General features: G+C 39.0%; 11 protein-coding genes across 19 annotated transcripts in view; 3 read left to right on the top strand and 8 right to left on the bottom strand.

The window, feature by feature from the left end:
* The window catches only part of sh3gl3a (SH3-domain GRB2-like 3a), a 35697-nt gene extending 9703 nt beyond the window's left edge, over window positions 1–25994 (bottom strand). Inside the window, exons 1-7 of one of the 2 annotated variants that reach the window (XM_017478622.3) lie at window positions 25639–25994; window positions 8036–8104; window positions 7333–7405; window positions 6061–6204; window positions 2213–2346; window positions 1821–1979; window positions 1160–1263 (exon numbers count right to left, since the gene is read on the bottom strand). In XM_017478622.3, the coding sequence (XP_017334111.1) occupies window positions 1160–1263; window positions 1821–1979; window positions 2213–2346; window positions 6061–6204; window positions 7333–7405; window positions 8036–8104; window positions 25639–25683 (728 nt within the window). In that variant the 5' untranslated portion in view covers window positions 25684–25994. The remainder of the gene's footprint in view (window positions 1–1159; window positions 1264–1820; window positions 1980–2212; window positions 2347–6060; window positions 6205–7332; window positions 7406–8035; window positions 8105–25638) is intronic. The other variant, XM_017478620.3, reaches the window with a different exon arrangement.
* A 5609-nt stretch (window positions 25995–31603) lies between these two features.
* Window positions 31604–34985, bottom strand: LOC108270585 (protein bunched, class 1/class 3/D/E isoforms). The gene is made up of 3 exons (XM_017477416.3): window positions 34856–34985; window positions 34146–34188; window positions 31604–32605 (listed from the first exon to the last, which is right to left on the bottom strand). Exons 1-3 carry the CDS (start codon window positions 34930–34932, stop codon window positions 31976–31978), a joined length of 750 nt encoding a protein of 249 aa, XP_017332905.2. The 5' UTR covers window positions 34933–34985; the 3' UTR covers window positions 31604–31975.
* A 5949-nt stretch (window positions 34986–40934) lies between these two features.
* Window positions 40935–52470, bottom strand: rnf13 (ring finger protein 13). 4 transcript variants are annotated; one of them, XM_047158014.2, is made up of 10 exons: window positions 52288–52470; window positions 49616–49743; window positions 47654–47734; window positions 47432–47563; window positions 45322–45409; window positions 45054–45144; window positions 44706–44811; window positions 43392–43485; window positions 43218–43298; window positions 40935–42310 (listed from the first exon to the last, which is right to left on the bottom strand). In XM_047158014.2, the coding sequence occupies exons 2-10, from the start codon at window positions 49709–49711 to the stop codon at window positions 41961–41963; spliced, it is 1119 nt and encodes a 372-aa protein (XP_047013970.1). In that variant the 5' UTR covers window positions 49712–49743; window positions 52288–52470; the 3' UTR covers window positions 40935–41960. The 4 variants fall into 4 exon arrangements, with proteins under 4 accessions (XP_047013970.1, XP_017333425.1, XP_017333427.1 ...); XM_017477936.2 differs by lacking the exon at window positions 52288–52470 and adding an exon at window positions 50488–50680; XM_017477938.2 differs by lacking the exon at window positions 52288–52470 and adding an exon at window positions 50488–50680 and having other exon boundaries at window positions 49616–49739.
* LOC108270922 (serum response factor) lies at window positions 50945–57469 on the top strand. Of its 2 annotated transcripts, XM_017477941.2 has the most exons (7): window positions 50947–51887; window positions 52502–52765; window positions 54327–54525; window positions 54805–54873; window positions 55075–55191; window positions 55285–55355; window positions 55684–57469. In XM_017477941.2, exons 1-7 carry the CDS (start codon window positions 51591–51593, stop codon window positions 55768–55770), a joined length of 1104 nt encoding a protein of 367 aa, XP_017333430.1. In that variant the 5' UTR covers window positions 50947–51590; the 3' UTR covers window positions 55771–57469. The 2 variants fall into 2 exon arrangements, with proteins under 2 accessions (XP_017333431.1, XP_017333430.1); XM_017477942.3 differs by lacking the exon at window positions 54805–54873 and having other exon boundaries at window positions 50945–51887.
* A 4033-nt stretch (window positions 57470–61502) lies between these two features.
* Window positions 61503–72339, top strand: rubcn (rubicon autophagy regulator). Of its 3 annotated transcripts, none has more exons than XM_017477944.3 (20): window positions 61503–61688; window positions 62596–62749; window positions 62979–63062; window positions 63182–63335; window positions 63775–63881; window positions 64397–64538; window positions 64740–65126; window positions 66392–66484; window positions 66717–66832; window positions 67114–67306; window positions 67482–67580; window positions 67999–68059; window positions 68838–68970; window positions 69135–69280; window positions 69477–69541; window positions 69630–69868; window positions 70033–70094; window positions 70331–70484; window positions 71109–71202; window positions 71307–72339. In XM_017477944.3, the coding sequence occupies exons 1-20, from the start codon at window positions 61651–61653 to the stop codon at window positions 71429–71431; spliced, it is 2646 nt and encodes an 881-aa protein (XP_017333433.1). In that variant the 5' UTR covers window positions 61503–61650; the 3' UTR covers window positions 71432–72339. The 3 variants fall into 3 exon arrangements, with proteins under 3 accessions (XP_017333433.1, XP_017333432.1, XP_053539024.1); XM_017477943.3 differs by having other exon boundaries at window positions 67482–67592; XM_053683049.1 differs by lacking the exon at window positions 61503–61688 and having other exon boundaries at window positions 62734–62848; window positions 67482–67592.
* Window positions 72340–73867: 1528 nt separating this feature from the next.
* Window positions 73868–80730, bottom strand: LOC108270621 (5-hydroxytryptamine receptor 3A). The gene is made up of 8 exons (XM_017477448.3): window positions 80582–80730; window positions 80376–80420; window positions 79632–79741; window positions 79127–79296; window positions 77730–77890; window positions 76670–76880; window positions 75121–75384; window positions 73868–74837 (listed from the first exon to the last, which is right to left on the bottom strand). Exons 1-8 carry the CDS (start codon window positions 80720–80722, stop codon window positions 74614–74616), a joined length of 1326 nt encoding a protein of 441 aa, XP_017332937.2. The 5' UTR covers window positions 80723–80730; the 3' UTR covers window positions 73868–74613.
* Window positions 80731–82771: 2041 nt separating this feature from the next.
* On the bottom strand, window positions 82772–84567 carry LOC108270925 (receptor-transporting protein 3). 2 transcript variants are annotated; one of them, XM_017477946.3, is made up of 2 exons: window positions 84352–84567; window positions 82772–83510 (listed from the first exon to the last, which is right to left on the bottom strand). In XM_017477946.3, exons 1-2 carry the CDS (start codon window positions 84470–84472, stop codon window positions 83050–83052), a joined length of 582 nt encoding a protein of 193 aa, XP_017333435.2. In that variant the 5' UTR covers window positions 84473–84567; the 3' UTR covers window positions 82772–83049. The 2 variants fall into 2 exon arrangements, with proteins under 2 accessions (XP_017333435.2, XP_017333436.1); XM_017477947.3 differs by having other exon boundaries at window positions 82860–83392; window positions 84352–84564.
* A 10097-nt stretch (window positions 84568–94664) lies between these two features.
* LOC108270544 (uncharacterized) lies at window positions 94665–104504 on the bottom strand. The gene is made up of 5 exons (XM_017477354.3): window positions 104412–104504; window positions 102396–102746; window positions 99907–100053; window positions 97262–97299; window positions 94665–97118 (listed from the first exon to the last, which is right to left on the bottom strand). Exons 1-5 carry the CDS (start codon window positions 104470–104472, stop codon window positions 96804–96806), a joined length of 912 nt encoding a protein of 303 aa, XP_017332843.1. The 5' UTR covers window positions 104473–104504; the 3' UTR covers window positions 94665–96803.
* A 2341-nt stretch (window positions 104505–106845) lies between these two features.
* dynlt2b (dynein light chain Tctex-type 2B) lies at window positions 106846–112767 on the top strand. Its single transcript, XM_017477355.3, has 5 exons — window positions 106846–106962; window positions 108114–108247; window positions 108554–108623; window positions 111291–111354; window positions 111439–112767. The coding sequence occupies exons 1-5, from the start codon at window positions 106904–106906 to the stop codon at window positions 111484–111486; spliced, it is 375 nt and encodes a 124-aa protein (XP_017332844.1). The 5' UTR covers window positions 106846–106903; the 3' UTR covers window positions 111487–112767.
* A 1928-nt stretch (window positions 112768–114695) lies between these two features.
* Window positions 114696–117888, bottom strand: nmur1a (neuromedin U receptor 1a). Its single transcript, XM_017477482.3, has 2 exons — window positions 116952–117888; window positions 114696–115478 (listed from the first exon to the last, which is right to left on the bottom strand). Exons 1-2 carry the CDS (start codon window positions 117832–117834, stop codon window positions 115102–115104), a joined length of 1260 nt encoding a protein of 419 aa, XP_017332971.1. The 5' UTR covers window positions 117835–117888; the 3' UTR covers window positions 114696–115101.
* Window positions 117889–132664: 14776 nt separating this feature from the next.
* On the bottom strand, window positions 132665–143727 carry hykk.2 (hydroxylysine kinase, tandem duplicate 2). The gene is made up of 5 exons (XM_017477317.3): window positions 143595–143727; window positions 136379–136687; window positions 135219–135361; window positions 133994–134174; window positions 132665–133736 (listed from the first exon to the last, which is right to left on the bottom strand). Exons 2-5 carry the CDS (start codon window positions 136683–136685, stop codon window positions 133279–133281), a joined length of 1089 nt encoding a protein of 362 aa, XP_017332806.1. The 5' UTR covers window positions 136686–136687; window positions 143595–143727; the 3' UTR covers window positions 132665–133278.
* Between the last annotated feature and the right edge of the window lie 452 nt (window positions 143728–144179).

Genomic DNA, 144179 nt, shown 5'->3' with positions numbered 1-144179 from the left:
TCTGGAATGGAAGTATTTGTGTAGTCACCAAAACAAGATTAATTGATTACTCATTATTTATAATAACCCTTTCCAACACAGTGAGGCCAAATCTCAAATGACCAGATGATATGTAGAACCTATTTAGTGCACAAGATTCCCAATAGATGGTAGACTGCGTCCATTTTAATGACATGCTGGGGTATGCGAAGAAAAGAATTTCACTGTGTTGTAATGTATATGTGATTAATAAATGACTCATTATCATTAAAGTACTAGATCAAATACAACACCCAGAAAACACAAACCTTGTATGACGCATCACTTTTGTGAAGGCATCTTGACTTCATTGACACTTCATTGCACATACAACAAATACATGCTACAAACCAACTAACCATCACTAAACTCTGAAATTCCTCCAACGACCTCCTCTAGGATTATTTTACAGAGTTCTCTACAGAGTTCTCCAATGTGTAGGCCCAGAAAAACATCCATCTGCCCATTTTCCATACTGCTTATCCTACACAGGGTCACGGAGAAACCTGGAGCCTATCCCAGGGAACTCAGGGACACCTGGTGCCTACCCATCGCAGGGCACATTTACACACATTCACACAGCCATCCACACACTACAGACAATTTGGAAATGCCAATCAGCTTCCAACACATGTCTGGACCGGGGGAGGAAACCGGAGTACTTGGAGGAAACCCCCGAAGCGCAGGGAGAACATGCAAGCTCCCAAACACAGGGTGGAGGTGGGATTTGAATCCCAAACCCCGGAGGCGCGAGGCAAACATGCCTAGTCTTATCTCATCATTAACTTTTATGTGTTCGACTCAATTTAAACAAGAAAATATTTTTTCAAATTATATCACATGATTTGAAATGTCAGTTTTAAAAAGTCTGGAAAACAGAATGTGAAAGTTTGTGTGTTTTCCTCAGCTACCATCTCTCTGAATATTCTGAAGAGGAGGGATACGACAACGCCATCAAAACAATACACTCAGTCATGGAGACACTGGAACACATGTCTATCTGTTCATTTAATGAACAATAAATAAAAGCATGCTCCCGAGTGTGTTCAGCTGATTCACAATTCACACAGAACTTCCGTGTACATATGAGCTGTGTATGTGTGTATGGCATGAATGCTTAGAAACAGCCTAGCTGATATACCTGCTCTGTAATTTGCCACTGAGCTCCTCCAGGATGTCGGAGGATTGACGATGATACTCCAGCGCTGCCTCGATCAGTGCTGCTAGCTGACTCACCTGCTCCACCTACAGGCAGGGGCAAAAACAGCACGTTCACAAATACTGAGGAATGCCCCCTAAGTGCGGTGAGGTGTGTGAGCAATTGAATGTTAGAACGCCAAAAACTGTGGGTTTTTTTTTTTTTGCTGGTGTGCTTTCCTCAATTCTTATCATTGTTATAAACAGAACAGACTAACATACTGTAGAAAAAGCTACAGTGCTACCAAAGCACTGTCGAATTCCTGAATCTGATTGGTCTGAAGGTGTAAATAGCTTTATATTTCTATTATAGAAAATGAATCAATAGCAAAATTAAGCTATAAGTGTTTAAAAAGCATGACGTGTCTTTTTTCGAACTTTGGGGCGCGCTTTTATCGGAAAAATAGCCTCATGCTCACGCACCACCGTCACACGCATCACTAATATATAGTACATTTAAACATCTTCGTTGTACATTACTGACAAAACAAAGGCTTTCAGAAGTGCATTTATAAACCCACTAATGTTCACTCATAGAATACAACCTCAGCAGGAAAAACCTCCTGTCATTTTGCAAATCTACTGCAATGTTCTGGAGAACTCACGTCATTTTCTAAGAAGTTGAACATGCTCCTCTCTGCAAGTTCCTTGGACTCCTCAAACTTCTCCACGGCCTGCTTGATTTCATCATCGGGAATCTTCCCCTGCCGCTTCTTCTTATAGTCGAAATCTAACCGCCGTCCCTCCAGCTTCTTTAGATGATGCTAATAAAAGAAGAGGAACTATATTTAGTGACTGCTTTCAGTGATCATGTCAGTAACGCTGCAGTGTTCGATATCTGAAGGACACCTCGACGCTCTAGTAAACCAATATAATAAACTATAGAACATTTGGTAGTGTACTACATCTCACTATAAAATGACTTCAGTAAGCATCCAATACAGAAAAGTATGTTTATTGTATGCCTATTGTATTGTTTGGAGTCTTGACCTCTTACCCCAATCTCCTTCAGGTCCTTGTCCTGCAGCGTCTGCAGCGGATCGATGAAGTTCTGCTTCACGTTGATATCGAGTGAGTCTTTAACATCGCCCATTTGTTTCAGAGCCTCGCCCACATCCAACAGAGCACCACCTGCATGACACATGCACTCTCCTTAGCAACTGCAGAGATGTCAATAAAGAGGTTCAATCAACATGCTGCGTGACCTCTCTTTTTTAAAACAGCGTATACTCTTAATAGATTCTTCCATCAGCTTGTAGAGCGAATATTACTTAACATACAGAGCCATTTCTTTCACAAATTCTGTGTCGCAAACAAAAGCAGCTTGTCTCCTCTAATCCTAAGTCCTCTAAGCACTTTATGAGGTACCTGCCCGATTCATTCAAAGCACATTTGGTGCAAATTCCTCACCTTGTTCAATTAATTATTGTTATCAATATGGATATGTTTTCCTAATTCGCTGCTGTTTCCTGCCTTCTGTTGAGAGTGAGTATTTAAAAATAGAAGACTATCAATAAATGCTTCGGTACATACATACGTATGACATGTGTGTATATTTGGTTATATCCTTATATTTGTAATTATATTTGGTTATTTGTAAAATCTGCATATAATAACATATAACAATTATTTATATTTACAGTGGATTGGTCTTTCAAACAGTCCAGGATTTTGTGATTTTGTGACCTCAAAAACGAACGCAAAATCAAGAAAACTCTGGAATATTCAGAGGAGCTTGTAGTTTTTCAGAAAGCAGATTTGGACCAAGACGTATCATGTGACGTCTTTGCAACACACATTCAGTCAAAGCCCTCTTCGATTCACGTGCTGTCATGTCACAGCAAATCATTGACTACCTTTCCCATCCTGCACTGTGGCCTACAAATATGGCCGCCATGGACTGCAATTCCCAGAACACTCATTCATTCTAATCTGTCACGTATTCCACGTAATAGAGGTTAGGATGGATGCAAGTACAGATAAGCGCTTTTAATAAAGAGAGACAGGTAGACAAATCCAAATCATAAGACAATAGCATTGTCAAAAACAGGCAGTGGGTCAGGCGACTGGCAAACTGGCATAAACTGGGCAAGGCAAGAATCGAGAACGAGAGACCAGAAACAAGATCAAAGAATTTGAATCAAAATGAGGAACAGGCTACAAATGCTTGGTATGGTGATATCGCTCAATACTTCGTTAAGTCATTGTGTTCAAACAGTCTCTTTATACTGTGGTTGTGAGTGCTGTGAATTTGATGCAAGTGTGCGTGATTAGAATGAATGTGTTCTGGGAATTGCAGTCCATGGCAGCCATGTTTGTAGGCCGCAGTACAGGAAGGGAAATGTAGTCACTGGTCTGCTGTTAAATGACACGTGCGTTGAACATGAGTACAGCTAAAAGGTCGCATTTACCAACAAACATCACTGTGAAAGACCGCGTAAAACGATTTTATGCACTTGAAATTCTGCGAATTCAAGTAGTTTTCCCTAAAAAAACACCAAAAAATTCCGCAAATTGCATCTCGCATTTTGAAAAAAGCTGCGGCAAAATCAAGCTTTTTTGACCGCAACAATCACACACACGGAAATCTACTGAATCCTGTACGGACTGTTCAACTGCAATACCGTGCATTACCAAACAGAATTCATAACTTATACAACTGATGAAATTTCACTGGAAACCTCGTGTACCATGCTGAACTTTTACCATTTCACCCACACATATAGTCAGGTTTAAAAAAAAGTTATTTTAGCTGTCTACCACAGTATATTTTAGTTGAAATTAAATAAGCCATATTTATATTTGGTCCTACCCTTTTAAAGGGTCCAAAAGTAATTAGCGAAATTGGCTGCTCAGCTGATACGTGGCCAGGTGTGTATTATTTCCTCATTATTTCAATTACAAGTAAGCAGATAAAAGATCAAGAGCTGATTTTAACTGTGCCATTATTATTTTTTGGAATCTGTTGCCGTTAACTCTGGATATGAAGTCCAAAGAGCGCTCACTGCCACTAAAGCAGAGCATCATTAGGCTGAAAAATTAAAACACACCCCATCAGAGAGATAGCAAAAAGATCAGATGTGCCCAACTCAACTATCTGGTACATTTGTAAAAAGAAAGCACACACACTGGTGAGCTCAGGAACACCAAAAGGCCTGGAAGACCACAGAAAACAACTGTGGTAGATGACAGAAAAACATGTGGTTAAACAATGAACACCAGAACTCCAGGAAGCAGTCGTATCTGTGTCAGTCAACAATCAAGAGAAGATTTTCACCGGAGTAAATACAGAGGGTTTACTACAAGATGTAAACCATTAGTAAGCCTTCAAAACAGGAAGACCAGATTAAAGTCTGCCAAAAACAACTAAAAAAACAAACAAAAAAAGCCTGTACAAGTCCTGAAACAAAATCCTACGAATAGATGAGACAAATGTCAACATGTACCAGAATGATGGGAAGAGAAGAGTATGGACAATTGAAGGAACTGCTCATGATCCAAAACATACCACCTCATCTTACGGTGTGTGCATCTATGACTGAACTGGTTCCCTTGTGTTTACTGATGAAGTGACTGAATGCAGCAGGATGAATTTGCGAGCGTACAAAGCGATATTATCTGCTCAGATTCACCCAAAGGCTTCAAAACTAATTGGATAATGCTTTCCATGCAGGTGGTCAATGACCTGAGGCATACTTCAAAAGTAACCCAAGACTTTTTTAAGGGAAAGATGTGTAATGTTCTGCAATGGCCAAGACAATCACCTGATCTGAATCTGACTGAGCATGTATTTCACTTCCTGAAAGGCAAAATGCCCCAAATACAAGCAGGAACTGAACACAGCTGCAGGAAAGGCTTGAAAGAGCATCACCAGGGAAGTGGTGATGGTGATGTCTCCAATGTTGTTCATTTACTGTCTCCTTATGTACGTCCGTTAAAAGGTTTATTAAATCTTTTGGCTAAATGAGCTATGTGTTGAAGATGTCTTAAATGACACTTCATTTTCACTCACTTTTATGCATCACTTTACATCAATTTCGTATCAGTTTACTAATAAGTATTAAGTATATCATATACATACTAGTGATATTATAATATTATTAATACATTCCCAATGGACATTATCTGACATAAGCAGAAATGTAATGATACACGTTTATTACATTACATTACATTTATTTAAAATATTAAATAAAAAAATAAAAACACACGCCAGTGTAGAACTTATTTTATTGTGGCAAAATTGTGGTCTTTTCAGTAGCTAGCTTATAACCTGCTAGCTAAGACATTAATTAGCGGTTATTCCGAAAATGCTTTAAATAAATCCACACAATATGCTAACATCTGGCAGAAGACCCACAGAGACATGGCCTCTAACTATAAGTGACCTAACATTAGTTGTACTTTATTTTTCAGAATTGTTTGAACGATGCATTTGTAAGGGAAATGTTCACAGACATTCAATCACGTCTAAAGCTCTAAGGCCATAACTAAGAATTGCAAGATATGCTCACTTGTGAATTCAGACTTTTGGGCCCAGCTATAGCATTGGTGTACAAGTTAATGCTGGTGTGTGAGCAGTCCATTTGTGTGTGTGTGTGTGTGTGTGTGTGTGTGTGTGTGTGTGTGTGTGTGTGTGTGTGTGTGAGAGAGAGAAACAGTGAAAGAAAAAAAGGAGAGAGAATGTAAGTGAGAGTGTGAGACAGAGTGTGTATGTGTAAGAGTGATTTCAACATCAACACAAAGCAGGATATCCGTTGCTGTTGGTCTGCAGTTACAGTTTGCTGTAAAATGTATGTGTGCACATGAGTGTGAGTGTGTGTGTGTGTGTGTGTGTGTGTGTACCGAACGTAGAGTCCTCTCCAAGTTCACGGCCATAACGGAGCATGCAATCTCCCAGAAGCCCCTCTGTCTGTGGGTAACCGGTGGTTTTTACCTGTCCTCTGATCTTTGACATGGTGTTCAGCATCCCCAGTTTGGCTCGCGATGCTAAAAAACATCCAAACACACACTCATGAGCCACAAAGACACTGAGTAACACAACACAAAAAACAGATTGCAGAAGCAGCTGCATTAAAGTTCCTGTGGCTCAAACTTTTTATTCGTTTGGTACATTTGTACTTTTCTCTGCAGGAATTTCTACGACCCAGTGCACCACATACATTCACACTCGGTTTACTCAATTTACTATCCAATTCACCTACTGCACAGTGCTACCTGAAAATTTGTAAACCCTTTAGAATTTTCTATATTTCTGCATAAATATGATCTAAAACATCATCAGATTTGCACACAAGTCCTAAAAGTAGATAAAGAGATACCAATTAAACAAATGAGACAAAAATATTATACTTGGTCACTTATTTATTAAGGAAAATGATCCAGTATTACATATCTGTGAGTAAACCTTTTCCAGCCTGATGAGCATCAACAACTCTTTTTTCTGATGTCCTCAGAAATCTCCTTTGTTCATGTGCTGTGAAGATCAGACTTTGATAGATTCCTGTTCCTGAAATAAAACACGATGCTCCCTGACACCTGATTGTCATCCCATTGACTGAAAACACCTGACACTAATTTCACCTTCAAATTAACTGCTAATCCTAGAGGTTCACATACTTTTGCAACTCACAGATATGAATCAAATTGGATCATTTTCAACAATAAATAAATGACCAAGTGTAATATTTTTGTCTCATTTGTTTAATTGGGATCTCTTTGTCTACTTTTGGGACTGCTGAGGATGTTTTAGGTCATATCTTTGCAGAAATATAGAAAATTCTAAAAGATTCACAAACTTTAAAACACCACTGTGTTAGCATGTTTTGGGGAGATGGGAGGAAACTGGAAAACCCAGAAAAGGAAAATCTCATCACTGCCACGTCACTTCAGAGTCACGGATTTACTGCAGTTCAGATCCGTGAACAATTGAGATTATCACTGTTATATGTTAAATGTGTGAAATATAAACTGTAACAACTACAACAATCTATTTTAGTAGTTGATTTTTACTACTAATTCTTCTACTAATAATATGAATAATTACTCCCATGGTTCTCAAACACCTGGTTTGTAGCAAAGTTAAGTGGTTATGCTGCACATCCTGTGTTCTCTTACCTGGGTTTGGCTGGAGGTATTCTGTGGTTTTGGTTAGGAGCTCAAACACAGACTTGTTGGTGATATCAATTTTCTGCAAGAGAAAGTCATAGCAAAGGAAGAAATAAAGAACAAATGATGTAAGAATGCTGTCTAGTCAGGAGGACACTCCTACAGTCTATAAGCAGTGTGCTTCCATTCTCCAGTGAGTTTTCTTTAAACGGTCTACTATTGAGAAGACAGAGAATGCATTCTGTGGCTGTGTAATTTAGGATTATATTGTCATTACATTGTGGCACTTTTCAGATTAAAACTTCATGATGAATATGTAGGACATGCACAGACAGAAAGGAGTGAAAGTCTCCAGAAGAACTGTTGCAAGCGCTCCAAAAATGCATGTAACAAGCTACCAGCAGGTCTCCTTAATAAAATACACAACAGTGTATACCAGACTTTCTCTTACAACGGACTAGACAGTCTTGACAATGATTTTTTAGAGAAGTGCTCTGATTTATAGGGGGGCCAAGACTTGTACAGTAGGTCATATAGGTTTTAGTCACAAGATGACAAAAATGTAGCAAGAACTTTCCAGTAAAACAGAGATGAAGAAATTCATCTATGAGCTGATTCACTTGTGTACTCATTTCAGCAGGAAACTGGTTAAAGTAGGGGATAAACATAACAGGAGAAGTGAACTTAGCAAAGACCAAGAAGAAGTCCTTACCCTCTCCATCTCCATGAAATCCTCATCAAGCTTTGTCCCTTCAGCACCGCTTATCTTCTCACTCAGTAACTGAGTACGAGAGAGACAGAGACAGAGATAAATACAAAATATCTTCAGTACTGCTATTTATTTTAGTATAAATAAAGTAAGGAATTAAATTAACATGAGCCATGAGCATAGCTGGTGAGCACTGGGTCAGCGTATCCTTCAAACCATGTGCTAGAATTCTTTACAAGACAACGCATCACATCACATTTTATTCATTCAACCACTCGAAATTGACAACTAATATAATGATCAAATATGGTATAATTTGTCAGATGGCTCAGAGGTCTATTTAAGTACACTTTGGTGATATCACAGTGTCACTTTATTTTCTGAAAGTTTTCACTGACATGCATTTATCCTTATACACAAAACAGACCAGCCAATAGTCATAAACTGACAAACATACTATATATTAGATATCTAGATAGAGCAGGGGTGTCCAATCTTATTCTGAAGATAAGTGCAGGTTTGTGGGTGCAGGTTTTCATTCCAATCATGCAGGATTCCAACTGTTTAATCAGATTCCACCTGATTTCACCTATTTAATCAGCTGAGCTTGGCTTTTCAGTACACTCAGATGTGGGTTGTGGTTGGCTGGAATGAAAACCTGCACCCACACCAGCCCTTTCTGGATAAGACTGGACATCCCTGAGACAGAGGATGTGTTCTGGTGTCTGGAACAGGTCATGTAATAAACACAGTAATAAAAACAAGTGTACTGTCTCAGGTTTTAGAGCAACCAATCACACAGTACATAGAGCAACTTGTGTAATATCGAATCTCAACACACTTATAAAGTGGAAAGGGGAAACTGAATTGTGCAGGGTACAATTCCTGAATATGGAACCGGAAAGCATTTGACAGGGTCAACAGGAAGAGGAAGAGGAGGAACAGGGAGAGCAGGAATTAAGAAAAAGAGAGACAGACAGGCAAAGCGCAAAATTATTGGATTACCATGTGATAAACCTCCGCTTTATTTATTTATTTGTTTGTTTGTTTGGATGTTTGTTTTCAGCCAAAGTATCGTTCTGGTATCGAGAATCGCTACACTACACAAACGTTCGCATTGCGACAACCCTGAAAGAAACGGAGCAATAAAGTTAATCTCTTAACATAACTCTATTGCTAGCACAACACACAGTCACCTCACATTTAAACACATATCAGATAAAAATGAATACTTTAGCCAGACTTAAATAATGTCTTTTTACGTGAAATACAAAGAGACAGCACCCCAGCTCATAGACGTTAGCCAATGACAGCCAAAAACATTTTGTTTTCTTTTTTTATTGAGGGAGCAAACATGATATTTCATGTCAGAGACGTGTAAATCACCGAAATATAACACTCTCACGCTGGAACAGACTGGCATGTGGGGGGAAAAAGTCATAAAGTCACAACACAACACTCATCTCATCTCATAGATAAACATGCTAGCCAGGCTTGAATGGTATCTTTTACACTGGATGTAAAGAAACCACAATTTCCAGACAAAACTTTGGCCAATGACATTTCCCCTAGTCCACGTTAATGCACTTGACTAGCTAATGAGCTCACTGTTAGTTATTACATTATGGTTAGCCACCGTTTTTTTTTTCAGCTTTGTCAATTATGTTTCTGGGCAACACTCTAATTTAATCTAATATAAAGATAATAATTAAATTAATCAATGATCTCTCTATACTTTGTTCTCCTGCCTGCCTACTCTCTCTCTCACTCTCTCTATATTTCTATGTTCCATAACAGCTGCATCCTGAGGTCGACCAAACACTCACGCACGGCCCCGTTAAACACCCACACACGGCCCCGTTAAACACCCACGGCTTGTAAAGCAAGTGAACAGTGAAGCGGTTTGAAACAAAAAAAATGTACTATGAAAAGAAAAAAAATACTACAACTACTGCACTCTGCAATGAGAATTCCCCTTTAACCCAGAGCATGTAGATCAAACTGATGCTCCCACTCTTACTGATGCTGAATAAGACTTGTGTCATGTGTCATCGGTGGGACTGAAGCAAGTTTAACAGAGAAAACAAGCAGCAGCATTCGACACTTACCCAGGAAAGAAAGGTGAGGAAAATACAAAAATCCAGGCCTTTCAGCAGCAGTGTAATTACACCTTAGATATAACTGTATTATAATATTAACATATAATTAAATATACGTCTCAATCAATGACCATAAAAAGAAACAATTTTCTACACGGCTTTAAAAGGTGACAAAAGAATTTGAATGTGAATTTTGTGTATTTGAATTATATACACTTCACATTAAATAAAACTCTTTTTTTTTTTTGGGGGGGGGGGGGGGTGTTGTGCTTTTATTTAATATGTTTACTGTGGTAAATATATGTGGTTTATTTCATACGTTTACATTCTTAATCGTTGTTTTTTCCCCATTTTTAAAAAAATAAATAGGTGTTAAAATTTCAGATTTTAAAAATTCTGAGCCTGAAATACAAAGGGCACAGGGCGGGGGACGCCCTGGACAGAGGGGCAGCCCATCGCCAGTGCACAATCGCACATTCACACGTTACGGACAAGTTCGAGATGCCAATCGGCCTACAACGCATGTATTTGGACTGGGGTAGGAAACCCAAGTACCTGGAGGAAACCCCAGAAGCACGGGGAGAACATGCAAACTCCACGCACACAGGGTGGAGGTGGAATTTGGACCCCCAACCCTGAAGGTGCGAGGGAAATGTGCTAACCACTTAACCCCCCCACCTTGTGAAAGCAAAACAATAAAGGCCTGTATTTGTGTGGGATGATGCCAACTACTTCCATGCTGATGAGGCATGACCCATCAGTGTTGTGCTGCTGGGATCTGATCAGTACGATTCAACTGGGATTTGCCAGAGGCGGTGTGAGTAGAGACAGTCCACTGGTTAAAATCTGAACGGGACAGAGTGTAATGCTCAACATGGTGATGTATTATGTAGGTCCATTCGTCTTGTTGGTAAAGATGTTAGTAGGAAACGCCTGGCCTGAATCTGATTCTTACACTCATGCATGTACAGATATAGGGCACTTTACTCTTTTAATTTTGGAGAAACACGCTTGCACAGTAGCCAGGACAACCTGAAAAAAAAAAAATAGTAAAGTAAGCGTAGGTTTTACTGGAGCGAATCCAGGAATCATTGTCAGAGGTTAGAACACAGGCAGACAAAGTAATCACAAGCATATCCAAAACGTAAGTCAAACAACCGAGCAAAGAGGAACTAGAACAGGGAAGCACAGGGCTAAGAAACACACAATAACAATATACAAGACTTCTTGCAGGAACACAGTCACAACAGGGTACAAACAAAATAAATATGGGCTGACATAATACATTGGGTAACAGACCAATGACATGACAAAATAAACAAAAGCACATGGCGATTGTTAGGAACCGCAATGTGAAGGAGGAAGCCATGACAGGTCATCATGTAAATCCATTTCTAGTATATGTGTCTCTATCCATTCAAGTAGATAGGGGCCTGGGCTTGTATGACTGAAACTAACTCCTCAGGAGCGTTGTAAGATGGCTGCCAAGTGGACAAACTTTACTAGGAGGAATTTAGCACTGTCTAATTAAACCCGAGCTTGGGTTACTCCACTCTAATGACTTTTTCTGATAACGCAGTAATACAATGCATTACATTTTAAATATATATAATCTGATTACAGATACTGATGTCAATAAAATCGTTACTTGCATTACACATTCATTGTTAAGAAAACAATATTAACTAAAATGCATTTTTAAAATAAATCACGCTGCCAGGGGTGTAACCTGGCCTGGGCATTCGGTGCTGTAAACACGAAGATTTATTTCTTTAGCCCCGAATAATTCTCCGCTTGTAGCGGTTTGTCACTACGTAACTGAATGTCAGTAAAAGAACACAGTAGTGTTGTAATTTTATATCTTCAGTGCACGGAGGCGAGACCAATCAGACAGGGTTTACAGGAAAATATGTGGAAATACTCATTTCTTATTGGCTGACAGTCAGTGTAAGGAAAAATGGATACACGCTGATTTTTTTTTTAAATCGGTAAATGGGATGAAACTGAAGCAGTAACATCCTCTGATGCTGAGCAGAAAAACCAAGGTGTGTAAATGTCTATATGAGTTCCAGTTTACATGAACATGATATGAGCAGAGCCGACAAAACATTACTATATTTTACACATATTTAAATAATGTTCATAAAATAAATCCCTACTGATGTGGGGTGTGGAGTTTATGTTACAGTTAAAGATTCCCAAAATACAAAAAGTTTGAGAACCCCTGTCCTAAACCAACATAAAACCCAGCTGAGATGAATTCCTGAGCTCTACGTAGACCTACCATATGACTTTATGATTAGATTTCAGTGAACTGAGTGTGCTTGTGTGCTTGCGTGGACATGAGTAAAAGGTGCAGCTATAATGCAGTGCAGTTCTGGAAGCCTGACCAGTCTGTCCTTTGTGTGCGGAAATGAAAACACAGCTTCCAAGCTTCAAAGTGAAAACAGCGGGAACCTGCAGGCAAAAAAAAAAAACATCAAATGCCGAGCCCAGGATGTGAAAACTCTGCTCTGGTGAGGGGTTCCTGATGGAAAAGATGAGCCTTCTTTATTAACTATTACTGTATTTGCCAGTACTTTTCTTTCACTGTTCAAAAACTAACCCATGTTTCATTAGATTGATGTACAGAGCTGCTTTATTCAAGCAGCTGATGTGAAAGTAATAACCATTTAAAAACCATTTCAGAATATAATTCCCTTCTGTTTTTGTTTATCGATTGTTTTTTTGAGTTCTATCACAAACGGTTAAATATACAGTATGGAAGAGTCCATATAAAATTTAATCTACTGAGTCTTCTTATTGTTTTGTGATCCTGGAGACTCAGTATATCATCGAATGGAGAGGGGATGAAACTGAATGCAGAATTTCATACGTTATTCGGATTTGCTGTTTACGGAGTCGTATAATTCGCATTTGGCTGAGACTAGAGATGTGCATCGAGACCAATCAAGGGACTAGGATGCAAGGAAAAAGTCACATGAGCAAGAAGATTTGTAAAGGTCAGATTTGAAGCTCACATGACAACGACTACGTTCATTAACATGAATGTCCTTAATGTCTGGTCAGGGTCACAGTGGGTAAAATTAGGCTACTGGTTTGTTTATATTTCTGGAAATAGAAATTGCCAGAACAGTCGTGAAGTAGAGTGATGTAGCCAAGGACAGTGCTGGCATTTCTTCCAGTGTATTCCTTTTATTCCAGTGTTTCCTAGGATGTAGGGATGTATATGGTTCACACACACACACACACACACGCACACACGTGTGTGTGTGTGTGTGTGTGTGTGTGTGTGTGTGTGTGTGTTTGTGTGTGTGTGTGTGTGTATATATATATATATATATATATATATATATATATATATAATCTTCTGGTTTAGGCCCCACACACTTTAAACAAATAACACAACAAATATACAGGTGTAATTCAGGTAGACATGACAGATGGAAGAAATCCGACTCGCTGTCATGACAGAATCCCTTTGTGAGGCTTTGTAGAAGGATATGACCAATTAGGTCAGGACAAAATTAGTCATTGGTCTATTATGGTATCACAGTGAGATGAACTGAGCTGAATATATAAATATTCTGAGACTGAAATTACTCTGTAAAATGAACCCTACAGAAGAAGAGTTTCAAAAGCTCTCACTGAAACAAATATATGCAAGTCGACATAATATGTTTCTGCGAAAAGTCACATTTCAATTCACCACATTTCCAGTACTAATATGGGGTATAAAAATGAATAAATGAATAGTGAAATTTAGCTTATGAATAAAGAAGGCTTACAGTTTACAGGAGTTTAGTGCAATGCAAACAGCATGCTGCAAGGAGAGATCATTGAAGCCAAAATGTTTGTCAACAAGTTGGTGACTTTTATATTTACAATAAATACATTTAAATAAATACCTTTATATAGCCACATATCAACCTTTCTCTCTCTATTTGTAGCATTTTGTTGTAAAGTGATTTTAAAATAAAGATGATAATTGCTTTTAATCGCACACATCTCCGCAGAGAAACAGTAAATATTTGAGCTTGTGTGGTCTGTTACGATAGGCTTATACGTCATGGCTTGGCATCCTATTTTCCCCAGGAAATCCAAACTGCAGCTGCAAATCCATCAGCGTTTACACTAATTCACTGTTATCACACATAATGACAGGCTGAAACATGTTTGACGTCAGGACAGCTTGTTTCCTTTTATCAATCACCGCTTATCGACCACCTACAAGGCCAAGCAGAGCTTAGATTAGCAGCTAATAACACACATTGTTACTGTGGCGGGTTATATATAGTTCAGTTCAATTCAGCTCATTTACATCACTAGGTATTTTTGTATTAAAAATCATATATGTTTATTTATTTATATTTTTTTTATTATTATTACATATATTCGATTAGGATATTTCCAGGAGTTGTAAATCCAGCTGCTTTTATACTAATTCACCGTTATCACACATAAGTACAATTGCTGGAAAAGTCAGGAGGAATATGGTTGAAGTAAATATGCATGGAAGTAAATGGATACATTCGATTCTTTCAACTGATCTTGATCTAAACTGATCTACAGTCACTTGCCACTTTATTAGGAACAGCAGTTCAGTGCATAAAATCATGCAGATACTGGTCGAGCGCTTCAGTTAATGTTCACGTCAAACATCAGTATGAGGAAAATGGAATCCCAGTGACTATGACCATGGCATGGTCGTTGGTACCAGATGTGCAGGTTTGAGTTTTTCAGAAATATCCTGGGATTTTCATGCACGACTGTCTCAAGAGTTTATATATAGGGGTGCCAAAACACTGGAAAACATCCAGGGAGCAGCAAGGTGGAAACACCTTGTTAATGAAAAGGGTCAGAAGAGAATGGCCAGACTGCTTTGAGCTGGCAGGAAGGCTATGGTAAATCAAATAACCAGTCTGCGCCACCGTAAGGATTAGAAATACGTCACCTGGTCTTTTTTTTTTTTTTTTTTTTTACAGTTTTCACCTGTCCAATCCAATTCAATTCAATTCAGTTTAGTTGTATCGCGCTTTTAACAATGGACATTGGACACTGTCCCAAAGCAGCGTTACAGAAATATATAGATTCAAGATATATATTTTAAATGTATGAATTTATCCCTAATGAGCAAGCCAGAGGCGATGGTGGCAAGGAAAAACTCACTGAGACGAGATGAGGAAGAAACCTTGAGTGGAATCTTAAGTGAACCTGTGATTCCTGCCACTATAACCTCAGATTCCTGTTCTTGGCTCACAGGAGCAGAACCTGATGTGGTCTTATGCTGATGTAGCGCATCTGCCTCAAAGTGTTCTGAGATGCTTTTCGGCACGTACTTATATACAATATAAATACTTATATATAATATAAACATATATATGTTATATACACACACACACACACACACAAACATATATAGTCTGAAAAATAGTACTGAAAGTTTGCCCCCATCTAATTAATTGGAAAAATAATCGGCAGATTAATTGATTATGACAATAATCGTTAGTTGCAGCCCTAAAATTTTCGTCAATATATTACATTCAAACGGATTATTGAGAAAAGGGAGAATGAGACAATGGTGTGTTTTGTCAGAACTGCCTTCCAAATGGGACAAACTGTATCCCAGGGGCCCAAAAATGTTGCCCAGACAGCTGTCTCTCTGGGCATCCCACTCGGGAAAGCAACACAGGGTTAGAGATGACATCCTGAACATGCTGAATCTCAAATAAGGTTCCATAAACATGAAGCTGTACAATAACATGCTGTATATTACACTAACGATGGTGCTTCCTGCATTGAGGAGAATGAACAATAAACATGGCTGAGATGGTGTTCTCTTGTTGTTGTTGGTGTTGTTGTTTAAACAAAGCATGCACCTTAACTTTTTTAACTCTCCAAAGAATTGCGACAATACAGCTGTGGGATAAAAGGAGCAACTATAAGCCTTTTCCTTGAATTGTATGAGCCTAACAATAACAACATGACAGCTAAGACAGCATTTCTCTGGTCGCTGTAATGCAGATATGAACTGCAAATAAAATGACAGGCTATGTAATCTGATAAACAATAAACAAGTAATAAAATCTAACCTAAACACAGTGATTATTATATTCTGAATTACCGAATACCTTATTAAGATGGCCTTGTCAACCATTTTTTACCCTTTTGAAATTGCATCATATTGCGATGCTTTCTGGGTAAATACTACTACTATAGTAGTATTATACTATATATACTTTACAGTCATGTTGAACATCTTTTAAGATCGCAGCAATGACTAAACTCAGCGGAAAAGGGTGAGGCGAAGTCTACGAGAGCACAACAACAACAGCATTACAGTGTTGTGAGCGTGTGTTTGGATTGTTAGCTTTGGGATATCGATGACTGCTGTCAGCTATTCCAGGATTTGTGGCTTTCTTTTTCCATTCCAGTGACAGTGTGAGAGATGAATTCTGCACTCCAAAGCAGAGAGAGCTTTACAATGTGATCTTCGCACCCCAAGACCTTTAATGGATTTTATAAAACACACTGCTTGTCTCTCTTGAATTATGATTTTCTTCGATTGTTTGATTTACATCCTCGACTCTGGATAGGACGCAACTGCATTCTAAAATTATATTGAAGATTCTGCAGATTGTGGAGTGAGCGTATGGTTGTTTGTCAGCCCTCAGGATGTTTGTATTAACTGGGTCACAGATGCACAGATGGTAGCATAGAAAAATGATTCTACCAAGTGGCATGTAGGGTTGCATGGTATACTGGTACTACGGTAGTATCACGATACTAAAGCTTCAAAATACTGCCGATGCCACTGTATTTTTTTTTAACAGTAGTATCGTCAGTACGGTAGTACCTGAGTACTGTTGTATAGTGGCAGCTCTACATGTCTAGTTTCTACTACAGTTGAGGTGAACTATTAAGTCTACTCATATATTTTCTCTTAAACACTAGTTCTTGTCATATTGCTACACATATGGGCATGAGTTTGTGAAATACAGCAGCCAGATACACCAGCTGAACATAACTTCTAGTGTTGTCAGTCTGTCATTATTATACACAGACATTGGACATTTTCTGGTGTTTATACACAGGCTGATTACTGTAAACTGAAATCTTGAATAAACATAGTGCATTTTTGTGACTGAAGCCACTGATCTATGGTTACTGAGATTACTGCTCTGACTATATGCAACTTCCTGAAACACGTTAGACATCCTGTTCTCCCTCGATGTGTTTTCTCAGGGACCTTAGAGAGATGTATTCCCAGACACCACCTCCTCTATTACGCATATGAAATTGACTGTTACCAAATGCATACACTCGAGCTCAAAAATCCGAGCTTACCATTATAAAGCATTCTTATTTCATCAGCTATCAAATACTAGTACAAAATTATAATTCTGAGTCTATTACTTGACTGTCAATAATTGAAACAAATATTTTTTATCTCTGTGAGAAATCCTCATATGAAACTGAAATCGATCTGAACTTCCCTTTCAGACAACATTTAAATTGTTGGGACAACATACATTTCATTCAAATAGTAACACGCACACATATTTTCTAGGCATTCCTCTATGTCGGCTTATTAGTAACCATACAGCAACCATTTCTTTTTATTCCCACAGCCCATAACATACAAAGCAATTGTAGGAGTGATAGGCAAGTCTCATGTGAGTACATGTTTAGTAAGGGCTTATTAGGACCCAGTAATCATAGCAATAGATCAGAGTCAGGATCAGGGAACAAGCAGAAACAAGAGAGAAAGCCAAAAACAAGCTATGATTAGAACCAGAAATTACGGGAACATGACAAATGCTCGGCATGGCGTCACCAAGAAATGTAAGCAACTAGAGTCAGAATTGCGGAGAGACATGCAATACTTCAATACTGCACAGAAAAGCCAAGCATGGGATAACAGCCAACAAAGGATCTCAATATCTAGCAACTAATGAATGAATTGGCAGCAAAGAACACCACGAAGCTGTCCATAACGTTCTGATATTAGGACACTTTGGTGGGTGTTGTTTTACTTACACCAGGGACACTAGCATTTTTTTTTTTTTTGCATTTTTTTGCACTGTCAGAGCTACTGTTATAGAAACTGAATCACCTTCTTACAATCCAGATTTGACAATGCAACAACACTGTGGTATAAAGAGTTTATAAAATAAGCTAAAATAGGACACAGGTAAAACAAATCAATTATAGGGAAAAACAAAAACAAGAAGCTGTCACCAAATAAGGAAAACGGATGTTAAATGACAGGTAATTAACCTCAGGTCTCCTGGTATTTTGTTCATCTTGTTCATTGTGTTACAGTCCATACAGGATTTTGCAGCATTTATTTCTTTTGTGAATCAAAGGGGCTTTGGCTGAATGCACGTCGTGATGACGTCACATGACGCGTTTTGGTGCAGATCTGCAGTGATTTTGAAAAATCGCAAACTCTTCTGAGTATTGCGACGTTTCCTTGATTTTGCATTAACTGCTGCAATCGCAAGAATCACAAAATCCTGGATGGACTAGTGTGTTAAATAACTGATTATTGGTACACGCTTAGATTCCCATTACTATTTCAAGGACATCAATATGTAACAAATTCATTTTGACATGTGATCTATAGGGATCTAACAATAATTGGTTAGACGATGTATTGCAACACAAAATATTATTATTGCAAACCCTAAATCATTGCCACTACTCTAGCTAATGCTTCGATGTTTGATTAAGTTGAAACTCTGACTGACAGCAGCAGAGATTTTTTTGTGGTTAAAATTCTTACAGTGAAAACTTACAGTGATGTTGTCGCTTCTTAATTTGTAATATCATAGGATCATAAACAATGATAAACGTTAAGGCAACATTTATCCTGAGATGAAATTGTATATTGGCATATGCCTAGTCACCTATCATTCCTACATCTATAAATAAGTAATAAACGTCTTCACTGGATGCCGCAATGAAAACAAGCAGTGGTGGCTCCAATAAGTACTTCACATTCTCTTCGTTTCAACACCTTGTGCCCGCCTTCAGAAGCACAAGAGCCATTACAGCAGTGCATAGTGTGTAATCACTGAGTAATGTGTGTAATAAACACTGGTGTGAGTGACACTCATCTTGAAGGCGTGAGTGCTCTAAATACATAGGATGTGATCAATATTTAATGAGTGAACATGGTTGTGCAAACAAAGCTTCCTTTGTTAGTGTTACTGTGCTCAGAGGCTCAGGGTTCACGTAAATAAAGGACACGCGCTACACATTTTGCTTGTGGGCTAGATTTGGACACAAACACCTAGCACATACACTGATTTTTTTTTATAGGGAGCAATATGTTCTGCTTTGTATTACATACACTATGTGGTCAAAGGTTTGTGGACACCTCACCATCACATCCCATTATAGATTTATTCCCCCTTTGCTGTTATTATATTCTCCACTCTTCTGGGAAGGCTTTCCACTAGATTTTGCAGTGTGTCTGTAGGGAATTTGTGCTCATTCAGCCACAAGAGCATTAGTGAGGTCAGGTTCATCCCAACCTTGCAACCTTGGTTCATTCCAGTTCATCCCAAAGGTGTTCAATGTGGTTGCGGTCAGGGCTCTGTGCATGTCTTCATGAAGCTCGCTTTGTGCACAGGAACACTGTCATGCTGGAACAGGTCTGGACCCCATTAGTTATAGTGATGGGAAATTGTATTGCTACAGCACACAAAGACGTTCTATACAAGTGTGTGCGACTTAGTGGCGACAATTTGCGGAAGGACTACATATGGGTGTGACAGTCGGGTTTCCCTAAACTTTTGGCCATATAATGTACCTGCTTACCTGCTATCATTGGGTTTATAAAAATATATTATTTCTTAGTCAGAGTGACAATCGCTTATGTTCACTCTCATCCGAGGAACAGAAGAAGAAACATGCTCGGCTCCTTTATATTCACTGAATGTTAAATCTGAAAATGGCACAAACGGTGCACAAATATTCTTCCTACCTGGGTAGCCGACCTGTGAATGAAATTAGGGATAATATTTATGTCCTATGTGTTGCTTGTTACAATGTAACTTATTATCAGTACATGCCTAATGTAATATACAAATGGCACAAAGCTCGTAATCATATGATTTCATACCATTAGACATGTGCTAGTCCTCAATATTTATAGCCTGACAGTGTATAAATGCAGGTGCTGCTCAAATAATGCTGCCTATAATCAAACTCCTCCCAGTAAGGATATTCTGAAGTGTCCATTGTCCATGCCTTAGAAATAGAGGTGAATGGGGAATTTAACAGGAGGTATAATGAAGGTATAACATACATACCAAGATATATATAACGAAGTATAACAGCCATAACGGGAAAAAAAACCCTGTCCACACACACTCACTATTGCATCAGTACTCACTTCCTCTAATGTTCCTTGGGTCGATTGATTATTCAGGTTTCAGGAAGACAAGACATAGTGTAGTCCCACAAGTCATGCTTTGCTTAAGTGCATACTTTAGTGTTAGCACATTTATTTACACATAAAACCTGGGCCAAGCAGGGGACAGCAACAGATAAAGTACTGGACGAGCCTAAATGCAAAGAGTCTACATACAACTCTTTGACATCATTAAAAAAACAACAACAATTCAGGTAAGTCACACAACAAACCAGAAGCTATATTATGTATATTATCATTTACCTCTAGCTTACACACGACTTTACCTGAATTGTACACAGTGTTAGTAGTTTGTACTGAAGACAGAACTCTCCCAGTGCTGTTATGACAACAGTGTTAGTAAGCTACAACATTTCTCAAAACTCCTGTTCTCCAAACAATACATTTGCAAACAATTATTATAAAACTCAAGCGCCTATATCCTAAATATGAGACATTCAAAAAGTGCTAGGAATTGATGTGTAGGCACGCTGATCCTAAATTATCAAATCACAATAACTGCCTAACACTTTATTTTGGCTTATACCACATCACTGTTAAATCCTTGAATCTGCCTGTCAGAAGGTGTTGATTACATTTCAATAACAGCAGCATTGCTGGCTGTAATTCAAATGACAGGTTTATATTAATATACGTGTTAGAACACGGCATCATTTCTATAACAAAAACTTCTTCACAGGGATCTGTATGTAAGTGCAACTAAACGTTTTCGGTAAGTGTTGATCAGTCCTGCACATCAGCTTGGAGGAATTTTAGCCCATTCCTCAGTACAGAACAGCGTCAACTCTCGGATGTTGGTGGGTCTCCTCACGTGAACTGCTTGCTTCAGGTTCTTCCACAACATTTCTATTGGATTAAGTTCAGGACTTTGATTTGGCCATTCCAAAACATTGACTTTAAATTTAATCATTTTTTGGTAGAATTACTTGTGTGCTTAGGGTCGTTCATTGTTTTGCTACATGATCCACTTTCTCTTGAGATTCAGTTCCTGGATGGAATAATGGTATGGTTCAGTTGAGTGGTATAATTCAGAATTCATTGTTCCATCAATGATGGCAAGTCATCCTGGCCTAGATGCAGCAAAACAGGCCCAAACAATGACACTATCTTTTTCTGCAGGCTTCCTTTTAGTTAACATGATCCAGTGTCACCTTCGTAAGTGTCTAACAAGGTTAGTGGTGTTGCCAATGTTTTTTATTGCAGTGTTGTGAGTTTTGCATATATATTTGCAATGCTTTTGTCGAAAACTTACTTGCTGTGGTATATAAGCAAAAAAACACTTTGGGATAATGTTGCTATTGGAAATGAATGAACTTTGGGGTGGTAACAGCTCAAGACTCTCAAGACACATCCAGCACTGATTAATTTTATTAATTTTACACTTTGTCCTGTTTCATTCCTTGCTTACTTGTAAAATTATCATGATATTATTATTATTATTTTTCTTTTTAAAATTTATACAAAACTGCTAATTGTTCTACCGATATATATTTTTTACTCGTCAGTGAACAAAATTATTGGATTACCTTTTCCAATGAGGACACACAAAACTGGCCATAGCAAGAACCGTTAGAAAGCAGCTGTCCTTATGCTTCCTTTTCAATGGCACAGCCTTGCGCCATTGCTGCCAAATATTTTCACCTACCCAGGCAGCACAGTTATAGCACAGTTACAAATCATCAGCTAACAATTCCGTGTTTATTCAGCTTTGTGTTTATTCAACATGCTAAAGAGTAAAACACATATTCCACTCAACACGAAAAACAGGAAAGCTGTATCATGATGTGGGGTTTTGGTTTCTCGATACCAGAGACAGCAGGGGTTGGAAACAGAGAGAGGGAGGAAAAACACGCTGCAGTAAAAGATAAGCAAGGAATGTGCAGGTCAGAGCACAGATGAGAAAATACACAGTAATACAGATGTGGAATGCATGCATGTGGTGGAGCCAAGCACCAAGAACTGTTTTTATCTGATTGGTTATTTCTGTCAGTCATAATGCGAAAATTCTGCAAAAAAAAAAAAAAAAAGCATCTTTTTAAAAGTTCATAATACTAAACTTGCACCTAATTTCTTGTGATTTTTTTTACACCGCATGCCACAATGTTAACTGTGAAAATGGACAAAAGGACACCTGCTGCCCAAAGTCTGAAGCTAGAATTACACATTAGAAGTCATTCAAGTCACAAAATAATTGATTTTGATACACAATTACTAATAATACAGACACACTCTGCTTATACAATGGTTTATGTAGAAACAGAAGTTATGTAGAAGCAAGGTTTTTTTTTTGCATAATGATTTAGACATTTTGGCAGTTTGCACAACTTGGAAGCTTTCCTTAGTTAGCTATATTATCCTCGTCGCTCCAGTCCAAAGAATGAAAACGAAAACTTCGGACACCGTATCAACATGTCTTGGCTAATCTGACAATACATGTCATATTTGGGATAAGAGTAACACTCTGTACAGTTCATTTGGACCAAACTGTTCTTTTAACTAATATCAGAGATATTAGTAGATGTATGTAGAGATACATAACAGATGTACATAACACACAGAGCACTTTAATGGGAGCCCGTATCAGGTGTTAATTATTAAAAGACAAGATATGACAACATGTGTTTGAAAAAAAATCAGATGCAAGAAATACAGCTATATTTCAATTTCATACAAAGGGTTCTCAGACAGCTAAAGTATCCTTTAGAAAAAAAAACAACTATAAAACGATTTTTATATGATAAAAGATGTTTTTCTGCACATTTTATGTTGTTTACACAGCTGTGGTTACGGGAATATGAATCCTAGAAGTAACATGTTTCTTTGAAGATCATTAAGTGAAGGTTTTGCGTTTCTGGAGCAGGTCACATATTTCCACATCACTCATCAAAACATCAGAATGAAACAAAGCAACATCTGCTTTTGCTCGAACTAATATGGAAAAATGAAAGGCTCATTTCTGAGCATGATTTTTAACAAAATACCTTGATAAGGAAATCATAACAAAGTTATCTTGTTAATGCTCAGCTGTCTGATGAGAGATAATTGTGTCACCTTATTTCCACTTGCTACTAGATTTCTAAAACACTTTTAATCGAGGTAAAAGTCTGAAATAATCTGCCAGATTACCTGTGTACTTTGTACATATGCAATTACTGACAGTTCCCCATGTGTTGCTGTGCTCAGTTTGTACACTTCCATACACTTATACACTCACATTATCAGTCCTTATCTTGTAGATTTTAGTTAGAAATGTTTTCCTTGCCGTTTGTTAATCATCTTCCAGCGCATCATCAATGTAAGTTTCTTTTGGATATGTCTGGTTGGTGGACTGTTTCTCAACCCAACAGTTGTATTGACATACTGAGGTAAAAAAACCCAACAATGCTGTTGTGCCTGTCTGAGACATTAGTACCAGCTCAGTGGTGGTACTGATGGAGTAGAGGAGCAGACGAACTGTGCACAGCAACCCTAGAAAACCTGTTTGTACACCTAGAAATGGACCTATTTTTAAATTCCACCTGATAAAACTAAGTAGACATATAGTGACAGCGTTGAATTCCAAAATACATGGTTTACTCATTTCCTCATGTTCAACTACACAGTTTCAATTATGTAACAGTATCAGAGTTGATAATTCAGTGCTGTGGGTGTTAAGTCAATATTGTAGCAGTTAATTCAATACTAAATGTTACACTTGTTACTCCAGACTTTGGATTTTGAATGTTATTTCTCTCCTCATGAGACAAGGGGGGGGGAGCCCAGTAGAAAACCTGTTGACTAGGGTGGTCTGAAGAAGCTGTCTTTATGAAATACAGATTTATAACTATGTATTATCTGATACAAGCATTAGAATTAATGAATTCACTTTTACTGTTTTAATTTGTGTTTTGCACCTTAGTTTTGCACCTCTAATGTTCATCACGTTATTTCAGTCATGACATTATACAGTATCTCACAAAAGTGAGTACACCCCTCATATTTGTGTAAATATTTGATTATATCTTTTCATGTGACTTCTTATAGCCTAGGCCATCTTTATGTAGAGCAACAACTCTTTTTTTCATGTCCTCAGAGAGTTCTTTGCCATGAGGTGCCATGTTGAACTTCCAGTGACCAGTATGAGGAAGTGTGAGAGTCATGACACCAAATTGAACACACCTGCTCCCCATTCACGCCTGAGACCTTGTAACACTAACAAGTCACATGACACCAGGGAGGGAAAATGGCTAACTGGGCCCAATTTGGACATTTTCACTTATTGGTGTACTCACTTTTGTTGCCAGCGGTTTAGACATTAATGGCTGTGTGTTGAGTTATTTTGAGGGGACAGCAAATTTACTCTGTTACACAAGCTGTACACTCACTACTTTACATTGTAGCAAAGTGTCATTTCTTCAGTGTTGTCACATGAAAAGATATAATCAAATATTTACAAAAATGTGAGGGGTGTACTCACTTTTGTGAGATACTGTACATATATAGAATTATGTGTTGGCTAAGCAAGAAAATGTTGAAGAATCCAACCAAACGCCGCTGTATGGGAAACTAGTGAGCATTGTTGCTAACGACACGAGAAGAGCACGAGCGGTGAACCACGAGCTGACCAACATACCGTTACCTTAGAAACATACTTAACCGGAATTGCTACACCGAATATGCTAAAGCTGCTAGCAATGAATGAGAAATAATGGGAAAGTAGTAGCCACCAGTTAGCATGATGTAATTTATCCGATAGTGTTTAGTGCCTATTCTGCACTCATTCGTTCTTTGCGAATATTTCTGAACGAACCATTCCTTTAAATAAACTCTATGTCTGAAAAGGAAGGAAGTGTTCATTTTAAAACAGCTTTTTAAAAGATGAGAGTACATCTTTCAGGCCGTCGCGCTTCTGCGACAACAAACGCGGGTTAAAAACAAAGATATAGTTTATCCCGCAGAAGTGTTTCAAGCGGAAATAATGAGAAATATGAAGCATTTGGGAAATAAAAACTCATAACCGGAGGAATGTTATAAAGCGATGAAAAGTGCAAACAGGAACTGCGAGAGGTTTCTCTTGTTTTTACCTGACTGGCTTTATGAAACTGCTTCTTCAAACCCGCCACCGACATCCTCAAAGAAAATGGGGCTCAAAGTCAAAAACAGATGGAGAACAAAGTCAAAAACGATGAGGAAACAACACAAATTAATCCTTCAGGGATCGTGAGAAAATCCGAGTCAGAGCCCCGATGTTGCACTAGGGTACTGAGTAGTGTGGTCTGAAGATGGAGCTGCGTTTGGGGGTGGAGAGAGAGAGAGAGAGAGAGAGAGAGAGAGAGAGAGAGAGAGAGAGAGAGAGAGAGAGGGAGAGAGAGAGAGAGAGCGTGAGAAAGAGAGAGAGAGAGAGAGAGCGTGAGAAAGAGAGAGAGGGAGAGACGTGATTTACTGGCATAAAGTTGGCTTGACGTTGGACGTTCGATATTCGCGCATATGCGGAAATTAAGGGACCGTCTGTAAAGTTCCATACGACATTGTTATACACGCTTCTAACTTCAATAGCATTTGAAGGGAATGACTTACAGTAATGAAACTAACTGTAAAGGGTTCATCTAGGTGTCAGGTATGACGCACAGCTTTTAGATTTTTGATATTTATTAAAATAAGCTATTAAATCATATGTAAATATGATATGAATTTCACTACAGAATGGGCCCATACACAAAATATACCATAATTTAAAACTCAATAGCACTTGAAGGGAATGATGTACAGTCATGAAACCAACTGTAAAGTGTTCATCTAGGTGTCAGGTATGACGCACAGCTTTTAGATTTTTGATATTTAACCCTACAATGCATGAACCAAAAAAACCTTAAGTATGCATAAAGGGGGTTAATATGACCCGTACTGTATTGAATGGTTTTCTTCAAAAATAGATGTCCTATTAATGAAAAAATTAAAAGAACTGATTTCAAACATTTTTATTTGTTTTCTTTTAATTTATTTATGTACATGTTTAGATTGTGGAATTATAATTATAAAAATGATTTACATAGGCATCACTTCCAGTCAACCTTTAGAGCCCTCAACTTCCCTGTCACAAGAATAATCCTCGTCCTTCCTTTCCTCTGTACCATTCTGCTTATTGTGCCCTGAACTTTCATCTTCATCCTCATTTTCATCTGCAGTGTTCCTATCTCCAGTCTCATCTTCCCTGTCACAAGAATACTCCTCGTCCCTCCTTTCTTCTGTACCATCCTGCTTATTGTGCCCTGAACATGCGTCACCATTATTAGCATTATCATCTTCATATTTATCACCATCAATGTTCCCGTCATCTTCCCTGTCACAAGGATAGTCTTCATCTCTTCTTTCCTTTGTTTCATTGAGTTTATTGTGCCCCTCACTCACCTCATCAATTTACTCATCTTTCTCAACATTTTTCCTATCATTGAATTTAAAAAAAAAAAGTTTGGGTCAATACCTAACTGCATTTTCTAAACCGGGCCTCAAAACTCAAAAAAGAATATTTCCACAGGAATAATGCTTGGTGTTTTGGTAGTGACTGCCACTACCAAAACACCAAGTGTGAGAGAGTGTGTGTGTGTGTGCATGTGTGTGTGTGTGTATATATATATATATATATATATATATATATATATATATATATATATATATATATATATATATATATATATATATATATATATATATATATATATATATATATATATATATATATATATATATATATATATAAAATAAACAAGCTGCCTGTTGATGACCTTGGGCAGTATTTTGAACTCTTAGCTGATTCTAAGACCTCCTTATGTGTTATGTAGAAGTCAGATTGGTCTCATGACTCTCACAATTCAGGGTTCTTCTTATTCATTGTGTCCTCATTTCCTTTACTAGCTTAGATCTCTGTGGAGTTTAGAAGATGACAAAAGTATTTGAATATGGATTTTGTATATTTACATTACATAAACTTAAATAAAACATTAAATAAAATTCTATTTGTCTACTTTTTTTCTATATTTTGAAATTGAAAAATTCAAATCTCAAGAATACAAATTTTATGGATCTTAGGTCAAATGTGTTATCCTGGATATATTCAGAGTGGTCAGAAGACTGTGATTGGTTAAATGCTGAGTGCAACCACTCTGAAAGTGTCTATTTTTCACTGGGAATCCTTTGACCTAATTTACATACAATCTATATTTTTGAGAGTAGTGTTTCAGGGATTTCTATTTCATGTTTTGATTCTTAAAAAGTTGTATTTTTGAAATTTATTGGATTTGTATTTAGGGCTCTGTAATTCTTAAAGCTGAAATCTTAGGGCTTAGCAATCTAGCAATTTCATAACAAAGGGAAAATTCATTCAAAATGTCCATTAAAATGTAAATGTATTAAATACACCATAGAAAAAAAATATTCTATTAAATGTGACATGTATATAATTCAAATGTGTGAAATTCATAGTAAAATACCCGTGTTCAAGCTCCATAAAGCTCCTCCCTCTGAAGTCATTACACAAGCAAAGAATGAAATGCCCTTGCCACCAAGTTATGGCTTGGTGCACAGCTGTGGCCTGTCATTGGCCATGACAGACTGAGACAAACATTAATGCATGTGTACAGCACATAGTTAAAATGTTGATGTTTTAGCTCATAGATTCTACTCTTCACTTGGCTTTTATTATTTGGGATTTACAATGGCTTCTTCTGATATTTTTAACTAGGTAGTGAATGAACAGACATGTAAAATGTCTAGTTTTCAATGTCATTAACCTCTTTTACCGGTAGCCAAAAAAATAGCATTTTTGTCTGTTTTTGGGGGTACCTGTGTTCAGCATTGATTTGTTTTGTGATCTCACACACCACAGTAGTGGTTAATGGCTCATATGAAAGTAGACACTTAAGAATCTAAGAATTAGCAGTTATTTCAAGTATTTCTTCTTTGGCCTAGCCTATCTGGGGCAATATATTCAGAATTTAAAAAAAAAAAAAAATTACTTTTAACACAAATGTTATATCTTCACAGCAAATGTTGATATCAACCCCATTCCTGGTCTCAAAGATGTCCGAAGTACTTGTCCATGAACACCCAAAATATGAGGAAGTTATCTCTAACCCCTAAAATTGTGTGTAAGGTTATCCAAACACAGGTAAAAAACAAACAATCAAACAAACAAACAATCAAAAAAAAAACCTCTCCAAAATGGCACCAAACGTCTCCAAATGGCACCAAACGTCTCTAAATGACACAAAACCTCTCTAAATGGCACAAAGCCTTTAAATATTGCAGACTTCTAGATATAGCACTTTTATTTTTTATATATATTTTATTTATTTATTTATTTAAGGCACAAAATAACTTCTCCAAATGGCACCAAACCAGATTAAGCAGATTAGTTTTTTTTTTTAGATGGTGTCTCAGTTCAGTTTATGGCTAATTACTAAATTCCAGAGGGGTGGGGTACCAAAACACTTAATGCATTTTGAAGAGGACATTTGTGACTAAATATGGAACTTTGCATTTGTTTTCTTCAATAAAGCTGATGGACTTTATACCGATGGAAATGTGCATGATTTATAAAACCGCGAGCGAACTGGATTTTCGTCTATGTAGGTAATGTAAGGTAGTAAACGTCTATACAAGTCCGATCTTTGGTTTAAATGTTATAATTTTATTGTGGCAGTTGTATACGGTGTTTTACTATCAAAAAAAGCTTTAGTCGTGCTCTCCGATATATCACTGTCTCAATGTTTTCGTGGAGAGGTGTGAATTGTTTGCCCAGCAGGGAGCTCAAACTCCGCCCATTTCACATCCCCCTGCTCATCAGGAGTTAAGCACACAGTCATAAAAATGTACACACAGAAAGCCACAAGCGTCCTGACTAATCTTGTACCAGACCTGCGGTGATACAATAATTCATTTGTTTATACTAATTGAAAATGTCCGATAAGTCGTTTTCCATTCCGCCGGCGGAATGAACGCTAGTGTCGGAGCGAAAGGGGTTAAACAACACCTTTGGATGGAGATCCCAAATGATCTATGGTTAAGACATTTCTGTTATTAATGGACTGACTGTCCACCCTTATATCATAATCAAGCACCACAATACCAGTAGCTGAGTAAAGACAGCAGACCCCTCATGGTCCTCAGTCCTTCTTTAGGCCCATTACCACACTAAAATTGACTACACTAACAAATCACAGGCTCAGGATCAGAATAATAATGACAAACCAAAATCTGCCAAGCTACAACATACCTGAAACAGCAATATGCTGCCTATTTTGCCCTAAAAAGAAGTACATTGTGACAGATCATACGTGACCACAGTAGACACAAACAATCCTGGCTGCCTAAAGAGCAGAGATTGTACACAGAGCTATACCTCATTCCAGACTCCCTTAGAGATCAATATCTATTTAGTAAAAAATAAATAAATAAATAAATAAATAAATAAATAAATAAATAAATAAATAATGCTGCATGTAATCTCCCATGTAAAATTAGCCTATAGCTAATAATGGTGTACAGCAGTGGTCACCACCAACCCTCTTCTTTGACATCTACCTTCCTGCATCTCCAAACAAAATCATACACACCTGTTTTAGTTGATCAAGAACTTCTTAAGGCAGTGATTAAATAGTCAGAGCTGACGTCTTCAGGAAGGTAGATCTCCAGGAACAGGGTTGGTGACCACTGGTGTAAAGCATGTCCAATAATGACCTTGACTGGCCATCCTACCAGTAAGCTCAGCATTTTAGCGCTTGCATTATTGACTTTAAATTGTTTTGTGACAATGTCCATTGTTAAAGGTGCTATACCAATAAAATTGAATTGAACTGAATAGATCAACCTGTGGCTGGCTGCCTCGCATAATTGAGTATAGTGTTGAGTATAGTGTTCAAATGCCACTACTGATGATGTGTCCTGAAATTCATCAGAAACTTTTACAAGCTTATATCCGGTATAATATTTCACCAGGCTCAAAATCAAACTCTAGACTGAGCATTAGCACACAAATATAGTAAGGCACCAGCATTCAAAGTCTAGAAACTCAACCTTCAACTTAAATCCAATTAGTGGCTATCTACCTCATCTCTAATGTGAGATTTAGTTAAATTACTGTTAGTAAAATCCAACAGCCTCAACCTAAATATCTGTAGTAATCGCACCAATATGGAAAGACATAGGTATTCGAAGTCTAGCAGCCCAACTTTATTCTAATTACCTAAAGGCCATTAGGTCCAGGCCATTTAACTCAACCTCTAGCCGGAGGTTATTACCTTGTAAGGTATGCTAATTAAACCCCAGCATAAACCTCACACCTGTGCCTCCAACCTCTTGCTCATCTGAACAGTACTAAGGAGGCTGGGGAGGTGAGCAGAAAAAAGACCATTCAGGCATGAAAGATGACCTACTTAGTTTAGTGGCCTCATTTTGCTTTCCCTAATATGCCACCCTGAATAGGTTCGATTAATTCTTTGGAAGGATACAGTTAAATAATCATGAAGTTATTAACTAACTAACTAACTTAATATGTTCCCAAAAAAGACATAAAACCAACTTTAACTAGAATTAAATATAAAAGAGAAAATTAAGGCCAACTGCCTTACCTTAAATCTCTAGACAAAGTACTAACTGTAATAATACAAAATAACCTTACATTGTTTTAAAGGCCAACAGCTTCACCAAGAAATTGAAGACAGCGTATCAAAAACATAAAAACATTTAAAGTTACTCTAAACCGGCTTAAAGCTCAATCATGCAAACCCCAAGTGGGGCAACTGCAGGAACCTTCACCAATACCTAATCATAGCCCTTCTTTCTTAAAAACCTTTGTGACTCTACATTCTGCTGTTCTTTTAGACTTTATATATATATATATATATATATATATATATATATATATATATATATATATATATATATATATTAATTATTTACTAATGTTCATGGAAAGTGCTGTTTGAAACTGTAAGATAAAAAGTGATAGTGTGAATGAGTATGAAGACATTTAACAAACATCAAAATCCATAGTTTTTCTACTCTGGTTATAAATACAGTATATTTGAGATTTTATTTTACAATTCTACAAAGATCAGACTAATACACAGTAACTCAGTTATGCAGACAATACATTAGCAAAACTCTAATAAGAAATGAGTGCAAAACAAATACAACATATTACATTTAATTTAAATACAAAGCTAGTTTTCCAAATATTAACAATAACATTAACAATAACATTTTCATTGTGAACATTTGTGTACACAGACTCTGTGCCACAAATAAAAGTCACTGTTAAAGAAAACTCTACAACCTCGTCACAAGGTAATTGGTTAATTACTGATTTCTGTATAAGATTAGCACTTTACATAAATTGACACACCCTGCTAGGACAGTGCAACACTAAACACACCTGACATCTTCCTTTAATGCTACATTCAAATACAGCTGTGTGTTCACAGAAAAGCACCCACTGTTCTGGTAATCAACACTTCTGAAGATATAATCTTGTGATCGCTCAGGTATGCTGATGCCATGCTGACTGCAATGATGATTTGAGCTCAGTGCTGTTTCATAGTTCGTGATCGGACCTGATGTCAGTGCTGTTTGGTGTTTGGTGAGCTGACCTGAAGTTAGTTCTGTTTGGTGGTTGGTGATCAGACCTGAGGTCAGTGCTGTTTGGTGGTTGGTGATCAGACCTGAGGTCAGTGCTGTTTGGTGTTTGGTGATCAGACCTGAGGTCAGTGCTGTTTGGTGGTTGGTGATGAGACCTGAGGTCAGTGCTGTTTGGTGTTTGGTGAGCTGACCTGAGGTCAGTGCTGGTTGGTTGTTAGTGATCTGACCTGAGGTCAGTGCTGGTTGGTTGTTAGTGATCTGACCTGAGGTCAGTGCTGGTTGGTATTTGGTCATGGATCTCAGCAGGTGGTTTTCTCTCTCCAGCTTTCTGTTTCTCTGAGTCAGATTTTGAATTATGTCTCTCAGAGGTTCCACTTCCTCTCGCACTGCACTCAGCATATGAGTCTTCACCAGATCCTAAAACAAAATGCACAATGGTTTAAAAAAAAAAAAAAAGAAGGAATTGTTTAATGTATTCATATCTAAAAGTTACAAACCCGGCTATCTAGCAAATTTTTGCTGCTTCATGTTTCATTTTAAAAAATTTCTAGCTCATTTTATAATAATTCTGAATACTAACATCAATTCCAAAACACATCCTTACATTTTTAATACAAATAATGAGTTACAAAAATTACTTTATAGTGTCCTAATGGCAAACCCTAAACCCTAACACCTAAAATACAAAACCATATTCTCCAAATATTAAACCCTAATTCCAAACCTCTAAACTCCAAACCCTTAATTGACATGGGATACCAGTGATGATAATATGCTGTAGTTTCTAATCTGCTCATATCTGCTTGCATTTTGTTTAGGGTTAAACTCATATTCTTGTTCCTGCTTCAGTCTTTTTATTTTCCTATCTTTTCCTGTTCATGTTGAGAAATACAGACATTACTTTACATTATAATGAGATGGTGGTGTTCAGTGTAACATTATTGCCATAAAGTCTGTTTTTTGTTGATATTGTTTATATGACATTGTTTAACTATGTGTATTGCAGTATTTAACATGATAGTGATACTGTGGTCAAAAAGTTATTTTGACATGATGGTTAAACACTAATTCTAAACTAAGCCGAGTTAAGCCTAGACTCTAGACACCAAGCACCTAAATCGTAAACCCTGATCCTAAAGTTAAACCATAACAATTAATCACCAACACTAAGCCCTAAGCCAAAAACACAAATCCCAAAACCTTAAACTCTAAACACTACAGTTTTTACAGATTATATATATATATATATATATATATATATATATATATATATATATATATATATATATATATATACATACATACATACATACATACAGATATGCAGTATTTACAGATATACAGTATTTACAGTACTCTACCAGCACTATCCATTGCTTCGGACACTCTACTTTCTGAATTGCTGTTGTAAACTGTGAATTTCCCTCTGGGATTAATAAAGTGATCCATCTATCGTGTTACAGTTAGATTTATATAGCGCATTTCTAGACAATCAAAGGGGACGGGATCTCCTCAACTAGTGTGTAGCATCCACCTGGATGACGTGAGGGCAGCCATAGTGCGTACGCCATACACCAGCTATTAGTGGAGAGGAGAGAGTGATGTAGCCAATTCAGAGATGGGGGATTATTAAGGGGCCATGATATACCCCTACACTTTTACGATAAGTGTCCTAGAATTTTTTATGACCACAGAGCATCAGGCTCTCATCCAAAGGACAGTGCTACTTTTACAGTATAGTGTCCCTCTCACTATACTGGGAAATAAGGCCCCATGGTGAGCACCCCCTGCTGGCCTCTCTAATACCACTTCCAGCAGCAACATTAGTTTTCCCCAGTAGGTCTCCCATCTAGGTATTGGTCAGGCTCAACACTGCTTTGCTTCACTGGGAAGCCAGGCTTGAGCCACAGGGAGATATAGCTCTGGTGTGCCGGGTACAGTGTATAGTGTTACTCACCATTGCTTGTGCTATTCTGTTGTCGATGGAGGTGCTACAGGACCTGAGGGGGGAGAAAAAAAACATCAAAAATCTCTCTTACATGCACACACGCACATGCACACACGCACACACTCCCCTAAGGCTAATTAACAGGATCTGTGACATTGTCAAAAATGTCTGTTATTCTGATTAAATATAAACACAAATTAAAGTTTGACGTCTGCGGCTGTTAGCAGAACCCACAGATAAAAAATAAAGGATTAAATGCAGCTTTGGATCAAATGAACGCAGCTTTGGATCAAATGAACACTTAAATGTCATTTATTCATTTGTTAAACACTTTTATCTAAGCTCCAGGAGTCCAAACTAACATTTCTCATTTTTGTAACACTGAATAATATACATTAAGACAAGTAACAATTAACCAACAATAAACACAATAATGAGCCAACAATTTTGGGTTAAAATGTCATAATAATAATAATAATAATAATAATAATAATAATAATAATAATAATAATAATAATAGGAAGCAGAAGGAAAAGAAGAACATGGTTGAATAATACAGTGGAATTTGAATTCACAGCCTTCATTTACAAGTTTAACACTGAACTAAAACACATTATGACTGCATGAAAGTCACATGTAAAATCACCTACAACACACAGAGAGTTAAAGATCTGAGGATCCTGTCCCTGTTCATTTATACAAGACCAACATTACTGTACCTGCTTCGTTTGTAGTTAAGTGCTGATCCAGAGTCAGTGGGTGAGTGGGTCGGGCTTGAGCTCATCCTGAGGCACATGATCACAACTTGATTAGTGTAAGACAGAGATGTATTGAGTGGAAGCTTTGTCAGATCCTGTGTTTATAAAGACCAAACTCCACCCACATTTAGGGCTGGAGCAAACACATCACTTTAAACACTCAAACACAGGTCACACACTCCTGGTTAGACCATAATATTAATAACAATAAAGGATGATTTTCAGACATTTCATGAATGGAATTTATGTGTTTACAGATATCTTCTGTATACTGAAGCCTTTCCTCTGTGTGTGTGTGTGTGTGTGTGTGTGTGTGTGTGTGTGTGTGTGTGTGTGTGTGTGTACACACAAAAGTTGAAAATATAAAAGAGCAAAAATTAGTTTGTGCAGAATGAGTTTGTTCATGTTCGCATCAGGTTAATGGAGAGCTGCTGGGTCTCTAGTGAGAGCCCCCCCCACCCCCCCACCACACACACACACACACACACACACACACACACACACACACACACACACAGAGGAAAGAGGTGAAAGTGAGCAAAAACAGCATTAACAAAGCACCTTTGAGTCCAGCTGAAACGATAAACTATTGTTATTATAAACTGGTGTCACACTGCTCACTGTAACAGAACTGAACTTTATACATGAAAATAGACACAAACACACACATATGCAAACACACACAGAGTGACGTGCTCACACACACACACACACACACACACACACACACACACACACACACACACACACCCTTATGTTTGAGTCATTTTCTGGAAATGTTCTGATGAGGCATGCAGCAGTGAACTCATTTAGCAGGTCTGTCAACAAAATGAGAAAGATCTCCTTGCAGTGTGTTTCCACAGAAAACCAGCAATACTACAGAGGTTTCTCAACCACTGTGTTCTGTCTGACACTGTAAAAAAAGTGGCTTTGTGTTTTTGCTTTATCAGGATTAGGGACTGGCGCATATGTACTGTTAATAGGCTAAAATAAATTAATAATTTACTTTGAATTTCAAATTCATTTTTACTTATAAAAGGCTTCTAACCTCAGTAAATGTTCCAGAATAGCTTTACCGAAATCAAGATACTGTAAGAGTAACAGTAGCGAGGAACAACTCGATAGGAAAATCAGGAAGGAACCTAAAGAGGAACTAAGACTCGGTGCAAACCATCCTCCATCAGCATGTGCCAATAATCAGTTATACACTGGACTGTGAGGTTTAACTTTATTAATATTGTTATAGAGATCTTCAAAATGCCATCACTTATCTAGTGTTCAGGAAGGTGCCAAGATAGGCAGAAGCTTTGAGCAGTGTTTGCAGTCATTGCAGTCTTGCTCTAACTTGCCCCTAAGTGTGAATTAGTGTGTGTGCTTGTGTGCGTGTGTGTGCGGTTCCCTGTGATGGGCTTTGATGACTCAGTGATGTTTTGAATAGTCGTTAGTCTGAAGGGTTTTAATAAAACCTGCTGTAGCTGATCTTAGATAAAACATCCGAATACGCAAAATTAGCAAATTATACAAATTCATACATTCCTCTGTTAGGACTGATTATACAGACATGAGATTACACAACCATGACTGTTGAAAAATTATTAAACTCTGCAGCTCTAATGATCATATACAAGCATTTATATTATATATTATTAATTTTCAAATACAACCCCAATTCCAAAACTAAAGAGGACTAAAGAGGAGAGGGACCATCCAGATTTTTATGCTGCTCAGTTCAAAAGCCTGTATGTCTGATGGTATGGGTGTGCATTAGTGCCTATGGAATGGGCAGCTTGCACATCTGGAAAGGCACCAGCAGTGCTGAACGGTATATACAGGTTTTAGACCAACATATGCTTTCATCCAGATTCCATCCCATCTTTACTTCTGAGAGACTTTACCTCTCTAAGATACTCTTCTTTATACCCAATCATGTTACTGACCTGTTGCCATATTAACCTAATTAGTTGCACAATGTTCCTCCAGCTGTTTCTTTTTAGTAACACTTACCTTTCCAGCCTTTTGCTGCCCCTGTCTCAAGACATGTTTTTGAGACATGTTACGGCCATCAAATTCAAAATTACCTTTTTTTTCTTTAAATGGCACATTTATGGCACGTTTTCTATGTTCTACTATGAATAACATATGGGTTTATGAGATTTTCAAATCATTGCATTCTGTTTTTATTTACATTTATTGACATTTTACACAGCGTCCCAACTTTTTTGGTAATTGGGGTTGTATAACTTTATATTCACATGTAGTGTGGCCAATCCAGATGTGTTTGTATTTGCGGTTGTTAAAATGCTGCAACATTTGATTTAATGACCTTTAACACAAACCATTCCACATTTCTTGGAAGCGTTGTGTTATTACATCATGCATTAGGAACTTTGCCAGAATGTTATTTTAATAACATTACAGCCTAAATGAGGATTCCTGACCACATTAACACTCAACACACAACTTTACAATTAGTGTAATTTAAGGGCTTACTGAAGAAACGTGGAATTCAGAAAGTAGTTCACCACTTGCGCAATAAGACAGAGAAGAGTCCAGAGAAGAGTTCATCTTCTTATTGTGTTTATATAATTACTACAACGGTTTCACCAAGCAAATGAAAGTGAGAAAACTCAAGATGCTTGTAATAAAAGATTACTGGATCCATAAACAGCACACAGGCACACCATATACGGGGAAAAGGGGAGCACAGTGGGCCGACACAAGGGTCCTGGGCAAAAAAAACAGGCCAAGCCCAATATGGCAAAATATTAAGCATTTAATGGTCTTAAGAACAAATCATTGGTCAGAACATTAACAAGAAATAAACAAAACAGATAAAGTCTGAGTTAGCTTTTTCCTTTAATTTCTTGAAATATTTAAGCCTTGTGTATAAACTTGCAGACAAGTTTTATTTATTTTCTTTTCTTTTTAATTTTGTACACCCAGACACGTGTTAGTGTGAATTTTACCTCAAACATTTTCATCATCATCATGATTTTACCTTTGTGTACAAGAAGACTATATAAGTGAATTTCCCAGTTTCTAGCTTTTCCCCAAACAAAAGTAAACGAGCAAGTGGTGGCACTGGAGGTCTCAGGAGTGCATTTGTTTAATTCTCACTCATTTTTTGACTAATGATTTGGTTTTAAGACCATTAAAAGCTGAATATTTTTGCTATTTTAGGCTTGAACCATTTTGTTCTGCCCGGGAGTGTAGATTTGCATTGTAAAGTTCTGGATGTGAGCTTTAAGAAACCTCACACTGAGGCTCCACCCACACTACCTTCTATTTACTACTGAATGGATACATCAGTGACGAGATTTCTGATTGATATTTAAATGTCCTTGTGAAGACAACTTAAAATCCACAACACTGAATATTTTCAATAACACTAATAGCCATATAAACACCATTGATCTGCAGAAAGTAGGAAACAGGAGAAAAGTCCTGAACGTGATAGAAGGACAAAGGCAAAAGGACAATTCAATTCAACTGAATTCACTTCAGTTTTATTTATGTAGAGCTTTTAAATATGGACATTACCTCACGCTTTTTTCTTCTTCTTTCTTTTTGGATTTAGATCCCTAAGAGGCATGGGAAAAACTCCCTGAGATGATATGAGGAAGAAACATTGAGAGCAACCAAACTCAAAATGGAACCCATCTGTATCTGAGTTACAATGGATGATAGTGGAATTATGAATCAGTATTCCTAATAAACACACAGTGTGTAAGTCCTTGAGAGGAAGGTTATTTCAGTGGAAAGTTGCATCTCTCATCATGTCAGGGTAGGTAACAGGTTTCTGTACAAATCCACAACTGATAACAATCATAGCGCATTGAATACCTGACACATCTCTGATAAGATCTTATCATACCCTGGAATTTCACTGGAATGGTTTGATTTCAAATGGATCCTTTATTTCATCATTTTATGTTGTCTATCCAGTTTAGTGGTTAGCACGTTTGCCACGATCCTCCGGGATCGTCAGGTTAGAATCCCTGTGTGAGTTTGCATGTTCTCCCCGTGCTTGGTGGGTTTCCTCTGGGTACTCCGATTTACAAAGACATGTGTTGTAGGCTGATTGGCATTTCCAAATTGTCTGTAGTGTGTGAATGTGTGTGTACAATTATACCCTGCGATGGGCTGGCACCCTGTCCAGGGTGTCCGATGCCCTGTGCCCAGTGTTCCCTGGGATAGGCTCCAGGCGACCCTGTGTAGGGTAAGTGATGCGGAAAACAGATTGATGGATGGATGGATGGATGGATGGATGTTGTCCCTCCAAACTGAAATGCAATTTTAATACAAATTGTTTATAAGCAAAATATATTAAGCTTTATATATTTGTTACAGTACTGAGTACTGTTGAGCTGTTGTCCTTTGAGAAGGAAGATAAGACTTTAGGCATTCCAAAACTGCTATGAATAGATTATAATGTTGGCTCTACTTCGTGGTATATGATCTCATTCCCATAATGTCATGTCCATTCCAGTATTGTGATCCATATTCCAAAAATATATATATTTATTCCAAAACTGGGATAGAGCTGATAATGCAGCATGACATGCAAGGACTTTTACTTTCTGGAGCTACAACCTTAAATAAGCACCTAATGCTTTAAGTAATCAGAACTCCAAAAGAAGCATGAGCTCATGCAAATGCCTGAAAAAATTCCACTTACAAAACCTTAAGCAGGAAATGTACTTCTTATTTGTGCCTCTTGTGGTGGTGGTGAATGAAACTTACAGGTTACTAAAGTTCTCAAGAATCGATCATTTTATACTTCTTAGTGCTTCTTAGAGTTGATAAATTCAAACATTGCTATCTAAACGTATTTCTGAAATTGTCATCCAAGTTCCAGCGTTGAAATCCATCACAAAATTGGAATCAAAGATTACAAATTCATTGATCACAAAGTTGGGACTCTGATAACATTTCTACATACTGGATTCCCGGATTGGAGTTTTTTGGTATTCAACACAATTCAGGAATTTAGAACAAAGAGTCTTGGAAATTTGATTGCAATTACACCTCATTTTTGGAAATTATTTAAATTGACTGTAAAATTCCATTTTTGTTGCAAACAAACTCTTAACTGGCACAAACACACAGACAGCAGGGTTTTTTTTTCTTTCTATTTACTATTTATTCCACTTAGAATTCAGGTTAGATCATTAAGTGATTAGGATTTTCTTTTTTGAATACATGAGAATGCTGTTCAATAAAAACAATGTGACTCATACAGCGATCTCTGAAATGAACATCAGTGAATAATGGTTAAAAATCTGCTAGGCATTGGTGTATAGACATGCAACCCACCTGACCAGTCTCGGTCCAAGGTTGACAGTTTCGCCTGAAAAATTAGTGATTAGTATTCACGTGAAACTCCGCACAGACAGTAAACCGAACTCAGGATGGAACTGGGAACCCTGGGACTGTGAGAAGACTGTGAGAACGTAGCACCACCACCATGTCTGCCACTAATAAATTTCAATGGTGTGAAAAGGATTTAAATTTTTTTTACATTTTGATGGTCTGACTTGAGAACTTGTCTGCCAAGAAACATGGAACTCAGGGGACAAATTTCATCGTCTCGACCCTCATAGAGTCCCCCATTACAAAGTACACAGTGACCAAAGACTTCATGAGAACCCCGAGACAGAGAACCTTGACTAAGCTGTAACTGTAAAATAAATTCCCAGGACGACTCGGATAAGACTTATTTTTGTGGTTTGGATTAACCCCATTCTATTCAAATGAGCAGTCAAACAGCTATAATAACTACTAGAACTCTAGCAGAAATAAAATAACTTGGATAAAGGTGAGTTGTGATTTCTACAGCTGTAACTAATATATATATATATATATATATATATATATTATGGGCAGTGCTTCAGGGTTCCCACGTTCCCACCACTGCAATAAGTGATCAGACAGTCCAGTCTGGATGTTCAGGGAATGATGAGAGTCTCACCATGCATAAGACCAACAAACAGAACAAAACCTCACGCAGATTCAGCGGCCTGCAAAGAACGCGCCAGCACATGTACAAGCTCAATTTAATATCTGAACGGCTCAGACCCAAGACCGAATTCAATCATTTTCTATTGTTCAAAACAAATATTTTAATAATTCACATTAAACAGGCGGTGCATTAGACGACCATCAATTTCTACAAGGTTCGTTGTTTCTTGGCCTAGGTTGACCGTGTGCGAGTTAGAATATTTGGGTGCCATTGTTACTAAGATGTTCCCTCAAATATACACAGAACTACTCCATTCAGGTCATGTTTTGACATGTAGTAATAATAATAATAATAATAATAATAATAATATACAAGTCGTCTCAGGGAGTTTTCTTGTCACAGTCACCTCTGGCTTGTGCATTAGGGACCTAAATGTACATGCGGATTTCGAATGCTCCTTTATGAGAGAGCCTGTACGGAAAAATAAAGTGAACAAGTGAAGCTGGGAAAGGCAGCGAGTGTGTAACAGTCACAAAGACAGAACACTAAAAACACACACTGACCAACTGAACAATGCGGAGTGTGTGAGCGCTGATCATGCATTCATCAGAATTTCAGTCCAAAACAAATTAAATCAAATGGTTTTAAATGTGGCATGATCAAAAAAATTAATGTTTGGCTTCACTGTACACAGAAAAGCAACACTTACTACAGTTTTGGCAAAAAAACAAACAACAAAATCAAGAAGATTAAAACTCCTATAAAGGGAAATGAGGTTAATAAAAAGGTGCTACAGAAGACACGGGTGTGCCAAAACTCAGTTAAACGATACACAGTCACATTCATCATCAGCGCTTTAGAATAGGTTTCGTTTGGGAGGAGGGATCCTACGTAGGCGTAATTTTTAGGTAGTGATAAAGTCTGTTACATCCATATTTTGGATAAATGTAAAGCTGAGTGTGTGTCTTTCTCAGAGATGACATTCAAACCACCATCACTCTACATTTGTGATAAAATCATAAACCGTGCTCTGTGAGTGTATGTGTGTGTGTAGATGAGCTATACTGTCACTGCAGATTGATTAGCAGTCCGACTGGCTTGTCTTTAGGCATTGATGAGGTCATCATCGGGTCGTTCCTGCTGCAACACCACAACTGTTTCCACGGTGACCACCTCACCTTCAACCTCTTCCTCGGTGGAGTCGGAGTCGGAGTCGGAGCAGTCAGGGTGGCTGGTGGAGGCGGAGTGTGTGCTGGCAAGAGATGGGGTGCGGATTCGGGCGGGAGGTTGTGGACGCAGCAGTGGCGTGCTTTCAGAAACCTCATCACTCTCGTCTCCCCCGCTGTCCGAGTCCGAGTCGGATTCCGAACCGGCCAGAACCACCTTCTGCTTACATACCGGGCACGTCCTCTTCGTCTTCGTTAGCCACGGGTCCACACACTTGCAGTGATATGCTACACACACACACACACACACACACACACACACACACACACACAGCTCAATTCTGATGCAGTGTTTCTGTGCTCAAGGTTCAACCAAAATGGCCTAGGGTTAGGGTTAGCTCCCACTTTACTTAAAATTACTTAAAGGTGCATTTGGCAAGGCATGTAAACAAAGCTACACCCCTGGATTCTACGGTACCCCCTTGAGTTCAACTATGCTTAGCATGCTAACTACAGGGAGCATTAGCAAGGATTTATGACAGCACTTTCCAGAAGTGAGGTAAGCTGTTTCTTTATTAACAGCATTACCTTACCTGGCTCTCCAAGTGATAAAAATGATTCGTTGTGAACCTGCCATTCGACCAACTCAAAGTTTTATATTGACCGAGTTTACATAACTTTGTAGAATTAGCAACATCAATATTTCTGCGTCCAGCTTCATCCCCTTAGCCAGTAATTAATGACTCCATCTTGGAAAAGCACTGCCAATGGTTTTATTCTGTTTCTTGTCATTAAGTTTTTCAAATTGACCAGTTTCACAGATTTTCTCATCCACACTGTACACTTGTCTTTTAAGTCATGTCCTCAGCACTTTTTCAAATCATTTCTACATATTTTTAGCTTATTTTTGCAAGTAAGAAATAAAAAAAAATGAGTATTGCACCTTTAACACGTCAGATTTTAGATTCCTCACTCAGAGTTTAAGATGCCTCAGTTTGGTTTGACTCCTCGCTCGGAGTTTAGATGGCTCATTTGGAGATTAAGACACCTTACTTAGTGTTCACTCAGCTAAAGTGCAAAATGGAGAGCTGTCTCTCTCAGTCAGCCTCCAGCACAGACAAACAGCACTGAGCAGTGTTTCAGCATGCAAAACACAATCACAGATCAGACTAATGAAATTAACACACACACTTACCATGTGAACAGGGCAGCACGCGCAGCTTCTCCCCCTCCTCATACTCATCCAGACAGATTGCACAAACGTCATAGACATCACCTGTAAAACATACAGACAGACACCATAACCATGTTTCACTGTATTAATGCCATACGTGCAGTGTCTTGTGGGGCAGCGTGTTAATTGACATACCTTTTTTGTACTTGTGGATGGGGAGTTTCTTCAGTTGGTCCTTGCGCAGTCGGCTCCGTCGGGATCGGCGTCGGTCCTGAACAAACTTTGTGATCTGAGCATACATACGTTAGCACACATTAACACACAAATTAACACACGGCATCTTAAATGGCTCGGTCACAAATAAATTAAGTAGAACTATTTGTGGTAGATATAGTACAAATCAATGTTAAACAAGGTAAAAGACCAAAGAACTAAAGGACAACAATCCCTGCACTGCAGCAGACCGAGTACTATCAGGATTTCCGATGTCGGTACTCATCAGTACTCAGTCTACAGTGTGTTACGTATTATCAGAACAGAAATCAAATCTGAAACGGCAAATCCGAAACATGTGGGTGACTGTGGATCCGGTGGTAGAGCGGGTTGTCCACTAATCGTAGGGTTGGTGGTTCGATTCCCGGCCCACATGACTCCACATGCTGAAGTGTCCTTGGGCAAGACACTGAACCCCAAGTTGCTACTGATGGCAAGTTAGCACCTTGCATGGCAGCTCTGTTACCATTGGTGTATAAGTGTGTGTGTGTGTATGAGACACAGTGTAAAGCGCTTTGGATAAAAGTGCAGACCATTTACCATTTATTTATTTACCAAATCCAGCATTAGGTTTGTGATCTACATGAAGAATCGCCATTAACACTACCAACTGGTAACGATCTGTAAACACCAACATGTGATCTTGTCTGTCTGGTATGTGCGTGCTTGTATATTAAAATATCAGTCAACATTTTAATAAGTCCAACAGAACCAAACCAGTACCTACAGGACTTTGCCATCGCAGAAATGAACGCAAAATCAAGCAAACGCCGCAATATTTTGATGAGCTTGCGATTTTTCAAAAATGACCACAGATTTTCTGCACTTCTGGACCAAGATGCGTCACGTGACATCACAACGCACATTCAGCCAAAGCCCCCTTTGATTCACTTACGTCAAACATGAGTACTGCTAAAGGGTCTAATTTACCAACAAACATCACTGCGGAAGACCGTGCAAAACTATTTTGTGCACTTGTAATTTCACCAGTTCAAGTAAATTTCCACAAAAATACTACTAAAGTAGTTTTTGCATCGCAAATATTGAAAAAAGCAAAGGCAAAATTAAGCATTTTTGGCCGCAACAATCACAAAATAATAAAATTGTGGATGGACTGCCAAACCAGAAACATGTTCACATGCATTAGATCAGCCACTGACCTAACCACACACACACACACACACACACACACACACACACACACGTGCTCACACATCAGTGGTATGTCTCACTCACCATAAAGACCACAATGAGAATAAGACAGATTCCCACGATGATGAGGAACGGGATCAAGTAATATTCCAACGGCAAACTGAAATCAGGCATCAGGATTACATAACCTCTGCAACACACACACACAAGAAATATACAGTGAGAGACAGAGAGAGAAATATATTACTGAAAATATACTGAGGAAGAGCTTACTGTCTTCTGTTTACCAAAAAATGTGGCGAAGTACACTCAAGTGTTCAGTGTGGTGCAGTGGTTCACAAGGTGTTACTTACTAGACTCTGTAATAATGTGTAGGATATTATAACTCTGTGCGCGTGTGTGTGTGTGTGTGTGTGTGTGTGTGTGTCTCACCCTCGCTCATAGCTGTACTCCTCCATTAAAGACTTAGAAACCTTTTCTCCGACAAACACAGACGGGATGTTGATCTGCTTCACCACTTCCACTACACACACACACACACACACACACACACACATTATACACTCCTCCAGCTTTCAGAACTCTTCCACCATTTCAAGATGTTTCTACAGAAAACAACTGTCTGTTTGATCAGCAGTGATGAAGCAAATCTGCTTCAGTCTACAGTGTGTGTGTGTGTGTGTGTGTGTGTAATACTTACAGTCATCAGATCCCATGTTGACGAGCTCCTCTGAATCTACATTGTGAACAATGGCAGCAATGTAACCTGCTCTCTGAGCATTCAGGACCTACATGCACACATGCGAACACACACGCAAGCTAGTCAATGCATTGGGAAGTGTGCGCTATTCTAAATATGTCTAACTGACCATTGTTAAAATGTGTTCTTAGCTTTTATAACTGAGATAAAGCCATTCATTATAATTACTATACTGATCACTCCTTGATTTGATTTTAAAGACTATATGTGTGTCATTAATGTCATTTTTAGATATTTGTAATTAACACAATAAAATGTAATCAGTCTAACATGTAATTAATAGCTGTGTGTTTAATGTGTGTGTGAGTATACTGTATGCATGTTTCTATGTGTAATGTTTAGGGTGTAGTGTGTACTGTGTAGTGCATATTTTTCTCAGAACTTAATTAAGTTGGACCTTAACTGACTCATTAGGACTCGTTATTCGAGTCAAGAATTCTAATTAGGACTAACAATTTCAAAGTGTAATAAATTCTTGGACTTTTCAAACCTTGTGCTAACACTCAACAACCATGGGCTCTTCTAAGCAGATGAGGACCTGAAAATGAAACCAATTAATGCCTGCAAAGCAGAGGAAGGCTATAAAAAGCCATCAAAAGAGCTTCCAGTTCACGATTTCCATGGTCTGAAATGTGATCAAGAAGAGACAATTAAGAGGAGCTGTTGAAGTCAAGGCAAGAGCAGGAAAACCAAGGAGGCTCTCCAGTAGAACGTATGCTGGTCAGATAGGAAAAGCAAAATGACAGTAAGGATCTGCAAGAAGGTTTGTGTGACACAGTAGTGGTGGTGCACCATTTCACTCTGCAGCGTTGCTTGTGTAAATACGATCTGCAGGGAAGAGTCATCAGAAGGAACCCTTACCTGCAACCTCATCACAAACGTGAACGTCTGAAGTATGCAAAACCAGAAATAGTTAAGCCAGAGGCATTTTGGAAACAAGTGCTGTGGACAGATGAAGTAAAAAATTTAACTCTTTGGCCACAATCACCAACGGTATTTTAGAGAAAAAGAGCAAAATGTGATGAATAGAACACCTTGCCATCTTAGCTTGCCTATGGTTGTGTTATAGCCAGTGGCACAGGAAACACTGCACAGGCAGATGGAAGAATGGAATCCAATAACTATCAGCAAATTCTGGAAGCAAATGTGACACAGTGAAGAAAAACTGGAGCTGAAAGCGGTCTGGCTTCTAGAACCGGACAATGATCCGAAACATAGCTTCAAAATCCACCAAGAACTGCTTCATTAACTGAAGCTTTTGGAATGGCCCTCACAGCCCCCTAACTAGAACATCATTAAAGTTATGTAAGGAGATCTTAAACATGATGTGCATTGAATCCATACCAATATCTCAGAACTGGAAACATTCTGCAAGGAAACGTTGGGGGTCTCCTAGCCGGATACAAAAAGTGTTTGCAAGCAACGAGATCTGCCAAAGATGTTACCAAGTACTAACTTAACTTTTGCACATGACAATTAATATTATCCTCTATTTTTAGAGTTCATTAAAATTAAGGTAACTTATATGGTACATTATGATTTGCAGATTTTTTAAATAGTTTGCTGTAGAGGTTGTGCTTATTTCTTTTCCCTTCAAAAATCAACAAAATACACTTTATGCTCAAAAGTTTGTGGACACCTGTCCAACACACCCATGTGCTTTTTAAACATCCCATTCCAGATGTGTCTCCCCCCCCGTGAAGACTTTCTACTAGATTTTGCAGCATGGCTGTAGAGAATTTGTGCTCATTCAGCCTCAAGAGCATTAGTGAGGTCGGGTGAGGAGGTCTGGGGTACAGTCAGCGTTCCAGTTCATCCCAAAGGTGTACAGTGGGGTTGCAGTCAGGGCTCTGTGCATGTCTTCATGGAGCTCGCTTTGTGCACAGCAACATTGTCATGCTATACAACTGTGTGTGTGTCCAACTTAGTGGCAAAAGTTTGAGGAAGATCCACGTATGACTGTGATGGGCAGGTGTCCACAAACTTTTGGCCATATGTCATTTGGCCATGGGTGCCCAAACTGTTTAGTATAAACGTATGTGTGCGAGACCTTGATGTCAAAATTGCAGTGGTATCGTTTGATGAGGACGATGAAGCTGCTGCTGCTGCTGGAGTTATCTTTGATTGGTGGAGGATCAATTGGCACACATCCATTCTCAGGCCGTGCACCAATCAGGAAACCCTGACCGAAAAAAAAATAACACACTTTAAAAACACTGCCACGCCCTCATGTCCCCTACAGAGGCACACATACAGATTCAAAGTGTCCCACCTTCAGGCCCTGGTTGGGCAATCTGTATCCAAACCGAGCAGGAGCATCGTCAAATGTCTCTGTTTGATTATCAGCCGAGTACTGCAACACACACACACACACACACACACACACGTTATAGTGAAATATAACTCAGCTGTCGACTGATACAGTGAGTGAATTTACATTTTTGTACAAATAAAATTTTTTTTTTTAAGACATGGTTCAAAGTCGAGTTCACATCATTACTAAGAAACCCAATTTAAAACCATGTTAACATTTACACTGTATTTTATTATTCTTAATTTGTTAATCAGCATTGGAGGGGGTCACACGTCAAAATTCGTACTCAAACGAAAAGAGTGTGATAATGACTGTGTGGTGTCGATAAACATCGTTAATAACCTGTTCATGCACTGTGTGTGTGAGAATTATGTATATTGGCTTTATTGGAAGTGCGAGTGTTGAAAATAAAATGCAGTCTTTATACAGCAGCAGTGACGTTCAAAACAAAGCTGTGGAAACAAACACATTTACTGCATTGTCCAAGTCTGAGACCACACTGAAAATCTGGGATTTTATTTATTTATTTTTTTAAATGGAAGGAAACTGAAGGTTTTCGAATTGTTGAAATGCTAAAACAAAACAGGACATGCGCATTATCTTAACTATTCAATATTTAAGGTATTGCACAATTTCCAGGTCCTCATTTAAACATAAGCACATTTGTGATATTGACCATGATAACTCCCAAAAGTTCAGATTTTCCATGAGTCTTAACCCTTCCACTGAAGCAGGTGTTCATTGACATGCTAGTGGATTTGAGCTCACAAGGATCATCAGGTTTTACACAAACTTGTGGAGTCCGTGGCAGCTTGAGTGCACACTCAAGCAAAAAGAGGACGTACCAAACGCTCAGAAACTCTGAAACTCATGTGAATGTTTCTAGAATTCTAATTTTCACTCAAATTATTTCTGATCATATGATTTATAATGAAAATGTATGTTACATTAAAAAAGAATGCCAAACAGAAGCATTTTCACCAGTGCTCTCGACTGACATTTGGAAAAGGGGGAGATATTTTACTTTTCAGTTTAGCAAACCAACAGGAGAAAGTCATATCATTGTGAGAACACACGTTTTAACGACACAGCGGGACCCGGAAAGCGCTGCATTGTTTACAGCAGAGGAACACTGTACACAAACTGAGTCACATAGAACAATCTTTGTAACAAAGATGTCTGCAGATTTCAACATGGAGGAGGACTTGCAGGTTTTTTAAAATCCGCTCTCGCGTCAACAACACGTGTGTGCCATGGTTCTCGTGTAATGTGTACGTGTAACGGAGATCTATGCGGATGTGAAGATATTTTATGAATAAAGACATTATTTTATTTATTATCGAGCACACAAAGCATTCGTATCGCTTCATAAAATTGGGATTAAACCACTGGAATCACGTGGGTTACTTGTACGATGCCTTTATGAACTTTTTGGAGCTTGAAAGTTTTGGTTACTGGAATGTAAATCTTCCAGGTTTCGTTTAAAAATGTTTTCGTTTCTGTTCCGAAGAAGAACGAAAGTCTTATGGGTTTGGACCGACATGAGGGCAAGTAACTGATGGCAGAATTTTCATTTTTGAGTGAACTCTCCCTTTAAGCACTGTGTAAGTGAACAGTCTTGTTGAACATTGCGGTGTAAATAAATGAAGCAGTGTTAAGAGATGGGACACGGATTACAGCAAAACACCACCGACTGTCTCCGCATTCGTGTCAAAATTTAAACACTCTGATCCACTTCGTACTCTTCTTTCTGTCTAAATGGTACTTTTCTACCTAACTTCTGCAAGCGACCAGTTCATACGTCACACAGCAAAACATTTAGAATTAGGAAGTGAACTGAAACTAAGCACTTCAGCTCACTGTCTGCGTGTCTGTCTGTGTGTGTGTGTGTGTGTGTGTGTGTGTGTGTGTGTGTCTCACTGCTGCGATGTCGGCCTCCACAGGCAGCAGGCTGATGAAGGTGATGATGAAGATCTGAGTGAGTGTGAGCATCAGCATCGCTATGGGCAACAGCATCTTCACACCTGTCTCTCTCGCTCTCTCTCTCTCTCACACACACACACACACACACACACAGAGAGAGAGATTGAGAGCAAATAATTAATCATGACTCATTATTATAAGTGCCCCTGACCGTCACTAATAATGAATATAATAATTAAGCGTTAATCCTCAGTGTTGTGAGGAGACAACACACTACACATGCACCTGCTTATTACAGTGGACAGTTGTTATTTATAGTATCAGACATTAATAGTCTCATTATAACGACTAGATATGTTATTTAGTACGCTTTCATAAAGACTTTAATTAAAAAACGTCAGTTTATTACTAATAAACAATGAACCTTATCAAATATGAACACCGAGAAGTGTGGAGATTAATAATACACCCGTTGTGTTGATGTGTTCACCCTCACCGAAACCGCTTTATTTTAACGATAAAAACGAATGATATTTATGTTAATAATGCTTTTATTGTTAATTGTTAATGCTTATTAACATGTCGGGGGACTTCCGCAGTAAAACTCAACTAACATGCTAACACTAACACTAACTAACACACACACACACACACACACACACACACACACACACACACACACACACACAATATCGCAAAAGACATAACCCAATAAGATTCATGACCTTTACTAAACAATTAGTTATTACACAGTATAATCATGTCGTGTAATTCTTCAAAGATATCTCAGGTTACATTACTCAGTTATATGAAGTAGCTGTGGTCGCTACATCCCCCTACAGTCACTTCATAATCTGTTTAAAACTCACCTTCATCTACATCGAAGCGTTTTGTTATCGTGTTGGAATAAAAAAACACCACAAGTGGCCACTTTATGTCTTTATTATGTCCAGGTGTCCGGACCTGAACGCCTCATATACTGCAGAAACACAAGCTCAACAACCAGCGGCTTTAAACACTAACTATGCTAAGCTAACTCTGTTATGCTAGGTTACTTGAGCACTTGAAACTGCGTCCGGGTTACATGGCGCAATACACTGCGAGCAACGATCTACATATAACACACAAACAGAGTGTTTCATCAACTGTAGTTTGTAAATTTGTGATTTCAAAAACTTCCGCATTTTAGACCAATGGAATACATGTTCAGACTTGACGTCCACGCGTAGACATAAACAACCAATCACAGCAGAGCAATGTGAGGGCTATTACCATATAAGGCAACATCGTCTCTCTTTATATGGAACAAAGTAGATCCGGAACGTAAACGGCCGTGCGCGGCTTGTGTGAGAAAGGTTTATTGTTAAGTTGTGACCATCATGCTTACCATTTAAAGAGAACTCGGTGTGAATAAGTGAACTGAAATAGCGTCTGAGAGATTCTCTACCATAAATTGCAGAATACGGTGTAGATGTTAAGGACTAGGTAACGTGGCGGATTGATATGTGTAGCCACACGTCATGTCCATATGTGGCAGTGCAGGAAACTTTTCGCTGTGAACTTCAGTAACTGCTGTTTTTTTCTTCTAGAAATCAGTGTTCTCGATTATTTATGAGTAATTTCTTTATGTCTAATATAATTTCCTGTTTTAGGTCGTGCTTTTGTGTTAGTAACTTGTCCGGTCGTGCACGCTATAAAACAGGGTGTTAAGTGAGTGTAGCTAATGCTAAGTGATTAGTTAGTTAGCTCTGCTCGGTGGCCTGAACTCCAGCGCTCTGAGAGGGACAAGGAGAAAGATCAGGCTTTGTTTATGTTCTGGTTTCATTTGATATATTATTGTGGTGTTGGATGCGGAAATGACTCGGAAAAAGTAATGGACCGAACAGCCCAGGATTGAAGGCTGTTCATCTCCAGCTCTTCAGCGGAAACTAGCTGAGGAATATCCGCGTTCAAGCTGCGGGACAGCGGATAGATGGAGCTCTTGCCGCCCGGGAATCAGCTCAGTGTGAGCGGCTCCGATGCAGACTCGGACACGGCGGAGGAGGAGGAGCCGGGCTGCGTGGAGAGAGGCGCCCGGCAGCGGCGGAGAACAGAGCGGGAAACCGGCGCCTCAGCCCCGGCCATAGCTCGCACCATGGTCGGAGGAGTAGCGGGGGCTAAACCGGGCAAAAAGACCCGCGGTAGAGTCAAAATTAAAATGGAGTTCATTGACAACAAACTGAGACGTTATACCACTTTCAGTAAAAGAAAGACCGGCATCATGAAGAAGGTGAGCTGAGGTCTGTTAGTATAACGTGGCTAAACACACAGGGACACGACGGTAAAGGTGTGTATGCGTGAGAGAGAGACTCCTCCCACAGTGGTGTCTCCTCAGTCAGTAGTATGAAGGTGCTCAGTCTTGTTGAAATGTTTTCTCTGAGTCTGTATGACACTGTTCTCTATAAACATGGTCAGAAGGACAGAGTCACAGTTTGTTGAGAAACACTTAGGTTATGGCTGCAATCCTCTCAAGAGGACGAGAAAAATAAAACCCCCACATGACTGATCCGGACAGAAATTCAATCACAGAGAGGCACACCTTTTTAAAATAGGAAATTACTCTAGGACCCCATGTTAATTTAATCCTGTGATTTAATGATTTAATACAGAGCTTTGAGGTTTTCCCTTACCAGGTAAGTTGAATCCAGCATTAAATAAGTCTGCTCCCAAGATTTCTCAGTCCCGATGCACCTCTTAACCACCTCTGTGCTGCTCTCAGCATCATGCCACTCCTTATCACTCAGTGTTTATACGTCAGTGTTTAACAGTTGGTATTTATTGTGATTATTGTTGGTATATAGTGTGTGTGTGTGTGTGTGTGTGTGTGTGTGTGTGTGTGTGTAGGCATATGAGCTGTCCACCCTCACCGGGACTCAGGTGTTGTTGTTGGTGGCGAGTGAGACGGGTCACGTATACACATTTGCAACACGGAAGCTGCAGCCGATGATCACGAGTGAGACGGGTAAGGCGCTGATCCAGACATGTTTGAACTCTCCTGACTCGCCACGCTCCGACTCAGCCGCTGATCAGCGGATGAGCGCTACGGGCTTCGAAGAGACCGACATCACCTATCAGGTCACGGAGAGCGACGGCAGCACAGAGGAGAAGGTCTGTGAATGTTATTATTATTATTATTATTATTATTATTAACATGCACTATAAATAGGTCGCACATCACACCCATATGATGTTCCTCCCCAAACTTTTGCTACAAAGTCAGAAGCACACAATTGTACAGTATGCCTTTGTGTGCTGTAGCATTACAATTTCCTTTCACTTGAACTAAGGGGTCCAAACCTGTTCCAGCATGACAGTGTCCCTGTGCACAAAGCAGTCCATGAAGGTTTGGTTAGCCAAGGGTGGAGTGGAAGAACTCTGGTGACCTGCACAGAGCCCTGACCGCAACCACACTGAACACCTTTGGGATGAACTGGAACGCCGACTGCACCCCAGATCTCCTCACCCGACATTAGTGCCCAACCTCACTAATGCTCTCATCACTGAATGAACACGCATCCCCACAGCCACGCTCCAAAAATCTAGTGGAAAGCCTTTACAGAAGAGTGGAGATTATTATAATCGCAAAAGGGCAAAAAGACTAAATCTGGAATAGGTTGTTCAAAATACACACGAGTGTTATGGTCGAGTGTCCATGAGAATTTAAGAAATGCTTTTAAGATGAACTGATGAAGAGAATTTTCTTCTAGCACTTAATATGGGATATTATTTCCAATTTGTGTTCAGAGTAGGTTGTCTCAACTTTCTATGTAATTACAACAAAATGAAACGATGCAGGTGCTGTAAGTAAAGATTTTAATTTTATTCAGATCTTTTAAAATAACTATTTCTCACTGAGCAGGCTACACAGCTACTAGTCCAGGTTCTTGTTATCTCAAAGCTGGACTACTGTAACGCACTACTCTCAGGCCTCCCAGCCAGCTCCATCAAACCCCTTCAAATGATTCAGGATGCAGCAGCACGCCTCATCTTCAACCAGCCTAATAGAACCGATGTCACGCCCCTCTTCATCTCCCTCCACTGGCTTCGTGTAGCCACCCGCATCAAATTCAAGGCCTTGATGCTCGCATACAAGACATTGTCTGGAACAGCACCCCATACCTCAACACTCTCCTTGAGGTATATGTTCCCTCAGGCAATCTGTGATCAGTTAATGACCGACGCTCAAGGTCCCTTTCCAGCACCTTCAAACTAACTGTCCCTTAGTGGTGGAATGAAGTTCCAGCCTCAATCCGGAAGATAGAATCTGTCACTATTTGCAAAAAACAGCCAGAAACCCACCTCTTCTGTAAGCACTTAACTAACCCCTAAAATGCCAACCCCACATTATCATAAAAAAAAAACAAAAAAAAAAAACCTTACTCTGGCTCTTGCACCTCTACTCTGCGCACTTTACTTCTGTAGAACTCCATTATAAATCTTGCATCCGCTTGATATATTGCTTTGCTTGTATTTCCTCATTTGAAAGTTGCTTTGGATAAAAGTATCTGCTAAATGAATAAATGTAAATAATTTCAGTTACTAAAAGAGTTTGCTATGGGAACTGTTCCTATCAGAGTTGTTAAACGTCTCTGTGTTGTAAAGAATAGTGTGTTTATGCAGTACAAATGGGCATCGAGTAACCACAGTTCTTGTGTTTTTGTTTTTTCAGGAAGTGATGAAGTCTGCAGGATCTGGTGTAATGAACAGCACTGCGCAGATTCTGACCTCGTCCTCTGTTCAGTCAGAGAGCAGCAGCACCCCGTTCCCTGCTGCCACCTGCTGGTCGGTGTCTAACGGTACACTGGTGAAGACTTCTACCTCTGCAGCTGGAGTGCTGCAGCTCCCTGCTGGATTCACACTCGTGCCTGGTGTGTGTGTTTGAGATGTGCAGTACAGACGGTTTTTAACAAATGATCACTTCCTATGTGTAAAACAATGGATTTGTTTTTAGTTGAGTGTAATCTGTGGTGTCTTATTGAGCAGAAGTGTTTTATTAAAGCAGTGTAGTGTAGGTCACTGAGTTTGATGTTTTGTGTATGCAGAATGTTGCATAAGAGAGGTCAGCATCTGTAGTCAGTATTCAAATGACTCACTCTGATAATGTTGTAATAACTGACCTTGTGGTACTGTTCTCGTGTGTGCGTTAGGCGCAGCAGTGTCTCAGCAGCTTCAGTCAACAGAGAGCAGTGAAGTACAGAATTTCTGCAGCACAGTTGGTAATAACACCAATACATGCTGGCTCTGTAATTGCCCTCATATCTTCATTTATTTTAGAAATGCACTGCGCTTATGGGATTTCCAGTGTTGTAGCATGTAGCTAACATTAGTGAAGGTCCCCACTCACTGCTCTGATCCACATGTTCGCTCCAGAACACACACCTGTTTGACAGACTTCTTTTCCATTTCTTCTCTTACAGGAAGTCACTCTGCAGTGATGGCGACCTCGATATCGGGACATGTGATCTGCCCAAGCGCAGTGATGTATGCTAACTCAGCCTCTACATTAACGGATCACACACTCGCACCTGATGCACGTGAGTCATTAAGCGCACACAATGCTCTGTGTGTAATATGGTTCATATCTACTTGTAGTTTGTGTACATGTATTTCTGTGTGTGTGGTTTCAGTTCCTCCGATGTTCCTCACATCTCCTAATGGAACAGTTCAGATTCCTCTCTCTGCTGTGCCACTCCATTCGGTAATAATGTCTAATGACACACTAATGAACCTTTAGCGTCTACCGGCGCTGTAAAATAATAGTGAGCATTACCTTCTCGCCAATAATGCTTTAATGTCCAATGGCTCCCTAATGAAGCTTTACTGTATGAAGATCTTCAAATGATTGTTTATTATCGCTGTATGAGGCTTTTGAACATGAGTAATTGAAGGTCGGATCAAAGACAGATTTGCAGTTAGTGTTGGTTGAATGCAAACTCATCAACTTTAAACTATAACTGTGTGTGTACACAAAATATGAATATTTTGAGGTTTGATAAGTGTAATTATGCTGTGTTTGTATGTTTCAGATGTTGATAAATCAGCAGAACTCCAGCAGCACACGCACTCTGACAGAGTTACGTGGAGTCAACATGGACAGTTCTAAAACAGAGTGACGCACACTTCAAGTGTTTTCAATGAAGCACAGTTTAAAATTTATTTTTTTTAATTATTTTTCTTTTCTGGCTTTGACAACTCCTTTCTTCTTTGTACTTTTTCTTCAGTTCTGTTACACGTGTGATCACACACTCAAATATACACACTGCACATTACACACCCGTTTAAAAATATATATATATTTTCTTAAATAAACTTCAGACTGATATCCGAACTATTTAGTGAGGAGCATGTCCCTGCCCTGCAGCCCCCTCCCCCCAATGTCACTTCACTATAGCAGTGTGAAAGATGATGGACTTTTTCTGGAGTGTTCAATCACTGTGATTTCCAGTGTGTTTCTGCACATTACTAACATGAACACAATGTCATGCAGATATTAACAGTCACAAGACCTTTCTTCTGTGCTTGTATGAACTGGCAGTCAGATCCGACTTAGGCATGAAGTTTCATCAGACTGATGTGAGACAGAACATAGCATGCAGAGATTTATTTATCCATCTGTGTCATTACTGTAACATTTTACACTTTAAGTGTACACTGTACAGTTTACACAGGGCAGTGTGGTTATGATTGTGGTGTAGAGTTTTAAATAAATGTCACATGCTGTACAAAGTGGAAGTGGGAGTGCATGGGTGGTGAGCTTTCACTTCATTTAAGGGTGCAAATGGAGAATAATCGAAGCTGGGTGTTTGTGCGTGTTTAATTGAAGTGTGAAATCGAAACTCGTGTTGAAATGTAAGTAAATCTATTTTGTGAGGCTTGTTTCTGTGAGTCGTGTGGTGTAGGTCGGCTTTTACTGCGACTGGAAATGTGGAACTTTTACTGGTTAAACCAGTAGATACAGTACCACTGTATCCCATGTTTGTTTCTGTAAAGCTGCTTTGAAACAACTTCCATTGTTAAAAGGGCTATGCAAATAAAACTGAACTGAATTTACTGATTAAAACAAAAATTATGCTTTTGAGAAAGTAGAAAAAAAGTCAAGTCTTTGTTTAGGAATGTTCATATTAAATATATTAATTTAATTAATAAAATGACCACAGCAATGATGTGAGTGAGTGTGGACTGAGCAGCTGTTGCTGGTGGATATTGTTTAGCGTTTGTTTGTACCTGTGGACTGTAAATGAGCTCAGGACATGTTTCAGGTCCGATACTTACGCTGTATATTCTGCACTATTCTGATTTATAAAGTAAGTTGTTGCATCGTGTGACATGCTGATGATGTTCGTATACTGTGTTGCATGCTGGGTTTAGCTGGAGTGCAGCGTTCGTGCCACTCCGAACCTACAGCACATTTTGCAGTTGTTTAAAACGTCATCACGTCAGCGGCTCACTTTGTCATCTGATCCTGTTTTCATTCCTATGTTATCCACACACTTGATACATTTCTAAATAATCTGGAGACCCAGGTGGTAGAGTTGTGTGGGTGGGTGGACATGAACAGGATGTGGATGGTTTACACACTTAAACTGTTTTATACCAAGAATGATTTTTTTTAAATAATATTTTTGTTTTAGAATACAATTTTGTCTTTCCACTCTGTGAAATTTTTTTTTATTGTGATTAATTTTACACACTGCTCAAACTTTCTTACTTTTAGTAAAACTATATATTTTTTTATATCTTCTTGTACTAAGAGGATTATTCAGCATTGTGGTCTCCAGAAATGTTTTTATAATTAAAATGACTTTAATGCCACTGTGTTCTTGTGTTTAAATCTATAAACAAAGAATGAATCACTCTGAACATTTATTTATTTATTTATTTATTTATTTATTTATTTATTTATTTATTATTAATCTTCCCTCTGCAGGTCGAACTGGACAATAAAATACAGTGTGTCTCAGAACTCTCCATACATAGGGGACTATGTTTGCCACCACTACATAGCTTGTGCCTTCATTACTCTTAGAGTGTGTTAATAAGTTTGGTGGCAGTGACGTGTTTGCCATGTTTCCTGTTAAATCCCACTGCAACCTTCACAACAGCTTCCCGATCCAGCCATGAGAATGATTTCAATACGTTCTTTTGTCAAAGGCATTCTTAAAGGCTATCTGGAAAAAAACAAACAAACAAAAAAAACACAGAAACTAAGTATGAAAGATTTTATAAGACGTTTGCTAGAAAGTGTTACTTTCCCCCTATGTATGGAGACTTTTGGGACACCCCGTATTGTCAATATTAAAGTAAATTTGATTAATAATGTAGCTGTTATTATGTGACCTTACTCTGGTCAAACAGCATCAATGAATCAGGATTTTATTTATTAGAAGAAGGTAGAAAAGTGGCCCACATGATAACTGACATTACAGACAGATTCAGAAAAACGGGTGTTTGCAGGTGTCATACAGTCGGTTTAAAAACCCTTTCGGATTTGGTTAGTACAGTATGAAATGAAAACACCTAAGACAAGGTATTTTTAATTCAATGAATGGTAAATGGTCTGCACTTATGTAGTGCTTTTTTAACCTTAGTGGTTCCAAAGAGCTTTACACTGACACACCAATGGTAGCAGAGCTGCCATGCAAGGCCCTAACTTGCCAGCGGGAGCAACTTGGGGTTCAGTGTCTTGCCCAAGGACACTTCAGCATGTGGAGTCATGAATAGGTGGTGAATAGGAAGGTCTACACCTAATGACTCTGCTGTTCTTCAGCCAGGGGAAGTTCATTCACCAGCTACTGTAAGAGCCTTAATGCACGTTTTCCTTGTACCCTGAGAGATGGATCCAATCAGAGGCTCAGAGGGAGTGTGATGAGTGCTTTAACTCTTATTACCAGAGGCCAAAAAATAGTTTTGGGACTGCCAGTTTTCAGCACTGGATTTATTTGTGATGTCACACTCCGCAGTAGTGTTTAAAGGCTCATATGAGTGTAGACACTCAGGATTTTTCACAAGTAATATTTAATCACAGTTTTATTGTGGCAGTGTGTACGTTGTTTTACTATCAAAAAAGCTTTAGTCGTGCTGTCCATTTGATCTCCGTCCCAATGTTATTGTAGAGAGGTGTGGATTGTTTGGCCAGCTTGGGTCTCACACATTTCCCATCACCCTGCTCACCAGCAGCTGAACACAGAGTCATGATACTCTATACACAGAAACCCAACAGTGTCCTGAGTAATCTTATAACAGTCTTGCAGCAATAAAATAATTAATTTGTTCATACTGATTGAAAATGTCTAAGTAGGTAGGTGCTGATTCATTTTTGGCTTTGTAAGTGAGCCTGAGTGTTTTAAATTTGACTCAGCAGCTACAGGAAGTCAGTGAAGGGAGCGCAGCTGTAGGATGGTGTGGGAGAACGTGGGGAGGTTGAAAACAAGTTGTGCAGCTGCATTCTGGATCATTTGCAGAAGTTGGATGAAGTGCAGACGCAGCCCTCGCAAGAGGGAGGTGCAGTACACACTTAAAAATACACGTTCATTATTGGTTCTGAATAGCACCATAGGTTCTGCAAACAACTTTCTTCTTCTCAAGAACCATTTGTCATTGTATAGAGTTCTTGAACTGAGCTATATAGTTCTCTTTAGTGTCGTGGAAACAATCTTTTATAGTTTTATAGATTTTATAGATGTCAAAAAACAATCAAACTTTACTGAAACAATGAAGTGAGACAGTTGGCAGAAAGTCTGGATTCTACACACACAAACATGGCTTTATATACTTTTCTGAAACAGTAAACTTATCTCTAGACGGGGTATTAGCCTTTTCTTTCTGAAAACAAAACAATCTCCGTTGCCTTAATTAATTATTCATGTCTATATGATATCTTACATTTGTGGTGCATGCGCTGTCAGTTGACTTTTTTTTACAAGGTTTTTATCAGGACACGGTTTATACTCTGCCCCCAAATTCACCCTTACGTATACCTTAATGATTTTCTGGCTTTAGTCCCAGCCTGATTCTCTTCTTCTGGAAGTCTTATGTTTTACTTTGATACTGGTTTGCCAGCTTCAAAAGATTTTGATTGGAAACATAGTTTCTGTGAATGTCTAATTGTTGTACAGAGAAAATACAGGGTTCTTCTAATTCAGTAAACAGGAAATACAGAGATACAGAAAAACACCTGCTGTGCAGTAAAACATGGGACTCTTCTAACAGTACACACTTAGACTATAGTCTGATTAGAAGGTATTTAACAGTTTTAGATTATGCTTCTAAGTTTTAATTCTAAATGTCAGTTATAGATATTGATTATACTTTATCAATATATTCTATAGGAGATGAAAGAAGTTTTTTTATGGTTCATTTTAGGTTCTTCAGAGCAGTTTATTGTTTCTTCAACATATCTTTTAACAGGTTAAAGTGGACCCTATAAGGTTCTTTGTGGGACTGGAAAAGGTTCTCCTGGCATCACTCTTAAGAACCTTAGAGAACCAGTACATAGATGGTTCTCTACAGTACTTGAGAGTAAAAGGTCAAGCCGGATTCACGCTGTATGATTTTGGCAACAATTCGGTCATGTGACAAGTTATGAGAATCCTAAAGATTCCTATAATCCTAGGCCAAAATCTGTAGTCTTTGATCGCTAGTTTGACACATTCCCCCACAGATGATTAATGGTCGTTGCGATCAAATTTTTCCTCTGATTAAACTCTGGCAGTGTCAGAAGATTTGATGCACAGTCCTGTAGTGTGGCTTCTCCTACTCCGTACGAGTCTTCTTGTGTGCGTCCGTTTTTCGCGTCTTGACTGTCGTACGGTCAACATTAATGATAACTGAGATCCTACAGTGTGACATGGCTTACAGTGGGGATCATGTTCATACAGTCTAACAAGCAACAGTCGCAAAGGAGTATTCAAAATCGCACAGTGTGCACCCGGCTTAAAAAGGGTTCTTCTATGGCACCAGTCTGAAAAAACTCTTTTTGGTTCTAACTGGAACCTTTATTTTTAAGAGTGTAGTTCAGTCTCGAGATGACAAGGGGATGAACAAGCGCCAGACTGGCCTCTGTGGAGAGAAATGTCCTCATGATGTTGTGGATGGGGCTGCACAAGCGAGTCAGGTTAGCAATGTGAGGAGAGATGTGAGAGTTGTCTGGGAAGATCACAGGACATGGAGAATCATCTACAGCAGTGGTTTTCAAAGTGGGGGCCGCCAGGGGGCGCCCGGGGGTCCTCAACAATTTGGTGTGAAAAATAAATTCTCACTCTCAGACAACGACACATACACACACACACACACACACACACACACACACACACACACACACACACACAATCTATTCCTAATGTAATGTAATGTAAAGATGAAAGATGTAATTATTAATAAAAAAAATGGATATATATTCAGAAGTCTGTATTTTTTAATGTGTTTTAAAGACATCTTGCAAAAGGGGGGCCTCGGTGAAATGTTAATGCCATTTGGGGGTCCTTGCACTGGAAAAGTTTGGGAACCACTGATCTACAGTATAGTAGCGCAGTCATTACACCCACTCTACCAGCAGGTGTCGCTTTAAGTAACGAATTGCTTTTCAATACATTTCTTCTTCTTTTTTTAACTTAAAGCTCCAAAAGGTTCATATTTTTTCGTCATCAGCAATACTGTAGCTGTTATTATTATTATCATTATTATTATTATTATTATTATTATTATTATTTTAGTTTAATGATCTTATTTTTTAATCTGGCGGAAGTGTCACATATTCGCGCACTCACGGAAACAAACAACAACCCAATCATTGTTCACGAGGCGTGGCCTGTCCGAATACGGGTGGGCAAAACAGTGTCAATACGCGTGTATAAACAGTGCGCATGCGCAATACGGTAAGGCGTGTGTGATGAGGAATTTATTCCGCGAGCCCTGAAATTTGTGTACAATTAAAACTCGGATTTGTAATTTCTCTCATCAAACTGGCCGGATGATAAACTACAGGAGAGTTAAAGATGGAGATCTGCTCAGAGGCGGACGGTGTGGAGAAAAGGTAAATAAAGCAGCACTGACTGGAGAGACTCGAGTTTAATTCCGTCACCGCAGTATTCTGGTTAGTTCTCTAGAAGTGTGAGCACGGTGAGCTGGATAAAAGCACAGCTCAGCTTAATAAAGTTGAGGGGTTTGTTTCTGGGTCAGTTTGAGTGAGCGAGAGATACTAGCTGAAATAGAAACTAGCTGATGTAGCTAAAGTGGCTAGCTCTCCTCTCTGTCCCTGACTAGCATTCTGAGCTCAGTGTCACTCTGCAGCTCTCACGTCTAATGAACCACATTACTGCTCATTTATTACTCAGTACATTTCTTACAATCAACATCCATGTTCATGTTGGAAACGCAAAGCGTACAGCGGCCATTCAGTTAGACTGGCAGTCAGCTAGTCAGAAAGCTAATGCTAACAGCTAACACAGTGAACTGATCGAATCAGTGCCCAGATTTAATTCATATTAAACTGCTGTTATTAGTTTGCGTATTAAGAGCAGCGTGCATGCAAGTGAGCCGTACACTGGACAGATCAGGAGCATCACTTCTAAATGAACCACTGGATTACACACACACACACACACACACACACACACACACACACACACACACACACACGTGTGGACTAGCTCATCAGTCCTTATCAGCGTTCACTCACTGACCTTTAGCAGACAGAGAGATAAACACGCATACAAAAGTAAAGAGACGTGACATGGGGCAAAATGACCGACACATTCTGCCCTTTTGGGATTTGTTAAATCACATGGTTTTGTAAACAAAACCTCCTTCCCATCTGTCCGTAATAAACCCCTTTAATATACAGTTGTCCTCAAATCACTTTAGGTTCCCTGATGACACTGTTGGGTGTGATTTAATGTCGTCAAAGTGATTTTCAGTACACACCTGCGTGCTTGTTACAGGCGTGAACACTGGAAGCTCCTGTCCAACCTGAAGACAACCGTTGAAGGACTTCTGTCTACAAATAACCCGAATGTGTGGTCTCGCTATGGAGGACTGCAGCGACTTCACAAAGACATGAGCAACATCCTGAGTCATGGCCTCAAAAACGAACAGGTTTGAACATAAACATGCGCCACGCGTTCCCTCGCGCAGGTATCGCAGCGCCTCGCACAGTTATTGCATAGCCTCGTACAGTTATCGCATCTCGCACAGGTAACTCTCTGAACACCGATACAAACTGTGAACAGGTAAACCCAGAGCAGGTGAGTGGATGCATAACTGTATATCTCTTTCTTTCTCTCTCTCTCTCTCTCTCTCTCTCTCTCTCTCTCTCTCTCTGCAGGTGTACTATAAGCAGAAGGATTACTGGCGCTTTGTGTGGTGTCTGCGGTCCATCAGTCCCAATCTTGCTGCTCATGTAGAACCGGTAACACAAACACACACAGTACCACAAATGTTACCACAACAAAACATTACTACAATAACACAAATTATAATTAAATTGTATTAATCTTTGTGTGTGTGTGTGTGTGTGTGTGTGTGTAGTTCAGTCAGATGGAGCCGGTGTTAAGCAGCAGTGTTCAGTGTGAAAGTGATAAGGCTGAGCGTTGGCTCCTCCACAGCCTGCAGAGTCACACACTCTCCATACAACTAAAACCCCTGATCACACACAGCAACACCACCAGAAAACACTATACAGGTACACACACAGCAACACCACCAGAAAACACTATACAGGTACACACACAGCAACACCACCAGAAAACACTATACAGGTGTACACACACAGCAACACCACCAGAAAACACTATACAGGTACACACACAGCAACACCACCAGAAAACACTATACAGGTACACGCACATCAGCACCACCCATTCACATGCTACTCTTTCTTATTAATTGCTGTACATAAGTGGAACTGTAAGACAGGTAGTGCAAATTTTTTCTTATGTCTGCATCTCAACTAAAACACACAAGTGGCTTTTTTCTTCAAGCACTTGCTTTCAATTGAAAATATCTTGAATATAGTGAATATATATTTTTAATAATTTTGTTCTATTGGCAGATAATTTAATTTTGAAGAAGTGTTTTGTAAATGGACGGTATTGAAACTGTTCTGTTTTTGCCTCCTGTAGACGAGGCGTTTCTTCTGAGTGAGCTGCATGTGGCAGCCATGTTTCAGTGTTTGGAGGCGGTGGAGCAGAACGACGCACGGCTGCTCGCCCTCATCAACACTACGCTTGTGAGTGTTCGTCAGCCTTTCAGACCAGTCTCAAATCACACGCTGCAGTCACTACGTAGGCAGGTGACAAATCACCATCAGATTATATGTCCAGACTCTGACACTTTTCTTATGTGATCATCAGCCATCATTGAGGTGAGATCAGACAGCTTCTGGTACGGAACGTTAACACACTTAATTTGAGGTTAGATTAAGTGATCTGCTGTTTTAGGCTCGTTAATTTGGTTTCCAAGCAACTAAAATCCGAGACTGAGCAGATACACTGCGTCTTTCACGTACTAACAACACATCAGTCAACTGTGGACACATCCTAAACAACACAGTCTGTTCACACTGTCTGCGAACACACACCAAGTGCACTATGGGTATTCTGTGGACATTAGCATAACTGTAGCACACATGATTACACAAATGCTTACAGACAGGCTAAAATAGCAGACCTCTACAGTACTGTACTATAGTGTGTGTGTGTGTTTGTCTGTCTGTCTCACTGTGTCTAATTGTGTGTTCTGCAGCTGTCCCACTTGAAGGAGTGTGTTCCTATGCATCTGCTCCACGCTCAGCAGTGTGTGCTGCCTGGAGTTTCCATACGCTCACACACTCCATCCTGCTCATCAAGATACAACACACACACTTCCTATACTGAGAGGAGTACAGGTAAACCTCACAAACACAGCCACAACACACTTGCACACTTTAATCTGATATAAATAGTGTGTGAAAGAAGTTTCATCACCAGCTGAAATAAATTCACTGTACACACAAATTTTTTTGTTTGTGTTGGTGTATACGTGTGTGTGTGTGTGTGTGTGTGTGTGTGTGTGTGTGTGTGTGTGTGTGTGTGTGTGTGTGTTACAGATGCAGTGGAATGTGTAAGTGCCTCTGGGGCTCCCTTGGGGTGTTTGAGCACCGACCAAAGCATTTTGGACCCAGTGACGACCCAGAATTCTCAGACTGACTCCACCCATCCTGTTAACCCTGCCCCCTCTGAGGGCTTGGACTGTGACGGTGATGATGGGCCAGAGTATCTCGCCATTGGGAACCTGGGGAGGCGGAGCCGCAGAGGTTCCAGCAGCTTGGCACAAAGTACCGAGCACCCTCAGCTCAGGGTCCATGCTCCTGAAGCTCCGCCCCCCTCCCAAAGACGTAGCTCTTTCTCTGATATGGAAAGGGGAAAGAGACGGAGCTTCAGGGGTCACACAAGGTCACTGTCTGATACAGGGGTTATGCAGAAACACAAACAAGGTGAGAGTGATTGAATGTGTGTGCATGTGTTCATCTGCACTACAGCCTGCAAAGTGAACTCTTTCATCTATCAGATGCTGTTCCTCTTGGTCGTCTCTCTCTGAGCTGCAACATAGTTTAGAGTCGGTTCTTCAGGTCGGCTTCAGTCTTTCATTTATATCTGTCTGGCTCAGCAGTGTCAGACTTTCTCTCCACTTCTTGGGGAAAAACGACAGCCAGACCCCTGTTTCTTGACGAGCTCGAGATCAGTGTTGTAACCTAAAGAGGTGTAGAACTCTCCTGGAGCAGAACTTTTACAGTTCCTGGACAATTTCCTGTTCTGTGTTCACAAGTGGATGTGGTTATATAGTTAAAATAAAGTTGAGCTGCTTTAACTCTAATACTGTGCTGCTAATCAGGACTAACTGCTCCTCCTGCTGGTCACATCCAGCATAACACCTCTCTCATCTCTCTTTATTTATTTTTTATCTCTTCGTCTCTCTTTTTCTCTCTTTTTCTCTCTCCCTGGGTGTGTGAAGGAGGGAACCAGAGGAAAATCACCATTATAATAGAGGATCCTGCTGAAGGTTCGCAGTGCACTGGTGCTGCATTTGTCCCTCCATCCCTCCCATTCCTCCACTTTCAATCTGTCTGTTTCTCTAGCACTTTTTCATTTTTCTTCATTCTGATTGGCTGTGGCATGCTGTCATTCACACGCCTCACAGTTTACAGAGAACCCCAGTTGTTTGATTTTGTCTGAGTGATTTTCATTTCATTCTAAGTCTTTCATCTCATTATTATTATTATTATTATTCTCAGAGTCCCACATCCCTGCCTGTTTAAAACATGTCTGCAGTTAGAATAAAATCTCAGATCTCCATATCTTAGAGCCCTAATAGTTTTCATTTTTTATTGAAAAATTTCTTTTTACAAAGGTAAATAAAGAACCAGATCTCAGTATCTTTGTTCTGTCTGTAACGCAGTAACCTGTAGTCTTTATTACACTCTAAACTCATAAATATCCCGATGCTGGGGTTCAGGTTCCAGGTCATTTTGGGTTCGTTCGTATCAGTGACAGTTTAAAATGGAGATCTGTGATTGAATCTTATTTATTTTATTTATTATTGTGGTTTTATTTCAATTGTCTCTCATCCTCCAGAATGTCTGTTATTTAAACTTTTTTCCTGTCATTACAACACAGTTTAATAATAGTGATTTTCATATTTGTGTGTGTGTGTGTGTGTGTGTGTGTGTGTGTGTGTGTGTGTGTGTGTGTGTGTTTTCAGAATCAGTTGTAGATGAGCAGTGTGTGCGTGATTTTGGGCCTTTTTCCCCTCACAGCAATGACAGCAGTCACAGTTCTCTCTACATGGAGGCCGGCGAGTACACACACACACACACACACACACACACACACACACACACACACACACACACACACACACACACACACACACACACACACACACACCCATACACACACACACACACACACACACCCATACACACACACACACACACACACACACACCCACCCATACACCCACACACACCACACAAGTAACATAGCAAAACATTACTGCGTGGTGAGTGTGTTCTTTTTCTCTGTAGGAGGTCTTCAGTATGATAGCGGGTCTGATGGATTGTTCCGGAAGCCGTCAGAGGGTCAGAGTCTGATCAGCTACTTGTCAGAGCAGGACTTCGGCAGCTGTGCAGATCTGGAGAAGGTGAGCACGTCCGTCACAGTCTTCTTTCATTCATTCATTCGGCTGCGTGTCTCTCGCTCAATTGTGTATCTCACTCGGCTACATGTCTCATTTGGCTGTTGACCTCATTGTGTTTCTCACTCAGCTAAGTGTCTCGCTTCAGAGGTGTGACTCACTAGGCTGTCTATGCACCTCAGGAACGCGTCTCACTCGGCTGTCTCACTCAGCTATGTGTTTCACTCAGCTGTCTCACTCGGCCGTGCGTCTCTCACTTTGCTGCTGTGTCTCATTTCCCTCCACAGGAGAATGCACACTTCAGCATCTCTGAATCTCTGATTGCCGCCATCGAGCTGATGAAATGTAAGATGAGGGCAGAGGAGGCAGACGAGGATGGAGACAGCGACTCTGAGATCCAACAGCTCAAACAGAAGATCCGTCTGCGTAGACAGCAGATCCGCCGCAGCCGCCTACAAACGCCCAGCTCCACCCACCACAGTGAGCCTGACCTCATTACCACATCACTCTGCTCTGCTTAAAGCTTTAACTGACTGTTCATTTACTCTGTTTAAAGGTTTAAGCTAACTCCAAAAGCTTGGACTGACTCCACCCACATAGACATCACCCAGTGTTCAAGATGAAACTTTTTGTGTGTGTGTGTGTTTTCTCTCAGCTCTTCCCTCCACAGACAGTGGTGGATCAATGCGCAGCTCCCGTGATTCCCTGCTCGACTCTGGATCAGCTGATGATGTGGAGGACCCTGTGCTGAGAGGTAAAAATCGATGTAAGGGTATAAGGTTTAAGGTTGTAAAAGTTTGTTATAGGGTTTAGGGCATTTGTTTAGGGGCTGGTGTGAGTAAAAAAGACCATCCTGAGTTCCTGAATAGGAAGTCCGTGTTGAGGGGTTTTCTTTATTTATTCCTGGTTGGATGTGGGGATTTACAAGTTACAACCTCCTAGTCGAGCGATTGTTTCTGAACATTCATGTTTAACTCCTGTTTTACAACATTCCAGTGTGTAGTGACTTGAAATCAGTCATTACTGGTAAAACTGTTATTATTGTCATTATGGTGATCAATATCATTTGTCATTACCTTCATTACTGTGGTTACTGTCATTGGTTTCATTATCATTTTAACCGTTATAATGGTTGTTCATGATATTACAGTTGTTTATTATCTGTGTTGCAGATGCAGATGTTAAACAGAGTGCAACTCTGAGCAGCAGGTCCTTCATCAGCTCTGAGTCTGTGTGAGTCAAAACACACACGTGTGCGTGCACACACACACACGGAACATCACACTGGTCTTTTCTATTGTTTGTATTGCTCAACATTATGATAAAGGGAAGACATATTGGTAGGGATTATTTTCATAAACCCTATACTGATCCCAAATGAATTCACTACTCCTCTCCCTATTAATCCCAAGCCAATCAAGTCCTGTTGCCCAGACTGATTGCGTAACAGTTCCATACTAATTCCAAACAAATCTCATACTAATCTGAAACCAATCCCATGCGCAGATCCCAAGCCAATCCTATACTGATCCCAAAAGAATCTCCTACCATTCCCTGTACTGATCCTTAACCGTTCTGATAACAAGCTACTCTCCCACTGTTCCCTCTATTGATCCCAAACTAATATTGTACTGAGCCCCCTACTGATCACGAACACATGCCATATTGATCCCAAACCAATCTCACACTGTTGGTCCCAGAAGAATCTCATACTGATCCTTATCCTGTCCTGCACCTGCTCGCTTACCCTGCTAGTTTCACACTGATCCTGTGTGGATATCCTCACAGTAACTTCTGTTTCTTAGTATTGATGTCAGATGCATGATGGTGATGTGCATTACATTATGATACTTGTTTAATGCATGATGTGTGCTATGCATGTCATCATACATCAGATATGATCCAACACACTCAGATCAGCACATTGCTGTAGATTTTAAACATACATGTTATAGTAGTGTTGTTAATAGTGTGTGTGTGTGTGTGTGTGTGTGTGTGTGTGTGTGTTTAGATCTCAGTGGTTGTTGCAATCGAATAGTGCTGAATCAGTTGCAATGGGGCTGCTGCGTCAGTTTGAGGGTCTGCAACTTCCCGCAGCCTCTGAACTTGAGTGGCTTGTCCCTGAACACGATGCTCCTCAGAAGGTACACACGCACACACACACACACATGCAAACACAGGTTTGTATGGAATGACCCTAAATTTGGCTTCCATTATTGTACTTTTTAATCATCACTTCAGGACAGAGCAAGTATTAAGTGTGTGTGTGTGTGTGTGTGTGTGTGTGTGTGTGTGTGTGTGTGTGTAGCTGCTGCCGATGCCTGACTCTGTGCCGATCTCTCCGGATGATGGTGAACACGCTGACGTGTATAAACTGCGAATCCGTGTGAGGGGGAATCTAGAGTGGGCCCCTCCGAGACCTCAGATCATCTTCAACATCCATCATGCACCCAAGTAAGACACCGAGCACTCTGTGGCGCAGGCCGAGCACTCTGTGATGCACAAGATAATAAAAATAATGAGTGTGTAAACTTTTGACCGCTAGTGCAAATTGCACCGAGAAACAAATTAAGGTCATAAGTTTTATTTGGAGCCATACCGTATCTTCATATTTTACTTTGTGTGTGTGTCTCTGTGTGTGTGTGTTCAGGAGGAAAGTGTTGATGATGAAGCAGAATTACAGGTGTGCAGGATGTGGAACTCGTATTGACCCAGGTAACACTTTACTGGACTTCATAACTCATAACCTGTTATAACCCATATTATCACATACATTATAACATCTGGTCTGTGTGTCTTGTAGATTACATTAAGAGGCTGCGTTATTGCGAGTACCTAGGCCGGTATTTCTGTCAGTGTTGCCATGACAACGCAGTTGCCGTGGTGCCAGGGCGCGTCCTGTCTAAATGGGATTTTGGTAAATATTACGTCAGTAACTTTGCCCGAGACCTGCTGGGAAAAATTGCCCAGGATCCTTTGTTCAACCTCGATGACATCAACAGAGGCTTGTACAAGAAGGTGAAGAACCTGGAGGCCATACGGGTACGACGGAGAACTGACCGGTTCTTATTTATTATTAGCTTAGAACTTTAAAATAGAGCCGCCTCTTCAGCGCCCTCTAGTGTACCACATGCTGTAATAATAGTGTGCAGATTGTGTGTTATTAATACACATGTACTGATCAAAAATTGTGTGTGTGTGTGTAGGTGTTGAGGCTGCAGCTGTTCCACATGAAGAACCTGTTTAAAACCTGCCGTCTGGCCGAAAAGTATAACTTATTATTATATGTGGTGTTTGTATATTTGTGAATACATTTTATGTTTTTATTTTTGTGCATATGAACTATATTGTGTTCTTCTCTGAGGCTGGATATGTCTAATTATGTTCTGCAAAAATATGTGTGCGTATGTATGTATGTATGTGTGTGTGTGTGTGTGTGTGTGTGTGTGTGTGTGTGTGTGTGTGTGTGTGTGTGTGTGTGTGTGTGTGTGTGTACACACTCAGAGTCTTGCAGCACTTTGACTCGGTTCCTGCACACCTGACTGAGGATCTCCACCTGTTCTCTCTGAATGACCTGACAACAGTGCGCTCCGGTGACCTCGCACCCAAACTGCGTGACCTTGTGCGCTCAGGGTTGGAGCATGTCGCTTCCTGTATGGTGAGAGACAAGTAGAAAATTCCTATGTGACATATGTCCTTATTCCTATCACTGTAGAATCATGTGAACTATATAGGGCACTAGTATAGGGCATAGAATAAGTGATGGTCAGTAATGGATTTATTTGCCTTATAACAAACATCATAATCAGTCCGTAGTGGGTGTGTCCCAAACCACACACCCTTCTCACTAATTAGGGCACATAAACATCATTCTCATCATCATCACTCACTGTGGTGTCTCACACCATAAGTCCACTATGGTTGTGTTCTAGACCATATGCCATATACACCATTTATGGCACATAACACCACTTTGGGAATGTCTCATACACTTGGCCACAAAAACACCGTTATTAGTCCACTGTAGATGTGGTTCACACTCAGTGTTCTCTATATAGGACGCACAAACATCATCAATGGTCCATTGTGGTTCCAAACCACACACAATTCACTATTATAGGGGGCACACAGCAGTGCATTATATGTATTTTGCATTACATAGTTTGAAGTATATTGCGGACAGTATATTGTGGTAGTAGGAAGCAGTTTGAGACTAAATTCAGTGTGTGTGTGTGTGTGTGTGTGTGTGTGTGTGTGTGTGTGTGTGTGCGCGCGCATACAGTTGTGTCAGGCAAAGGGATTCGTGTGTGAATTCTGTGGGAATGATCAGGACATCATCTTCCCCTTTGAGCTGAACAAGTCTCGCCGCTGTGAGGGTGAGTAAACAGACAAACACACACTTATACACTTATAAACACACAGAGCAGTAAGAAGTACAAATAATCTGTTCTCTCCCGCTCTCTGTATGCGTGTGTTACAGAGTGCAGTGCATGTTATCACCGCTCGTGCTTTAAGAACAAGAGTGTGTGTCCACGGTGTTGCCGCCTGGCCGAGAGACGAGAGAGGATGAATAGCACAAACATGGAGGAGGAGGATGAGCAATAACACACACACACACACACACACACACACACACTCGCACATATCACTGCTTTAGATAAAATGTTTAATGTTGTGTTACTGCAGATGTGCTGACTCTGGCCTTTTTGTTAAAAATCTTTTTTTTGCCCCCCCCCCCCGAGATGTCACAACAGAAATCAGTGTTTAAATGATTACTTTTTATATGCACACAAACAGACATATATATATGTATATATATGTATGTGTGTGTGTGTGTGTGTATGTGTATATGTATGTGTATGTATGTATATGTGTGTGTATATATATATATATAATATATATATATATAAAATATGTGTGTGTGTGTTTAATCAGGTGACACAAGTCTCACTAATGTCTCTAGTTGCAGAGACAGGTGCATATTATAATATAATCAAATCCAACTTTTCGTTTAACCAGTGTTGAAACCTAATAACAATGTTCGCACGATGCCACATGTGAGTAAAATCACCGTTGGCCTAGTGACACACAAACATGCAATTTTCTGTAGATTCTAATCTTCAGTCTGTGACTGAATGTGTGTATATACTCATATGGTAGTCACACCACTGTGTGTGTGTGTGTGTGTGTGTGTGTGTGTGTGTGTGTGTGTGTGTGTGTGTGTGGGGTGGGGGGGGCTCTCACTGGAGACCCAGCAGCTCTCCATTAACCTGATGCGAACATGAACAAACTCATTCTGCACAAACTAATTTTTGCTCTTTTATATTTTCAACTTTTGTGTGTAAATGGAGGAAATGAGTTTCACTCTCCGTCTCCCTCCTGACTCTCTTCACTTTATCCTAAAAGACTATTATTTCAGAAAACCTGATTAATTAAAATGCACTACTGACAAAATGTATATGAAAGTTCAATAATGTGATATAAATTTACTATTAAATGCGTTCCGAGTTTCATTGTGTGTGTTTCTGATTTAGGTCTTTCTGAGGTCGTGTCCTGTGGGCATTTTCTAAACAATGCAGAATAAATATTTCCTGCAACTAAAGAAGCTTATTTAAGTGTCATGTTGGACCATTTTACGTTTGTGTAAAGGTTCTTTTACTGACGCTTGCTTTTATAAGTGTTTTAGTAGTTTAGCCAATTTTTGTCTTAATGAATCAGCATGCTACGTTAGTGAATTAGTTCACATTATTTATTCACTAATGCTGAGTTAATCAGCCCTGTTCCTGAGAAAGTGACAGTAAATATCTAATCTTGTCCAAAATTTTGTTAGAATATGTTCCAGGTTATTGAAGTGTTTAATTAGTTTGTTCATTGTTAAACCTCACACACACACACACACACACACACACACACACACACACACACACACACGCAGACGTCATAAATCTGCGGCTCATCGCATGTTCGTCAAATGTGAAAAGGAATTGCAGGATAGTAATAAAGTCCGATGTCTGCTTATGAAAGCTGATTTTGTCAGGTTTCTTAAATAATATCTGTAAAGCAGTGTGCATTTGTACTTCTCGGGAGGTTCAGCTGTGTGCACTCTGTGTCCCCTATTCAGGGCACTAATATGGACATTTAAGGATTCAAATCAGTGCTTTATTTAAAGAAAAAACTTCAGTCATTTATCTTACTTCTGCTTTTCCTGGTAGTCACCGTCACCACCACCACCAGCGCATGGAGAATGTCAGTCCAGACTTTTCTATGTCAGCCACAGATTTCTAGCTCCTCCTGAGTTTCCAGTAATTCAGGATTGTGATATAATCTCTCCTGTGGGTCTGGGTCTGCCCTGGGTTCTACTATCCAGTGGAATGGATCTGTTACAGCTATACCAGGAGTCCACCAGGGGGCGTCATTGAAAGCTGCCCAAACCAACTCACCTGGATGGTCTGAATAAGGAGGAGCAGCGGCTCCAGTACATATTTCACGATTAATAATGATATCAAAGCAGACTGCAGTCTGGGCTCTGTTCGAATCAAGCAGAGGAGCCTACAACACCAGTAACATGATGAAACCTCTTAAACATAAAACGCATGAGGAGTACAGATAACGTGAGTGAGTCAAAATGTTGTTCTTGATGCTCAGCTGCTATTGGTCGTTGACAACAAGAGATTCCAAATCCCACTCGTCTTCACTGCAATTCTGCTCCATCCAAGCTAACCAATTAAAATCAGCTCAATTTTATAAGTCTAATAGTCTTAAGTGCATGAACCCACATGCTTTTCATAGCCACTGTTTAAACTGGGGAAACACAAACAGCTAAATGATGTTCAGTGATGTCCCTGATTAGTAATAAAGGTCAAATCACAAAACCACATCTTCTATAGGATGTGTACTTTATTTTAAATCCAAATCTACAAAGGTGTCATGGTTGTGTAACCTGGAGCTGCATAACAAAGTGTTTGCTCAGTATGATATTCATTTTACATCAATATGAGGAAACAAACAACCCCCCCCCCCCCCCCCCCCAATATACACTCAGAGTACTTGGGGTAATAGAGGGGTGTTGTCAGGGAAGTGGGGGTGTGGTTAGGGGAGTAGTGGCGTGGTCAGGGTAATCAGGGTGTGGCTAGGGTCCTGGGACAGGGTCAAGGTAGTAGTTGTGTGGTCAGGAGAGTAGAGGTGGGATCAGGATAGGTGGGGTGGTGTCAGGGTAGTAGTTGTGGGATCAGGGAAGTAGGGGTGTGGTTAGGGAAGTAGGGACATGGTCATTGTAGTTGGGGTGTGGCTAAGGTCCTGGGACAGGGTCAAGGTAGTAGGTGTGTGGTCAGGTTAGTAGAGGTGGGATCAGGGTAGTAGGGGTGTGGTTAGGGAATTAGGGGTTTGGACAGGGTAGTTGGGGTGTGGTTAGGGTCCTGGGACAGGGTCAAGTTAATAGGTGTGTGGTCAGGGTAGTAGAGGTGGGATCAGGATTGGTGGGGTGGTGTCAGGGTAGTATGGGTGTGGTCGGGGTAGTAGGGGTGGGATCGGGGTAGTAGGGGTGGGATCAGAGTAGTATGGGTGGGATCAAGGTAGTAGGAGTATGGTCAGGGTAATATGGGTGGGATCAGGGTAGTAGGGGTGTGGTCAGTGTAGTGCAAGTGGGATCAGAGTAGTACGGGTAAAAGTGCAGAGATGGTTATGTGATTTGATTAAAATTAAAAACACTTTAAACATTTAAGAGTTAAACTTATTCACACAGGTTCAGCCAAATTAGAAAAAGTTTAAACAGTGAGTGTGTGTGTGTGTCACTGGTACATCCAGATGCACCACATGAAGATGATGGCGAAGGCGTAGAGGGTGATGAGCATTAGGTAAACACGGAATAGCAGGAAGTCGAGGACGTAGCCAACGTGACACCACTCATCCTGCAGAGCTTCTTCTCGCTGCAGCATGGTGAGGTGAGCACGAATCGCTCGCACACATTCACTGATCTCCACCAGCTCGGGGACACACAGGGGGGACACACCCGCTAATGATACACACACACACACACACTCACCAAATTTTGAGCCAATCACACAGAACTAAGGATAATAATATTTACAACAACAACAACAATAATTGTAGTGTGTGATTATAGTGTGTGTGTGTGTGTGTGTGTAAGCATGTTCCACTGTGTGTGAATGTTGATTGGATGGAACTGAGTGCTTTTTTCTTAACTTAGGTTCACATGTATAATTGTTAATATAATGTCAGATTTGCAAGTGTGTGTTTGTGTGTGTGTTGTGTAGCATTGATGTTGTGAGACTCACCATTAGCATGTGTGTGTTGTGCAGTGTCGGTGTGTGTGTGTTGCGTGCTCCAGATGTCTCCTTGTTCCAATATTTTGCGCTGTATGTGTGTGACATCCTTATCACTGTAACAGATGAAGCGAGCGATGTATTTCAGCACAACCGTCCGGACCCACATAGGAACCGGGCGGTACTTCATGGAGTTGTGATGAAGAACGTTGGTGATGATGACCGTCTCAAGTAGACTGATGACCATCATAGCCAAACACACAGAGAAATAAATTCCTGAAGGAGCGGAGAAAAAAAATAACAAATTACATAATAATAATTATAATAAAAACCCCTCAAACACTGTGAAACGCTGTTTCAGCAATGTGGAGAGATAAACATAAATTAAAGTAAGTTATTGCTTCTGTTTAAAGCACTTCCACTTCATCTTCCATGTAGAACAGATAACTGTCGACTTGTCACGAGCTCACATGAGCTGTTACAGAAATAAAACAGCTCTTAAGCTGATTTCCAGATTTCCAGATGAAGCATGTGTCATATCGCAGCAAACCAGTGACTACATTTCCCATCCTGCACTGCGGCCTACAAACATGGACCATGGACCGCAATTCCCAGAACACACCCCTTCATTCTAATCACGCACACCTGCATCCAATTTATACTCACAATCGCACCATACATATAAGAGACTGTTCAAACACTTAGCTTTTGTGAAGTATACGTTAAGTTACATTGTATTTCTACAGTTACCGATCCTTGATACCTTGTTTGTTGATTATGGTTTTGACTTTGTTCTTGTTTTCGACCTCGTCTTTTTGCCTTGCCTTGTTTGGACTTATCGCCTGACCTCTGCCTGTCTTTGTTTATTAATTTCTGCCTGATCCTTTGGACTTGTACTTCTTGTAGTAAACTACCTAACCTGCACTTGCTTCCGTCTCAGCCTACATTACATGACAGCATGATTCATCAATCTTCTGGATCAAGCTGGAGGTCCACTCGGTTCCAAAGTCTTCTCTCCTGCTCTTATTTTCAAACATTAAACATACTAGAGCCACGCTACTTCATAATATCATAGTTAAAAAATTCACCAGATAAAATGTTTACTAAAGAGCCCAAAACACTGATCCACACTCCGATCCACATTCCAACCCATACTCCAATCCTACAGAGTTTTTTTTTTTATTTCCCAGCTAGATAGAGCTATATATTCTATATATAGATAGAGCGCATTGGAGATTTATACACAAATGGGAGTTAAATATAAAACTAGCACCGATAAAAATTTGTCTTTCCAAACCTGCATTTTTTGCTATTTTTGATTAGACATTGTGTCCAAGAAAATGACTATAGCTTTACGTCTGAAGCAGAAGACCACTGGAGACTGCAGGAGATCACTAACCCATTAACTGAGGGAATTTGGGAGGAGAACCTGTCCAGGATTATTCTGTAATTTCCCAATGCAGTTTAATTGAGTTTAAAGTGTTCTGCTGTTCCAAAATCAGACGGTGAGAGAACTTGTGTAAAAGTTATGTGCTAATCATGTGTAGTAGCTTCAGTTCACCGATGATTGGTGTGCCGTTGGCTGTGCTAGGCAGCAGGTCGTTCATGATGAGCAGGAAAACGGTGTAACCGAGGATCAGCGTCATCTTAAATGAGGCACGGTCAACGCTGTGAGGTGGCAAATAGAAGGACAGAATGTCAATGACCATGAGGAAGGAGCTCGGGATGAGCAAATTCACCACATACAGGATTGGCCGACGCTTTATCACCACCTACACACACACACACACACACACACACACATTAGGAAATGATGAACACAGTGAATTACATGTGAATCTGTGATATGAATTACAGTCAGATCTAAAAGTACACTATTATATTTATTTTAATTACAACCTCCATGTCTCCTGATCCTCATTATTCAACACTTCGTCATTTAAACACTGAGACAGAATAAATGTTTATGTATATTAAACTGCTTCATTTTCTCAAACTGAGATAGTGTGATTTATTTAAAACAAACAATAATTAAATGTGAGTATGATGTGATTTACTCAAAAAGGACAACAATGGAATATGATTCAGTTTAAAACTGTTGTGATACAACACACAGTGTGATTTAGTTTTGTGCAAACAGGTACATAGGCCACACCTCATTCACCGGGACTGACAGGTACAATACGGAGGCCACACCCCATTCACTTGGACTGACAGGTAGAGAGGCCACACCTCATTCACCGGGACTGACAGGTACAATACAGAGGCCACACCCCATTCACTGAGACTGACAGGTACAATACAGAGGCCATGTCCCATTCACTGGGACTGACAGGTAGAGAGGCCACACCTCATTCACCGGGACTGACAGGTACAATACAGAGGCCATGTCCCATTCACTGGGACTGACAGGTAGAGAGGCCACACCTCATTCACTGGGACTGACCGGTACAGAAGCCATGCCCCATTCACTGAGACTGACAGGTACAGAGGCCACACTTCATTTACTGGGACTGAAAGGTACAGAGGTCACACCCCATTCACTGGTACTGACAGGTACACAGGCCACACCCCATTCACTGGGATATTGTTATATTTGTGTATTCTTTTCTGTCTCTCACCCAGAAGGTGATGATGTCCCACTCGTCTATGCCAAAGTTGAGAATTCCCGCTTCTCCCAAAATCACCACCAGCTCCCACTCCCCGCTGGCCTCCAGGTAACGTTTCGAGTTCCCTGACATCTCACCAAATGGGAGAGCAGGCTTCACCCTAACATCCCGAACTGCAACACACATGCACAGCAAAATAATTTCAATTAGATAAAGTAATAAATAAAATAATTAGTAGTGAAATATATAGGAAGCTCAGTAAGTAGCAGGCAGAAGTTGTGTGTAGTGTGATAGTGTGGTAGTAGGTGTAACCTAAAGATAAGAATGTATAAAAGGGCATTGAAACTGTACGTAGATTCAGATCAATTTTGAGACGTTTCACGAGGGGATCTCATGTTGTTTTTTGACAATAAACTGGATTTTTGCTTCTCTCATCTATCTTGTTTGTGGCTTCATTTTGATCAGTAAATTGAGGATTATTGTATTGATTATCTAGAGGAAATTCAGCAACCTAGTCATTTTAGATACGCCAGTAATGTTTAGAAAGTATTTATAAAGTAGTTTACTGATGTGGACGTAGGGACTGAAGGTGAAGGTGTAGTTCTGAAGGTTGATAATGTGGTGTACAAAATAGTGACATTACAGACTATATCCAAAACAGAAACATGACTTTGCACCATTATAGAGCTAAACATGGCACCCAATTATTAGTGTACAAAAATCTTTCATTTACAATGCAGCTGAACCTGATGGTGTCCCTGACTATGTCCCTGAGGCAGGCATTGATCAACTAGCTGGTGTTCACAGACAATAGTGATCTCCATCAGTGATGTGGAAGCCCACAGAGAGGAGCTCAGAACCCTGAGACCTTAACATAAGGTCACAACTTGATCATAGACTACAGGAAGCAGGAAGGAGCACGCCACCAACTACCCATCAACTACCCATCAATGGACTGGTAGTGCAACTCTAAATTCCTGAGTGTCCACAGTTCTGAAGAGATCAGTTTTGCAACATACACTGGAGCAATGATGAAAAGAGCTGAACATCACCTTGATAACTTCAGGAGATTGGAGAATACCATGAACACCACAAACCCGATGAACAACATGAACACCTTTGATAACATGAACACCATTAACAACACAAACAGGACAGACTCAACTTTGCCTCAAGGTTCTCTCCAGGACATTTAATCTTCATGAAAATGGCCTGAACGCTCATCAGGAATTGTAGAAATCTAAACGAGAGCCTGCTCACACTGCTGCCTTCTGGTGAAGTGATGATCTAGTGTGCATGTAGGAACTGAAGGTTAAAGATCAGTTCTGGATGTGTTGAAGGTTAATAGTGTGATGAAGTATGATGAAGTGTAGATGGAGTAGAGATGACGTGTAGAAGACGTGAATTACTTGTGTGCATGTAGGAGCCGAAGGTGAAGGTGCAGTTCTGAACGTCAAACGGGAAACTGAAGATCTGCAGGTTACATGCTGTGACAAGCCTGAGCATCCGGTCATAGCGAATGTGACCCGTATGGTTAACATACACATATGGACATGCCTGAGACACGTCATCATCCACACTGAGAGAGAGAGAGAGAGAGAGAGAGAGAGAGAGAGAGAGAGAGAGAGCGAGAGAGAGATAGAAGGAGAAAAGGAGAGAGAGAGAGAGAGCAAGAGCGACAGAGAGACATCATTAACACAGAGAGTGTGAGAGAGTGAGACCCTTCATTAACACCGAGAGACAGACAGAGTGTGAGAGAGTGAGACCCATCATTAACACTGAGAGACAGACAGAGTGTGAGAGAGTGAGACACATCATTAACACTGAGAGTGAGGAGACAGAGAGTGTGAGAGAGTGAGACACAAAGTGAGACAGACGATCTGAGGAAATGTGGAAAGAAAAACAAATACTAACAACTCATAGATGATGATGTCAGGTGACCAGAGGTTGTTTACAGGAAGTGAGATCTTACTGATCCCATCACACTCCTCAGGGTCCCAGATCAGGAATTCGTGAAACCAGTACTAGGAAACACACACACACACACACACACACACACACACACACACACACACACACACACACACACACACACACACACACACATCAGCAACAGTCACATGATCCCACGCTGGCTGTGCCCTAAACAGCTGCTTAGTCATTATTCCCTAAAGCACTGAGGGGTTTAATTAACAGACTGTAATTCCCGTCCTTGTTTCTGTGCCAAGTTTCTGAAAAATTAAGGCAGAGTCTTCTTTTAGTTACCACGTAACAGATCACTGAAGAGTTTCAGGAAGAAAGCCAGCTACGAAGCTTTTAATATGCATCAAAAAAGCCACCTTACACAACTTAAGCACACAGAAGCATGCAGAACATATAAAAAATAACAAATAAAAATAAAAAGAGAGCTTAGATGCTTTCAGCATTGGCACATTTACTTCAGTTACAGTAACTGATAAACGTTCCTGTGTAGTAAATGCATTAAACCTCAGTCTTAGCAGAACAATCTGCACAACGCTGCTTTCAGGTGAACAGTGTTTTCAATGGTTCAACAAACTTTTAGCATTTCAGCTAATTTCAGCCACAGCCAGTTTTCAGTTCTGCAGGAATGATGAACATTGTAAAAGAGGGTGGTTTGGAACACAGCCATGACCTTACCAACCGCAGCCACAGGAACGTGGTGAGGATCTGAGTCTTCTCGTTCTGAGAAAGCGAGAGAGAAAAAGAGAGAGACCAAGAGAGAGAGAGAGAGAGACAGAGAGAGAGATTGAGAGAGAGAGAGAGAGAGAACAGATTCAAACAAAGGCATAAAACACACTCTCTCTCTCTATCTCTCTCTCTCTCTCTGTCTTTCTCTTACTCACCACTCCAAGCACAGCATACAGGGTGAAGGAGATGTTGGTAATGGTGGGGTTACTCAGGTTCACGGCAGGTCTAAATGGCTTCCTGTCGAATACCTCCTGTAGAGACTCGTAGGTCGGTCCACTCTGACCCGGTCTACACATCAGCTCACACACACACACTGAGGCTGAGGAACACACACACACACGATAATAAAATATAATATCATATAATATAGTAAATAGTATAATAGTATATATTATAGTATAATATAATACTGTAAATAGTATAATAGTATATATTATAGTATGATATAATATAATATAGTAAATAATATAATATAGTAAAGTCATTAGAAGTGATTCATTATTTATTCATTATTTATTTTATGTAAAATTCTAAAAGAAATGCTAAGAAAGTTTTACATGTAATTATAAAGTCAATAAGCCAAAACTACGTAAGATAAACTACTTTTAAGAATGTGGATAGTACCACAATAAAGTATTTTTGATAAATGCACATTAACTAACCAATTTGAAATCACTAGATAATTAACTATTAGTATATAAATGTTTAAGAATGAATACAAATTTTCATAATATTTTCAGAAATAAATGCATTATTACCTGATGTAAGGAGAAAAGCCAGCGAGAGCAGAAGTCTGACTTTTCCCATGATGCACTGCAAAAGGTTAAAGCAGACAGTGTGTGTTCCTGCATTTATATGTGTGTTATTGAACACCTCCGATGATCAGTCAGCGTATGTGTTTATGCCGTCTGTATCAATGTGTTATTCATCTTGTTTTTCTCACACCTTTAATTAACTCTATGAAAATCGAGGGACAGAAGGATGTCTTTATGGTGGTAGATGTCTGAGTGTCTGAGTGTGACAGAGGGGAATGTCTTTGAGTAGGACAGATGTGCATGTCTTTCAGTGGGGCAGATGGACATGTCTTTGAGTGGGGAAGATGGACATGTCTTTGAGTGGGGCAGATGGGCATGTCTTTGAGTAGGACAGATGGGCATGTCTTTGAGTGGGACAGATGGGCATGTCTTTGAGTGGGACAGATGGGCATGTCTTTGAGTGGGGCAGATGGGAACGAGGCCAGAATGAGGCCTGGCATTGTCCTGCTGAAATAACCATGAACTTCCTGAAAAAACCATGAAAAGACATTGCTTTGATGGCAGCATATGTCTCTCTAAAATCCCAATATATGCCTCCGCATCAATGGTACCTTCACACATATGTAAGTCACCCATACTGTGGGCACTGATGCACCCCATACCATCACAGATTCTGTCTTTTGCACCTTTTGCTGATAACAGTCTGGTTGGTCTTTTTCATCTTTGGCACGGAGAACTTGATGTCCATTTTTCCTGAAAACAAGCTGAAACGTGGACTCATCTGACCACAGCACACATCTCCACTGCCTTTCAGTCCATCTGAGATGAGCTCAGGCTCAGAGAACTCGGTGGTGTTTCTGCATCGAGTTGATGTGTTGTTTCCTCCTTGTGCAATAGAGTTTTAGGTTGCATTTCTGGATGCACAAGTGACAATGATTTTACAAAGTACTACCGAGCCAATGTTTACCACAGTAGCATGATGATTTCTCAGGCAATGCCACATGAGGGCTCGAAGGTCATGCACATTCAACAGTGGTTTCCGGTCTTACCCTTTAAGCAATGAGATTTCTCCAGCTTCCCTGAATCTTTTCACAATTTTATGCACTGTAGATGGTGACCTAAAGACCTAAATTCTTTGCAATCTTGTGTCGAGCAATGTTGTTTTTGAACTGATTGACAATTCTCTCACGAAATTTGGCACAAAGTAGTGAGCCATGACCCATCCCTGCTTGCAAAGACTGAGCTTTTGGTGGATGCTCCTTTTATGCCCAATCTTGATACCCTCTCCTGTTACCAGTGAACCTGATTATTGTGGAATCCTCCAAAAAGGTGTTACTTAAATATTCTATAAACTTTTCAGTCTTCATGTGCCTCTGTCCCAACTTTATTTTGAGTGTGTTGCAGACATCAAATTCTAAATTTGTTTATATTTATGAAATACAATTAAGTTGGTCAGTGAAAACATTGAATATCTTTTCTTTGTGCTTTTGTCAGTTCATTAAAGTTTCAAGAGACTTCACAAATCACAGATTTTTGTTTTTATTGCATTTAAGATAATATCCCAACTTTTCTGGAAATGGGATTTGTAAGTAAAGCACACTTTCTTTATTTCTTTATTTCTTTATTTCTTCCAATACATTTGGATGAATTGAACACCCTTAAATATAATATTTGTACATTTGTGTTAAAATAATATTTATTAAGCACATAATTAATTAAATAAACATACATTGCACACTCTTGAAATTAAACAATTGGGAGGGGGTATTTTGGGGTGGTGTTAGGGTGGGGGTGTGTTTGGAGGTTTCAGTGCATTACCCTGTACAGAAGTAGCTAGCACTGACACCCAGCTGGGGCAGTTGTGTGGTTCATGTGCCCTGTTGGCAGATCCCCAGTTGACAGGCTTCACAGTGTGCACTTTCATGTGGTCCATTCACTTTACCGGTAAAGTGTGAAGGTCGGCTTGATTCTCCCACATTCTCCTTGTAGCACCTGAATTTAATCTTCTCTATCAGTTTCTCCACCATCACATCAATGTTTTCTTTGCCAAATTTGGGCTTCTCCTTCTGGGGAGCATTGCAGCGTTTACACTCCTGCTTAAAGCGGCGCACCTTTACAGAGCCACGCCCACTCGCCGCATTAAGTGAGAAATGAAACACCACGATCACTCGCTTAGAGGGCCATGAACGACCACACTTAGAACACCGGAACCTACAGAACAGAGAGATTAAAGGTGAGAGAGGGCTGCTGAGGTGTATGAGAAGGCAAGTGAGAGGGAGAAGGTGTGTGAGAGGGAACAGTTGCGTGAGAAAGGGTAGGTGAGAGGGGGCTGGTGTGTGAGAGAGGACAGTTGAGATGGGGCAGGTGAGTGCAAGGGGACAGGTGAGATGGGGCAGGTGTGTGAGTTGGGGCAGGTGAGAGGGGGAATGTGTGTGAGAGGGGACAGATGAGATGGGGCAGGTGTGTGAGAGAGGGCAGTTGAGATTGGGCAGGTGAGTGAGAGGGGACAGGTGATAGGGGGCAGGTGTGTGAGAGGGGACAGGTGAGTTTGGGGCAGGTGTGTGAGAGGGGATAAGGTAGAAAAGGAGAGAAGGTACATAAGGTGGCGATGAGGAGAAGCAAACATGTGATTTAATATAAACAGATTATGATTCATGATTATGATGCTAAAATTACTGAGGGACACAAACACTTTATAAACACTAAGCTGCACTGAGATCAGCTCCACAACTCCAGCCTCCGCCTTCAGTAATTTATACATGAACAGGTACTGCTCAGTATGTTCACTTTATTCTTTAAGTAAGTTTGTCTGTTCCTCATTGCTGTTTGATCGTTGTATTTAAGAGCAAAATTGGAAAGTTTCATTGTTCTTATGACTGACTGAATGTTTCGTACCCAACAACTCAACAACACATATACTGTGTTTAGGAAAGTTCCTTTAAGTGGACAGCACATATGTTTAGCAGATGAATAAGCAGCACGTAATAATAAACTAATTCACCAGATCATAACCGATTCCAATTCAAACAAGATTGAATATAAATGAAGTTGTAAGGAAATCTACAAATGCTAGTTTCACCCCGAATCTCATCTCTAACTCCACCCTAACTGCTGTAATAAAATATATACACTTACTTACTCTAACCATGAATACCATTACAATGTCTTACTGAGCGAATGATCCTCTGAGGTACTCATAGAACCCTGGTTCTGCATTTTTTGGCTGGATGGAGTCGTCCATGTAGAGCGTCCACTCATCCTGTAGATCTTCTGCTCTCGTTCTAAACACATTCATCCACTCTTGGTCCTCCATCGCTCTCTCTGTTTCACTCTGTCTGTCTCTGTCTCTCTCTCTCTCTGTCTCAACCTGTCACTGCCTCCCTGCTGCATTTATACTAGTTGCTTTCTGGTGAAAGGAAACAGAAACTTAACTTAGAATTACATCACACACACACACACACACACACACACACACACACACACACACACACACACACACACCAAACTTAAACTATGACGTTTAACATAAAAGGTCAGCAGAAATATAAATATACTATACATATCTTCTTTAATTATAAATCAGTTGAACATTTTATATTACATTTGATAATAATTTAATACATTATTTTAATTATTATTTCATTACTAAGTTCACTGAATTTGTAAGACTCTACTTGTTATTCTTAATGATGTATTTGTTCCTCTTCATTGTAAAATGGAAATCCTTCATATTTCAGTGTGTGTGTGTGTGTGTGGGGGGGGCACCCACAACCCCCCCCCCCCCCCCCCTACACACACACATATAACAGTACTTTGAATTGTCATTTTTATAGCCTGGACATGTTCTAGAGGTCATATGAAATCATTTTGGTGCGCAAGAAACCAAAACTTATGCAAAAAGTAGAAGTGAAACTCATGTGAAAAGGTCTTGACACACCCATCAGCCAGACACACCCATTCAGTGTTCCAGGTACTGCAAAATGCAGTAATGCACAATTATTAGCACTTCCTCACACGTACTAACACTTCCCTCAAAAACTTATTTTCTCAGTTAGTTTATCAGATGTCCCGCAACACCCGGAGAAACAAACAAACAAACAAACAAACAAACAAACCAAACAACAAACAAACAAATACAGGAAGGTCTATGCCTAAGTGTGTTTCAGTACTTTTGTCATTTTGGCCATCACACAGTGTGACATCATCACGTCTGAAATGCAAATAAAACACCATTAAATTAAACAGTTTGGTTTCTATTTTACACGATTATTTCCCTGGAGTTTAAATTTTGCTTTCCTTTTCGGCTTGCTTATCCGAGGCGACACACACACACACACACACACACACGATTAGAAACAAAACCGAAAACTAAAGTGAAAAGCTCTTCTGCCACCTACAGGACACTGAGAGTCACTGCAGCTTCATGTTTTTGTTTTTTGTTCTTTTAATCACATTTATTTTACATTTGGTAGATGTTCTTATTTTATTACTTCTTTTAATACTTTGTAGGCTGTATGAAAAACACTTCCTCTTGCTAGTTCACTAGGTCAGGGACCTAGGTCCCATCAGTCTAAAACCCTGTTACAGGAGGGAGGTTATTAATATCCAAATGAAATGTGAACGTCTGCGTTTATAATCAAATTTACACTGGTATAGTCTTCATTTTACAAATCCTGTTTGTGACATCATGCTCCTTAATGAATTAGCTGTCTATCACAAATCAAAATAATGATACCTTTTCTTGTATGTCCTTGACAGAATTGTGTTTCTCACTTGAACACTCCACATGAACTCAGTATTGCTATGGGCAGAAATACAGCAGCATCACAAAGTAACCACACTGCACAATATTATAGGCCTATCTCAAATAATTTCTTTATAAATTTTCCGTATCCTTAATTTAGCAAAGAGACTGAACTAAGCTCCTAATTTGTGTCTATAATATAGTCACTGTAATTGGATAAACAAAAACAAACAACAACAAAAAGCAAAATGTGGGTCTGTACCTGACTGCAGTGCTTTCTTAAGAGAATGTTTCACATCTTTATTGTTTGACCAGCAGGTCCACTGGACTGATGATATCTCAGGTTGGATTTCCTCATTTCATCACTGGAAAAAGAAATATGATAACCCATGAGTTCTTTCAGGATTCCTTGTCTGGGGAACACAGACTTTATCTTCTGAATCACTGCATGAGCTGTCTTATCTGGTAAGTTAAGGACATCTGGATATTTCATCTATTAATCTACCAGAAAGCGGTAAAAATGTCCACAATATATCCACTCCTAATTTCATCCATGGCAGCTCTGGAACCTCGTGCGCTATGAGAGGTTCTCTCACAGTGGCTTAGTGGTCAGCATGTTTGTCTCTCAACTCCGTTGTTGGGGTCTTGATTCCCGCCTTAATCCAGTGTGCGCTTTCATGTTCTCCACATGCTTCGGGGGTTTTTTCCGAGTACCCTGGTTTCCTCTCCAGTCCAAAGACATGCCTTATAGGCTATTTGGCATCTCTAAATTGTCCATGGTGTATGATTGGGTGTATGAATGGATGTGTGAATGAATGTGCGATTGTGCCCTGCAATGGGCTGGACCCTGTCCAGGATGTCCCATGCATCGTATCCCATGTTGCCTGGGATATGCTCCAGGCTCCCTGCAACCTGTGTAAGATAAGCAGTACAGAAAATGTATGGATAGATGGAGCTTGGAGAGCTCATCCTTCAGATTATTCAGCACTACACCATGCTGAGCAAAACACTGCCACATAGTGTCCTTCTTAAGTAGTTGCCTAAGTAGGACTTTTTTTGGGAATGTACTGGGTTCATGTCAAGCAGTAATTGCTTTGAGCTTTGCCTGTCCATCCATCCATCCATCCATCCATCCATCCATTTTCTATACCGCTTATCCTACTGGGTTGTGGGGAACCTGGAGCCCATCCCAGGGAGCATGTGGCACAAGGGTTCACCCTTGACACAGTGCTTTGCCTGTCCTCCAGGGTGTAATGTCCTTAATCTCTTTGACCTTGGTGTCATCTGGTTTCACCCACTCAGGTATGATGATGTGCCACATGTGTTTCACTGTTTCCAGCTTGAATTGGATCTTCTCTTAATTGGAACATTTACTGCTTTCTTACTCTCCATCACTTTGTGTGAGATGTTAACATGGTCCTGGTATGATGAAGCAGCTATAAGCATGTCATCTGCAATAATGTGCACCCTTCCATGTTACCCAGCGTCTCACACTGTTTTTGTAGGCTGTAGCTGTAGAAGGCTGGGAATCTTCTAGACAGAGCTCAGAGAATTCCATCATTCTAAACACCAGCTTATCTACTATCATGCCATTTTTACTTGGACTGAATTCACAATTTTAAATTCTCTGTCACTGTGCCGTGACAAATCTCTCCTCAGTCATTCCTTTGTTTGTTGGGTATGACTGGAATTGGTGCAGTTTGAATACAGCATTCTTCTGTGAGCTGCAATATTCCCTGAACAATCTGAAAAAAGTCATTCATAGATCAATGTATTTAAATTAAGAGCAGAATTTCCACTTATATGAAATATCTTAGTTCAACTAAAAGTAAATAGGTAAATAATGGCAGGTTTATGTTAAACTCATTAAATAGAAACATGTACATATATTGTAGTACAGTGGACATTATATTAATATGCAAATGCCAGATGAAGCCAAACTCACTTTTTAGAGTGAATACACACTCTGTTATGCCCCTTAAACTGCTCCATTTCATCGAATCTGACTGAAACACCTGGGTGCTAACTTTCAGTTACCTGTACTACTCTCAAAAGTCACAGGTCACAACTTTCCTTATGAACAGTATTGTTTTTAACTCCATATTCTGAGACAATGTTGTGTGTGTGTGTTTTTTTTAATCAGCTCCAATGACTGTATGTATGGATGTACATCATAATTGAAGCCAAAATGTCTCTGCATCTGCTGCAATACAATTTATAACCCCGCCCATTACCATGTTAGTGAATGGGAATGGACCCAAACTTACATTTAAAGCTACAGCTCCACAAATTATTTTCAGGAATAGTGTTCTGTTATTTTTGTACATTTAGCTGACCTTTATCACCCCAGTATTTTCCCTTATGATAAATTATAGGAGTTATTTCATGATAATTAAAATGGTGTAGTTGATGAGGTGATCAGAAGTTTAGGACAATAGAGCCTGTAGAACATGCCCACGCTTTCCAACATGGACCTAAAGTTCTTGTCAATTCTGTAGCAAAGCCATCCCACCAGCAAAAACTTGTTGAAAAGACGCTGAGAAGACAACTTTGCCAGATGTCTCAACAACATTAAGATTAGGTTGAGACGTGAAAGGTGAAGAGACATCTATAAAAAAGATGTCCTTCTAAGTCTAAATCTGTTTGAAATGTGAAAGGTGAAAAGATGTCTTTTTTAGGCTGTTTCAACGACTTGAATTCAACCTAATTTCAACCATGAATTCATGATTATATATAATATTCATTATATTATTATATCATCATATTATATTCATAATTACTCTCAAAATAAGACAATAGACAAAAAGTACCGATAAAGCATTTATTGACAAGAGGGAATTTCATACTAAACAGGCTGTAACTTTGGAATTAATACATTACATTCTAAATAAATTACCCATTGTGTCTCTGAAACTCTCGGTACTTCTGTCTGCCTTTTTCCACAACCCCACCCTTCTCCTCCTCCACTTCGCCCTGCAACTATTTTGACTTTTAAATTCTGAGTGACCAGTCCGTCAAAACAAGCCACTCCGGTTTGCTGTACTTCTATCACCTGAAATTCATATCCTGTGGTTGTGTGTGAGCATGTATGTCATGAAGCAGCAGGAAAAAAACAAAAAAACAAAACATTCTCATAGATACATTTTATATTATAGAACAGTGACGTCAAGTTAATTGTATGCCATATTTTCAACATTTTTATATTCATATAAATATATTTCAGTTTTTGAACAGTAGTGATTATGTTCAAAAAGGCTCAGAAAGACTAATTTGGGTGTGCAGTATACAGCACAACATACCTTTTAATTGAGATATAATTACAAAACACTTGCTGCAATGTAATCTTATTTTCATTGCTGTATTAGGGTTATATGTGGTCCAAAATAGACATCCATCTTGGGATAAATTTGGACCAAATCAGGAAAACAAAGCCCAATTTTGTGGCGAAATATCATAACAACTAAGTTTCCAGCTAATTTATTGGCTGTGTGACCTAAGCAAACACTCGAGGTAGCTTGTTAAGGTTAGCCCATATCTCCTTTTTTAATCTCGCCACCAACAGAGCTCTGTTTTGACCAAAAATGGCTTCAAAACTGCACAATGGGAGTCAATGGCTCTTGTTGGTCCAGTCATATATATAGTCACTGATCTGGCTGGCTAATATAACTAAATTTCAGTTTCTGAACAGCAGTGATTATGTTACAAAAATGCTCAGAAAGACTAATTTGGGTGTACAGTACACAACATAACACACGTTTTCAACAAGATATAATTCCCCACTTGCTGCAGTGTGATCTTATTTTCACTGCTGTGTTAGCATATGTGGTCCAAAAGTGGAGTTTATAATAAAACTCATAGACTTGACATATGTGCTACCTTCACTACACTCAGGCATAAATAATCAGCCTTAATCAGAAACAATGGATACACACGCGCACACACGCACGCACGCACGCACACACGCACGCACACACGCACGCACACACACACACACACACCGCATGCTACTGAAGTACACCACATCCTCTGTGTGACTGTCCAGTTTAATAAAAAGAATAACGTAACATTTATAAAGATTTATAAAGTTGTAAATTACAGAAAATTTATTATGAATAGTTGACTGTGGAGATCTCACCAAAATGTTCTAACAAGCAGTGCAGTAAAAAGTAATCATACACAATCAGAGCCATTCCTCATTTTTCACTCGGAAAAAGTTCCATCTCTGAAAGCGGCGAGTGTGTGTGTTTACAACTTTTACACATGAAATACACTGCGAGGAATTAATGAACATTAAAAAACATTATTCTTGTATTTTTTATTTCATTTTAAAGCCAGTTTCATTGTAAATATCTAAGTAAATGTCAAAGACAAAAAAAAGCAAATGTAACTTAAATATAAAAATCATGTATAAGACCTAATCAGGTTCTAATATGCAAATGAGGGCAAGGAAATGGCAGTTTACTAGAGTAGGGGCAGGACATGTAGTGTGACTAATTCACACATTAATCAAATCTAAAGTTGTTGATGAGGCATTTTACACACACACACACACACACACACACACACACACACACACACACACACACACACACACACACACACACACACACACACACATTGTTCCTGTGGACAAAGAGGAACATCAGCAATTTAATAATCCGTGCCAGAAAAAGACCAAACACCTTGTGTGTGTGTGTGTGTGTGTGTGTGTGTGTGTATGTGTGTGTGCAATTAACCACAAGGCAGAGAGGAAACATACACACACACACACACACACACACACAACACTGATAGAGAGTGATATGGAAACGCTGAAGTAGCTGTTCTGTGGTTTTTTGTGGGCTGAGTGGAAAAGCTTTCTCCTCTCTATCAGACCTGTTTGATTTTTTTCTAAAAGTGGAATGATGAGAAATCGGATTTTTCCTACACTGAACTGTACTCTCCTCAGTTTCCCTCAAACACACTCACAGTTTATAAGTATTTATAAATCATGTGTGTGTTATAGATGGGGTTATGACCTATATATACATATATATACAGTAATGTGAATGTAAAAAAAAAAAAAAAAATTAATGTATTATATTCTGAATAAGTTTCTGTTTTTGTCCTGATTCCTTCATTTCACTCAATGCACTGTGGAACATCAGGCTTTCAGTTTATTCTCAATATTCTCTTATTAGTAAAATTACATCAGAAAATCTTTCTGGTTAAGACACATACCACAGTGAAAGCTTTAATCGAGCAACATAAACATGAAACAGGTCATTTAGAAATAAAAAAAAACATTTTTCTTAAAGCAGTATGAAACCTTTTATTATTATTATTATTATTATTATTATTATTATTATTATTATTATTATTATTATTATTATTATTATTGTTATTATTATTATCATCATTATTATTATTATTATTATTATTATTATTATTATTATTATTATTATTATTATTATTTTCAAATGCACCCTGAAATGATCAGATTATAGCATCAGGTTCTCATTATTGTGGGCTCAATGAGCGAGTCGACTCTTCGAGCTGAAGCTCGGAAGTCAACTCGACTCACATTTATTATGTCATTTAATTTTATTTTTCACTCTAGCTGAAATGATGTCGGATTTCTGAAGGTGTAATATCTTTAATGCTGTGCAACTCTGTGAGAGTGATTGGAGATGTCCTTGTAGACGGTGATACGGAAAACACATTTCACGTCAATAATAATTCGAAATCTACAGAAGCTGAGTTTGTAATCATTACAGGAAATCTTTCTGGATCAGATTAACCATTAAGTACAGACACGAATTCAGGTGATTTCTGTGCAACAGTTTAACCGTAACAGTGCCAGAGTAGAAGACCACATTATACAATTACCGTAAACAAAATTGTCTTTTCACCTTTCATTGCTTCACACATAACTAGTGATTATTTAAAGCCATGAAAGTGAAGGTAAACAACTAACATACAGGACTTAAATAGTCAAGTGATGAAAAGTAATAAATACAACACAGTACTAAACCAAACTCAGATAATTACAAAAAAACAAAAAAAAAACAAAAAACAAAAATGAAACACTGAGCAAAAACATTTTTAGTGAAAATTATATTTGACCAGAAGAGAAACTCTTGACCGTCACACTTTGAGTGTTAAAAGCACTATACAAATAAAACCGTGTTTAATTCAATTATCTAAACCTTCTCACCAAATACCACACTGCACCATCCACCCACCTGATTCTGCACCCCCCCTTCTCTCTCTCATAAACACACACACACACACACACGGTGATGAACTGCAAATGTGAGCAATCTGAATGTTTACTGGCACAATTGTCTTTAGGTGGTAAAGTGTGTCCTCATTTTAAAACTCATCATTGACTCTGACCTGAAAAATGAGGACAGAGTATTTAAGAGCTCAAAAACATGTAATAAAACTACATTCATTCTTTTAAATGAAGAAATTAAACGCTGTAAGACGTTTCAGGTTGGTTAAGCTTAGAAACAGTAGTTCACCTGCTGCCTTAAAAAGGAAGATAACCTTTGTTTCAACTCAAAGGTAGTCACAAGTAGTCAAGACAATGGATTAATTTCAGTTGGATTTTTGAAAATTTATCCCAACTTGTCATGACAACTGGAGTTAAAGAAATAAGGTCACGTGACTTAATGGGGCTAGCGTATTTTACAGGGAATCAGTTAAGATGTTTATGAAACGCTTAGTGTTTATGCTCTTCTGTTGGTGTCTGCTTCATCATCCTCACTGTTAAACATGCACACACACACACACACACCTGAGTGAAGCTATGTGAAAGTTCATCACTTCTTCTGCAAGTGAATTAACAAATACACACACACACACACACACACACACACACACACACACACACACACACTCCCCTATGTTTCCTCACATCTGCTATATGCTACTGAGTGAAGCTATGTGAAAGTTCATCATTTCTTCTGCAAGTGAATTAACAAACATACACACACACACACACACACACACACACACACACACACACACACACACACACACACACACACACACACACACACACAATAAACCACTGTGTTAAAGCACAGTCTGAGTAAAGAGTAAAACAAAACCCCATCACTGTAAGTGTTTGTCTAAAATGATCGCTCTCACTGATATAAAGTTTTGGTATTTTTAAAAATATGCTTTAGAGCTCAAACTGAGGACATGTGACTGAATATGGGATGGAGTCTGGGACCGGTCCACTCACTTCACACACTTTCACATGTCCAGCTAAACTCTGATACAGATTTTTTCTCAACAATGTTTATATATATGTGTGTGTGTGTGTGTGTGTATATATATATATATATATATATATATATATATATATATATATATATATATATATATATATATATATATATATATATATATATGAAAATTAACATTACACATATAGCATAAGCATCAACATGACACTTCTCTGACCTAGGGGTGATTTATCTTTGTAAATCCACCTACCAGCATGTTTTAGTCCTCTTATACCACAGTGATTTGACAACAATGACAATTTTTATATTTTATATTATTAAAGAATAATACATCATACTTTTTATCCATTTATACAGTAGTTACAATTAATGTTGGTGAAATGTTGGTGAAACAGTGTCGGTTAGTTCCTGTTCTCGTGTATGTTATATCAGCTATAAGCAGTCGTCCTCTCATCATCCTCTCTTTTCTCTCTCTCTCTTGAAATAAAGAAAAAACAAACAAACAAGAAAATGTGGTTTGTCATATTACAGAAAAGCCGCAAAGCATAAACTCCTCAGTCCTGAAGATCTTGGAAAACTTAAAGTTTTACTTAAAGCTTTACGTCTAATTTTTGCAAAGAGCTGATACTGGAGACTCTTTCCATAAAGGTTAAATCAACATCTCCTTACTGAAAACTTCACCATAGCAACATTTACACATGTTCTTAATCCATTTATGTGGAGAGTCCGAAGTACAAGCCCCTGTGATGATCTGTTACTATAGATATGAGAATATGCAGTACTAGAACGAGTGCAGTAATGTAGACCTGTAATTTGCAGATGCACTGCAGCTGTCAGAGTGGGCGCACAGTGGCTTAGTGGTTAGCACATTCGCCTCATACCTCCGGCCCTTTGTGTGCGGAGTTTGCATGTTCTCCCTGTGCAATGGGGGTTTCCTCCACCAGTCCAAAGACATGCATGGTAGGCTGACTGGCATATCCAAAGTGTCTGTAGTGTATGAATGGGTGTGTGAATGTTCATGTTAATGTGCCCTGTGATGTATTGATGTATTACCCCGCCTTGTGCCCCATGCTCCCTGGGATAGGCTCCAGGTTCCCCACGAATCTGTCGGATAAGAGGTATAGCAGATGGATGGATGGATGGAAACTATTGTCAGAGCTGCTATTATAGAAAATTAAGCAACACCTTCTGACCAATCAGAATCCAGAATTCAGCAAACATCAGCATGGTGTATTAATAAATAATAAATGTCAGAGTTCAGTTTACATCCGTGTTCACTGAGATGAAGCGGTGAGGAGTAATTAAAACACAAACAACCCCCCCCCCCCACACACACACACACACATGCACACACAGACGCACACACCTACACACACAGGTTGTGTACATCGCTGAGTACGTGTTCAGTCAAACAACTTGATTAGTTACATTCAAATCAACACATTACAAAAAAAACCACATTAGACTGATGGTATAGGAAATATTTCACTATAGTGTTTATTATATGCTCTTTATATAAATGTCAGTGAGAACAATTTATTGTACAGTAACAATATACAGTAAATCTCATTATCACATATTAAAACATATAAAATTGTTTTGCTATAAAATGCTATAAAAACCTTTTATCAGCATACAAAGGGGAAAAAAATGTTTATTGGGTCATAATAATGATAAAGTTTCTCGACATAATCATATGAAGATAAAATAGGAGTGTGTCCTCTTCATGAGCTAAATGTACAATAAACCTTCACACACACTTGATGAGAATATACAGCCAGCTTTAGCATGTAACACAAAGTCAGAGTGTTGAGACACGTTTGATTTATTTTGAGGTTTATTCTGAGATAGATTTCGTTATTACAGATTTACAGTAATTTCCACACTGGCAGATCATCACACTCTAGCCCAGATATATAACACTTTATTTACTGTGATGTCATTATACTAGTGTCTCAAATGTATATGCTAACTATATACATATTTGCATATTTTACATATTAATATCTTTCATATATCATCATTTTAGGTCATTATATGCACAGGTACAGAAGAACACTTATGATGAGGGGGATTTCACACTATGGTGTATGTGGTTGTCACTCAAGTACCACTGGCAAATTGCACTGCAACACACACACACACACACACACACACACACACACACACACACACACACACACACACACACACACACACACACTTGTCTCTTCTGATGTATTCTTGTATTTTGTGGTGTAGTTCAACAGCGACTGTTTCTCCCAATAACACGCAAACTTTCTCTTTGTATTTTCACACCAAACTCCTCCTTGTGTTTCAGTCAATTTGTAACATGCCCTTGTCCACTTCCCTTAACCATTCAAAAGTGGGTAACATCCCAATCAATCAAGTTCAGCAAAGCATTCTGGGTAAGTTTTGTTCCTGAAGTCTTGAGTCTTGAGTCTACATACTCGTTCATTTTGCTTGTATTTTCTCATTTGTAAGTCGCTTTGGATAAAAGCGTCTGCTAAATGAATAAATGTAAATAAATGTATTCGTTATCCCTATGTCTTGATCTGCTAACTAGCTCCCTAGGTCAGTATATCACGTTTATGAGTACGGGCACTGGTAATGGAGGCTGGTTCACTACACATTGGGACTCTGACAACTCAATTTCCAGCAACACAATTATGTACTCACTTTCTAAAACATCACCCAAAGATTTATTTGTCATATAAGTTTATTAGCTTAATCACACACATTTCTGTCACGGTACTCCAAACAGGATCGTACATTAGCTAGTGGATTTATTTATTTTAGTGGATTTACATCATTAAACAGAAGCCATTAGACTCAAACAGACCATATATAGAACGTCAAATAAAGTTATAAATTGCTAATGTAAGTAATCATTTGAGAGCTACAACAACGATAACAAGCTACTTACATTTGTAGATGAAGCTGGCTGAGGGTTCGGCCCGCATTTTATTTTTTTTGAGCTCAGGGGCTTCAGAAAGCATGATGTAATATCCAGTAAGGGAACACAGTAAGCATTGATGCTCCTTGGTTTTTGTGGTGCATTGTGGGATTTTTTAAGGGAGTAAATATGACAGTGCACTGGAAGGATTCTGCAACTGAGACAGCCCTTAAAATGGCTGACTCCCTGATCAGTGCCCTGACTACTGAACTAGGACGCTGATTGAGACGCACCCTATATGAAGTAAAATAACAGCTCTTATCAGACTGTTGGTGGACAGTACAGGGGAAATACACAGGAACAGAATAAAACGAATGATATAAAGATTTCAGATTATTGGTGTATCTCATCACCCCGATATGTACAGGTTGTAGAATACAGGGTGTGCGAAAAGTTATTATTATTTACAGCATGTTCACCCTTACGCTCTATGCATTTTCGCAGACGCTCTATGAAGTTTTGGCAGGTTTTGAATGGATGTGGACGAGGGGAAGTGGATGAGGACACATTATCAGCGCTACAGGAATAAGGGAGTGATTGTTTCCTCTTGCAGGCTGATATGAAAAGAAACTGTAATAATTGATGTGTTAAATACAGAGCACCTGAAGAGACATTTTGAGCATAAAATGTGTAATTATTTGCAAACTGATGATAATAATTTCTTAAAAATGCCCATGGAATGGATCACACTTGGGCATTTTGGACTTGACAGGATGTGACTAGATGTGAGTTATTTTTACATTTGTGATGTTTAGGTTTTGATGTTTTTGGATTTTCAGACACTTTGTCTGTTTCTCTCTGCTTGCGCTGCTGTTTTGTCATTTTTATCTTGTTTTGTTGTGTTGTTGATTTTATCTCATTGTCTTGTGAGGTAGTTTTTCTTGGAGGAAACACGATGGGGGAGTACTCCACTCGCTCCTCTGTGCTCCTCACTTTCTCTCCGGCTCGGTTCGGAAGGTCCAGAACACAGTAATCAACACAAGTAACATCAGGAATCGCCTGTACACACACACACACACACACACACACACACATACACACACACACACACACACACACACACACACATTTGATGAATGAATGATTGAATGATTATGGTGAGGATATTGAGTGTGACAGGTGATTGAACTTCACTCTCTTACCTGTGGTGTTGATGTGGAGTTCACAGCTGGAGTTTTGTCTGTAAATACATTTCACATTTTAACACTTTAACACTTCTCACTCCCACTTTTTAAAAATTTGACTGTTATTTCTGCATAACAAAATGCTGTCTCATACACGCCGTCTCCATTTCCTGTGTGTGTGAATGCAACCACACAACCACAAACATGTTACCATGACAACAAGTTTCAGTAAGCAACGTATACTGTTTCCTCACATCATTTATTCATCTTTATCTTTTATTTCTGTTATAACACATTCCACAATATATTCCATAAGACATTCCACACTATGTTCTATAACACACTCTACACTATATTCCATAGCACGCTCTACACTATATTCTGTAACATGCTCTACAGTATATTCTATAACTCTACACTATATTCTATAACACGTTCTACACTATATTCTGTAACATGCTCTACACTATATTCTATAACTCTACACTATATTCTATAACACGCTCTACACTATATTCTGTAACATGCTCTACAGTATATTCTATAACTCTACACTATATTCTATAACATGTTCTACACTATATTCTGTAACATGCTCTACACTATATTCTATAACTCTACACTATATTCTATAACACGCTCTACACTATATTCTATAACACACTCTACACTGTATTCTATAACTGTACTCTATATTCTATAACACACTCTACACTATATAATATAACACACTCTACACTATTTTCTATAACACACCCTACACTATATTCTATAACATGCGCTAAACTGTATTCTATAACTCTACACTATATTCTATAACACGCTCTACAATATATTCTATAACATGCTCTACACTATATTCTAGAACACACGCTACACTATATTCTATAACTCTACACTATATTCTATAACATGTGCTACACTATATTCTATAGCTCTACACTATATTCTATAACATGCGCTACACTATATTCTATAACTCTACACTATATTCTATAACACACTCTACACTATATTCTATAACTCTACACTATATTCTATAACATGCGCTACACTATATTCTATAACTCTACACTATATTCTATAACACACTCTACACTATATTCTATAACACACTCTGCACTATATTCTATAACACACGCTACACTATATTCTATAAATCTACACTATATTCTATAACACGTGCTACACTATATTCTATAACTCTACACTATATTCTATAACACACTCTACACTATATTCTATAACTCTACACTATATTCTATAACACACTCTACACTATATTCTATAACACACTCTGCACTATATTCTATAACACACGCTACACTATATTCTATAACTCTACACTATATTCTATAACACACTCTACACTATATTCTATAACTCTACACTATATTCTATAACACACTCTACACTATATTCTATAACACACTCTGCACTATATTCTATAACACACGCTACACTATATTCTATAACTCTACACTATATTCTATAACACACTCTACACTATATTCTATAACTCTACACTATATTCTATAACACACTCTACACTATATTCTATAACTCTACACTATATTCTATAACTCTTCACTATATTCCGTAACACACTCTACACTATATTCCATAACGCATTCTACACTATGACACACTATCAAATATATTCTGTACTACATTTCACACTATGTACTATAACACACTCTTCACTATATTTCATAATACACTTCACTAAATTCTATATCATGCGCTACACTATATTCCATAACACATTCCACACTATGTTCTATAACACACTCTAAACTATATTTTCTAACATGCTCTGCACTATATTCTCTAACACACTCTATACTATATTCTATAATATGCGCTACACAATATTTTATAACATGTGCTACACTATGTACTGTAACACACTCTACACAATGTTCTATAACATGCTCTACACTATATTCTATATCACGCTCTTTATGTTCTATAACACATTCTTCACTATATTATGTAACACATTCTACACTATATTCTATAACACACTCTTCACTATATTATGTAACACTCTCCACACTATGTTCTATAACACATTCTACATTATATTTCACTATGGAAAAAAGTGGAAGATTTTAACACAACTTGATGTATCAATAAATGAAACCTGAAATTTTGATCTAATGTCAGAAATTTGATCTCAAACCCAAATGGCTTCAGTGTATAGCAAAGACAAAAGAATAGTCTATTCCAATACTTTTGGAGGGGACTGTATATTCTGTAACATGCTGTACACTATATTACATAACATACTCTTCATTATATTCTTTTACACACACTACACTGTGTTTTATAACATACTCTACCTTATGCTTGTTAAAGTACTAAATGACCAAATGCTGGGCTCCTATCAGGGGTCCTTACTTGTGTTGCTTAATCTCAGTGTGGCTCATAATATTCTTTTATCTAGACTAGAAAATGGTATTGGAGTTAACAAAAAGGCTCTTTCCTGGTTGAGGTGTTATTTGACTGATCGTTATCAGATTGTAGATGTAAATGTTGACTTTTCTATGCATCCAAATGTAAAGTTTGGTGTTCCACAAGGCTCTGTTCTAATCCAAATGTTCATTTCTCTATATACGCTACCGCTAAGTAAAATTATTTGTAAAAATGATGCTCTGTACCTGTTTTTCTCCTGTAGCTCCAGTAAAACGAGCCGAGCAGAACAATCACCAACATCACGACTACAACCAGCACCGGAATAAACATCAACATCCTGGACGTTTTGTCTGATTGGTCCAGCTGGAAGGATGTGTTATTGAATGAGGCAGCTGTAAATGAAAATAAACACTGTCAGCACCACATTCAGCTACACATCTGTCTGTCTGCCTTGCTCTGTTCTCTCTCTCTCTCTCTCTCTCTCTCTCTCTCTCTCTCTCTCTCTCTCTCTCTATATATATATATATATATATATATATATATATATATATATATATATATATATATATGTATATAGGGTGTTCCAAAAGTCTCCATACACGGGAAAAGTAACAATTTTAAACAAAATGTCCTCCAAAATTTTTCAGATTTAATTTATAAATAAATTTTCTGATAGCCTTTAAGAATGCCTTTGACAAAAAAAAACATTAAAATCATTCTCATGGCTGGATTGGGAGTTGCAAGGCTGCAATGGACTTTAACAGGAAAAGACATCACACACGACACTGCTGCCAAACTTAATAACACATTCAAATAACACAGTCAAAAAGACTGGGAGTGTTGAGGACCAACTGAGAAGAGGACGTCCATGAACATCCATTGAAGAAGGCACAACCGACGTGGTGCTGGCAAACATATCAAAAAATATTTGGGACACCCTGTATATACAGTCACGTGAAAAAATACATTGGATGGAAGATGGAAATTGTTGGCATTGTTGACACATTTCGACAAGCAAACATTTGATCCTCTTTGAACCAGTGCCTATTAATAAAAGTGATACACAAGGTGATATCAAATGACAAATAAAATTGACATTTCGTAGGAATTTTCACATTTACATTACACTGACAAAAACAACAGATTAGTCACACGGAAAAAGTAAGTACACCCCTACATTCATCACACCTTCAAATCTATATAATTAGAATCAGGTGTTCAAGATTGGGTACCAGTGATTAGAACCTGCTTAGGGAGTGCAGGTGGAACCCATCTTATTTATACCTCTCTCATATCTAGTGTCTGATGTTCCCTTTGTTATTGAGGTGTGTGGTGTCATCATGCCGTCATGAGTTCTATAAGGCCTTCAGAAAAATGTTGTGGATACCAATGAGTCTGGCAAGGAATTTAAGCAGATCTCCAAATTATTTGAAATACATCATTCCACTTTAAGGAAAATAATGTACAAATGTAGTTTTCAAACAACTGCCAATTTATCCAGGACTGGCCGTCCCAGCAAATTCAGCCCAAGAGCAGACCATCTGATGCAAAAAGAAGTCAACAGCCCCCTGCCCCCCCAATGTAATCACAGGATCTTGCAATTGTTGCTTTCAAATTGATTTTGCACAAATTTGACGTGCATGGGAGGTGTGCCAGGAAAAAGCCTTTGCAAGACTACAGTTTGCCAATGAGCATATAGGCAAAGACCAGGCCTTTTGGAATAATCTGCTCTGGACAGACAAATCAAAGCTAGCGTTCTTTGGCCCCAGTAACAGCAGACATGTTTGCTGCAGACCAAAGACAGCTTTTCAGGAGAAGCACCTCATACCGACTGTGAAGTACGATGGTGGACATTTTATAGTTTGGGGTTGCTTTGAATTTGAACTGGAAGTAGACCTTTCAACAGGATAATGATCCTAAGCACACTAACAAATCCATCAAGGAATGGCTCAAAAAGAAGAAATGGAGGGTTATGGAATGGCCTAGTCAAAGCCTGGATTTGATTCCCATTGAAATGTTGTGGGGGAATTTGAAACAGGCAGTACATGCAAGAAAACCTGCAAACATCTAGCAACTGAATGAATATTGCATGAAAGAGCAGTCAACAGACTGTCAGAGACAAAATGCTTACAAGAAGCCATTTATGCTTCTGAGGCCAAGGGTGTACTTAGTTTTTCCGCAGAAGAATATCTATCTATTGATATTTCTGTTGAATACATGATTGAAAAAGCTAATTTTCCTCATGGTTTTGTTCAAGTATAATAACTTTATTAATAGGCACTGTTTCAAAGATGATCAAATGTTTGCTTGTCCAATATATGTGGTGTATGTTGTTTAATCACAAATAAAGATGAGGAATGCGTAAAAAATATTGGACTCTGGATGTGATGCTACAAGGCAGAAGTACTTCTCCTAGTAACACAGGAAGCTAGAAGTAAGCTTTCTGACATATTAACTCCGGATGGAGTTAGTCAAAGACCGTGATGTGTCTCTCATTTGAAGCTTATGTAAATAATATTATTAGGATAGCCTTTGTCAACTATTAACTATTGCTAAGATATGAATGCAGCAGCCAAATCTGAGGGGGTTCATGGGCATAGAGTGTTTTGGTAACCTTTAATGTTTGGAGGATGTTTATTTATGCCACCATTCTGCCTCTGGACAATCACTTTGTGTGTGTGTGTGTGTGTGTGTGTGTGTGTGTGTGTGTGTGTGTGTGTGTGTGTGTGTATACCTGTGATGTTTGTTGTTGTGTAATTAGATGGGAGTACAGTCAAGTTCACTTTGTTGCTTTCTTCAAAAGTGAAGTCTGGCATGAACACAGCAAGGTGATACACTCCACCGTCTAGGAGATATGTGAAGATCAGATTGATCGGGTTTTGGGACGGATGGGTGATGCAGATCTTGGACAGTGTGTAGTTTCCCCATGAAAAGCAGGGTCCATTGGATTTGTTGAACACGTGAATCTTTGTGTTGTCACGGTAAATGTTCATCTGCCTGTTGGTAAAATTTGTGCTCTTCATCGTGAATGCCACTGTGAGATTCTGTCCTGCTGTTCCACTCACATGTTTAACATCACAGCACACTGACACACACACACACACACACACAGACACACACTTTAGTTTTGATGTTTCACTCTGACATCCTACTCACATCCTGCTGCTTGTCTTCATCTCTTGCTTGCTAGCATTTATTTATCTGAATTTTGTCAGTGTGTAAATACAGCTCTCTTTTAATGTTGTTATTCCCTGACACAGCTTTCTCTTATTGCTTCTGAGTACAGCCTGAAGAGTTCATCAGTCACAATCAGTATAATCACACACTCACTAAATGGTCTGCACTTATATAGCTCTTTCATCCAAAGTGCTTTTACACTGTGTCTCATTCAGCCATTCACACACACACACACACACACACACTCACACACTAATTTGAGCAGAGCTGCCATTCAAGGTGCTAACTTGCCATCAGGAGCAACTTGGGGTTCAGTGTCTTGCCCAAGGACACTTTGGTATGTGGAGTCATGTGGGCCGGGAATCGAACCGCCAACCCTACAATTAGTGGACAATTAGTGGACCTACCACCTGAGCCACAGCCGCTCCGGGTTTCTATACTTTCTATAATCACACACACCATATAATTATGCAATCCCTACAATCAGCCATTCATTATAATCACACTTTCTATAATCACACATTCCCTATAATCACAAACTCACTATAATCACACATTCATTATAAGCACACACTTGCTATTATCACACACTCCCTATAATGGCACACTCAGTGTAATCACACATTCATTACAATCACACATTCTCTATAATCACACACTCATATTCACACACTCACTATAATCACACGTTCATTAAAATCACATGCACTCTATTAGCACACATTCATTATAACCACAACACTCACTATAATCATATATTCACTATAATCATAATCACACTATAGGCATACACTCAATATAATCACACTCACTGTAATCATATATTTGTTATAATCACACACACCCTACCATCACACATTTATTATAATCACACACTCCCTACAATTCCACGTTTATTATAATCACACACTAATTATAATCACATACTCCCGACAAACAAACATTCTCTGTACACACACACTGTCTATAATCATAAACTCATTATTATTATTATTATTATTATTATTATTTTATTACTATTTTACTATAATTACACACACATTTTTTCTGTGTATTTCTGTAGTTTAATATTGTGTTACTACATAATCATACATGATTGTGTGTGTGTGTTTACAGTAGTGTTATATATACAGTATACTTTAATGATTAAAGGTGAAAGATAAAATTAAGTTTTACAGCGTGAATAAAAAGCTAAACGTTGTGTTAGCGACGATCCAGCACACTGTCACTCTTTTACAGTTTCCATGAACAAAAGGAAAGTAAAGCACCACACACATATAAATACATACATACATACATACAGAGAGACACACACACACACACTATACAATTACACAATATTCTACACACGCTCACAGTTTAAACGCTGAATTTTCCTACAGTTGGATGTTTAATTGAACTAAAGAAGTCAGAGTGAATCCACACACAAAGTTAAACAGGTGATAACGAGTGAATTACATATATAATTCAAGTGAAATGTGTGTGTGTGTGTGTGTGTGTGTGTGTGTGTGTGTGTGTGTGTGTGTGTGTGTGTATGTGTGTGTATGTGTGTATGTAAGAGAGAGAGACTTACCTGGAACACAGCACAGATAGAAGATCAAGAAAACCAGACGCTTCTTCAGCAGCTGGAACATGGTGCTGAGATGAGACACGGAATGAGAGAGACGGTTTGCGTCTGCTGTCTTTTCCTGTGTGCTGTTTACATGCTCACATGCACACACACACACACTCACACACATACACTGTTATCTGAGGTGCAGCATGTTCTGCTGTTTTTCTACACAATTTTTTTTAATCACAAACTAAACCTCTTGAAAGATTCTCTGCTACATTGAGAGCTTTTGTTCATTTTTCAACTGTCAAATTATAAAGTTTAATATATTGCAACATTACTAATCTAATGTGGCTCTCTCTATTATCCAACTGTGATCTCTGTGATTTTTGTTTGTGAAACTCAGCCCTGATTTGGATCTTTTTTTGTGCTGGTTGTGTCTAAAGAAAGCTGATAAAACTACTTTATCTGAGTCAGTAACTGGGTTTTTCCAGCACATTTACACTGAAATGTGCAGTACTGTGCAAAAGTCTTAGGTACCCTATTTTTTAAAATACAAACTTTCCTATAGATTTTTATTTTATGACTTCTACATTATCGAGTAAGCACAAAAAACATTTTAGATTCCCAAACATTAGTTTTCTACACAAAATTAAATGTTACAGATAAATGTCTGTATGTCATTAAAGAAAGCAGTATATTAAGCGGTAAGAGACACTTTTCAGACAAAAAACAGTGAAGGCTGCTGGATTTTGCTGCAAAAATAAGAAGCAAGTGTGACAGTCAAAGTCTCCAGAAGAACCGTGACTGGTTCTGCAAGACGCTCAATAAAACTTACAGCTCATCTCCTTATAAAACTGCAACAATTGAACCAGAGACTACTATTTTATTTATTTATTTATTTTTTAAAGAAAAGGGTCGTCAGACCAAATATTGACTTTGTATCATTTATTACTGTTTACTGCTCTTTGTAGTATTTTTTTTTAATGGAGAAACATTTAATTTAATTATTTTTGAAGGCATCTTTGCTCTACAGCATTTCTTTACATGTGCCTAAGACTTTTGCACAGTACTGTACATCATGTTTCTACATTTGTAAATCTGCACAAGCAACCAGAGACAAAAACTCACAAAGAAATATTAGATTCAAGAGAATTCTTGCTGCTCAAGTTCATTCTGCTTCATCAATTGAAAAAAAAAAAACAACTCACCACAACATAGTGGAATAAAATATGTGTAAGGACATGAAGTAGTGTGGTGTTTAATAGGGCATCTTAATCAAATAATCTAATGACATTAAAGCTAGTTTTAAAAGTGTGATTAATTTCCACCTCACTGCTGGAAATGTAATGAACCAAAACTTTTGTTATATATAATGAGTCCTTATTGGTCACATATACAGTAGAACACAGTGAAATTGTTTTCTTTGCATACCCCAACATGTCAGGAAGCTGGGTCAGAGCACAGGGACAGCCATGATACAGCACCCCTGGAGAAGAGAGGGTTAAAGGACTTGCTCAAGGGCCCAACAGTGGCAAGGCTGGGGCTTGAACCCCAACCCTTCTGATCAGTAACCCAGAGCCTTAACCACACACACACACTTATTTTTTTTTATTGGATTATTACTCTAGTGTTTATTCTCTTAATGACACATTACTGTCCTTAAACTTTCCAGAATAGCGATATCACTTTTATATATATATAACATATATTTTAGCTATATATCTATGTGTGTGTGTGTGTGTGTGTGTGTGTGTGTGTGTGTGTGTGTCTGTAAGTGTGAGCAGGGGTTTCTGTGGTTTCACTGTAACCTGGGGGCTTCTGTTTGTATTGTGTTCACCGCAAGACCACCAGCATCACACACACACACACACACACACACACACACACACACACACACACACACACACACACACACACACACAGAGAGAGAGAGAGAGAGAGAGAGAGAGAGAGAGATATTTTAATTGCTTAAAGAATTTTCTTACATCAGCAAGTAGAGTTGTAAATTTTATATAAAATTAATTTGACAAGTCTCGCTAAATCCAACCTAAATCGCTTTGTCGTGTGTTAAGGAATTATTTTAATTAATTCTGCACAATTCTAGATAAAACATTCTCTCATAACTAGGCTATTTAATACCTAACAATAATTTTGCCCCAGTAATTCACAGACACATTGTCTACCTAAATCAATAAAAGAATAAATAAAAATAATAATAAATAAAAATAAAAATAAATTCACCCAAGAACAAACAAATGCATACAGTATACAGTAATACATACTTTATAAAATGAAATCAAAATTAATTATTTAATAACTACATAATTTAGAAATATAACAAATATATTATTTTGTATACTATAAAATAGCGATAACTCGAATAACTTTTAAAATGCTAAATAGAACTGCAGTGAATGAAGGAATTCACTTCCGCTTTGGCCGTGACCCCGGAAGTGAAGGTCTGGCAGTTGTTATAGTAACGGTGGTGTGTATACGTTTCGGTTTTAATAATGATGGGGTCAGAGCAGGGTGCCAACACTTTTCTCATCAGACCGAATTATCAACACAAGTAAGACAGACATTATTACTGTTATTTATTTATAACTGTATTTAATCAGGATATGATTCCGCTCTAAAGAGAATACAGACCTGTTACTGTCGATTCCGCAAGTTACTTCTAACTCTTTCTGTCAGCTGCAGAGTGTTTGATCAGTGATCCGGGGGGCGAGAAGAGCACATTTATTTATTCATTTAATAAAATAATGAACTCTTTTGTGACGTTATGTGCAGAACCTGCAATGTCCATGTTAATGGTGACCAGTATATATCTATCACTTAACCCTGATGCATCTATCACTTTACCGTGAGTTTTTAACATTTTCGGAGCACTTTATTAGGAACACCTGTACACATACTCATTCATGCAATTCAACAGAACAGCAATTTCAAGAGAAACTCATTTCCACAACATTTCAGTAACTATAAACGGCTAAAAAAAAATCATGATGTCATGCTTTAATCACTGCTTCAAAGCTTTTCTTATGTGTCTACACTGATTATACCGTACAGCTGCAGTATGTATATAGTATTGTACATATGCGATATGTACATGAGGTACTTACATAGTGCTCCATATATTGCTCACATGTATGTGTGTGTGTGTGTGTGTGTGTGTTTATATATATATATATATATATATATATATATATATATATATATATATATATATATATATGCATGCATCCTGTATATACTCTTTATATATCCCTGTATTGTTCTCCTTACTATCTCTTTTAACTCTTCTTTCTTTTCTTTCTTTTTTTTTTTTTTGGCTGCTGCTGTGACACCCTATTTTCTCCGTCTGGGGATTAATAAAGTATTATCTTATCATATTATCTTATCTTAATGAATTTAAATCGGAATTGTTGGCAAATTGCAGTGATATAAGAGGAATAAAACATTTGGGGATGTGTTGTTATAGGAAAATAATCAAATTCAGGGCCATTTCATCGTTATGGATTATTTTCCTGCAACAGCACGCCCCCTAGTGCTTAATTCTTTACATAACATGTGATTATGATGATGTGATGATAGATGGTTCTGAAATATCACAGCTGTCTCAGTATTTTATAACAAACTAAAGATGTTAAAATCTTGCACTCTCTCCCTTTCTCTCTTTCTCTCTCTGTGTGTGTGTGTGTGTGTGTGTGTGTGTTGTAGGTTCAGGGCGTCGGTGGTGAGGGAGTGTATTAGAGAGATCCTGAGAGAGAATTTATCAGGAGTTCAGTATGATCCTGAGGAAACGCCGTCACTCACACGAACGCTTGCTGAAGCTATTAAACACCATGTTAAAGGTCAGAACAGGAACTTTAACCCCAACACCATGACTTGAGGATTCAGCCCTCAATTTAACACTTACACCAGGCTACACATCTAATTTAAATGTCATTTATCAGTTCACCTTTGACCCATTTTTAACTTTGCACACACTCCATCACAAACAAAAGACGAGTGTTTTGTGTTTATATCTATTATAAACTCGTATTCCTTGTGTTTTTGTGTGTTTTTTTAATGCACATTAAAACATTTTAATTACACTGAACAGAAGTGCTGATATCACACAGTTAAATTTATACAGGTGTGTGTGTGTGTGTGTACAGGTCTGGGTTTGGACAGATACAAATTGGTGGTGCAGGTGATGATTGGAGAACAGAGAGGACAGGGTGTGAAGTAAGAACAAACAAACACACACACACAAATGTTCTGTTTATTGCACTGGGTGGATGAGAGATGTGTACCCACTGCCTGTCCAGCCGTAGGCCAAAATATAACCTACAGCACACAATTTACTACAGTACACAGTTTATTTGTCTTGAAAATGTACTTTAAATGAATTGTAATATTTCAATAAAGTGAAAGAAGTGTTAAATATTGGTTGTTTGATGTATATGGGGTGGCTGTGGCTCAGGTGGTAGAGCGGGTTGTCCACTAATCGTAGGGTTGGCGGTTCAATTCCCGGCCTGAATGACTTCCCATGCCGAAGTGTCCTTGGGGAAGACACTGAACCCCAAATTGCTCCTGATGGCAAGCTAGCACCTTGCATGGCAGCTCTGCTACCATTGGTGTGTGAGTCTGTGTGTGAATTGGTGAATGAGACACGGTGTAAAGCGCTAAGGTTAAAAAAGCGCTATATAAGTGCAGACCATTTACCATTCACCATATATAAAGTGCCAGGGGTATTCGTATTGGCTGCAAGCATCACAAGCTAACTCTACTAGCTACAAACACTCTCGTGAGACCTTTGCTATTTTCTTCCAGTCTGTATTTTTCTTTAGAGGTCTCTTTAATGAAAGGTTGTACATGACAGGATAGGATGAAACACAGTTTTACATTTGTATTCCTTTTTTCGTCTCAAGCAGTACATAGGAACTAAAAGCAGGTAGGAACTAAAGTTGTCAGGGGGAAATGAGAAAATCTTGTGCCATGTGTACCATATTGGTCACTTTACTTCGTCATGTCTAATTTGCATAAAGCTGAGAAAATCTCATCTGAGGTTGCGGCTCCGTGTGGTCCGAGTGCGTGAATGGTCACAAAGTTCACAGTGTGAACTTACCTTTTTAGAGCTTATGTTTACATATGTGTCCAGGAGTAACCTTGCTAATTCTTCATTCCCATAACCAGTAATAAATGACTCCATCTTGGAAAAGAACTGCCAGTGTTTATTTTCCTTCTACTGTCTTCCTTGTGAATATTTTTCAAAGAACAGAATGATTTTTCTTTTTGCTTATGGGAGAGACACCTGGCTGTGCTGGGTACTTGCTGATTTCAAACTGAGATGTTTGGGTTGTCTATAAAATGACTGACAGGAGGCCCATCCAAACTCAAAAATCTCACCCAGACTGTAAGGCAGTTTTCCAATCAGGTTTAGCCACATAATAAATACACTTTTGCTGAGACCCTGGCTTACACAGTTATTTTTTATCATGTTCTACATATTTTCCCTGTTATTTGGACTAGTAAGAACTTTTTTTTAAGTCAAATATTTCACCTTTAATGTGTGCAGTTTATTCTCACACAGTGCTGTAGTGCCCTTTGGTGGCTGTGTTGTTTTGTTTAGTCAAGTAGTCAAGGAGATCTTTATTGTCATCACAGACATATACAGTGTGCAGTCCACAGTGAGATGAAATAACGTTTGTCCTGGACTCAAAGTGCAAGATGTGTATATGTGTGACAAGCACAGTGCTGACAGGACATGTATAGTGCAACAGGAATAAGAAGCATGCAGGGAGGGGGAATATGAAACAATGGGGGTGAGTACACAGAGAGGCAGTGGAGCATAAATACTCAAATAACAAAGAACTTTTAAAGACCCAGTGAAGTGCCTTGAAACGTGCAGCGTTATTCAATGTGTTGACATAATTTCCACTGATTCAGGAAGTCAAGGCGGGACATATTGGCTGACTCCTCCCCCTTTTTAAATAGCCAGTAGCGTTTAGCATACCTCACAGCCCGGCTTAAGCCGTACTTGACAGTTAGTACCATGGACGCGAGCCCAAGCAATAAAGTGAACGAATTCAAGCCATTTCCTTCTTAACCACCTTATAGCTGGAAAACTGAATAAAACAAACATGTTCGAACAGCCAAAGACACATTTACGACCCATGCATGCTGATACGATTTCTCTCACTCAACAAGGCAACATCGGCAAGGTGATTGTTATAATTTTGGGGGCGGAACACTTTAGATTCTAGGGGGTTTTTCAATTTGATTGGACAGAAAATCTGATTAGAAACTGAAGTGTAGAATGATGTCATCAAAATTGCTGATCTGTATTGGTGGTAAAGAGAGACTGTAAGTTTTTAATCCATATATCTTCTAAATGTGAAGTTTGTCTTTGGTTTTGGATCACACAAGCTTATAGATAACCTTAAAGCTAACATATTCATACTAAAAGCCACAAAACCTCAATTTTTTATCATGACAATAAGACACTGAAGTAACCAGAAGGTCCATAGCTGTGACACTTACACTCTGGATTAGGGTAACACAGACAGGAAGCAGGAGCACCATGTTTTAGAGGTTTTTACTTTCATTCAGTGTGGACTCGAGAAGTTCTTTAACGTGATACAAATAGGAGGCTCACTACTGATGTATTTTTTGTCTGTCATCAGTAGTTTGCTCCAGTAGCCCGACCTTAAAATGACAATATCTCTGTAAAAACCAAACTAATTCATTTATAGAGCTGCTGCTCCATTATGCTCACACAGACCACACATCTGTCCACATCTGTCCAGATCTCCAAAAATAACCCATGCATTCATTTTTTAATAATATTAACTTGCATGTTCATTGTGTGCATTTTTCGCCGATATTAAAAGCGTGTGTGTGTGTATGCAGGATGACGTCTCGCTGTTTCTGGGATTCGGACACTGACGGCTATGCTAAAGAAGTTTACATTAATGTAAGACACACACACACACACACACACACATAAGTTATTCCTCACATGTGTAACTGAGTGTGTGTTTGTCTGTGTGTTTAACAGGACAGTATGGTGTGTGTGGCTGCTGTATTTGGAGTTTATTATTACTGACACAGCAGGGCTCTATGGTAACAATTTCTTATAGGAGAACTTGTGCTCCTAATTACAAAAATTTTGGAGCACGGTTGAAGTTTAGGGTTTTTTTTGTTGTTGTTTTGTTTTGTTTTTAATAGGGATGGTAATATTGATTTGCCACAATTAATTAATATGCCACAAGTAGGCATGAGAAAACTTGAGTTTGTCAATTATGACAAAATTTAGGAACATAGTGTGAGCCGTGACACATTAATTTACCTTCTGATAAACTAAATGTAATATTTTCAGTTAATTTTACAGGCTGTATGCAAAAAACAACCGATAACCTGTTCCAGCTTGTAAACAAATACAATAAACCTCAATGTTCAGTCTTTGAAGTCGGCTCCCCTTGAATATATTTAAAGCTACACAATTAGACATTTTCCGCTGTCATGGTTCTGGATTGGAGTCAGTTCTCGAACCGCTCTGTGTATATTGTGTAAATATCTGAATAATCTCATATAGGATGTGATTGGGTGAGTTCATTTATCCGTCAGATGCAAAGTGCTTTAGTTTAATGGTGTTCATTAGGGATGCACCGATCAGGATTTTTACAACCAAAACTGATCCAGATGCCAGTCTTTTTTTTGTTTAAACTTTAATCAGGAGGTCTATCATAAGCAGGTAAATGTAAGCTCTCTGCTCATGGTCACTGTTAATTGAATTAAAATAATAGCAATGAGAAATACTGTTGGTTAATTGATAAATAAACAAGCATAAAATATTTATTTTTAAATATCTTAAACAATAAAGAGTCCTAATTAAAAGTAGACTAACACAAAAGTTATCCATATTAGGAAAAAGTCTAATAGCCTTCTAAGGAGATGTCAAACTAAGCTTAATGTCAAATTGATATTAAGTGCAACCCATAGTAATTAAACATTATTTCATTTCTCATTTTATTTATATTTTATTAAGTTATTATAATATCTATGTTTTATATTAAATTATTTATTTACAACTAAGCACATTTTCTGTCATTACATTTTAGTAGTTTTATTTTTGTTTGTTTATCAGTTGTTCCTATTAGATCGCTTCCCCCAGTACAGTGTTGCCATGTCTGCTGATAATATTGTGTTTGTGGAGTTGATTTTTCTAGTGATATCTGGCAACGCTGAGTTTAAATGAAGTAAATGTGCTGTGTTTGAAGAGTTGGTGAAGGGAGAGCAGCAGCGTACTGTATGTTTACAGACTGAACAGGTCTTACTCTTGATTATGATTGGTGAGGAATTATTTAATAAAGAAGTTTGAATTAAACCCACCTTGTAGCATTAGCATTATTATAAATTAATAACATGAGCAGGTCACTGTTGCATTTTCGGGTCATTTTGGGTGATCAATAAAAGATGGCGGATTGTGAGATCGGGAAGTTGAAACAGTAGCTGCGTTTACATGGACAACAGTAATCCACTCTTAACCCGATTAAGACCATACTTTGATTAAGAAACTACCATGTAAACAGCAATTTTTACTTACCTTAATCTAATTAAGGTCATACTCGAATTAAGCTCTAATCGAATTAAGACAGGTGGAGTACTCCTGTTTTAGTCGCATTATGGACATGTAGTAGTGACATGTAAACACCTTAATCACATTATGAACGTTGTGTGAGAGTTTTCACCGCATTTTGCGACAGGACACGATCACACACGGCAGTTTTACGTTTTATGGCAAGCAAGAGAGTTCAGCCGCGTCCCAAACTGCATACTTTCCTACTATAGGCCTGTAGTGGGGAAAAATACATGTATCTCGGCTACTATATAGACGGTAATTACGCGGTTTGAGACTATTGACTCTATTTGCTAATAGACTTTGTCTATTAGCAAGTACAGCCTGACAAATAATTAACTGCACTTAAAGCGTTCATAAAAAAATTAAATAAAAATACCCAAAACTGTATACGGTACCATAACGAAGACGAACTGTATGTTGATACGTGAAATTCTGGATGGACGTCGGACGGCGTGGCGCGGTGACGTAATGACGTGGGCTGTTAATCTAATTATGTTCTAAAACATGTAAAACGGGCACAAGAAAGGAGTATTCTAAAAGCGATTCATGTAAACACCATAATCACATTATTATCTTAATCAGAATAAGGTCAATAATTAGATTACTGCTGTCCATGTAAACGTAGTCACTGTTACTTGTCATCATAATGGCTTCTCTGCAGTATTTACACACTTGTTCGGTTGACTGAGGAGATGAAAATCAGTGTGAAAGTAACTGTTGCGCGGTGAAGATGCATTTCGGACTTTCTGTAGTTTTTATTCCGATTGTATTATACAACTCCGAACAGGTCACTCTCCCCGGTGCAAATAAATATTTATTCACAGTCGCACAAAGTACTTTTCAGTCACAATAGCGAGTGAAATGGTCGCACTGTTATGCCCTGCACAGGAACAGAAGCTCTGATCTAAACAAACACACCTCACCATGATGGACTCCTACACCACTTTTCTCTCATACTTTTATGTATAAACCTTTTCTATCTTTTTTGTGGAAGAAATAAACACAGCATTAGCATTTATTACTTATTTCACTTTCATTTTGTATGTATAATTATCATAATCACTTATTTAAAATGTATAAAGGAGTGAGTGTTCATCTCAGCGGTAAAGCTCATGCAATCCTTTATGCACTTCAACGCAGTTTATTAATGGTGCTTTTATTACAGCAGTTAAACACTAATACAGTGAATTTTATTTCCTATGATTTCATTGTGTTTACCTTCAAACTTTCACCTGATTGTTGACAAAAACAGCTTGATAAGCAACTCTGAAGCTTCAGAAAGGAAAGAAGAAGCAAGAAAACATCCTGATAACTCAGAGTGAGAGTGAAAGTAAAGACACATTTGAGTCCTGTATCTACATTTCTATCTGAGTAAAAATACAATAGAACTGGATTTTAAATGAACAACAGTAAGATGCTTACTGAAGTGACAAACAATATGTTTATAATGTATACAAAATTATGTATGTATGTACAGGAGTTTTGACAAATGTATCTGTTTTTTTTGTATATATATATATATATATATATATATATATATATATATATATATATATATATATATATATATATATATATATATATATATATATAATGTGTGTGTATAGACAAAAAAAAAAAACAACCCAGATACATTTGTCAAAACTCCTGCTTCTTAAATAAATGGCATTAATCTGAAATCTTTTTGATAATTATAATCACTCAGTATGATTTCTTTTACTGTCTACATGTTAATCCTGCACTACATGAGGAAACCTAGCAATGGTGAGTGTTCTTGTTGTGTTGTAAAATTTATTAAAATAGTTACATATAGAATGGTTTAATTTTTAAAAATCAAATTACCTCAGCCAGTGAGTCAGCTGTAACGGCCCAGACATGACTTCATTTATTAAATTCATAATTTCATTTCACTAAGCCATTTTTCCCTCCATAAGAAATTAACAGAAACATTAAAGAGAGATTCTGATTGGACACAAACATAGAACACATCATTTTATGGTTTATATATACCTGCATACACTGTACATATCCATAACACCAACACACACCTAAGAGCTAAAGTATGTTTGTTTCTTTCCCTCAGTCACATGTGGTCTCGTTTTCATGACATTCATAAAACTCATAATCTCCATCAGCGGCGGCATTGCCATTAGTGACATCACTCAAGACACTGCGCACGGTGGCTCGCGTCACGCTCAGAGAGCACTTCCTGTGGGCAAAGCCTCGTTTGTGAACGCACATCACGTCCTTGAACATCTCACGGAAGCGGGTGGACATGAGGTTGTAGAGCACGGGGTTGACGGCCGAGCTGAGGTAAAAGAACACACCTGAGAAGACGTGGACATACTCGAACACCTGAAACATCTCCACACCTGAGAGCTCGTCCATGAAACTCCACATGAGGCGATCTGTGTGAAACGGTGCCCAACAGATCCCGAACATCACCACCAACACAACTGTAACACAAACACTAATATTATACATGATGCTAAACTGGAGGCCATACACTTACATTACATATTAGCTATGAAGTTCTTTTTCAGCCAAATGTACCAGAATGAAACACTGCAGGAGAGTGAGAGACACCACAGGAGTGTAGGACAGACTACAGGAGAGTGAGAGACACTACAGGAGTGTAGGACAGATTACAGGAGAGTGAGAGACACTACAGGAGAATGAGAGACACTACAGGAGAGTAGGACAGACTACAGGAGAGTGAGACACTTCAGGAGAGTGAGAGACACTACAGGAGAGTAGGACAGACTACAGGAGAGTGAGACACTTCAGGAGAGTGAGAGACACTACAGGAGAGTGAGAGACACTACAGGAGTGTAGGACAGACTACAGGAGAGTGAGAGACACTACAGGAGAGTGAGAGACACTACAGGAGTGTAGGACAGACTACAGGAGAGTGAGAGACACTACAGGAGAATGAGAGACTACAGGAGAGTAGGACAGACTACAGGAGAGTGAGAGACACTTCAGGAGAATGAGAGACACTACAGGAGAGTAGGACAGACTACAGGAGAGTGAGAGACACTTCAGGAGAATGAGAGACACTACAGGAGTGTAGGACAGACTACAGGAGAGTGAGAGACACTACAGGAGAGTGAGAGACACTACAGGAGTGTAGGACAGACTACAGGAGAGTGAGAGACACTACAGGAGAATCAGAGACACTACAGGAGAGTAGGACAGACTACAGGAGAGTGAGAGACACTACAGGAGTGTAGGACAGACTACAGGAGAGTGAGAGACACTACAGGAGAGTGAGAGACACTACAGGAGTGTAGGACAGACTACAGGAGAGTGAGAGACACTACAGGAGAGTGAGAGACACTACAGGAGTGTAGGACAGACTACAGGAGAGTGAGAGACACTACAGGAGAATCAGAGACACTACAGGAGAGTAGGACAGACTACAGGAGAGTGAGAGACACTTCAGGAGAGTGAGAGACACTACAGGAGTGTAGGACAGACTACAGGAGAGTGAGAGACACTTCAGGAGAGTGAAACATACTACAGGAGAGTGCGACACTAAAGGAGAGTGAGACACTACAGGAGAATGAGAGAGTACAAGAGAGTGAGATACTACAAGAAAGTGAGATACATTACAGGCGAGTGAGACCGACTACACAAGAGTGAGACACACTTCAGGAGAGTGAGACATACTACAGGGGAGTGAGACAATAGAAGAGAGTGAGACATACTACAGGGGAGTGAGACAATAGAAGAGAGTGAGATATACTACAGGAGAGTGAGACACTACAAGAAAGTGAGCTACATTACAGGAGAGTGAGACAGACTACACGAGAGTGAGAGACACTATGGGAGTGTGCGACACACTACAGGAGAGTAAGAGATACTACAGGAGAGTGAGACACACTAGAAGAGAATAAAAGTGCTCAGACTGTTTCTGTTTTCCTCACACAGCATCTTGGTGACCTGTTGTCTTCGTGTTCGTGGCTGTCGAGTGTGCACAGTGGTGTTTCTGTAGATGTTGTTCTCACACTTGGCTTTAGCCTGCAGCATCTTCTCTCTCTTCAGCTGGATCCCGATGAGCAGATAGAGCGTGCTGATGGTCATCATGGGCAGGATGAAAAAGATGAGTGTGCTGATCTGGATGATCAGGTTATAGATCCAGCGCGGTTTCACCAGTGTGCACATAGCTGAGCTCAGCTCACGCCCCTCTCCACGCCCGCGGGGTTTTGACAGCGTGAAGATTCCATGCAGGCTCGCATTGGGCAGCGCACAAATCACGGACGCAATCCAAACACAAACGATCACGCGCTTGGCATGGGCACGCGTCACCACACATTTCGCCCTCAGCGGGTGCACGACGGCAATGTAGCGTTCCACGCTCAGCGCTGTCACGTTCAACACGGAGGCGAAACACACCGTCTCAAACAGGAAGGTTTTGAAGTAGCAGCCGCTCTTCCCGAGCAGGAAGGGGTAGTTACTCCACAGTTCGTACAGCTCCAGTGGCATGCCAAGGATGAGCACCAGCAGGTCGGACACAGCCAGGCTGAACAGGTAGAAGTTAGTGGGTGTGCGCATGACTGGGTGGCGTGTGATCACAGCGCAGGTGAGTGAGTTCCCCACCGCTCCGACACTGAAGATCAGCAGGTAAGTGATGCACACAGGCAGGAACACTGGGGAGCGCCGAGGACCCAGGTACTTCTCCAGGTAATCATCCAGGTTCAGGCAGTAATCCTCCATCTCCGTTTCACTCAGGTTTAACGGGAAGGTGGAGTTGCACAGGAACTCTTGAACACAGCTCAACACCGCAGATGAACAATTTGCTTTGGACATGATCACCTGAAGCCGAGCAAAATACGCAGACACCAGAACACAATAAATATGATTAATAAGAAACACATTCTCCACCCCTTTCTGAAGGAGAGGTCACCACAGCGACCTAATAAAAGTTTAATATTGCACCTTTTTCAAATATTTGTGTTTATTTCCATGAGCAAGTTAAATGAAAATCTCATCGTCATCACTATCACCATCAAGGATGATTTTAGTCCTACACCATCATATATGGTAAATAGTAAATGGTCTGCACTTATTTAGTGCTTTTTTAACCTTAGCTATTTACACTGGTTCTCATTCGACCATTCACACATACTCACACACACTCACACACATACTCACACACACACTCACACACAATCACACACATACCAATGGTAGCAAGCGCTAGCTTTAAGTAATGTTGAAGGTAGACGGCTCTGCTTCGGAGTTACAATTTAAATGAAAAAATGTAGGAGTCATATTTGATTCGAGTTTGTCTTTTGACCCACACGTACAATCTACTGTCAAGAATTCCTTTTTTTCATCTCAGAAATATTTCTAGACTGCGCCCTAGTCTTCTTCTCCTGTGACTGAAAGCCTCATCAACACTTATGTATTCTTTCATATTGATTACTGCAATGCACTTCTTGCTGGGGTTCAGCGTCAGGTTTCACGTTGATTTTAAAATCCTTACGCGCACATATAAGGCACTGCGTTGTCTGGCCCCTCAGTATCTGTCTGCGCTTTTAACTTTATATACTCCCAACGTCATTTGCGCTCCTTTCAAGCAGGTTTACTGGCTGTCCCACAGACACGCTTGCGATCTGTAGGGGACAGGGCTTTCTCATCCTATGCTCCTAGACTCTGGAATGCACTCCCTGCTCATATTAGAGATGCCCAGAACTTGAGCATTTTTAAATCTAACCTAAAAAATACTTTTTTTTAGGTTAGCTTTTTCTTAATGGCTTTAACCATTTTGTATTCAAGTCTGCTTTTTGTTTTTGTATGTTTTGTGTTTCTATCTGTGTTTTATTTATTTTCTTGATATTTTCTTATTGTGTAAAGTGCCTTGAGAAGCTGCTTGAAAGGCGCTATATAAAAATTATTAAATTATAAATCAAGGTTATTAATATTATCTATCTATCTCTATCTGTCTATCTATCTATCTATATATAATGTATGTGTATATATGTAGTTAAATTATTCTGCGATGTTTTCCATTTGTTTGTTGGATAATAAGGCTCAACTGTCTGAGCAGAAAGAAACTATCACTCAATGGGTAAAGAGAGATTTGGTAAACGGACACATAAAGGAATCGAGTTCATTCAAATGCAGGCATATTTAAAAGACAGAGCGATAAACAGACAGGTGAACCAGCTCTATATTCATCAAATCAAACCTTTGTGTAAATCACATTCACTTCAATTAGCTCTTTTTTTCTGCACATTTTGTGCTGAATTCATTTTCATTCATTTGTATTCTGGGTCAGTCAGGAGAGGATCAGTTCCTTTGAGTCTCTTTCCTTTCAATACCACAGTAATGAAGGGAAACTCCCTGAGAAAGAAATCTTGAGTGGAAACTCAAAAGGGAGCTCAACCTCTTCTGGGTCATGCTCTAGCTTTTAAAAGCAGCAATGCATTCTGGGTAAGTTGTGATCCTGAAGTCTGCAGTGATGCAGACTTATTTTTTTTCATTTAAACTACAGAAAAGAAGTACTGAAACATTAAGGTGGCTAGAACACTCAATAAAGGGCCAGTTAAATACAGTATTGTTTACTGTTAGTCATGTTTGAAGTGTTGAGTCTCAGAGCTTGGTGTTTATGTAATAATGTGTGTGTTGTTCTAATTAAAATGTAGTGGATTACCAGGTGTAAATATACCTAAATTCTTATCAAATAAAATAGTAACTGTTGCACTTTATTAATGGGATTTGTTGTGTGGTTATCTGTAATAATACATCACGTCAACCACTGGGGGATCTGGCAACCCGACTAATGACCTGGAAAATGAGAGACTGAGATCATGAGGATAAAGTTCATTCCTGCTCTATAATGCACCATTTTCATTGGTTCCACGCTGCAGAACCACAGTGATGTTCTCTTACAGACTGGCTGAGTTTTCAAAGTCTGCATTATAGAGTTAATGAGAACGGCAAATAATTCAATTTAACGATACCTCTGAGGTGGAGTTTATTAACTCATTACACATTAGCAGGTCTACAGATAATCTGGAACGTTAAAGCACATTACATTTTCCTCATAACACCCATAAACAGTCTGAGAAACCCCCAGAGGAATCTCATGACCAATTACAGTTTTAGTCTCCACATCACTCCACTGCAGGACTGAAATGACACACAATTAGCATGAAGTGATTCTCTGTGTCCTGTATTTTATTTTCATGATCAGTAAATTATGTCCATAAACATGGCTGCACTCCGATCTGTTCTGCTTTTCCCTGTCTACATAAACTGTTTTTCCTGTTTGTGTTGCGTTCTTTCCAGTTGTTACACATGTCCCATATACTATTCTCTATTCTCCATGCCGGTTCTTTGTCCTGACCCTGTGTCCTTTTTCTTTGTCCCATGTCCCTGTGTCCATGTCTTACACTGTTATCTATTCACAATAAACTGTTTATCCCAGGCACAGAAGTTTATGAACAGTTTCAGGGTCAGTGAGGTGTTTGGGAAAACATGAAGCAGGTTCAGACATCCTCAGAGAGTCAGTGTTAGAATACTGAATATTAATCACAATTGGAATACTGATCACCATAGTCTCTGGGGCAGCCTTGTTAATTCAGTCATCCATTTATTTATTTATTTATTTAAATGTAATTTTATGAGGAATAAATGAATACATAAATAATGATATTCTGCATGAAGGTAATAATAATGATAATGATTCTTTATTGATCATATATATATATATATATATATATATATATATATATATATATATATATATATATATATATAAAAATTCTCTTCAGTCTGTACATCATTATGCCTTTAACACTAGAAAAAAAATCAGAACTGTACAGTTTATTTCTCAAGGTACAAACTGAGGAAAATAGGAAGAAACAGGAAAAAGAAAAGGCACAAGCTGGGGCACGTTTTAACAGGTTTTATACTGATATCTAATTTTTTTCTGGCTCACAGGGTTTTCAGACTGACCTCAGTCTAGATACAATCAGTACCCACTGCTGCTACATCCTACACCAAGCTACATCCTGATCATTTCAGTGCTGAAATCTGTTTACTCCCTGTTTCAAACTCCTCATGAACTCTAAAATGTGATCTTTAAACACTTCACTGATGATTCTATACATCTGATTCTAAAGCACAGAGACTCCCACCACACCACTGATCACTCGCAGATGATCTGAATCTGAATATTCATAGATATATAAATACATAGACACTGCATTGGCTGCTGGATCATACATCAACGTCGCCGCCATATTGGACTGAGTGACTTGCCATAATGCTCATAACTGTCCTGCAGAAAAGATGCCTGACTTGTGTGCAGCTTGGGGCTGTACAAACCCTTGCACAATCCAAACCACATCTCGGGGAATTAACTTTCACAGGTAAGACTAAACACTTGTTTCTAGTTGTATTTGATCATTATGTTGACAGCTAACTAGTTGGCCATAAGAGTCAGACTATTAATAGCTAGTGATGTTAACACAGTTAGCTATGAAAGCTGAGACTTTAGAAGAAATCATACAAAGTTTATATGATTTCTTATAAAGAATCAGCATATAATACAGTTTATATTATACATTAATTTCCCATAATTAAGATTTTCATCTATATTGCCATTTTTCAAGCCCCACTGGCACCATTAAAGCATTCTCAGTGCCACTGGTTCCATATGGCATAGGTCAGCTGCAGGGTCATCAGACGGGTACCATCGCTCAACAATGTTTCGCTCCTTTAACACTGGAACCTCTCCTAGAGTTCCCCCTGGAACTAGACCTTGGGTTAGGTGTTACTACCCCAACACTTCTTCTTTCTCTTCACCCAGAGCCAAAAGTTGCTTTTCTCTGCCTCTTTAGTCAGGTCTTTAAAGACCTTCCACTGGTTTGCTACAGTTACTCCCATATCCCTCAGGAGGTGAACAGTTGATGTTCTGACAAAGCCATGGCATCCTACTTCTTCCGGGTAGATGATGGTTCTCCAGCCAACCTCTTTACACTCACCGACAAGATTGGAATACTTCAGCCTCTTCCTCTCAAAGACGGCTTCTATTCCTTCCTCCCAAGGGACAGTTAGCTTGATGAGGAGCACAGTCTTGGCGCCATTGGACCACATCACTATATCTGTATAGAGACTTGTGTTGGTGATCTCCCCAGGGAACCGGAGCTTCCTGACAAGATCAACTCTCATTCTCCAGTCCTGGGTGAAAGGACTGAAATATTGTGAATCTTATTTGTAGTTAGTTGGCTATCTAACTTTTCGCACACTTTGAAGGTTTCCCAAAGAGAAACAGTTGAGGAGGCAGTGAGAAGTAGCTGTAAGAAAGGAAGTGTCTCACTATTTGATTTGTATTTGCCAGTGGTGTTCCATTTTTTTCAATGATGGTCAATTATTAGTACTTAAAGATGCACTATTTAGATTTTTTTCTTCAGTATTTCAAAGTGAACAAACTTTGTTCTAACCTGGAACACAAGAAAAGCTAAAATGCCCTGGTTGAAGACAGAAAAAGCCATTTCCACAATGAAAAAACTTTATGCACATTTCATGTACATTAAATTGCATTACATTAGGGACATCTCCACAATTATTAGCCAAGAAAAATAAGCCAAACCCATTCGTGACAAGTGTGATTTTTCACAATTCCTTATTTCCACATTGAACTATCGAGATTCTAACGCACTGGAAACAGATTTTTTTTGTACTCCATGTAGATCATAAACCATTGAAATCAGTTGGGAAATGTAAATGTTATTGTGCTTTTTATCCAGAAAAGTTACAACTCCCCCTTTTACTTGTATTTGTTTTTAGGGCAATATTGCCTGGTCCAATATGGTGGACGCGTTAACGTATCACAGCAACAGGCCAAAGCCTGTCTATGTGTGAGACATCTATGTGTTTATATGTCTATGTGAATATTCTCATCACTTCTGTGTAAGAGATTTGGGGTCGGAGCTATAACTAAGCTCAATTTGTGATGTCACTAAAATGATCTACAGCTTTAGACCGATCACATCCTGATATTTTTGATGAGAGTATATATGCAGTGATTTCCAGATCCTAAATTTCAGATTTATTCATGTCACAGTTATGAAACTGTTATACAGTATAAAAGGCGAGCGTGCAGAGAACCAATAGCGATGCAGTAAAACTATATATAGTACACATACATACACATGCACGTACGCACACACACACACACACACACACACACACGCATTTATATGAATTAAACACAATAAAACTTACTTAAAATAAAATAGAAAAATAGAAAATGTATAATATGCAATATTTGTTTTGAGCACATATGACATTCTGGATGGAATGCAGTATGAATTTAATCTGATCAAGTTCAGGTAGAAATGACATAAAATATAAAATAATAATTTCTCATCAATGTGTATATTAGAATATTCAATGATTTTTTACAGGAAATGAGATTATCTGTCTGTGGTGTGATCAAAACAACATATTGTTGTACTATAAAATGCAACAGTAAGATTTTATCATCTGTGATTCCCCCATCAGTATTTTATATAAAACAGACTTCATCATTCTACACCAAACACTCAGAAATTTAGTCCATCAGTGAGGCTGAGAATTTAATTAATCAACTCTGTGTTTAAGCTGAGACACGAAATGTGTGTGTGTGTGTGTGTGTGTGTGTGTGTGTGTGTGTGTGTGTGTGTGTGTGTGTGTGTGTGTGTGAAATAAAGATTTTCTTACCTGATAGTGGAATTAAAGCCTGATCATTAATACAGCGTGAATAGTGAGGGCGAGTGAGGAGAAATAAATCCCATCGTCTGCCGAAGAACAGCTCACAAACACACACACACACACACACACCTGTGCTGATTCAGAGCTGCTCTCTCTCTCTCGCTCTGTCTCTTGATCCTTCTCTCTCTAAATTCGGAGAAAATGTTATGAAGAAAAATTCAGAGAAAATCTTATGAAGAAAATTGTTCACCAGCAAGGACCGTAAAGTGAAAGAGCAAATGAATGAATTAATAAACAAACAAACAAATAAATAAATAAATGCACTAAATCAGACTAAATCAGTCACACTAAATCAGTTTTATTACAATGTAAACTCACAAGCTGTAAAATTCACATTTAACAGTGATCATTAATCACACACTACTTTCACTGCTGCCCCCCGTGGCTCTGATTAACTCTGTGTAATTATTCTAATGTCTAATCAAACTCCTGTTAGGCTGTGTTAGAGGACTCAGTGAAATGAGAACACACACACACACACACACACACACACACACACACTCACATACATCACACACTCACACACATCACACACACACACACACACGCACACCCCTAGCTGCAATGATCACATGCAGTAGTATCATCATCATTAGATGAGGTGAATTCAAAACCTCTTCATCTTCCTTACTGTAAGGTTAACTACAGTTAACAGTTAACTTCAGTTAACTACAAAGTTTGGCTAGAATACATCACATGGTTGCTGAGATATGCCCTCACTTTCTGTTTGACACACTTCACCAGCAAATTCGCTTGCGCATTATGGACGCAAAAAATAGAGAATCAACTGTTTTTCAACATGGTCTCAGAAGGCTGTGATGACTTGATTAAATTTGTAGGAAAAGGTGCAAAAAAAGTCAACCACACAATCAATAGTTTTTTATTACAAATGGCATAAAATCCAATATGGTGGAAATTAACATTGTGGTGTCTGCTGAATGGAGTTCTACAAGTCCAAATTTGTCATATTGTTGGTGCTAGAGTGCTTGAGTGTCTAAATAATGTCTAAACCGCTGGCAACAAAAGTGAGTACACCCCTAAGTGAAAATGTCCAAATTGGGCCCAAAGTGTCAATATTTTGTGTGGCCACCATTATTTTAAAGCACTGCCTTAACCCTCTTGGGCATGGAGTTCACCGGAGCTTCACAGGTTGCCAGTGGAGTCCTCTTCCACTCCTCCATGACCACATCACGGAGCTGGTGGATGTTAGAGACCTTGTGCTCCTCCACCTTCCGTTTGAGGATGCCCCACAGATGCTCAATAGGGTTTATGTCTGGAGACATGCTTGGCCAGTCCATCGCCTTCACCCTCAGCTTCTTTAGCAAGGCAGTGGTTGTCTAGGAGGTGTGTTTGGGGTCGTTATCATGCTGGAATACATGCTGGGATTCTGCTCTGCTTCAGTATGTCACATGTTGGCATTCATGGTTCCCTCAATGAACTGTAACTCCCCAGTGGCGGCAGCACTCATGCAGCCCCAGACCATGACACTCCCACCACCATGCTTGACTGTAGGCAAGACACACTTGTCTTTGTACTCCTCACCTGGTTGCCGCCACACATGCTTGACACCATCTGAAAAAAATAAGTTTATCTTGGTCTCATTAGACCACAGGACATGGTTCCAGTGATCCATGTCCTTAGTCTGCTTGTCTTCAGCAAACTGTTTGCGGGCTTTCTTGTGCATCATCTTTAGAAGAGGCTTCCTTCTGGGACGACAGCCATGCAGACCAATTTGATGCAGTGTGCGGCGTATGGTCTGAGCACTGACAGGCTGACCCCCCACCCCTTCAACCTCTGCAGAAAACTCATAGGTCTATTTCCCAAAGACAACCTCTGGATATGACGCTGAGCACATGCACTCCACTTCTTTGGTCGACCATGGCGAGGCCTGTTCTGAGTGGAACCTGTCCTGTTAAACCGCTGTATGGTCTTGGCCACCGTGCTGCAGCTCAGTGTCAGGGTCTTGGCAATCTTCTTATAGCCTAGGCCATCTTTATGTAGAGTAACAATTCTGTTTTTCATGTCCTCAGAGAGTTCTTTGCCATGAGGTGCTACGTTGAACTTCCAGTGACCAGTATGAGGGAGTGTGAGAGCGATGACACCAAATTTAACGCACCTGCTCCCCATTCACGCCTGAGACCTTGTAACACTAACAAGTCACATGACACCGGGGAGGGAAAATGGCTAATTGGGCCCAATTTGGACATTTTCACTTAGGCGTGTACTCACTTTTGTTGCCAGCGGTTTAGATCTTAATGGCTGTGTGTTGAGTTATTTTGAGGGGACAGCAAATTTACACAGTTACACAAGCTGTACACTCAATACTTTACATTGTAGCAAAGTGTCATTTCTTCAGTGTTGTCACATGAAAAGATATAATCAAATATTTACAAAAATGTGAGGGGTGTACTCACTTTTGTGAGATACTATATATATATATTATATATATATATATATACACACATGCAAATACATAGTGCAAATACAGTGTTTGTGGTGCTACAAGACTCATTATGACAAGGTATGTGAACGTGTAAACATTCACGAGGACCTGTTTTGTAGTCTTACAGCTTGTGGATCAAGGATTTGGCATCTTTCCCTTGAGGGGAACAAGGTGAACAGTTTGTGTGATGGATGAATAAAAGAAGCAGAAAACATACAATTCCAGTAGGGTGCCTATATGCACCTTCAATGCAGGGCCACCTAATAATGATGATGATGATGATGATGATGATAATAATAATAATAATAATAATAATAATAATAATAATAATAATAATAATAATGTATGCAGGAGCTCAGAGAGGAAAACACAGCAGATAACACCCAGCTGAACAGTGGGGAAATGGTGTGGGAATTATGATTCTGGGTTCTGGGTTACTAAACTCATATGAACAAAACAAATAAAAACTACAGTTGAATACAGTTTACTGTGGTATACAGTGGAGTCCAGAAGTCTGAGTCCACATTGAACATCTGGGATTTGTTCTGTATATTTAAATATTTAAAACAAAGAAAGTAAATGTTCAATATCTTGAATATTTTATTCACTATTTCTAGGTCCTTAAATGTAAGCAAATGTGTGATACTGACCATGTTAACTGCTTTGTACAAAAGGTCAGATATTCCTCATGACTAATCTCTTCTACTGAAGCATGAGATCAGAGAACATTCAGATGGATTTGATCTAAAAACGGATCATAAAATTTTGTACAAACTTGTGGACTCTGTGCCAGCTCAAGTGCAAATTGTCATTAAAGCATTAAGCAGACATACCAAAGACTACTATCATCTGAAATTTGTGTCAATATTAATATTTAAATATAATGATCCCGACATAAAAAGCATTACATGGCTTATACCTGGTCTTCTCCAATATTGGGCGGGGGGGGGGGGGGTGTCGTCACACACACACACACACGCACACACACATTATTACACACGCACACGCACACACACATATACGCATACACACACCCCCACACACACACGCGCGCGCACACACACACACATGCACGCACGCACGCACACACACACACACACACACACAGGGTAATGATTATTTCTTTTCTCTGAGTGCGACTGTAATGAGGTTTTCTCCACTAGGTCTCAATAACAAAAGTTTTTGCTCACAGTTCTTCAGTGTGATATGAAGCAATTGTCAGTGTGTGAGGTCTTCAGTGTTCATGCAGTGTTACAGGAACAGGAGTGTGTTTCAGATTTAGTAAACTGTTTAATAAACCATAAACTCTGCACTCTGGCAGAAATATTTGTTTATATTCATGCTGTATGTAATTTCATCTGAAGTCCTGAGTCTGAGAGTCTAGTGTTGCCATAGCAACAAGAATGGTGTGAATCCCAAAACAGCATTAATTGAACATATTTGATCACATCGGCTGATTTTAAATGATGTCGGTCTCAGTGAAGTGTTTTAACTGAACGGACAGCAAAGAAAATTCATGGCTGCAGTAAAGATGTCCATACCTTCTAATCGAATTTATGAATTAAAAAAAAAATGATCAATGAAATTCTGTTGAGAATCAAACATAATGTCTTCTATTCTGAACCTATAAGATAATTATACACACTAACGCACACACACACACACACACACACACACACACACACACACACACACACACACCCATATATATATATATATATATATATATATATATATATATATATATATATATATATATATATATATATATATATATATAAATCACTGGGCCTCATTTGTAAGTTTTTTTTTGTAAAATTTTGTGTAAATGTGTGAAACTAAAACTTATGTGTATGTTAATAAACACTAATCAGGCATACATGACCAAATGTGTTCACAGCACCATTGATTTAACTTCAGCAGTGTTGGGTAAGTTACTCAAAAAAAGTAATCCACTACAGATTACTAAGTACTACTTTAAAATTGTAATCTGATTACACTATTGATTACTGCATGTAAAAAGTAATCAGATTACTAATTGCTTTACTTTCATATTACTTTCAAAACCTATCAAACCTACACAAATACACTACAAAGTGAAACTCTTAGTTCTACCAGTAATTTTAGCGCGCGTGAATGTACAGTATGATATGATCAGAAAAAGTTGGATTTATAATAAAACTTGCCTCGGGTGTTGTCGCTGTTTGTAGTACTACCAGACCGATAAAATATCAAAGTTTTCTAACTAGGCTAGTTTGATGTCGCTAGCCAAGGGGAGACACAACTAAGCTATGTTATTTACACTCCTTGTTTTCCTGCTCAGCTCCAGAGGATGTTACTGTTTCAGTTTCAACCCATTTACTGTTTAAAAAAAAAATCAGCGTATATCCATTTTTCCTCACACTGACTGCGAGCGAGTGTTTGGCAAAATTGAGAGACTTTCAGCCAATAAGAAATTAGTATTGTCACAAATTTTCCTGTAAACCCTGTCTGATTGGTCTCGCCTCCATTCACTGAAGATATAAAATTACAACACCCCCGTTTTCTTTTACTGACGTTCAATTATGTAGTGACAAACCACTTCAAGTGGAGAATTATCGGGGCTAAAGAAAAATAATCTTCGGGACAAAATGTGATTTATTTAAAAAAAAAAAAAATTACTTAATGTTGTTTCCTTAACAATAAATTTGTAAAGCAAGTAACATAACTTTATTGACATCAATAACTGTAATCGAATTACATAACTTTTAAATGTAATGCATTACATTACTGTTAAGTTCTTGTCTGACACCAGTCACAGAACCAGAATTTGGACCCTGAACTGGCTGATTTCCTTTCGTCCGAGCTCGGGAAAAAGTCACACTGATGACATCGTTCAGTGAAAGCTTGTTAGTTTAAAGATACAGAAAGCATAGTATATATACACACAGAAATATTGATAAAGAATGAAAAATGTCAATTGGAACAGGTCACAAACAAAATCAAAACATCTATTACATAGGTTTGAGTGATATATGAACTAAGGACGTCTAGTCTACCACATAATAATAAGAGGAAGAAGAAGGACCGAGAGCGAGTGAGGGCCAAAGTTGGGGTGATTAGGAATGCTCAATACAACACATACCAAGTACACAAAACAATTTGGTTCCGATACACTGTGACACAAACAAGCCTCCCCTATCATGTAGCACACCCCTCCCCCATATTGGAGAAGACCAGGTATAATGATTATCTATTCTATATAAAATATATCTATATATAACAATCTGTAATCTGTTTTTGATAGATAGATAGATAGATAGATAGATAGATCGATAGTTTTTTTTTTAGTTTTTGTACTTTTTAAAATAACTTTTATAAAACTATATAACGGACAGGTATGCAACATGAAAGATCAAAAATGTTTCTGAACACTATAACTACTTTGAACAAGAGAACTAGGCTGTAATACCATGGACTATTTTACATGTAAAACATGTTGCATTCCATTCGTCTTGCATTCTAAAAACATTCACGTGTGAATGATATAAATTGGGACGAAGGGCACATCTCGTTAGCCATGGCATTGATAAATCCCCAGCCCTTTGAAACTCACTGAACAGAGCAGACGCAGAGAGAGATGAGAGTGCAATGGGAAAGCAAGACCTCGCACTTGCAGGACCGTACTGGATACATTTGGAAAGTTGCTAAGGTTTGTCCAAAAAGTCACTAGATTTGTTGTTAGGCACTTTTGTTTTTGCAGAAGTGTCGCTAAAGGGGTCTGAAAAGTCGCTAAGTTGGCAACACTGGTCTGCACTGACAGCTAGATAAAAGGCAGGCTAAACTCCACCTCTCCCCAGCAAAAAGAAAATACAGAGGGAGAGGGAACGCAAGGTTTTTCATTTATGCACATCCTATTTGAAAAGCAATAAATACACCAAGTACCCCTATGATGCCCTCTCTGTGTTTCTTTTTTTTTCTCGAAAACAATTTGCCCAACCACTGAACTAGAGAATTGAGAAACAGAGATCATACAATGAAACTCATCAATTACTGTGTTATCAGAAAAGGTCGTTAGAAAACAGTAATGTAAAATGCATTATGTAAACAAGTCACTTAAAATTTATGCTAAAACAGGTACTAATATTAGCTTTTTCCACCCCTTCAGATGCATTCCTTTGCTGTGTGTGTATATAATTTTTATTTATTTATTTATTTATTTTACACACTGAATTTAAGAATTATAAACTGGATTTGTGGTGTGATGAGCGGAGTCTTGGTTCAGCATTAGTATTGGGATTTTTTGTAAATCTTAAAGGCACCAGTTCAAATTTTAACTGGTCTCATGCTAAGTAAAAATACTTCCCTTAACTAACGAATGCACCACTAACCTGTTTCACATTACCAGTCTCGCGATGTTTCATTAGCAGGAAGGGGAAGAAAAAGGCAAAAGGAAGTGCTCTGAAAAAGATTTTCTAAGATCTGTAAGTTGAAGTGGAACTGTAAAGGAATACGTGTGAAATGTTTTGTAAACTAAAATTCCTTTTTTCTTCATGGAAGCCCATTCTCTTGCTTTTCTCCCTCATGTCTCATTGACCTTTAAAAACAAAACAAGAAAAGCATATATAACCTGCTCTGAAACTCTGAGGTATGTTTTATATCAGTGACGTTTGTAATTATGTTAATAAAGACAATGCCGTAGACTGTCAAAAAAAGACAAAGAAAAAAAGAAAACAGTAACGTTACAAAGCACATCATCTTTACAAAGCGTTACTTTGTAAACTCATATAGTTTCTAATGCGTTACACCCAACTATGAACTATGAACAAAAAAAAACCTCCATAAAAGGCAAAATGCTGTGTGCCAGTGTCAGAAATTAACGGAGGCTCAGGGCAAAAATGCCACCGAAAATGACTAAAATGCCCCAGATATTTTAAAATGTAAGGGCACAAAACCCCCCGTTGTTAATTCCTGTGGTTTTTTTTTTTAATTATTATCAGGAACATTTGATATCTATTTATGCTAAATATAAAGACCAATCTAGGTTAATTCAAGTAATATTTCTGAAATCTCCTCTGCGTGCTGTGACTCGTGTGATGACGCGAGTGTTGTTAACGAGCAGAAATAATTGAGCGATCTTTGATTACACAGAGTAAAATCAGCCATGCAAACCCAGACACGCCATCAAACATTAAACCAGAGACATCTAAATCCACTGTGAAAATATCTAGTATCGAGTTGTGGAAAATGAACTGGCTCGATACTGAAACTCATGCTAATGGCAATCTGGTTATCTTCTACAAGGCCTGTAGGTCGCTGCGAGCAGTGGCGAAGATCACCAGCTTCTATCCGAGCTTCGAAAGCTTCTTGTTTCTTTAGCTAATAAATTTGAAAATGAATACAAACAAAAATACAAAGAGTTAGGACAACCAAAAAAAAAAGCCCCCCAAAAGATAATAAATGCACCTGAAAATCAACTCCACAGAGCAAATATTGTCCCTTAATAATAATAATAATTTAAAAAAGGGTTCATTTCCATTACTACAGACACACACATACTGTTCATCTTTTTATAGGATGTAATTTTATTTGTCCTATTTGAATTTTATGTTCATTTATGGCTTTATTTTGGAATTGCTTTCGTTCAGGCCATTAGTACAAAGCAACTGAGTTTCACAAAGTGTTCATTAAACTGGTGTGTAACTGAAATAAATAAATGATATAAACTTGACAGCGAACTAATTACACTATTTGAAGTCGATCAGTTGAGGTTCACATTGGTGAGTCTCCTTATAAGGACAGAAATGTAGGGGGGAAATGTTTTTTTTTACAACCAGCTGGATTTCCAGTAACACCACATATCCTGTGCAAAAGCTCCTGAGAATGATTTACAAATAAATTCCTGCTTCTAAATGTGTCATAAATGACGTGTAGTGTCAGGGAATAACAGAGTTTTTTTTTTTTCCATGTGTGTGCTTGTGTGTTTACATTTACACATATACAGATTATTTGCAGATTTCTTTTTCTTCCTAAAAACGAAAGATCATTCTGAACTGATGAATTAAATGTGGCTGTTGGAAAAAAGAGTGCAGCACAATCAGTGTGTAACGAACAGTGCAGCTTAAACACACGTCTGAAATCAGAGGGGAAAAAACACGCCTGGGTTCCACACTCTCATTATCGCAGTCTCGACCTCTTCACTGCAGAACTGTAATGAACACTTTCACACACAACAATCAGAGACCCAGACACAATCTGCAAACACACACACACACACACACACACACACACACACACACACACACACACACACACACACACACACACACACACACACACACACACACACACACAGAGTTCTCTCTGTTCCTTAAGAGATCCAGGTCGCCAGGTTACAGAGTTGAGCTTTTTACTCTATGAGCGTGTGTTGTGAGTCAGTGAAGTGAAATATTTGATAGAAATTAGTTTATTCAGTTACAGTGTCCTTTAATTAGCAAACACACATCAGAGTAATACTGTTTAACCCTTAAACACATAGGCCCTACACGTTTCACCAATCATTATTACATATTCGGGTCGTTAGAGTCTATATTTAACACGCTAAAATAGTGAAAGTATTGCAGCATTTTCATTCAATCATTTCAGTCACCATAACAAAATGAAAATCATTGCACTATTTAATATTTTTCTAATTAAAGTCATTTGATCATGTATAATTTTCATGGCTAAAAACAATGTTATCAAGTAATATTACATTATCAAGTACCTTCTGCTAATCCTACTAATCCTAGAGGTTCACATACTTTTGCCACTTACAGATATGAAATACTGGATCATTTTCCTCAGTGAATAAATGACCAAGAATTATATTTTTGTCTAACTGGGATCTCTTTGTCTAATTTAAGCACTTCGGATGATGATTTAGGTCATATTTATGCAGAAATATAGAAAATTCTTTCAAAAAATTTCAAACACCGCTTTAGGTTCAGGTGCAGCATTAGTGTAAGTGTTAGCAGGTGCAGTTGCGCGTGTTGGGATTAGCGATTAATGTTTAGCGTTTAGGTTCAGGGATTAAAGTTAGCAATTAGCACTGGCATTTTTGCAGCACCATCAAACCACACTTTCTCCACTTCTTCTTTTCCTTTTTCCCACAGAATCTGGAGGAGTCTAATTCCGTGTTTTGAGGTGATCATCAGGTACTCTTCATTTTCCGGCTGTTGGAGAACTGCAGAACGTGCATAAACCACCGACTGACAGAACCGACTCAACACCAGCGTATACAAAGCGTCTCTTTCATCAGCATTCAGAGGATGGATGGTCTCGAACCCTGCGATCAACGCACTTCCGACTTCCAGCGGATTCGCACTCTCAATCATCATGTACATGATCATGATTGCCAGCTCGAACACGAAGTAACCGCTGCTCATATCGCCAAAATCCAGAATCCCGCTGATCTTGTAACACGACAGTCTGTCCTGCTCCACAAGGATGTTGTGATCATTCAGATCTCCATGATTTATACCTGCAACAGCATAAAAAGTCTCGTTAGAAAATCGCTCATCAGGAAGGAGATGTTGTGTTAAAATATTTCAGAATATTATTACAAACTGAAGAATCGCTAAAACAAAGAAAGTTAAAATGTCATTGCCACACTGTAGCCTGTTCAGCAGCTAGCTATTACTCTGTTATAAAACAGGCTAAGTAGCAGTTAGCATCCCCAGTGTCTCCAGTGTAATTTACCCCCACATACTAATGGTAATACCCCAACTCCTTACTCACACTTGCGGAAGGAGGGGAGTTTTGGTACCACTTGTTTTTGGAACTGATCAATAACTCCTCTAACGATGAGCTGCACTGGATCTCCATCCATCACAGAGAGATAATCATCTATCAGAGGAACGCAGGACAAACTCCAGATGAAGTTCTCCCTCCGAAGAACATTGAGGTTCTCATGCTCCATCTTCATTATAAAAATAAAAAAAAAACAAAAGAGATAACATTTAAACATTATTCATTATTATTCATTATTCAAACATTATATATTTTATTATTATTTACTTCACTACTTTTTTCGACATTTTTTTCATATTTGTGTATCAGATAATTTGTATTTTCTTTCATTCTTTTTATTAATAAATTGTAATACTATTCGGTTGTTTGTGTCAGATGTAATCACATCACACACTTTAGCAGCATCAGAGCTGGCGATGCAAAGAAGCTGAATAATAAACGTCGGTTTCTGACATTAGATTAATGTGGCTCTGTCCTAGACTGCAAACTAGACAGCCTGGAGATGGTGGTAGAATGGCAGTTGGTGGACAAAATTGAGAGGTTCATGGACAATAGCAAACACCCCCTCCATGCCACACTGGCCAATCAGCGGAGCTTCATCTCCAGTAGACTACAACAGCTTCGCTGTAACAAGGAGTGGTACAAGAAGTCATTCTTGCCTACTGCTATCTGACTCTACAATGAGTCATCAAAGAGGTTGGGAAGCTATGTGGACATTGAGATAATGGACATGTCTACTGATGTTACATACCAAACTATTACACTGCATATTGCACAGCAAATTTTTACATAGGGTCACTGCACATTCTTATACATGCACTGCCACTTTACTTATGACTACTGTACAGTTTTATACACACACTACGACAACTGCTCATCACACATGTCTAATGTACAGTTTTAAGCCTGTCAACCTGTAATATATTTCTATATTAATCTGTGTAATATTAATCTGTACAGGAATTGTAGTCTGTAAGCTATATATACACAGTATGAATATTTTTATTCCCTCTTATTTGTGGTATATTGTGAGTTTATTGTGCATTTTTTAATTATTGTCAAGTCTTAGTCCTCCCTTTTGTGGCTGTAGTGACACCAAAATTGCACTTGGGGATAATTCAAGTACTCTTTATCACTATCTATATCTATCTCTTAATTCAGAATGTTTATATAAAAATACAGATTAACCAAGTTGTTAAAGTGGACGTCTCACCCGCAGTAAAACCTGGTCCAGCATGGCAGCCATTTTCCCTATTTTGTACAGTAGCTGTGGTGTGCAGGTGATTTTGGCCACCGGTACTCCAGGCAGGTACGTCAACAAACGCACCAGATATTTCTGCAGGCCATATCCACAATCTAAGGATCAATCAGAGCATAGCACGTTTAACCATCACGTCATCTATAGAACAACAGGTTTTCCTTTAAAACGCCAGTGTGTTTAATAATGCGTGTAGTTCAAATCCTCGCAGTGTGATAGCCATCCGTGGCTGGGAGTCCAAGAGAGGAAAAATTTACCATGTTCTCTGTGTGGGAGGGGAATGCCTGATCTCTCTTGTCAGTCAAAATGACAGTAGCCAGTCATAGGGGTCTGTGAGCTCATGCATGTGGAAGGGGGCAAATAGTTCTTAACTCCGAGTGTGTTACACTGCCTTGTGACACAGCATGAGCAGCAACATACGAACATACAGTTGTTTGGCTTCACATGTCTTGGTGGAAGCATGTGTACATCCTTCCTGGTTGGTAGATAGGGGAGATCTGATTGGTAGGTGGGAATTGGCCAAGACTAAATTAGCATAAAAAACAAACAAACGATGATGCACATTTCTGAAGAATGGTGTAGGGTATAGGGGACATACGGTAATATTTTTAATTCGATGATGCACACCTGTTGAATGGTTTCGGATATAAGGTGTAAAGTTTAGGGTGTAGGGTTTAGGATTTAGGGTGTAGAGTTTAGGGTATAAAGTCTAGGGTGTAGGGTTTAGGATTTAGGGTGTAGGGGTTAGGGTATAAAGTTTAGGGTGTAGGGATTAGGGTTTAGGGTGGAAGGTTTAAAGTGTAAGTTTAGGGTGTAGGGTTTAAGGTGGAAGGTTTAGAGTATAAGTTTAGGGTGTAGGGTTTAAGGTGGAAGGTTTAAAGTGGAAGTTTAGGTTGTAGGGTTTAGAGTGTAGAGTGTTGCGTATGAGAGAGTCACTATAATAATGCTAATTGTAAGTGGGAGGCTTTTAACACACCTCCAGACCAATCAGCATACTGTGTTTGGGAATGAGAACAGGAATCTGTGACAATATAAGGAAAGCAATAAAGGGAAGCAGAGTGTGATTTTTGAGTGAGGACAGAATCGAGAGGTCAGAAGGTGTGTACAGTTCATACCGATCTCCTCCAGACTCATCATCTGCCCTGTGATGGTGGACAGAGCTGTCTGAACCGGAATTCCATTCTGCTGCAGGAAAATCATGCTGTGCGTCTGCATCTCAAGCAGTTTCAAGTTCTCACTTACTGAAGAGTTCATGATCTTCAGCACAAAATCACCAGCATCCACACACACCACATGGAAGTTCTGATCATCGTAACTGGGCAAAGGACGTATGGTGGACACAGTTAACCCAAAAAGACGTGCAGTTATTTCTGTCACCTGGGAATGGCTCAGGTTCGGCTTGGACTCTTTCTTTATTGACATCACTGTAGGAGGAACAAAATGAGAGAACATTAGTGTCTGACCATGAGACTATTCAGCTGAAATAATAAACAGAGTACAAGGCACATTCTGATATATACAGTACATAGATTTATTCAAAGTGTTTGTACAAACATTCCTTTTTGGGATTTTTACAGCTGTGGAGTTTCTCCATGTTGAGTTTTGGTGTCAGACATTATCTTTATAGATGGTGGAACATCAATTAATCTCTCAGTCCTGAGGTTAAAGTTGCTAAAAAGATTTTATGCAAGGCATGGCTGTGATAAATAAATCCCTAGTGTGTTCATCTTCCCATTCCAATCAAGACACATATTTTTTTGAGCGTCTGATTCTATCTTACCTTACCTTCTGGCTCTCCCTTTTAGTTATACTGCCATTGTTAGACATGCTGGAGTCCCTGCTTACAAACCACTATCGGACAAAAGTGAACATAATAATCTGTCTGTCTCTCTCTCTGATCACAGCATACATGCTCTTTAAACATTTACATGAAGGAGACATTGTACACATTTAATATTTTGCTATATATAGTTATCCTTCTTAAATCACACACAATAAAAAGACAATATAAAGCCTGCATGACTGTGATTGGTTGACAGCTCCAGGGTACTCAGTTTGTGGTATTTCTGGAATTGGAACCCTAGCAACTTTATAGCGCACTATTTTAAGCTCTGTGCCACGTTGAATCTATGCCACAAGGTCATTCCTGATATCCCACACTGCACTGCAACTGGTTAGTGTCCAAAAGATGTACACCAGGGAGGTAGAGAATACCCATAATGCACTTTGCTGCTAGCAGGGAGCAATAGGACAGCACACATGCACACGCACACTTCTGAAAAACCATGAAGCTTGGTCAATTTAGTCAATTTTTGTCAATTTTGTTCTACTGTGGCACACTGAAATTAGAGACTAGACTTACACTTCTCAGAAAGCATGGGCATAAAGACGCTAGAGTTTATGTATAGAGTATACAGGCCACGCCTCAAAGTTGACACATTCAAAATGATGGTATTTCTACTCCGTCAGGCCAAAATGTCTGAAAGTTGGTATGCATGCCTTTTGTTGCTCATGTGGAACAAAATGGTCTCAAGATACATAATATCCACATGATGGATTTTTCTCTACAATTATCATTTTTGGAAAACTACAAAAATGAACTTAAAATCTGCCATTGATCCAAATGTGCTGAAATGTCATATCTGTGGGATACATTTCTCTAACATGTCAATTTTGATATGGTCTGCAATCTTGAGGAGGAATCCGCCATTGCTGCTTGCATCTATATTTATTATTATTATTATTATTAAATGTAGACAAGACAATTGTTAGGATTTGAAACTAGAGAATTTCCGGGTTACGATTCTTAAGAAGAGAGAAAACTAAAATATACAAGAAAGACGACGCCCTCGCCTCGCTACTCACTTCCCACACCAAGCGCTTGGAAAAGTTTACAAAATGACACACAGTCACACAAAGTTCAAATGGCAAGATCTCTCATTTATTCAAAGAAATGCAAAGTATATATCAGGCTTGACATACAACAGAGAAAATGGGTTATGTATTGATTGGCTAGGTGGAAGGGCATATTTGCATAAAACAGTAAGGTATATAAATTCACAAATGGTGAGGGGACAAAGGAATGCATAAATAGCGAGGGGCTTCATCCGTCCGCACCTGACTCAACAAAGAGAAAAGGTGCCAACAAAAGAACCAGGAAACGGGGAGGAGGTGTTCACAGCAAACTTACCAACAATAGACTCTGTAACTGTTTCATACATATCTGGCATTAACCAGTCACTCAAGGATTTTGCGATCGCAGAAATCAAGCAAACTCTGCAATACTTGGAGGAGCTTGAAAGTTTTCAAAATTATCGCAGATTTTCTGCAAATCTGGTTCAAGACACATCATGTGACGTCATCACAATGCGCCTTCAGCCAAAGCATTCCTAGATTCATGTGCATCGATCATGAGTACATCTAAAAGGTCTCATTTAACAACAAACATCACTGTGAAAGACCACGCAAAACAAGTTGATGCAATTGCATTTTCCACAATTCAAGTAGTTTTCTGCAAACAAGAGCACAAAAAAACTCTACAAGTTTGATAAGTTTACTGTGAACACTCTTCCCTCTCTGTTCACTTTTCCTCTTTGTTCCTTTGATTAACTCTTTCACCACTGCATGAAACCAGTTTTAAACAGGTACAGACAAATACCGCCTCTGACCACGGCTGCGTCCGAAATCATATACTGTGACAGTACATACGGTATTCGATGCAGTACCTACTGCATAGCCATTGAAACAGTACGTTTTAACCAGTATGTGTGTGTAGTATGACTACAATCCCCGACATACTACATCCGCCATGTTGGCATTGTCATGTGACCTTTGACATCATCATAAACACAAAAATCTTAAAAGGACCACCAGATTAATGCAACCGCACTGACGGCAAAATGCACATCAGGAAAGTTAACTGAACTAGTAATTTAATATTGGTAGGTTTATGTATTAACAGGCTGAGGTAAATTCATTGCCGTTAGCTTGGCCGGCTAAGGCATCAAGGAGACCACAAAAAAGATTTCAAATGCTGTGGCAACTGTTTTCTTGTTCAGACCTTAACTGTATATTAATCTTATTCAGAATATGTCCGTTAACTGGGGAGATGCAGTTAAATCAAGCAGAAGAATATTTACTTGCAATAGATTAATCAAAACACACTCCTGAGACTCTGCATTAACCCATGTATTCTGAATAAGATAAATATGACTCACTCACCATTATGCAATAAATGCCACACAATAAATTGGCACTTTCATGCATTGTTTTTGGCATTGTCTAGTCATTACAAAGGATGGGCTGGCATGGAAGATGGGTGAAATTCTTAATTTCAACAACATGGAGACTGAACTGCAAGCTTTGATGGCTCTGTAGTCATTCTTAGCAGCCACTGTGCAGTTAAATTCTGTATTTTATAATACTGCAGCTGCCTACATGCAGCTGCCATAGGCAAGCTATGATTAGAGCAATCGGCAACAAATCTCATGTCAAGCGGTGTAAGCCCTACATGGAACGCCGGTTTGGACTAGCAACCAACTTCCTGTTTACACTTGTATGCGCATGCCTAGCGTGCATGAATGGTCATGTGACATGCGTATTCATTTGTGTAATGTTGATGGGGATTGTTTCTGAAACGCCAGTGTGGACGAGGATCGTTTTCATTTTAAAACGCCGTTTTAAAACGAAAACACACTAGTGTAAACACGGTCATAATGTTGGACATGCAATTCCCTTTTCCACCAGTAGGGCTAAAAAGAGAGGTTGTGAAAGATGCCCACTATCCCCCGCTACTCAATGACACTGTTTTCATGCCTGTACACCCTTTAAATGGTCATGATACCTCCCTCTTTCAGCTCAAGCTTACCTCTCAATGTTTTTGAAAAATGCAACTTAAATGGATGTGAATGGCTGCGAGAAGAAGGGAGGGGGAGTGGGTGTGGCAGGGAAAGGCAGGAGAGGAAGAGGGGGGCAAGCCCTCAGAACACTCACAGTAAAGATGTACAGTGACAAAAAGTTTGCAGATGAGGCAGAGAACTTCTCTCCTCCTGAATCCCCAGGGCTAAATGGAGAGACAATAGATAGCAGTGCAGGGCCTCTGCCCTGTCTATTTGAACCATGGAGGAAAACATAAAACAAAACCAGAAGCGGCACAGATGAGAGAAGTGACGGAATGGTAGCTAGCTAATAGGTTCAAGCTTTTCACGAATAAAAAGGGAAGGGTCTTCCCTTTAACACAGACTCTTGTTGCATAGGTCTGCATGCGATGGTCCGCAGAGCTTTAGTATTATATATGATATTATATTATATATTGTATGTACAGTTTTTAGATTTTATTTCATTGTTTTCTTCGAACCAGAGGCAGCGTGGTTGGGAGAAGTGTTGGAATGGTAGCTAGCTAATCGGCTGAAAGGGGGAATGCTCTTCCCATCAACACGGACTCTCTTTGCATAGTTTTGCATGCGACGGCTTGCGGAGCTTTAAGCGGTTTAATTAGCTGGAAAGGGAAGTAAAACTGTTATGGTTAAAAATTTGATACATACCTCATTTGAAGGGATGGAAAAGTTCTTGGTACCGAGTACTGCATCATTGTGTAGACGTAAACTGCTTTCATGAGTCTGAAGTCCACCTTATTCCAATTCTCATAGCTCTCCCGAGAAAACACACTCGAACTCTTACCATCTCACTAACTTTCTCATCTACTACATCTGTAGTAAAGCACCATGTGCTGTCATGAATAATTAAGAGACAGCATCTTCTCATAGGGTAAGAACATGCAGGCTAATGAATAATTATGAGACACCGATGCGTCATCGATGTACTATAGTACACTGACACGACGAGATTTTAAACCCGGAATACGAAAATAGCTGAAAAAAGCTAAAAATTAACCAGTTTTCTCCTTCAATTACAATTAACGGATGCTAAGATTGCCTTTTAGGATGCGTGATACGAACACCTCCGTTAAAATTACAGACAATGTAGTTTAGTGATTCATGACGCCTTAACAAAAAGGCTATTACAAAAACACCCATGAAGTTATAGAAAAAACAAAGAAAACTTGCACTTTCCCCACGGTCCCTTATTTACAGCTCCGCCAAGAGCGAGCCTTCCTGGCTCACACTGCAAGGATTTTGAGGACCAGTGCTTATTAGTGGAGAAGTTCGGATCATTTTACTGACTCGGATCTTTGAATCTCGTTCAGCAAAATGAAAGAATCTTTTCTGAGTAATTTCATTCATTTCAGCAGAATATAATTAAAATGTTACATGTTGAATTCCCCAACACATCTAGTACTTATGCAAACGTTGATCACATTTGGAATATAAAATAAACTATAGGCTAATGCAGGGGTTCCCAAACTTTTCCAGGGCAAGGCCCCCCAAATGGCATTAACATTTGACAGAGGCCCCCCTTTTGCAAGATGTCTTTAAAACACATTAAAAATACAGACTTCTGAATATATACCCCCTTTTTTTAAATTAATAATTACATATTACATCTTTACATTACATTACATTAGGAATTGATTGTGTGTGTGTGTGTGTGTGTGTGTGTGTGTGTGTGTGTGTGTGTGTGTGTGGGTGGGTGTGTGGTTGTCTGAGAGTGTGAAAGAGAAAACATACTAATGGGAGGGATGGGCTTGGTGGCTCAGAAACAGTTTGTCTAGCCTGGCCAAATTGTTGAAGCTCCCCGGGCGCCCCCTGGCGGCCCCCACTTTGAAAACCACTGGGCCAATGCAGCCAAGGGCGAATACTGAGAAACAGAAATGATTAGCTAATGAACAGCTTAGCTGGGTTATGCAGTGTATTAGTTCACATCACCTCCCTATCCAAGTTGTTCGTTCTTTTGTCACGTCAGATTTGTTACGTCTGTTCCCCGGAATCAGAAATGATTCGTTCACCTTCGGGTTCAAGTCATTCGTTCGTCCCGTGACTGCCTCATAGGCTGAATGCAGTGGGGCTGTGACGTGATGAATGGACGACTCAAACCCGAAGACTCGAGGTGTGAACTAAACATTTCTGTTTCCGGTACTGCATGGTGCATTGCCTATGTGGCGGTCAAAGAAAGAACGAATGACTCGAACCTGAAGACTTGAGAGGTGAACTAATCATTTCTGTTTCCTGTACAGAACCTATGGGGATGTTGCAGTGCATGCGAATCGCTCATGTATGACACATCACTACTCTGGCATACTGCTTTTCACCTACTGTGTAGTAGGGTAGTATGCAAAATCGCATAGCTACTATGCAGCAGCACCCCTCATCTTCAAAATGCCCAAAAGAACCAATGTCACGCCCCCCTTCATCTCCCTCCACTGGCGTCCTGTAGCCGCCACGTACAAGACCTTGTCTGGAACAGCACCCTCCTGCCTCAACACTCTTGGCTTACGTTCCCTCACGCAATCTGCAATCGATTAATGACTGACGCTTAGTAGTTCCTACTCAGCATGGCTCAAGGTCCCTTTCCAGGACCTTCACACTAACTGTCCCTCAGTGGTGGAATGAACTTCCAACCTCAATCTCTCACCATCTTCAAGAAACAGATAGACCCAAATCTTCCGTGAACACCGAACTAACCCCTAAAAATGCAAACCCACATTATCCTTAAAAAAAAAAAAAAAAAAAAAAAAAAAAAACTTACTCTGGCACTTACACCTCTACTCTGTGCACATTCCTTTTCTAGAACTCAATTAAAAGATCTTGTATGGCAGCACTTGTATTGTTCTCTGCTTAATATATCGCTTTGCTTTGTATTTCCACATTTGTAAGTCGCTTTGAATAAAAGCGTCTGCTAAATGAATAAATGTAAATAAATGTAAATGACAGTACGTAGGCTATTGCATTGCCATTGAAACGGAATGTAGCTACTAATCAGTATGCGTGTATTATGACAACAATCCTGGACATACCGCCACGTGGACCGCCTATCATGTGCCAAGTTAACAATTTTTCGGGTATTGTTAAATAAGTAGACAGCCGATACGCACAGCTGTTCACAGCTGGAATTGTGAATGCGTCTTTAGGATCGGATTTCATTACTGCGGGAGAATTTCATGCATTCAAATTTATTACATAAGCCTGCCGCTGCATTTTTTCCAGGCAGAAATGTCCAGCAAATCCAATCTCACGTTACTGCACGGACTGCTGCAAAAGTTTTGCAAAACCTGTACACGAATAAGACAACGATTGGAGCTGTGAAAAGCAGCTGTACTTCCAATTAAAACAATTAAAAAGTATCATGAAAAAGCGCGCGACACGAATGACGCTCGCGGGAGAGCGCGCGGTTCACATTGCAGATGTACCACTTACACTATAAAACATTTCTTACCTCCGGGTTAAAATATAATCTGTGAAGAGTTTACTTTGATTCCCTTATATCAGTTGCAAACGATGTGTGTGTGACAGTGCGTGTGTGCGTGTATATGGGTCTTGTGCATGTTATAAAGGTTTGTGGAATGAGTTTGGTTGCCAGATTGGGAGATTTCAAACTCTCCGTGCATAGCACACACGCGCCCACGCATGCGCGCGCGCGCGCACACACAGACACACACTGACTGAAACTGTCATGTAGTGAGACCTAAACTACCACTGCAGCACGCTGTTGACGAATTGACTCGGGTTAGATTTAGACAGTCAACATTTAGACAGTCTTCCAGATATAGGTGTTATAGGTGTCCCACAATGCACTGCATTTTCATTAAATGAATGAATTAATAAAAACTGCCATGAAGATGGCAGTAGTATGATGACAATAGTCTTATGTATTCAATGAATTTAAAAATGTAGTGGTTAGCACAATTCCTTGCACCTCTGGGCTTGGGGTTTCGATTCCTGGCTCCGCCGTGTGCATGGGGCTTGCATGTTCTTCCCGTGCTTCGGGGGTTTCCTCCAGGTACTCCAGTTTCCTCCGCCA

The sequence above is a fragment of the Ictalurus punctatus genome, chromosome 10 (assembly GCF_001660625.3).
Source record: "Ictalurus punctatus breed USDA103 chromosome 10, Coco_2.0, whole genome shotgun sequence".
NCBI lineage: Eukaryota > Metazoa > Chordata > Actinopteri > Siluriformes > Ictaluridae > Ictalurus > Ictalurus punctatus.
This window is presented reverse-complemented; position numbering and strand designations above follow the sequence as displayed.

Excerpts from the sequence above, each read along its gene's own strand:
- LOC108270585 (XM_017477416.3), bottom strand. The coding sequence starts at position 34,932 with ATGTGCCTCAGGATGAGCTCAAGCCCGACCCACTCACCCACTGACTCT. Across the intron at positions 34,189-34,855 it reads CTTAACTACAAACGAAGCAG|GTCCTGTAGCACCTCCATCG; the intron begins GTACAGTAATGT and ends CTCCCCCCTCAG. Across the intron at positions 32,606-34,145 it reads ACAGAATAGCACAAGCAATG|GATCTGGTGAAGACTCATAT; the intron begins GTGAGTAACACT and ends ATTTTGTTTTAG.
- rnf13 (XM_047158014.2), bottom strand. The coding sequence starts at position 49,711 with ATGCTGTTGCCCATAGCGATGCTGATGCTCACACTCACTCAGATCTTC. Across the intron at positions 43,486-44,705 it reads TTCTCATTGTGGTCTTTATG|ATCACAAAGTTTGTTCAGGA; the intron begins GTGAGTGAGACA and ends ATGTATGCTCAG. Across the intron at positions 42,311-43,217 it reads CGTGCTGCCCTGTTCACATG|CATATCACTGCAAGTGTGTG; the intron begins GTAAGTGTGTGT and ends GTGTGTGTGTAG.
- LOC108270922 (XM_017477941.2), top strand. The coding sequence starts at position 51,591 with ATGGAGCTCTTGCCGCCCGGGAATCAGCTCAGTGTGAGCGGCTCCGAT. Across the intron at positions 54,526-54,804 it reads TGGATTCACACTCGTGCCTG|GCGCAGCAGTGTCTCAGCAG; the intron begins GTGTGTGTGTTT and ends TGTGTGCGTTAG. Across the intron at positions 55,192-55,284 it reads CACACTCGCACCTGATGCAC|TTCCTCCGATGTTCCTCACA; the intron begins GTGAGTCATTAA and ends GTGTGGTTTCAG.
- rubcn (XM_017477943.3), top strand. The coding sequence starts at position 61,651 with ATGGAGATCTGCTCAGAGGCGGACGGTGTGGAGAAAAG. Across the intron at positions 64,539-64,739 it reads CTATACTGAGAGGAGTACAG|ATGCAGTGGAATGTGTAAGT; the intron begins GTAAACCTCACA and ends TGTGTGTTACAG. Across the intron at positions 68,060-68,837 it reads TTCATCAGCTCTGAGTCTGT|ATCTCAGTGGTTGTTGCAAT; the intron begins GTGAGTCAAAAC and ends GTGTGTGTTTAG.
- LOC108270621 (XM_017477448.3), bottom strand. The coding sequence starts at position 80,722 with ATGTGTAGACCGGGTCAGAGTGGACCGACCTACGAGTCTCTACAGGAG. Across the intron at positions 77,891-79,126 it reads CGGCTCCTACATGCACACAA|TTCGGGATGTTAGGGTGAAG; the intron begins GTAATTCACGTC and ends TGTGTGTTGCAG. Across the intron at positions 75,385-76,669 it reads CAACGGCACACCAATCATCG|GAATTTATTTCTCTGTGTGT; the intron begins GTGAACTGAAGC and ends CCGCTCCTTCAG.
- LOC108270925 (XM_017477946.3), bottom strand. The coding sequence starts at position 84,472 with ATGTGTTTAGAACGAGAGCAGAAGATCTACAGGATGAGTGGACGCTCT. Across the intron at positions 83,511-84,351 it reads CTCAGAGGATCATTCGCTCA|CCCCCTCTCACCTACCCTTT; the intron begins GTAAGACATTGT and ends CTCACACACCAG.
- LOC108270544 (XM_017477354.3), bottom strand. The coding sequence starts at position 104,472 with ATGTTCCAGCTGCTGAAGAAGCGTCTGGTTTTCTTGATCTTCTATCTG. Across the intron at positions 102,747-104,411 it reads CTATCTGTGCTGTGTTCCAG|TGTGCTGTGATGTTAAACAT; the intron begins GTAAGTCTCTCT and ends TGTGTGTGTCAG. Across the intron at positions 97,119-97,261 it reads ACTCCACATCAACACCACAG|GCGATTCCTGATGTTACTTG; the intron begins GTAAGAGAGTGA and ends GTGTGTGTACAG.
- dynlt2b (XM_017477355.3), top strand. The coding sequence starts at position 106,904 with ATGATGGGGTCAGAGCAGGGTGCCAACACTTTTCTCATCAGACCGAAT. Across the intron at positions 108,248-108,553 it reads TATTAAACACCATGTTAAAG|GTCTGGGTTTGGACAGATAC; the intron begins GTCAGAACAGGA and ends GTGTGTGTACAG. Across the intron at positions 111,355-111,438 it reads CTAAAGAAGTTTACATTAAT|GACAGTATGGTGTGTGTGGC; the intron begins GTAAGACACACA and ends TGTGTTTAACAG.
- nmur1a (XM_017477482.3), bottom strand. The coding sequence starts at position 117,834 with ATGTCCAAAGCAAATTGTTCATCTGCGGTGTTGAGCTGTGTTCAAGAG. Across the intron at positions 115,479-116,951 it reads ACAGGTCACCAAGATGCTGT|TTGTGTTGGTGGTGATGTTC; the intron begins GTGAGGAAAACA and ends TTTGTGTTACAG.
- hykk.2 (XM_017477317.3), bottom strand. The coding sequence starts at position 136,685 with ATGTCAATAAAGAAAGAGTCCAAGCCGAACCTGAGCCATTCCCAGGTG. Across the intron at positions 134,175-135,218 it reads TGGACCAGGTTTTACTGCGG|ATGGAGCATGAGAACCTCAA; the intron begins GTGAGACGTCCA and ends TTTATAATGAAG. Across the intron at positions 133,737-133,993 it reads ACTCCCCTCCTTCCGCAAGT|GTATAAATCATGGAGATCTG; the intron begins GTGAGTAAGGAG and ends ATGCTGTTGCAG.